The sequence below is a fragment of the Taurulus bubalis genome (assembly GCF_910589615.1).
Source record: "Taurulus bubalis genome assembly, chromosome: 17".
In the NCBI taxonomy this organism is placed as follows: domain Eukaryota; kingdom Metazoa; phylum Chordata; class Actinopteri; order Perciformes; family Cottidae; genus Taurulus; species Taurulus bubalis.
In genome coordinates this window covers 12,701,066-12,845,244 of record NC_136605.1, presented here as the reverse complement: position 1 = coordinate 12,845,244, position 144,179 = coordinate 12,701,066, and the positions used below count along the sequence as shown (strand labels likewise).

Here is a 144,179-nt window from a genome sequence, read left to right as displayed (position 1 = left end):
TTTTCGTATTTTACAATAAGATCTTCTGTACTTTTCTGTTTCATATGTGATTTTTTTTTTTTACTGATGCAGTGGGACTGTATATAATAAGCCTGCCATGGTCCATGAATACAAACCAGCATGCTTTTCTGAGAGAGAAATATACGGTCTGGTTACAGCAGAAGCCTCTGAGGATTAACCTTTCTCAAGAAGCATCCTTCAAGATAATGCAAGAGGTCAGTAGATAGATACTTAGCTTCATTAAGATAAAGGCCTGAATGAAAACTGGTTTAAAGTCATTTCAAATGGATCTTTTCTGCTGTTATACTGACTGCACAAGACGTTGTTGTTTTTTAAGTGCTTTCCAACTGAAGCTCGTTGGTTCTTAGCTCTCATGAGAGACACCCCTGAGGTAATGCATCACAGTCACTTTAATGCTTGAAAGACTCAGAGGAAAATAAAAGTGTTCACAGTGGACCTGGGACTAAAAGATATGAACCAGAAACCTGTGTGTTTGTGTTGTGCATGTTCATGTTCATGTGTGGGCCCTTGTCCGCTTCAAGCTACTATTTATTCAGACCCGAAAACAATAGATGTCATATGTTTGCATATGTTGAGATAATACCTTAGTGAATTTAAAGGCCTAATGGCCTGAGTTGAAATCACTGAAGTATTTGGAATCTAAGATCTGATAGTTATAGTTAGTGACATAACAGTTTCTTGCAAAATGTAAGCTCTAAAGGGACAGAAAACAATGTTTTAAAATCACAACTCTGAATCTTTAACCACAGTAACCTTGTGCAAATGGACTGCAAACATGCAAGATAGACATCACAGGGGATACTGAACAAATTCTCTGATCTGTGGATGAAATGGCCAGTTCAGCCATTAAGAAAACAGGCTACATTTATGTGCTATTAGGACCATTTATTTTCAAAGAGATGGAAACAACAAGCTGATTAGTTTGACATTGCACCGCCCTCATTGCAATCTACAGTGGAGAGCCTGTTTGTGTGTTAGGCCAAACTGAGGAAAATATTCTTGCTTTAGATTGGATAATAACATTGCAAATCTGATAAATTCAATCTAACGCAGAGCCTATTAGATCCGGTGAATTTAACACTGAATAATGGTCATTTAGCTTTGACCACCAGCTCGGGGTGCATTCAAAGGTTGTACATAGTAGTATAAAGGATGAGTCCAAACTTATTTTAAATAACATACCTTATTTTGTAGACTTGTTGCTCTTTTGAATAAGAAATTACAAAAACACAATTAAGTAGCCAGAATGCCTTATAATTTAAAAAAAACCTTCATTACACTTATATGTAATTCAAGATCTTTCATTATTATTTTATACTTCCTACTTACTGTTGCAACATGTTGCAAATTCCATACCAAACTAACAAAACAATGTGTGAGTATGTGTGTGTGTGTGTGCCGGTTTCTTTGTGCATGTATGTGTATCTCTGTGTGATGCTGTACTCATAAGAATTCCTGAGAGATAATCCCATAATTAGAGCAGATAGCACAGGAAGTTTATTCAGGTGGGCTTTTTAAACTGCCTTGTCTACCCACTCTGCATGAGACAGCCAAGCACAAAAGCATAGAAGTGAGAGCGTGTTTAGGTGCTTTCCACCGATACCGTAACACTACGCACAAGAATCCTATCAGAGAAACTTTCTTTTTGCTGGTTGTAATCTGGCTGTCTGCTTGCATCCGGCTGCAAAAATGTATGGTGTATTTATGCATCACCAAAACCAGCATTCTGGATTTAACTATTTGATATCAGTATCGTCACCGCTCTCAATATCGAAATGCATCAGTTTTATGCAAGCATTAGGTTTAAAAATGAAAAAGAAAATGAAAAAAAAACATCTGGCTCATGCTAAATCTAAAACTGACTTAAACTAAGTCAAGGCAGCACTTGTGGACACCCAAAACAAACTCTCTGGGTCAGAGAAGCAGATGGCCTTCCTTCGCTCTCCATGTGGGATCATATACTCTCCTTAAGCTCATTAACACCTACATTACAGTAGCCATGCTGCCGAGCTTTGCCTTAAACCACGGTTGCACATCTTTAATTCGGCCATCGCTATATTGTCTTTCCTGTAAAACGCAAACAAAGTCACATCGAGGCTACGTGGAGCCATTAGTTATAAATTGCCAAGAACAGTGTGAAAAAACCTGTTGAAACCATGTGGTTTTAAACTGCCTCCTCCTCGCCATGTTTTTGGAATCACTTCCAGCTGCTCCACAGCCACTAATGGCACCTTGGGCCCACATTGCCGTTTCAACACTGGCCAAGTCTCAGCCCCCTCCTGCCCGCTAGAAGCTAAGGAGGTCTTCAACTACTGTTGAACAAATGATTTTAGCCCATATTACGAGCAATAAAAAGATGCCCTGCTGAGTATCCTGAACGTTGCATCCATGCACATGAGCCGATCCTTCTGTATTCTAGGAGTAGTTTAACTATTTTCTTCTCCACAAGACCTACAATCAGATGAAAGCCTTTGTTGATACTTTCAGAAGGGTGTGAATGTGCAATGTTTAGTACTAGTAGATAATATAGCTCAGCCTACTTTTTTTGTGGTGTCTTTTTCTTATGTAAAATGTCTTGTTTTCGAATCTGTTGCCCAAAATAAAAAGTACAAACAAGGGTCAACATTTGTTTTTGTATAGGTGCTGGTTTGTGTGTAAAAGCACTAAAAGCATGTTCACTTCAGCTCTGTTTACCAGCAACACCTTAACTGCCTCTATTCAGCTGTACACACACTCTATACCAAAGCGCAGTAAAGATGTCCACACGTTAATAACAGTTAGTGTGTATCTGTGTTTGTCCACTGCTTTGGCAGTTAGCAACGGCATTGTAATTACAGGTCTTGAACAATAAAGGGATTTGATGTAGAAGGCCAGGCACTTTGAAGAAGCAATTGAGCAGTGACAGGGTACTTTGACAGGTGTATTATCAGTGGTGATCAAAGCCCCATACTGCCGTTTAGAGGGATGACCTGGGTTTTAACGTTATGCAAAATGAACACATCCCAAAACATGTGGAACAACTCCACAAAAAGTCTGGGGAAATATTTAAATCTGTGTCATGGCTGGAACCTTTGTTTATGTTGAAGGGATCTCACTCAGTCTGTCAGAGTCTATCAGTGACATCATCTGAGAGAGAGGACTCTTGCTGATAACCTTTGACCCCATGCACCGTTGCCAGTTACTGAAGCAGCCAAGTGTATACATACTCAAACAACCAGCACTCAATCAGTGAAAACAGCAAAACAATCAGTGACCAGAAATATAGAAACTTGGATTATGTACTGCAATTCAATTTAAATCTCTGCAAAGACTACGGTAGGCCTTTAATGAGGCTGTAGTTTGCAGTAAGCTTGTGTAAGATTTCATATAATTGACAGATGTTTCTAATATTTGGTTAACCTGTACATCTAAAATGGGAGAAAATCTTTTTCCTGATCTAAAATTGTCACAAAAAAGATTGTGTGTTTGTGATAATTTTCTCTTTAGTTTTTTTGTAAATGTAGCCAGGACCCCCGAGAAAAAAGTGACATTTATTTGCCGACAGTGATTTATCACATGTGTAATACTTTTGCAAAACTTGAATGTATAAATGCACTGTATTTACTCCATGCGTAAATTGTATATGTGTTATTTTCTGCAGTTGTTCGCGTTATCAAGGGCTACTCTATGAAACCTGCAAGCGTAAGGCCACAGAAATGAGTGTGTGCATACATACATGTATGCATTCATATGTGCATGTGTCAACTGACTGCATATGAACCATGTTGGCCGGTCAGAAAGCCAATTAGTGCTTGAACCTTTTTGCCCCATCTCGAGAACAGGGGCAGGGCACATCTGGTGTCAATACATCTTAATAACTTATTGTAATTCTCCTTTTCCTGAACTGAACATGGGACAGAGGCCTATTTAAAAACTTGTCAAGCTGTTTGAATGGAGCCAGATTGCCATCACTTGATCGGCGAAGGTACTGCAGGTGAGTCAAATTACCTTTTGCATTTAATTTTACAAGGCAATAAAGCTGTGGCTCAACTTTTAATTGTAGTTATAATCCCACCTTTTTGTGGAAGGAAAGAGAGACTTTATAATTTAGTTTTCAGTGAGAAAAATACAATAAGAAAGGATTTTATGCATTTGCACACTTAATGGCACATCTGGGCTTCATGCTCAAGGTATTTATTTTAATGTAGATTCTATTCAAAGGTCCAAAAGGTCCAACACAGGCCCATTAATCATACTGTGTGCTAAGCGTCTGTTTATAAATATTATAGAATTCATTTTATTATACTTTTCTACTCAGCCCTAAAAAAAAAAGGAAACCTTTGAACCGAGGCTTGAGAAAGCCATGAAAATGTATGTCATAAGTGTGACTTATTGTCCTTTTAAATGTTGTTTCAAGGTATAATATTCCTCATTTTCAGCACTTTGAGCTTTCTTTGTGTTTGTGCATTACAAAAAAAAGACATTATTTATTCCATTGGTTTGAAGGCGGGATAATGATTAGTGTTTGGCCTTTTGACCTTAGAGACAAGTTGTGGTATTACAGTTTGGACTCAAAGCTCAATTTCCTAACATTTTTCTGACTGTCATACATTCCTGTCTCAAGAACAATTCAACTCAGTTAATTCCCAATCATTATGTTCTCTGCATTGTTTTGTTTCTGTGCGCTGTTTAATTGAGCCTTTAACAATGCCATTTTTGATGGGCGTGCAGCATTTGCTTTGCACGGATCATTATTTCTTCCAAATCTAAGTAAGAGAAATAACAATGGCTATCTGTGCAGCCAATACTTTCATCAAAGTTAACTTTAACAGATGTTTTGGGGGATTAATAGCAGAATACTTCATTGTCAGTGAACGCCTTTGGAATTTCAAGGTCCATAAAAAATTAAGATACACAAAAAGAGCTTTTCTGTGTAAGTACCTGCGTCTCATTCAATAGTTAGAAAACAAATGGTAATGATGTAGGGAAAGGATTGGAGGATGAAGTCTTTAGGGAGCATAGAAAGTAAATATATCAACCATGCAATTTAAACAACTAGACAAATGTCTTCTTCTGTCAAACATACTTGTGTTAAGCTCCCAAAACTAGATGGCGTGTGTGTCCTAGCTTGGATATCTTAGATGTGGCAGAGCATAATGTTTGAATTTCAACACTCCTGGCAAAAACAAAATAAGCCATTTATGGGATCAAAGAAAAAAACAAAATATTGACGTCAAAGATGTACGGTAACGCCTGAGCAAAATAAAAGTGGTTTACGCATGAGCAGAAAAGGCAAAAAATAGACCTGAGTCATTCTGTTACACTGTCTATTACGGGCTACTTGTCGAGCCTATAAAGCAGAGCAAAGGGAGGAGTTCCTCAGACTAGGACAGATTACCTCATGCTGACCCATGCTGTGACAATATGCTCGACATCATCTGCCGCCGCCATCTATCTTCCTCAGGATGATGTGATGATGAGGAAGGATGACATTTTGGGATTAGACCGATATCCAGAGTCATGCTGTAGACTGCTGGGTAAGTGAGAATGGTTTGCCAATATACCACTGGCAAATAACAGCAAAGGCAGTGCAAATGCTAAGATAAGTGCTAATGTGTCCATGCTGGTGACAGATCCAATGGAATGAGACAATCTCACTCCAAAATGGAGTGTTATGAAAGAGTGGACACAATCTGCATGGCAAATATGAGTCTTACATTTTCAATGGGTCTTAAATGTATCTAGCCTTCCCTCTTAAACATAGCTTCATTATTTTGTGTTCAGACCGGTAGCCTGTAGTGTAAATAGCTTAAACGCTATCGTGATAAACAGCACTGCCTTGGATGCCTTAGATTAACAAACTAAGGGCCTCGGACCAAAATCTGCACATAATAAACCTCGGATTGCTGCTTAGTGCAGTATATAATATGGCTGGCCAATACAAAACCACAGGTTTTTGCAATATTAGAAGAAAAAAAACGCTAAAAACCCAGAGTTCCTTGTAGCTGACAGGAGGAAGTGAAGTTGACTTTCCCAATAACCAGTAACACAGCCACTGTCACATATTACTGACTTTATAGCGGACATAAAGGTCGACAGAAGCCTCCATAGCTCTCTGGTCACCTCCGGACCAATATAATACCTTCACCTTTAGGAGCAGAATTTAGCTGACATATTGGTTCACTATATTGAGACCCTGAGGAGCTGCAGCGCTGACAGACTCACTGAAAATATGGGGAGGGATACAGGGCTTCCTCCCCTCAGAGTAATCCCACCACCCTACCATTGGGAGACACATATAACACATTCTCCCTGCAGCTGTTGAACATGTGTATTTCCAGGCAGCTCAGCTAAATACATGGAGACGGTGACACATTCACACCTGTTAGCACCGGCAGCACCGGCCAACTCTGACTGACAACTTCCCTCTGGCCATCATCACCTCTCAATCGCAGGAGAACTGTCCAAGCAAACAGTCCATCAGCAGCGCGTCGGAAGGCTCTGCCGTACAGCATTAGTATCAACAACCTTTCCACATCTCTGCTGATTACTGGACAAAGGGTCTGAAAAAACAGGAGAAAATGTCTTTTTTGTTTGTTAATAGAAGCTGGTTTACTGGAATATGAGCCACCGGTCGGGAATAACAAAGTGTGTGTGCGCTACATGACATAGATCACTACTGTTTTGTGTTGTATGCCTGTGCTGTTTGTATCGAGAACTAGTAAGTTATTTTTAGTCTAATTTGTCTCCTTGAGTATGCAGATAGATTTATTTCATCAGCTCGTAGTCAGCATGTAGTTTTCATTATTTTTTAGTTTTGCACAAACACAGATTTCTTTTTTTGAAGGTATGAAAGGGCTAAAAAATATAAGGCTAGACATTTGCTGCATTGGTATTTATAAAAATACAAATTCAGAAGATCTCTGATGATTAATACAAGTGTTTCGTATATCTTCAATAGCTTTGAAAAAGCTACAAAACAGAGCCATAGTGATACATATATCACCTTCTGTTTGTTTTGATATGTATTCCAGAAACTTAACAGAGCTGTGAGGTTTATGTAATGTGCTGGGAGGAAAGGGTCCTGTCAGTGAAGAAATGTGGAAATAAATGGCCTGTTATCATGGATGAAGATCATAAGGAGTGCAAAGAGAAGATGTATGGATAGGAATAAATCTCCGGTAGCTCCTCTGAACTCAGACGAGTGTCCCAAATGGGAACATTCTGTTGAAATATTAAGATCTTATGGTTCTTTATTCAAATGACAGATTTACATGTGTGCAAGGTAGAAACAGATCAACAGAATATCCTTTTCCAGCACAGAGGGCCACGCAGAACATAAATACTATAAGTATGAGAAATGCCACTGTCTCTGTCTGTAACCTCGTGACAGAGGAACACCTCTCTGGCATGAACTCTGATCCCGCTTTGTCTGCTTATCTGCACTAAATACCTGCAGATGGATGAGTCCAAAGGGGGACGAGGGCTGTGTGGTAAAGTCATCACAATGTGATGTAAAGCAGGCGCACGCCGAGACTCCTCCACTTCAAGCTTAAAAGGAAATGAAATACTTATTTGATTTTTCTTTCACTTTTTTCCCCCAAGTGGCTGCCTTCCTTTCCCTCCTGCCCTTCACCAGATTTATTAATGTTATTCTTTAGATTGTCTGCATAAGGTATGTCAGAGATTTACATGGCTGACCAGATTTTGGTTCGATGTCAAGGTCTGACAAAGTAAGCCTGATTCAGAGAGCTGCTGAGTCCTTAGTTTGACCCAGAGCATTGAAAAGGATCTACGAGTCTCAATGCCCTTATACTGACAAACTGCTTGTCTCCTCCCTGAGGAATCTTGAACTTATTTTCAGTACATGAAACATTGGCGGCCAATATATGATATAAACTGAGAATGGATATCATAATTACAACTGATTATATGGAACTATATTGGGGTACAACTACAGTATCTGGTATAATTATTGTGTTGTGAATTTTCAGACCTTTGTCCCAGCAAATTATTCCACAAGTACCTCTTTAACATTGCATTTACTTTTCACAGAAAATAAAAAATCTTCTTATGACAATCTTTTAAGATCAAATCCGAGAATATAGAGTAAATTTTAACGTCCGTCATCCATCAAAAAAAGCCACAAGGGGGCCCTGGTCTACTTTGTCCGTAATTTGAAATAAATGTTTTCCGATCTCCTTCAACCCGACCATGAGTTAAGATGTGGAAATTGTGAGGACATGAAAGGAAACAAGTATGGTTATATTAAGCGCAATCAAGAGAGTGCTCTTTGTTTGTGAACTTCAGATTATGGTGTGAACTGACACACTGCTCCAAATGAATCATCAATATCACTATTGACCACATCTACAAAATAAACATTGGTTATAATGCTCATACTGTGTGCATGGGCTTGAGTAAATCACACAACAACCACTCCCTGTGTCATACTCATTCAAAGTTGTCAATTTTACTTAAACAAGCACTGAAACAATAAATTGCCTTCCACACGTTGTGCTGGCCTTGGTTATCTCGCAATTAGGAGACAGTTGTGTGATATCTGCGTGGGCGGCAGGCCATCCCAGGTTATCATCTGTGCCTCCTCCTCATCCTCTCCGCCTCAAGGAGGTTTGAACAGTTTGCAAGGAGCCCCGGCACCACTGATAACAAGTCCATTCAATTAGTCAGGGGGGCAGACACGAACTACAATATGACCTGCGTTTCCGTCTGCTTCGCGATAACAATTCATACTAACGCGGGTGTCCGATGTGCAATTGGCTACATTGGTTTAATTGTTGCTATAGCTTATACTCTGTCAAATACATAATACCTGGCTGCAACCAATTCACTTTAAAATCTAGAGGAGTGCAAATTGCAGAAGTTGCAGAATTACAAAACCCTTGTTGCCACTGTATGAGGCTTTATGATACATGGTCAGACTTCATCTACGGTATCTTCGGTTTTCATGAGCTCATGACTGTTATCTTATCCACGGCAGAACCTCTAAGCTGAGCCGGAGACCCTGAGGTCAAGAGACTATAGCGTGATCCTTCCTCCCCTTTTGAGTGTATTCTGACATCTCAGGGCTGTTCGCTGTATCGCACTGCGAGGAGTGTCCCTGTATGTCTCCGGTCATGCCACGTAGTGTTACGGCACAGCGAGTATCACCAATTGGTCTCGTCCATCCGCATGATTATGAAGTGCATCGAGTGCAAACACATATACCCTCACTGTGTGTATCGGTTGATAGGCCCAGCTGCTTGTGGCCAGCAATGCAGCCATTAGTCCTTTGTTGGCGAACAGCCCACATCACCGGCTGTGCTATCAACGAAGCCAACTTTCTGATGGCTGTGGAATACTGATGCTCAGCTGTGGGGCCCGGTGAGGGTGAACCTCTTGCCTCTTAAAAACTTCAAGTCTCTTTTTTTTTTTTTTGCCCGTCCTCTTTGTTTTTTTCATAATGGGGACCAAGGCAGAATAAATTGCCGGAATGAGTCAAGGCTTTCACATTGTTTGTGGGTTTCAAACTCTGCGTCTGATCTTTTGCAATTACTTTGTTGTGTCATGGCTGATCAAATTACTGAATTTGGCATTAGAAATCAAAATCACAAAATTCTCTCCAAACATCTAATTGTTAACAGCTTGATTTCCAATCGAAGGATTTCCCCGTGCGTCATAGAAACTAGGAATTGATCTCACTGAGAATGGGCCTCAGAATGCACATAAACCATATGTCTGCCTCTAATGGTTGAAGATAAGTAAGCAGACTGGCCCCATCAGGCCAGTGGATTCTACAAATCAATTCGGAAAGAAAGGTGGAGCCAATTTACTTTAGATATTGAACGTTCAAACAACATTCATTTTAGTCAGTATGCTCATTAATAACATGTAATTACATGTGACCTTCCTGTTATCACCAGCTAAACATCATGTAACTCAAGATACATTGTAATTAGTCTGTATTGTTTGTGCAAGCTTTATGTATACAGTTTGGAAATCCAACCTACGGGGCATTACAAGGCAGAGTAAACAGGCAATTCTTCAAAGCCACGAGCACTTCAGGATCATATTTATAAATGGTCCAATTCAGACATTTCATACGTTTAAATATAAACTGAAGTTTTTTAAAACCCCGAACCTTCTCGAACTTCATTTGCCTGGAAATATTGCTGCTGTCGACAAAAGAAAAATATACACGTTTCATTTTGGAAACCGGAGACAGAACATGAGCGGCCTGCCAGTGAGCGGCAGTAGAAACCAAATGACTGGCCCTGGCAGGAAATGACATGCATGTCGTTCCTGGGCATCACAGGGTAGTGCTGACTTGCCCAAAATAGGCCCTGCCAGTAACAACAATATTACACACAGATCTCTCTATGTGTGCGCAGGTTAAAAAAGCAGTGGCTGGCAGCAGTTCCTTCCCCTCATTATTTCCATCTACTTCCCCTGCAAGAAAATCCTCAATCCTCCGATGCCATCTCTAATAGCCAAGACAACCAACAAATCACAGGCTGATCCTCAATAAGAGCTCCAGCTTATACTGGATGCTGGCAGACCCGAAATGAGACGGATGATCTCAAGACATATGGGGACCACAGTTTGATGCAATAAGGCCCATAGGTAAAGGAATATGTATACTTACTGATTGGCCAAGTTAAATATTGCTCTTTATGTAGAACAGAAATTTGATTTTTTTTAAATCCCAAATGCATGCAGTGTTATAAGTCTTCATAGTCACAGGTTAGCCTGCCAAGATATAGTAAAGAGCCGCTAGCTAACTGTATTATTTTGGGTCGCTGAGTGTCCTGCAGCACATTTAGCACACGTTGAGTCACTGAACGAATACTAAACCTCATATTGGCTACAAATAATAATTGAATATTAACAATAGATCAAATGATTATCTGTAGGTTAAAGGGAACAATCCCACAAATAATTATCACCGGAGTTTGAGGTTCCCCTGAGGTACGGAGCGCTGTCTTTCAGCTAATTGTTTTGGTTTTTCCGGCACACAGCTATGTTTTTTTGTTTCCTCTCACTGATCGCCTCACCAAGTGGCCAAAAATAAAAAAATATGCAGGTTTAACATAACCTTTTAGGATTTTAACATTTTGGCCGGATGATCTTGGGAAACTATTGACTAATGCTCAATTTAAACCCTTCACTTTAACACAAACGGTTCATTTTCACCACTTTCTTCCCTCATACGCAAAACCAACAATCTGACAGTGTTGCTTCCATTCCGGATATTATTATTCATCTGGTTATTATTAATCATCTTATTGTGGAGACTGAGGAGAGTCTCTGCGTTCATGCGTGTTTCTCATAGCTTATGTATATTTGACCGATTTACGACTTCATGGTTTCTGTTCAACTAAGCTGTCATTAAAAAACGTATCTCTGTCATTGCCTACCGTAGTTTTGGGGGTTAATGCGGACGAGGCTGCGGAATATGAGAAGCTGGATTCATTTATTTAAACTGTGACCACCCCTCACGTGTGACACTGTGTGTATTCTAGCTGGTTTCACATTTCACTAAAGCGATGCATGCACTCAACACAAGGACAAATATACAGCAATGTGTTTCTCCAATGCATTGGAGCTCTTAATGGCTACGTTGCTTATTTTGCCCCACGGCTCAAGAGAACATGAATTGTCTGGGGTTCATGTAGGAACCCACCTCAGCAAGACCTAGTTGGAGGCTCAAGGCCGCGCTGCTTTGTCTGCTGCCACTGTACTCCACTCAAGAATCTATATCTGTGGAATTATAATTGAGGATAAATATTATCAAGTGCAATCGGAGAGGGTGTTGTGTATTTGTGCTGGGGCCAAGAGGAGAGGCGCTGTGAAACTGAACACCGGCTTGGGCCTTGACCACAGGAGGGCTTAGTTGGAGGCATCTTCCTCTGTGGGCCGCCACAGGCCTCAGGGAATACCAAGGTGAAAGGGCAAGGTAAAAAGTGACGTAGTTTCCACGACTACGACTGCGTATTATTGGCTACAGCTCGCACAACTCTGAAAAATGAACAAGCCAAGGTTCAAAACAAACATGGAGGCTGTGGTTTACTTTCTCCCAGGACAGCCCTGTTCCTCAGGGTCTTGGCATTGTGACGCTCGGCCTTTTCTCCTCGTCTCTCATCACCAGGTGGAGAAAAACGACCTATAATCCAAGTTCTCTAATCTTGTATAGGATAACTGTCAGCACCTCCGTACACTGTGGAAGGCTTCCCCGGCTTGTTACAACACTGGCACCAGTAGCAATCACTCTAATCCTTTGGTATCCATGGTAAACAGGACCTCTTGCACAGTCATTATCTATTCACAGCCAAAGACCGTCAGATAACAAAGCACATCAAGGAGACGAGACTGAATGAAGGGAGATGCAAGAAAGCTCGAGAGAAAGTAAGAAAGAAGAGTGTGAGAGACAGCAAATGGGGGAAAAGACAAGGGGACAAAGAGGAGAAAGAGAGAGAGAGCAGTATTTAATTGTATTATGTAACACTCTTTGCTGTGTGCCAGGCAGCAACTGTTTTCTATCTTTCAAAGGAGAGTTTTGTGTTGTAGAAGCTCCAGGCATTTCTCAGCCTTGATGTAAACCGATTCTCTGTTGTTTGATTTATGTTACAAAATCCAAATCCCTCCAAGAATGAAAACTCTACACCGTCAAACTTCTGGACATCTTGCATAACAATAATTTAGTGACACGTATGACTAAAACCTTGAAGGTATAAAGATGGCAAGCGCCTCTGTATTTTAACAGCCATCCATCTCTTGGCAGGAAAAAGAAACAGAGTCAGAGCTTTCAGGGACAAACGCACACACACAATCAGAGCGGAGAGGCGAAACCTGGGTGGGAACCTGACAGGTCTGCTAAGTCCTCCTCAGTCAAATCTAGACATCCTTGCCAAAGGCCAGAGAGGTAGGCACTCTAAGCACCACCTATAATACTTTCCTCTGTCTGGTGGCTGGTACTCAACCCCAGGCAGATGAGGTGAAGTGCTAATTCTAGGCACAGCTGAGGATCTGCTGACGAGTAGCAGAATTATTAGAGAGCCAGCCAAGCTTAAAAGTCGGCTTTGAAGGATGGGGGTTGACAGGCTAGCAGGGGACTTGTTTTGGTTCGGTGTAGATCTTGAAGTTCAAGTTGGATCACTAGCACGTGATAGCAAATATAACCACCTGAAGGAACAATACACTGGTACTAGAGCACAGCAGAAACCATTCTGTAACATTAGAGTATACCGGTGACAGCGCTCCAAATGTTTCCCAAACAAAATGCACGGATTAGCAATTCTGGCTGGTAGCCAGTGCCTTTATTTTTTTCACAGCGCCTTTTTCTCCGAAACAAAAGTCAGGGAAAGCAGCAGGGGCTTCTAACAATGTAGATGTAACTCAGTACCTGACACATAACCCAGTCTTGCCTTTGCTTCATCTTATTATTTGGGAAATGTTACCATAACAATCAGATTCAACATGTGGTTTTATTGTTATGGAACGCAAAGGCTGAGCTGTCTGCCTGTAGCAGACCGTTTGGTATTGAAATTCAAGCTGTAGTTATGAAAAAGGTACAGTTAAGATGTCTCTGCCCAAGGTGAGAAGGCTCCAGTTGGACTGGGGGACTCAGTATTATGCTAAAACAGCCATTTTCCATTAAGGAAAGCCCATACCTTTGTAGGTTAACTGCTTACTGCAAAAATGAGACATAGGACTCGAAAAAAAAAATGATATTGTCTCTTATCTGTGCTCTGCTTGCATATAAATCTTACAGTGGTGTTGCTGGTAAACCTGCATGTGCATGGCAAAATGAATAAACTCCCTCTTGAATCTTGAAATGTTGTGCCTCTCATAATCCCATGTGGTATGTTCCCACTTAACTAGTAATTGTATTTTCTCTTCACGTATTTAATAGAACAACATGGCAGCAGTGCTCTTAATTTCTTCCTTGTGCTTGGAGGACAACCCAAGTGTTAAGTGCAAGGAGAAGTGCACACAATTAGCTAATATAATTCACAGATGTGCTCAGCGAGGTTGTTTTCTCTCTCTCTCTCTCTCTCTCTCTCTCTCTCTCTCTCTCTCTCTGAGCAACCCGAGAGTCTGGACACGCTCTCTGCGCTCACCCCGCTGTGACCTACTTGCACATACATTTCAGATGACGTATTAATTAAAAAACACTAATTTGATAATAATGCAATAACAGCAGCACCCTGAAGGGCTAATTTAAAGAAAACATTTTCCCAGACCGCCAGTAAAGCACATGTGATGCCCCATAGAAAATACAGTAGCCTGTTGGTGTGCTTCCTGGGGTCTCAGGGGTATCTCAGGGTACTGATTTCATACCACAATCATTAAAATCTTAGCTCCCTATTGACTGAGCGCGCCTGACTGGCGACGGTGCCTGCGAATGATATTGGATCCCCAAGGTGTACACTTGATGAATATCTGAGGCTGTTTGGCAAAGGGTTAAGTTTGAAGCTCCTCCACAGATCAAGGCACAGTGACGATTCAAAGCTGAACTTTATATTATTTTAACTGGATCGTGAAGTTCAGAGGGCATCTCTGAAGGGTTAATAGAAACAAAAGTATAACCCAAGGCAAGTACAAAGGGGAGAATTGATTAGGATTGCTGACCTAGATTTAAAATAGACAAATTTTAAATATTATTTTGGGGAATTATTTACCTAACGATTCACAGAAGAGAGAGAGAGAGCAATAGGGCTCATGTTGAGAGAAAGCTAAGATATAGATACATTATAATAGTGGGAAATACATGAATAAATAATCACTGAACATAGAGCCAAACCGGAGTTGTCCCTTGCCAATTTACAATGATTTTACCTCTATTCTATAATGGGCATTGATTTACGATGTTACTGCTGCTGCACGTCTCCCGTCTTAATGCATCTGCATTACCTGTAGCCTACCATTAATATATTGTAGGTGTCTTTATCAACATAAGTCGTGTACGACATACTCAATATATTTGAGAAGCTGCCTGCTACCTGTTGTGCTAATTTGGCGAGGGCTCCTTCAGGAGCCTTGTAATCCAGCTTTGACCTGTGGTGTCATTATGGAGACTCTGTCAAGTAAATCCACCATGATAAATCCAACACTGAATGTTTTCTGTGACTATTTATCAATTTGTCTGCATTGAAAACAGTTAGTGTTGTTGTTAGCAGCCCACGAGCAAAACCTGTCGACCAATCAGTTCCCAAGTGGTATTTCAAAAAATATATATATAATTTTTGGGAAGAATGGAAACAGACAGACAACATATGAGGAACAAATGATTATTTTAATAACTTTCATAGGCAACATCAAAAACACATTTAGGTTGCGGGCTGAAAAGGCTTGTGAAAAGCATTACAAAACGAGTCCTAGTGTTGAACCAAGCATGTACTTAACCTGCCACTAGGAAAACAAATGTTATATTATGGTTTAAAACAAAACCAGATCATTTAAACAGAAGGGGGACACATTTCCCACATTCTAAAATACTGTTTTGAGTTGGTCTCATTGCTCATTTCACCAAAGTTTAAAAGAATGGCCAACTCTGGCTGAATTCTTGAGTGCATTTATGACCCAGCAGAGACAAAATGCCCATAATTCAGCCAGGGCAGTAAAATCCTCCAGCATACTGTAGCTGCAAACCAAAAGAGGTAATTTCTGCACATCATTATCCAGCTTTGTGAAACCCTCATGCTTGTGACCTGATCCCAAGTGTCCATCAACCATGAATATCATTAAATATGAGCCACGATGCACAGTAATTTTGGCCCCATTTCCTCCTCATCAAGAAACAAAGACAAAAAAACAAACAAACACAGAGCAGGGAAAATAATGTGGCCTCTTTGTATCCCTCCCTTTGTACTGTTGGCATGGTGGCTTTGAAGCCAACACAAGTGGAAACGAAAGCGATTGAACTTGCTCAGTGAGGCTTGTTCTACAGGACCTGTTGAGCAAATCACGCCTCATGACCCATTTGTGGGTGTGTTTATTAACCTCATGTACTGTACTTCCACATTTCGGGTTTACTAATGAGCAGCGAGGACATGGTTAGATAGCACATGTCACCCCGGCCTGGTGCAGTGACAGCTCCGATTGTCAGTCTGTCAACAACTATTTTTCATCAGGATTTATAGATCAAGATTACTTGCGTAATCGAGGCATAATGAAATAAAAGTGTCATTTGGGTCAAATCAGCGAACCCGGCAGTCTTCGAGTCTTCTTATGGTTATCATTTATACTGACTGCAGACTCCTAGAGGGTGGTCGCTGGCATGGTTTACTTTCACAGGCGCATGCTTCCATTTGTCATTGTTATGCTAAACACTGCTTTGGTATAGAGGAAATTGAATTAAGGAGCTGTCCAACAGCGGTCTTGTCCTTATCATTTCCATCAGCCTGATCAGAAACACATTGCTCTCCCACCAACACAGGGTCAGAAAGTCACGTAACCTTCGGCAGGCAGACATTTCCTGAGCACTCCATCATGGACAGCCTCTTTTGGTCTTTGGTAGTGATGTAACATGTAAATAAGGAGCAATTTTCTTGTGACCTATAGTAGTAGTGCTGTTAAGAATCCACTGTAAAACACTCTTTACAAGTGTAGACACAGAAGGCATTATAAAAAGGACCAGCAACAGAAATGTCAGAGTAACGTAAAACCATAATTATCTCTTTGGGCAGATACCAGTAAAGATAAGTGAGAAAATATGTTTTGTTTTTGTTATTTGGGAAGTACCCTTTAAGCTGGAAAGCAACGTTACACGACAAACAAAAAAATACAAAAGATCTGCTTAAATGAGGTTAGTCTCACAGGAGGGGAATCTCAGCACGACATTCACATTTCTGTATTGTTGTTGTTGCCAAACCCCTGCTGAGCAAAATATTGTACTGTCACACTCCACTATGACTACAGGATTTAAGACGACTCAGAGGGTACTGAGGAAATTACCCACAATTGTTTTGCCTACAATGGCGGATGGAAACATTTTTTGCTGCCGTAATGTGTTGACAAACAACTAGAAAAGTTATGGCAATGTTAGTCAACATTAAGCCATGAAGGGGCGGGAGCAGCACTGAGCCACCCCAGCGTGAGCTGAATAAGATGCCTCATTAGAAACATTTATGTATTGTGAGTAAACAAGCACACAAAAGACACATATGCTTTATTGTAATCCGTATTTATTGCCACACAAACAAAACTAACTAACGAGGCAATATTGTATTCTGTAAATATGATGAACATTGAATGAAAAGTTACAGAAAATCAAATGAAGTCAAAACTGGATTTAAACTTAAAGAAATAAATGTTTTTTTTAAATATATTTTATATACAATAAACATAGATTTTTTTAAAGACTGAATTTTAAAAAGTGGACGAAAGGCAAGTGCAGCTTTAACATACACAAGACATGAACACAAAGAAGGAATGGAAACAAGTGGCTTTGAGGAAAGTGACTCCAATGTGATTTTTAGACCACATATTATACCTGAGTAGTATTCAGATTGTATTTTCTGCCTCTTCGCAGGACAGACAAATTCACATTACACAAAAAGTGCGAGAAAGGAAACTTTCAACTGTACGGAAACGCTGTACATGTTGAAGCACAGGAACAATTAAAATCAAACAAAACCAGAAGACATGATGCAAAAAGTTCAACTCTTCACAAAGGTGAGTTGTAAATGTGAACTGCACTCCATCTTTTGTGGCACGCTGAAGCTCAACATTAGTGCTCTTAAAAAGGCACATCTCCTTTGCATAAATAGTGAAAAATACCACCATATCAGACATTCATACAGCTACTGTTGATGCATTATGATTGTAAACTTCACCCAAAGGATTTAATGATATAAAGATAAAGAAGGTAGACAAAAAAAAACAACCTTTCCTTACGTCTTCATTGTCTCTGTCCGCGCTCCTGCTTGATGGCCATACTGAACTTCCAGGCTTCAACATACTGGGAGAGGCAGATCTCCTCTGGGAAGAGCTCCTCCACATCAGGCGGGGCATCCAGGTCTTTGCGCTCCATGTAAGACACCAGTGTGACTTTCAGGCTTTTAAAAAAGACAAAACGTACACTTTATAGTACATGTGATCGGACATTACATTTAAAAACACACGCACACACATAAATAAACATACTCCAGTCTGAATGAAATACAAAATATGGAGCTAAAATACATGGCACACTCAATCAGGGCGAGAGGTACATTTTTTTAATTATTTAGGACAGTAGTTACTCATGCTGGAGGCAGTGTTTCAATGTAATGTGTTGTCCCTGAGCCCAATCAAATAAAAGACTTTGTTCAAAATTTACAAAATAACCTTTTTACTCAGGCTTTTCTCAGACAACCAACTTTATTATGTAGAGAGCCAAATCTGACCAAAGTTAGCTTCAGGATTGTTAGCGTGCAGCTCGCTAAATCCCCCAAAAGTGGCTCAAAGTAGGAATGGAACAACATCTACTTTGTTTCACTGAGAGCGAAAACACAGCAAGCAACAGTTTTTTTCAGTTTTTAAATGATCTAGCATTCATTTTAGACACGTGTTTAAGTACTTATAGACACGTGCAATGGTCATTTTGTTTTACCTCCAATCAGGCTTGTAGGTGTCAGGTGCATTGGGTTTTTTAAGAACCAGCAACAGGAACTCGTGCATCTCCAGCAGGAAATTGTCAGCACTGCTCTTAGAAAAGAAGCCAGTCAGCAGCCGCTGCTCGTCCTCCCCAAGGGCCTGTTTGTAGGTCTCTGAGACCTCCACAAAGGGATCCTGGAGAACACAGAGCATGCATGAAATAGTCAAAATAAAAAGAGAATAATACTGCACTTGTATACAAAAGGATTGATGAAGCAACATGTAGTATGACATAGGTCACTAAAATGCCACTACAAATAATAATACCATTTAGACTTCTGTATCTGTACTGATGCCTTACCCTCTTGAGCCGCAGCATGTTTTCTGATTTGAGTGAGACCAGCAGCTGCCACAGAGCCACGCAATGCTTAAGACAGCACATGCTCAGGGCCTGTGAGCAAAACGGGGAGAACATTAAGTTTTATTGCACTCCTAGCACCTAAAAAAAACCCACAGTGAAACCATGTTTGTAACAGTATAGTATGATGACACATGGTGTGATTGCGCTTAGGTGTCAATTTGGCAAATTGTTTGTTTAAAAAAGGAACAAAATGTACAGTGGAAGTGGGAGAACGGCAACAGGATAGAATAATCGCTGTCTCAGATAGGCTGACCTTGAGGATATGCGCAGCCATCTGGTTTCCCATCTGCAGCACCTCCTCCAGGTAGCAGGACAGCTGCATGAGAGGCTCTCCCCCGGTCATGGCGAGAAAACCCAGGGCCACTTCCAGAGCGGACAAGGCCTCACACACCTCACTGTAGGAGTGCAGCTCCCCAGCCACGGCAGACAGGCTGAGAGTCTGAAGAGGCTCCTGTTGGCACACACACATCCATCTCATATGAGGGGTTTTCTCCAGCAGCATGTTTAGTATACCATGTGATTAAGTAAAGGTAGTTCCAGGACTGTAGTGTGCATCAAAACTTACTTGCTGGACTTTTGCTTTTACGTCCTTTAGGATAATCTCATAGTTGCGGTCATGTCTGTTCACTAGCGTCGGGATGCCCTGTGGAAAATGGAAAGAGGCAGGAGGAATATGGTGTTTTAACAATGTTCCCAACAAAGAGGAGTCATTTCTAAACTTGCCATTAGGGCCCTTCGACTTTGGAACGACCTGCCTGAGGAGATAAGGGTTGCAGAATCAAAAACTTCTTTTAAATTCATTCTTAAAATCAATTTTTATAGAATTGCATTTAAGTGATGTCATCCTTTTATGCAGTTCTTTTGTTCCCCTGTTTTTGTTTGTTTATTTAATTTATTTGTTTGTTTTCTATTACATTTGCTCTTTTTGGTTATTTGTTTGGTTTTGTTGGATTCATTGCCTTTATAACTTAAGGCAGCAATAATCAGTAAGGAAATTAGTGTAGATTAGGTTACTTTAGGTATTTTTATTATTTTTCTTTGAATGTAAATGTTGTAAGTCTGTGTTTTTGTTTGATTGATCAGGCTGTACTGCATTTTATGATTTGTAATGTAATGCTTCTGCCTGGACCCCAGGAAGAATAGTCTCCATTGCGGTATAGACTAATGGGGATCCTTAATAAATAAATAAAATGGTCCTTTTTTGTTTACTGGTATTGACGTTATGTACGACTATGGTTTGCTTATCTGTAGAGCACTTTGCATTAAAAAAGGTGCTATATAAATAAAGTTATTGTTATTATTTCTGTGTTCTGCTCGTGCTTTCAATTTGCTTACGATAAGAGTGATGAGAGGTTTGCCCTGTAAGAAGCGGGAGACGATCTGTTGCTGGATCTTGGGCAAGTCGTACTCGTGAAGAGTCTCCTGGCCTCTCTCAATGCTGTACTGGGTGTTGGACACAACCAGAGGCATCAGGTCCCTCTCCATCTCGTACCGAATCACATGCAGGTCGGTCAGATCTGCAGGGCTCACTTTGTAGCTGGGCGGGAAAAACAAACCAGACAGCCAGCATCAGTATGCATGAATGATGGGAATATATCTGCAAACGTGCTTTTTTCTGCTTTCTCTTTCCATCTTTGACTTGGTATTTAAAAAGCTATCTTTCTATCATTTAACAATCTCTCAGTAAAAGCAATATAATAATGTAGTGTATATATTTGGGGGGACAGAAGTTTACACAATGTGCTCCTACAGCCAAACGTGTGCAAGTGAGCAAAAATGTGGCATGAGCGCCCCCACCTGGTCTCCTCTCCAGTGTGCTTGTCCACACAGTACACCAAGTCGTTGTGCAGCGCGATGAGGTAGCTGACAAGGGCCGTGGAGCACAGGCCCGGGCCTTGTCGCCGTGGTAACAGCACCTTGAAGTCACTGTTGCGGTCCAGGTCCTTTTGGCAGAACTGGGCTGGGATCTTGATTTCACCTGAAGGACAACGTTTCAATTCAAATCGTATGGAGATGTTGAACGGGCCAGCGTTGGTGTAACAACGTGTGTTTTTTTATTTACCGTTAGTGGCCAAAGACACTCTGAGCTGATTCCACGCCGTCAGGAAGATTTGGATGTATTTATCATACCAGGCTTTCAGCGAAGCTGCACAGATGAAGAACACAAAAATCATCCCAAGTGTAGACGCGTCAACTAGAAACACAACTTGCATAAATTGGATAGACTGACGTGTGGAAGAGATTTGGCTCTTTTAAGAATAATCAATCATTGTCTCCGTCCCGGTTAAAACAACTCATTCTTGGCAGGCATGTTTTTACTGTGCTACTAAGCCACTAAGCTACTTTACTATGACATTTCCGAGAAGGAGGTAATTAGGAACTGCGTGGAACTTTATTATTTTTTTAATCTCTTATGAAGAGTGAGTCACACAGTTACAAAGAAAGTTGGGAACCACCGGCGTAGGCAGTTAGTTCCAGTACCTGTTTTCTGTCCGTGGAGGAATTCGGCAATGGTGCCACAAGTCAGCTCGGTGATGTTCTGAAACTTCTTGACCAGATCTCTCTGGAGTGTGAGGATGTCAGGAAGGTGCTTCACCACTCGGAGCTCTGCTTCCTAAAATTTTAAAGTGTGTCGTGTTCACATAATTGCTTGTAAAATGCTCTTCATAACTTGGTAAATATGTATGTTTATATACAGTACATATACTGGATATTAAAGTATGTGAAACTTAAAGAAGCCACAATTTAAGAAAATGTGTTGTGCAAGTAAGCCGATCTTGCCATACATAAACATATATACAAACACATCTCACATATATACATACATACATACATATTATATGAGATTTTTTTTTACATCAGTGTAGTTTTTCTGGCATACAAGATGATACATGATTTCTGGTAATTGTGGAACCATAAACAATAAAGCCAGAGGTCCTTTAAAACACATGTAAGTAAATGAGAGTTATCAGAAATGGTGTTGCAAAGGGAGTTATTATTTAATTCGTTAAAATACTTTCCATAACTAAATCTGGGGCAAATTAAAGCTTGCTAATCACTCGCAACTGCATGTGCAGCTTAAATGCTGTAAGCAAACGGTAATAACTGAAGGTGACTCATAAGCATTTTGATCAAATCAGAGCTTCTAGCATCTGGATCTTGGCTGTAAGTTTAGTGCTCTGTTAGTGGATGATTTATACTGAAACTGCGAAAATTAGGGGAAAAACAGGATCCCTAGTGGAAATTGCACCCTCAGCACTCCTAAAACCATTATGTACTTACATTTTGTTAAAATAAAGACTTCATGTCTTTTTTATACCGCAATCGACTGACATTCTAACCTAATTTTAAGGGAAATGCAACATTTTAAGTCAGAGCACATACAAGCAGAACAGACTAAAAGTAGCTTAACACAAGGAACTCAGTGTACACATGGACCACTATGACGCAGTTATAGGAGTAACGTCTCCAAAACCGGGTTTAAGTAGGACACAGGATTCTTTTGCTGGCTTTCAAAGTGGTCTGTCACTGTTTTCTTACCTTATGCAGAAATCTCCAGAGCACCGGCACGGTTTCTTTGCCATCATTCTGCTCCACGATGTGGGTGAGGCTCAGCAGAGACACTTTCTCCCTGCAGCTCCACACAACAGAACCGTGGATCAGAGAATTCTGGGGAAGTGAGGCCAAGAAAAGCCTAGGATCGCCAAACATGAGCATCATGATTGGGTTGGCCGAGATGCGAGAATCAGCCCGGATGAACGCGTTCACGTCCTTCAGCTGTCTATCCAAGTGCTGTGGAGGAGACACATGAGAGGAGGACGTGTTATATGCGCAAATTAGATTATGTGCTCCATTTGTTCCCTTTTAGAACAAATTTTCAAAAAGTATTTCTACCTTCAGCTGAGGTGCGATGACGACGTTGCTCACTTCCATCTCCCATCCATTTCTAGCCTCTTTGGTGGAGAGCACATTGTCATAAGGAACAGGCCCTGAAAGGAAAGACCAGCTGTGCTCAACAGTAGAAGGTAAGCCAGTGAATCTAGAGGGAAAAATGACTCCGTATAACGCAACATCTCTCTTCTCTATTTTATATTTTCTGTCACTGTCCTGCAGCCTAATTTACAGTAATGAGACAGAAGAAGGTCCAGGAGCAACAAACTTCAGAAACATGCTTTTAGTAGGTGAAAACAGTAACACAGCTGCACTGCATTGGTGCATAACTTTATTTTTGGTATCATTATGTTATTCCAAACATATAACAGAACAGTTCTACAGAAGGTGTGTTGTTCCTTACATGTTAGAGGCTGTTTGGGTTCCAGGAAGCTGCTGATGAGCAGGTGGACGGCGCTGACGGTGTCGTCTGTCCCTTTACCCAGAGATCTGGTCAGATGTTTCATGTCCTCTTGCAAGTGCGCAAGTAGAAATGCACCCGGGTCACGGACTGGAGGTTTGATGATGGCAGAAATAATCTAGAAACACAAATAAAGTGGATGACTGACCAGAGTCCCCCATTTAAAACACAAATAGTATATTGAGAGTGTTTGTGTGAAATATGGGGTTTTTATTATTTGGTGAACATTTTTTTGCACCTAAAAGGATCTCCGTTAGAACTGCACTCTTTATTTAAGCTACCTGTGGGTGATTGCAGGCACCCAACAGCATGGCCATGTGAGTGAGCATGCGGACCATGGTGAAGGGAACAAGGGAGATGCTCTTTGTGTCCAGCATGTCTGGATTGTCCCTGCGACTGGGGTTGCCGAGGACGTGGCCTGTCTGAGTGCGGTCTCCCCTGTGAGAAGACAATTAATGCATCAATACAAATCTTTGAAAAAAATATTTTTCAAAAAATCAAAGTCAAAGTTGCAGCAAGTCAAAGCCTCCTTACTGCAGCTGACCAACTTGAAATCCCGTCACAGGCATGTGGTTTTCTCCTCCAATTACAGCACGACAGTCCAAACAAACACTTTTTTCCATGGGCTGACCGCACTAGGGAAAAAATAAAATAAGAAATAGGGTGCAAGAAAATTAATGAAAAGAATGCTAAAAAAAAAAAAAAAAAAAAAAAAAGACTCATTACAATCTTATTATGAGTCAGACTAAACATGACATACCTCTCCAATGGTGCAGGGGTGACCATTCGGACAATCTATGGGAAGAGTAAATACAAAATTACATATATATATTTTTTATAATTTAAATTTGAGAGTAAATAGTTTTCTTTGTCTGTTTACTTACAGTACCACTGCACCGGTCCCATAGCTTGTTGAGCCACTACTAACATGTCATCTGGCATGGTAGGCAAGAAGGCTGCCTGTGCCAACAGATACAAATATTACATTTGCGTAAAAAAAAGAGAAGGCCAATTTTGACAACACTGAAAGCAGCTGACGATATACATACCTGCATGTTGGCAGGGTCCATTGCCAGCTGCTGCAGGGGAGCAAAGATCCCCTGGTTCCCACAGAGCATGACAGCAGCCAGGTGAATGGTTAGGTCCACCAGCACAGATTGGGCACCAGAGGTACCGGGACAAACTTCCAACGACCTCAGTTGGTTGCTCACCAAAGCCTTCGCAAAGGCCTTCATCTGTTGGCTGGCAAGGAATTTGGAGCTCTGGATGTAGGTCGTCAAGGCTTCCAATTGCTGTAGGTACAAAGATACATAAATACATGGATATGTAGTTTACTGAAACAGACAGAAAAATGCCCAGTAGAGCAAAAAATAAATGTATGATTGGTTCCCACTCCCCAATTGAAAGCAAAATATGACAATGCTTATTACATTAATGGCACATTTTTTGTGACACAATCATCTTTAATTGGTCTTTTTTTCCCCCATTTGACCTTTGAAATATTTGCCTCCCTAATTTTGATCTCACCTGATAAATCATTTGCATAATCTAGATAATGAATACCCATATTTAAATATCAGTGATATTGCATACATTGACCAGAATGGATTGACCATTCTGTGTAGGCCTATATTATATGGTAACATTAGTAATAATATTTTCAGATTAGTTTTAGAAAGCTCATAAGGTGCAAATTAAAAAAGGATCTACCTCAGGCTTGGGATGGAAGCCAGCGTTGTCTTCTCTGTAAAGAGTGGTGACTTCTCTGTAGAGTGCCAATAGAAGATACACTGCTGTACGCTGTGGTAAGCATCTGCACCCCTACAAAGGAAGAGAGCAACAAGACAGCCATGTAAACATGCATTCTGAAGCAGAGTCCTGACCTGATGCTCAGTTACCAAAAAGAAAGTAACACAACGTTACCTCACAAATCTCATCCAGTCCATTGACTTTTCCCTCCATAACTCCCTTTGCAACAGCATTTCTGATGGTCTTGTAGTCTTCCCCACACACAAGGAATGGGTCTATTGGAGTGGCTTTCTCACTCTGGGTGTAATGAAAATCGAATCGCACTGTTTAGTTACTGATGGCATTACATTTTGATTACAACGGTGCATTTATTCAGGCACTGAAAATCACAATGTGAGTAATCAAACCTTTTGCAGCACTTCTTCAGGAAAGAGCCAGTGCATTTCGTTCACTTTGAGGAGTTTCAGGACAAACTCCACTCCATATTGGCTGCAGATCTTGCGGATCAAGTAGACACGATACCAGTCGTTTCCACTGCGCCTACACAAGTTCACCGCGCTGGTGAGGAGGAGGGCTGTGGTTTCACTCTGACCAGTCTCCCGAGACTCTGCTGTGTTTGAAAAGAAAAGGAAAAATGACAGTTCGGAATCATCAAACACACACACCAATGACAAATGCCTCTATTTTTCAGTCACTGGCGAGTGTACAGTATGTGCCTAAATTAGAATTACATACCAGTGGCTCTGAGGTTTTCTGTGATGAGGCTTGCAGCCACATCCAGGTCCATGCGCACTCTGGCAATCTGCTGCAGATACTCCACAGTGGCTGTTTCAGCAGACTGACCATGTAATTGCAGGTAGTCTGTTAGGAAGGAACTTTCATCCTGCAGACACACCCGTTGGCACGCAATGGACCTGAACTGAAACCGTTCAAACATGGAATCCTAGAGAGAAATGAAAATATATTCTATAAAAGTTCTATCACATCGCAAGATACTATAATCCATGTGGGATTAGAAGATTTGCATTTAATGTATCCTGACAAGTGCTGCTGAACAAAGGAGTTTCATTTAAAATATACAGCAGAGTCAGACTTCATATGTACCTCCAGGCAGTTGATGTACAACAAGTAGAGTTCAGTTTTGTCCGTCTCTTCCAAGATGTTGCTCTGCTCAACTGCCACCAGATGCTGCTGTAGGTAATCTTTAACTTCATCAAAGCTTCAGAAACGGTACAATTCATATACAAAAATTAGAAAACAAAGTAAAAGATGTAAAATTGCACATATACGGGCTTTACCCAATGTGCAAACTCACCTGTACTTCAGCAGGAGTTTGAGCACTACTGACCGAACCACTGGATTTTTATCCACATAGTCATCAAACGGGGAGAGCACCTTTGTCAGAATTTGTCGATTAACTGGAGAAGAAAAAAGAATATTAAGAGCTGACAAAACTTGAGACAAGGTTGTGTGGGCATGTTCAGAGCAGTGTCCCACCTCTGAAAATGGGAACAGTGTTGGCCTCAACCATGAGAAAGGACAACAAATGGAGAATGACATCTGAACAAGGGGGAGAGTTGTCCTTAAAGCACACAGTAGACACCAGGTCAATGAAGAAAGCATTGCACTGCTTCCTGAACAGAGCATGCTGGTTGATGAGAATCCTAGACAGAACGAGAAACACAAGAATTTAAAAACAGCTTTTTGTGAGAATTCAGTTCATGCCATATTCACAGAGCACGAAGTTACCTCGATCCTTTTGAAGGAACTAGGAAACAGCACAGGGTGCATCAAATGATGTTGCGTGTGTGGAATAAAGCACATCAGCACGTGCTTTTTATGAGAAACGAAAATGTACTCTGTTGTTCTAATCCACATGCAGCTACCAACCTTATGGTATCTGAAGGGGTCATGGGGAAGTCGTCGTTCACTGGCTGCATGCAAAGGGGACAGTACATCTGACCAGGGATCAACCACTGTTTGATACAGGCTACACAGTAGATGTGTTCACATGGCAGGCAGAGTGGATCTTGGGGGTCTCCCATACACACTGGGCACAGCGTAAGACCAAACCTGGGAAAAACACAAATAGGTGAAGACACAGGGTGGAGGTAAAGTACAGCACGGCAGATTCTGATGAAATGCAAACAATAGAAAACTGAATTTCTACCTGAAGATACACTCATTGACTCCATCTTTGCAGTTTTTGAGCAAACCAATTACTGCCTCAAAAGACTGCTTGGTTTTGAGGTCTGAATTTGTTTCCAGTATCTATGTATGAGAGTAGATGTAGTACATTTTATTTTTGGCAGAGGAATTGTTGTGGTTATTGTTGAGGCAGTTTTATGGTAATTGACTGAACTCATAGGAATTCTGGTTAGTACAAAGAACCCAGACCAACCTGGCAAAGCCGTTTTGTATGCTCCAAAACTACAGGTGCCAGCTTCTTCTCCACCTGCTCAATGCCCAATAACATGTGTTCCACAAATAGAGAGAGAGAGAATATCCGATTCCATCCAGTTCTAAGAAGAGAGAAACACAAACAATTAACCATCCACATCAATGCAACTAGAGTATATACTGCCAACTGCCCCGCTTGGACCATTTGAATGTATTTAGTTAAGCTGGACTTACTGGACTCGACAGACCATCACCTTGCTCCTTTCTCCATAGCGTCTCACGCCGTCCTCTGAGCAGATCAACTCAATGGGAACCTGGAGTTTCTTGACCCGTCTGAGCCAGGCTCGTCTTTGGACTTCTGTGTCCAGGAGTGTCGGCTCCAGGTACTCCACACATGCCACAGCAGCATACACATCGAGTACCTTGGAGACAGGGGGGAATATTATCACAACATGCAACACTAAAAAGGTGATGTAAATTATATTTAAGTACCAAACAATGTTGGTACTTAAGTGGAAAAAGAAAAGTATTATTTAAAAGACTTAAATGGTTTTAGAGGCTCACCAGTTCAACCCCGTCTCTAGCATGGTGATTCCTCAAGAGGTGCTGGGTCACCTGGGGCTCAATGCAGATCATTCTGGAGAGGTTCTGCAGCCTGTTCTTGAACTCGTGATAAGCAGCATGGACCCATGGAAGAGACGTTGCTGTATCCGTGGTATTGAGCCGCAATCGCAGCTCATTGACGCAACAGTTCAGGGCACCACACAGGAGCTGGGAAAGCAAATAATGTCCGTTAGTACATACAGTACAGACACAAACAGATGGCCTGACAATTGCATGGCTTTAGGTATAAAATAAAAACTACTTTCAGATCTTCCTGGCAAGTTATGTTCATTGTCATGGCGATGAAATCCTGAAGGTAGCGTTGGAAAAACTCAGTCTGCATCTCTTGGTCTGCTTTCGCAATGTATCGTCCCAGTGGTGTCTTCCAAAATATCTCATCAAACTCTCGTTGAGTGTGGCCTGAGACACATACACATTTAAATTACATAACATCACGGTGGTAATGTGCTATTTATCGAGAGTACCTGATAACAGGCCATACCTTCATGTTGAAACGCATGAACCCAGAGTTCCTCCAGGTAGTCCTTGATCCTCCAGCTGAAGGGCATGCTGCAGCTCACGTTCCTGTCTTGAGCAATGTAGTTCTGTACAAGGATTGTTCTCGTCTCAGAGCTTCGAAAAGAGAAAATAACAAAATGTTTAAATATGCATGTAAAAGTATGTTAACTCGATAGGAATTTGCTATCCTTTATGCAAAGTGCAATATCTCCACCACTTACTTGTGGTCCAGTGTTAGGTGTGGGATTTCCAACAGCTTATCATTGCTAAAGATATCCAACCACAGCCTCTTGACAAATTCACCACAGTTTTCATCGAGAAGAATGTCCAAGTTTTGGTCGCGGTCAATGACTGAAAGCAGTTGCGCAAAGATTGGCACAACCACAGTCCGAACACGCTTCCATAAGGTGTGCCTGTCATGATCACCAAAATGCTAAAAAAAAAATACATAAATGCAAACAGACATTTTTGTATTCTGTGGCAGAAGCACTTACCTGAAGGTGCCTCCTTCTTGCAAGGCATCAATGTTTGAGGCCTCCTTAACAACCCAGTTGCTTTTGATGGATGAGAAGGTGTTGCCATCACGAGTCGCCAGCAATGAATGAAGATGCCTCTTCACAGTTTGCAGAAATTCAGCTGACAAGAGTAAGATAACATGAGGAGCGCTGCAACTGCTAAAACAAAAACACTGGAAAATAAGTTGTTGTTTGTACCTTTGACTTCGTCACTGTCACTGAGGAGTGTCAGCAGGATCTCAACTCTCTGAGTACTGCGAAGGCCACTTTCCACCTGGTCCCTCAGCATACCTACTGCACTCTGCACACAGCTTCGCACCAGTGCTGTCGTGTCCACAACGTTATAGCAGCCCTGCAGCAGGAGGATACACTGGTTAAAGACTTGAGTCACTTGTGAGTGGAGCACAAGTGTAGATTTTCAAATTTCAGGCAGAACAAATATGTATTGCAAATTTGTGATTCTCCCACAGTAGCAAATGTTTGGTATATACATGCATGTTGTCTGTACTCACATTTTCCTTTAACTCTGCTTCCTCATGCTCATTCTCAGTGTACAAGTAATCAAGCTCCATGGCTGTAGACAATAATGTTGTAATGTCATAAAAAAATACAAGTAAAAAAAAAAAAATCATAATTTGCTCTCAATTATTCATCAATCAATCAGTTACCTTCAGACCCACTCGTCTTTGTTTCAAACAGTTGACTGATTGTCATGCTCTGCAAGACTTTGATGTCTGAAACAATGTCTTTTGACCGTCTGAGGTCATCAATGTGAACTGATCTCCAGGGGCCTGCAGACATTAACATGCCTCAGATTATTCTTCAAACAATGTGATAAAACAAGTTAAGCATCACTAGTTGTGGTCGCCTTACCTCCATGAAAGCCGACATAGGAGGTGCCTCCTTCCACTCTTGGCAGTCTAGTGATAAAGTAGACAAACACCCGGCTTCCTCTGCTCTCCTGAGCCATCTTGTTGATTTCATTTATGGATGAGTACCTAAAAATGGACAATAAAAAACTCAATATGGCAAAAATCAGACAGCGGTGGTGCATACCCAACAGATAGAAGCTTTAGACCTACTTTGCAGATGCAATGAGATTGGCACTGTGAGAGGCTTCATCAAAATCACACTGAATGAGGAGGATCTTGTTGCAGGGTCCGGCTTTACTTCTTCCATGTTTAGCAATGAGGAAGTTCCTACAAGAAAACAGAGAATTGATCTTGAGACTGAGATTATACTTAAATATTTAAGTATGGCTAAGTATATTCTTGTGAATAATTATTTCACAAACCTGATCTTTTTCAGGAAGGAGTGCTCCGTGTCAAACTGCTGGAGTGAAAGAAGCTCAACACTATGCAACACTTGCTCTAGTGGTTCCAGGTCAGATGCTGTCAGAAGTCTGGAGAATGTTGTCACCTATGTTTTAAAATGAAGACATTAATACTTAACACGAACAGTTTAGGGATATATCTGAAACTTGTATGACAACTTTAAGGTTACCTCAGTGAAGGAGGAGTAGCAGTGGGCTTCCTGCATTGTGTGAGCAAGAATGAAGTCAGCTAAACAGCTGTTATTCTGCTCTTCAAAGTAGACTCTGGCCAGATTTTCACTCTCCACTTTGGGAAGGCCTGTGCAGTCCAACCGCACAACTGAGTCTGGTGTGGCACATCTGAGCAGTATGAGTTTAGCCTCATCCAGTATTCTCCTCTCAGGATCTGGTAAATCCATGCTGTCCTTCTGCTTCTCTATTACTTGAAGTACCACAGAGGCACATGTGTCTGAGTGGTAGCCGATGAAGACGTCTGGCGGTTGGTACTTGTAAGTCTGAGCCACTGCTGCATGTTGACTGCTGAGACGCACAAAAAGTCTCAACCATTTTTCCAAATCATCCACCATCCTCTTCTGCCCAGTTTTAATGACAGTGTGAATGTCCAGGTAGTGTTTCTCCAGCCTGTTGATGAGAGGTATTGGGAACTGTTTGTAGACCACCTCTCTTTCCTCAATGACCACTAGCCGGAAATCTTTGTGCACCCGGCATTTCACTCGATGGGTTCCCAGTCCAAGGTCCACATATTTCTGTCCTCCCAAGCAGACATAGTATTGGTTGAGGGCATCGTAGAGACTTTCATAGAGGTTCTGCAAGTTGAGGAGAACAACTGTGTGACCCGTCTCCATGCAGATCTTTACTCGATTGATGTTGCGGCAGATTTGAGTATACTCTTGGTCTTTTGGGAAACTGGATCCAAAGATTATTTCTGGCTGACCACTCTCGGAAAAGAATGTTTGCTGCAGGATCTGTAGGGCTGCATAGTTTTTTGTTAGCACTAGCAGGTACCGGCATTCTTCTTCTTGGCCAACTGCCTGAATGTTTTCTCTCACAAACTCAATGGCACTGATGTTCTCTACGTTGGGTGCAATGTTTAGATTTGTAGTGAAGACGGTAACTGCATCCACATCATCTCTGCCACTGAAATTTCTCAACACTGCCTTCACGATTTCTTCTGCAGTGGGCTTCCTTTGAGAAGCCTTGGCCACAGCAAAAATCATCTTTATCAAGCTGTAATAGTCGCGCAGACCAAAAAAGCCTTTGCCTTGTTTGCGGCAAATGTCCAAGTAGGCTTTTGCAAAGGGTTGGAAGAAATGCCTGACCTTCTCCAAAACCATTGCGTTAGAATTGCATATGCCTTTCGCACTCTCAACAAGTTCCCTCTCATCAGGGTCACCGCGCGAGACAAAAAGGCCTCTGTTCATCTTTGCAGGGTCTAAAGCCCAGTTGGAGATGCCAATGAATCCAACCTTTTTGTGAGGTTGTGGCTCATCATCAATGCATCCCTCTTCTAGCAGTGGATGAAGAGTTTTCAGTGGCATCTTTGGAGAGTCCTCAGCCAGCCCAATCTCATCAAGAACCACGACTGAAATGTACTCGTCCAAGTTCTTCCCTTCCTGAAAGCGTCCGCATTGCTTGAATGTATTAATGATGCCTTCTGGTGTTGAGTGAGGGCTACACTGGAAGGACACCAAGTGGATTTGTTTGAGCTTTTTGAAGAGATCAGAATGAGCAGCTTGGCCCTGCATTGCATCTGCCACCAGAGTTTTGGAAAGAGATTTTGAACTTCCAGGTTTTCCAACTAAGAACAGAGGGATTCTTAGCTCAATGCAGAGAACCATCATGAAGACATTCTCTTTCAGGGCACCGTTTCTTGCAATAGTATCCCCCATTGGGACACCATTCAGAAGTAAATCCTGCATGAGTGAGATTTCCTGCATTATCTTTGCCGGGGTGTATGCTGGTGGTAGGCTTTTGCTGATTTTCTGTCTGTATTTATCCTTTTTTTCAAGGCAGGCATGATAACACACTCCTATGGCCATGACTAGAGACCAGAGCACTGGGTCTCTGCCGTCAGGGTCTCTGTAATGCCTTTCATTCCTCTCAGCTTTTTGATTACTCTCAAATTCTTCAAGCTCTGCAAACAACATGACGTGGTTGTCAATGAACCAAACAAAAGACTGCATGCAGCGTTCCACATCTCTTAAGCTGACAAAGCTGCATTCATTCCTTCTTGTCCGCATGTACTTCTGTGAAGCTGAAAGGACATCTGTGATGCACTTGATGTAACTTTGAGCGATGTCATTGTTTCCAACCACTCTTTGCACAATCTGCTGGATGTATATTTTCTCTGTGTCATCGTTTAACTGTCCAAAATCCCACACCAGAGGGATCATACTTGGTGGTAATGCTTGAACTCTATAGACTAACTGGCGGAGAGGAATAGACCCAAGCTTTTCATCGGTCTCTTCAGCTCCAACTCTGTACCCAAGGCCGGCAGATTCTAACCTCCGAATCATCTTATCTGTGTGCTTTCTGTAAGGGTTGCATGCTGCGATAACCTGTAACCCACAGTTGGGTGTCAAGCTTTCTCCCTTAACGGTCTTGTCACAGAGGACCTCCTTAATGCTGCTGATGGCCTCGGTGGTGTTCGCCTCATCAAAGAAGAGCACAGAGTCAAATCCATAGTCTTGCTTGTTAATAGAAGCAATGTCTTCTGCTTCTCTAACTTTGGAGTATATCATCTTCGAAGTTGTCCCTCCATGCACCTTGACCAGTTTCATGTTCTCAGTGGCTACTCCACTCCTCCGCAACTCACAAAGGAATTTGATGAGCCGTGTCTTGCCACATCCGGTCTCTCCCATAATAATGACAGGGATGCCACACCTGAATCGCATATGGATTGCCAGCATCTTGAGTATGTTGTCAGTTGTAAGCTCATACGTTTCATCTGGATCAAGAGGCCACTGGATACCAAGAACATTGCAGATTCTCTCTATTTTTTCCCCTCTTGGAAGAGAATCAAAGTTGATGTTGAAAGGGACTCTCTGAAGCTTTAGACCTTCATACAATACCCTTGTCATGACATTCTTTTTTATCACCCTTCCAGAGGTGGGCTCAATGGCATCAACAGAGTTCTGGTCATTGGGCTCAAGATGGAAACCAATGAAGGTCATGGACACATGGTCATCGTTAAAAAAGATGTATGGATGTGGTTCTGTTTCCCATCTCTTTCTGATCAGAAAAGGAGCCAAGTCTTCATCTTGGACACCAGTCAAGTCCATCTGCACTATGCCAGGACTCTGGTCAGAGATGCTGAGTGATGGAGTGGCAAAGTCCTTTGCCATCAGAATCATGAAGTCCACCACAAAGGTTTTGAATCCAGTCAGTGTATCTCCAGTGAATGTGGCATCACAAAAAACAGATGTCTCACAGTCTTTCAGCTGAAGGTTAAGGAACCATGCAAAATTCCTCAGTTCTGCCCAGGATGGGTCCATCATTCCACAGTACATGAGAAGCATCTGAAGACATTCCACATGTGACCCTTCAACATCCTGATATCTGAACACGTCAAGATCATTGTGGTTATGAAACCGTGTGAGATACTGATATGGCCGCTGAAAGGCTGCACTCTTGAATTCTTCATCATCCATCAGTGGGTCGTCAGTGCTTACAATGGTAGGATCTTCTTGCTTCCTCATCTCTAGCATTAGCACCTCTTTGGGTGGTCGGCAGAAAATGTTTGGAAACACATCTATGAATGTGCTGTTCACAGTTTGAGCCTATGTAGAAAACATAGGGTAAGCGACTATTTAAATTCTGATGACAAATGATATGCAAGAGAGACAAACTTCTAAAAACTCTTACCTGCCGTGAAGCATTTCTGGTTGACAAGACAGTCGGCACCAAAAACTCTATGACATACAGCTGCTTGTCACTGCACTTCCAAGTCTTTCCCTCGGAGTCCATCAAATAGCGTAGAATCAACAATTTGAAAAGAAACTCATCGAGACCTTTCTGCACCTTTTTAAGCATACAAAACACAGCCCATTAACACTATACGCAAGATGTCAAGTCATTTCCTATGAATAATGCTACATTACATCAAGCTAAACATTAACTTGAGACTCATTATTACCACTGATGTGATGTCAAAATGGAACAAAGTAATCTCTTCTTTCCTCTTCGGGGTGTCCAACAGGGATTGAAGGATGACATTCTCATCAACATTTGGTTCAATCAAGCGAATGCATTTCATCATTGATGGCTTTTTGGTTGAGCGCTTAAGTTTCTTATACAGCCTCTCGACAAACAGAGATTTACCTGCAATTGGAAAAAAAAATAATAATCATAAGGTATTAATAATTTTAGGAGTGAAATATTCACTATCATGCATTTGAAATAGCCGAGTACTGTTCATATATACTAACCAACACCAGCCCTTTTGGATGAGACGACACCAACGAACAGTCGTTCTTTGAATGCAGCTGCAGCATTGCATTGATCTTCTAGCACAACATTGTGTTTGTGGAGGTACCGCTGGATCCTTGCCAATGGCTCCTGGGGAACCATGTGCAATCTGTACTGGCTGAAGGCTGACGGAAGGTAGGCATGCTCTCTCTCTGAGCTGCAGATGATAACAAGTTTATAGTCTTTCCTACTCTTCATTTTTATTCGCTGAAAAAAGTTCTCAACTTTAGAGCTCACATCATAAGTGAGCAGATCGCCATACACTAGACAGTATATCTTCTCTCCGTCGTAGCCTGTGCTGAGACAGCGTCTGAGGAATAGTTCCACCTGTTCATATGGTGTTGATGAGTTGCACAGGAGGACTTCATCATATGTGGGCAGTGTCTCACCTCCGCTATTCATGTAAACAGAGAGGCAAGATGTCAAGACCTCATCATGCGGGCAAACAATAAGGTTTGGATTTCCAGTGGCCATGCCTTTGGGTAGCAGCCTTACTACGAGACCCAGACTGTTAATGTCAGAAATGTCTTCTTTGCTCTCATCTTCTTTGTTAGCCAGTATTTCCAACAGTCTTCCGAGACTGTGTATATCAAGAATGTGTGGAAGATAATTATTCATGTCTTTCATATAAGCATTCCACATCAGATCAAATTTTAGCGAACCATTTGCTTGTTCCACAAGACTTAGCAGAGGATCAAACTCGCTTGGGAAGTCTGGGTCTCCCAGCTCACTTGGCACCATTACAAAAGTCTGGAACTCAATGTCTTCATTTTGCTCATGTGGTTTGGTGAGGATCTCATACTGGAGTGCATGCCAGACCTGCCTCAAGTCTGAGGCTGTGCAATTTGGCTTGACAAAGGAGAGCATCATGAGAACTTGGTCCTCCATATTGGTCACATTTTCCTGAGTCAGCTTGCTGCAGAGGTAGACAATCTGTTCAGCTGTATAGTAGTTCAGATAGTAATGCTGGGACCTCTGTTTGTCCACAAAAACCCTCCAATAGTCCAAGCACTTCTCCATTTTCCTGCAAAACTCAGGAAGCTGCTCCTCTAAGTTGCCCTCCACAATAACAACACTGAGAACACTGCCCAGGTTGAAGTCCATCATAATGCTGGGTTCCTCACTGCTCAAACTACAGTTGATTTGAGCTTCCCAGTGTCTGAACAGAGGGTTCCCAGCAGTGTAGAGGGCAATAAATGCTTCAGCTAGTCTTTGAACACTGGCAAAAACCTGAAAAAGAAATACAAACCTACCGTCAAATGTGAATCCTTCTTTTATATACTTATTACGCATGCATTAGTCTAATTACTGTGTCCAGCAGAATATCTGTCAAACACTGAGCTAACGAGGGTGACTCGATAATTGCAATTCATGCATTGCTAAGTACACCCATCACTGCTGATGTCAATAGATATTATAAGCTCTATCCCTTTCTTTTCAGAACTATATTTATTTCAGCATTTTATTTGCTTTGTCAATTATTGTTATCATTGTGTTTTTTGTAAATTTTCAAAATAATTTTATGTATCTGTTAAGATAAGAAAACACGCGGGCTGGCATCAAACAAAGACATTTTGATTGGTCCATTAATCACATGATTTTGTCAACCAATTGATTATTTGATATAATTGAGTTCCTTCACAAATAATCACACAAAAGCACTGCTTTAAATTTGGTGTTTACCAGAGATGTGCTCATAACTTCCTTGGAAATCATCATTTAGAATTTAAAAAAATAAAAACATCTAAACAACAAAAATCTAGGAGCCATAGTTATTATCGGCAGTACATGTACAACTAATAGAAACACTGGCAGTCTTAAGAGTAGAATTTCCACTACATAAAAAGGGAAACATTTCAATGTACCTCTGCAAAGTGATCGACTTCATTCTTCCCCTGATCCCCTTTACCGGACATCAGCATGAGTTTGTTCTGCAGCTCCCGCAGGTCCTCAAGAGAATAGCAGCGCATCTGCTGACCCTCATCATGCTCCTCTGGAATCTGGAGCTTCAGGGCGGCTTCGAGACTCAACTGGATGGAAAAACAGAAATACACTAATACCTGATTTTGTAGGAACTTTCCCGGAGACAACCTCTGTGCTGTATGTACATAGGGATGCCATTATCTCTGCTTTTGTTAGTTACCTTTTTTACACTCTGTGCACTGATCAGGTAGATACCCTTGCTGTTGATGGCTGATGCTAAAGAGAGCGACGACAGCTCCACTGACCCGTGACTGTCCTTCACAGTCTTTAGCCATTCCAAATGGCGTGCACTGTCCCGCTGCAAAAGAAGATAGCATTGTTAATGGTGCCGTTTAATTTTAATTGGTTAACCCCAGTCGCATTTATTTGTTTGCATTTTCTATTGTCATATATTTCAGAGATGTATTCCCTTCAGTAAAATCTTAACAAGCCAGTCATTAATAAAGGATGCATGAATGACAACAAAACAATGTCTGAAGTCTTTCTCTGGTTTCAGTTTAGTTCAAATGAGGCTTTAAGCTTTAGTAGTAGTATTAACAAGGCGTCTGCTTACTAGTTTTTTTGGTAGGTTGCTGTCATTTTCCAAAGTTTTCCACAGCTTCTTGAGGACCTCTTTGAAGACAAGAAAACCAGAGTCTGGTTTGAGCTCATACAGCATTGATGAGTAGCCGAGGACAGCATCATGGAAGCAGGCGACACGATCCACGTCCATGTCATTCTCTCCCGCAGAGATTGAAGCCAGGTCAACAAACACCTTCAACTCATTGATATCTAAAAATAAATATAATTTTGTTGAAACATTTACCGAAATGAGAATTAGAATAAATTGGTATTCAGAGTACAGCCAAGGATTATGACTCTTACCTTCAAGTGCATCTTTTACCCATTTTACAAAGTGTCCTCTGATTCCCAGCTCATGTAGGCACTGTCTGCGGGACTCAGTGATGTCCACCAGGACCATCTTTGCCTGCATCAAGTCATTGTCGATCCTATTGAGCTGCTCCATCTGAAAGTCTGCATGACACTGAAGGTAGAAGAGTCAAAATACAATAATAAACTAATATGAAAAAATCAAAAGGCAATACAGTAACTGAATGCACATGTGATATGGAGAGGGAGGGTTTTTGCCTGATTAGTTTTCACATGATGTGTAGCCTATAATATATTTCGCTGAAAACATGGCCACTTACAACTCCTGTGAGTGTCTCCAAAACCCTGAAGTCCCCTTGAAGACGAAGCGTGTCTTTGACCTTCATGATAATTTGAGCCGATGCCACAGCCAGATGAAGCTCGTGATACTGCTCGATCTGTTGAACCCGGCTGTGGACCCACTGTTTGTCGGTGGATTTATCGACTCTGCACATGATGTCCAGGTCCTGTGCAAGCTCTTCGTACTTTCCTTTGTAATCTCTGAAGAGCTGGTTTACCTCCTCGAGCCTTATACTGCCATTCTTCAGGCGAGTGTAGAGGTCTTTGTAGTCATCAAAGCAAGGCTCAAAAATGTCATCATGTATCATTTTTGGTGTTGCCCTAATGTTCGCTACTTCATCTTGGGAGCCGTCTTCCATTTCTGCAGCGGCCATGAGTTTGGCGTTATTCTCCCAACACACATTGAATATATGACTGTCTTTAAAGGTAGACAGGACATCTGCCATGTTTTTGACTTCTTCATCCAAGTCAAAGTATGTGACAACACCGGCCAGGGGAGAGGGCAGTTGGTCAAATGGATGAACCTCCATAAAATTGTTCAGGGGCATGACCTTGATGTTCACCTGCTGTTTCTCTTGCATGTCGCCAAGATCAACTATCATGGAAATGAAATAAGCAGTCGTTAACATTTTCTGCAACTGTTTGATCAAACAATACTGACAGATCCTTCACCATACCTGTCATGTATACCCCAAGTATGTTGCTCATTGTTAAGAGGACGTCCACAAGCTCCTTCTCATGGTACACAGCTCTCAATTCGTCCTGTCTGCACTGTAACAGCCTCCTCATTTTGACAATATCCTTGTATTGTTCATTCTCAGAGAGGCAATCTGTTCATATCAAATCACACACGGAAATATATACATTAGGCCAATGCTTGAAATCTTATGAAATAAGCATGTTCTGCCGTTATTTATTATTCATTCGTTTAAAACATTTCTTGGGAAATATTTGATGATAAGTAGATTACCAATCTTCAGCAGCTCCAAGAAGGAACTTCTTTTCTCCAAAACAATACTGAGCAGGCTGGTCTTAATGTCTCCATTGACCAGTCGATTGACGATGGCTGAGAATGATGATATGGCTATGGCTATTCTATCCCTGGCATCTTGGGTGAGCGTCTCGATCAGCTTTTCGTCTGCGCCTGCAATGACAGAAAGGACATTTTAAGTTTTTTTGTCTAAAGTCACATCAATGAAGTTCAGTCATAACCTGAAGCCTGGATTTCTACTGTCGGAAGGTGATTGCTCTTATGAATTAGAGATCATGGCACTCTATATATTCAACCTCCTTACTAAAACAGATTTGTTTTAATTGGTTGGATGTTTTAATAGTTTAGTTATTCTAGAGGAAATACCATGCAGTTGGAAATAGTCTTTGGCGGCAGTCCAGGAGAGCAGATGCTGAAGGACCAATTCTTCATCTTCCTGAAAATTTCCTTGACTGTCCTTTGGCCAGGATTTTTCGATAATGGTCGAGATGAGCTTCCCGAACTTCCAGTTTACCTTGAACTTCTCAAACAGCTTTCCCTCAGACTTGGTCTGCATTTGAGATGAAACGGCATTAAAAATTACTGCGCATCTTTTAAATGATGAAGTTAATTAGACTCAACTTTATTGTGATTACACCGAGTACAGGTATGTACAGTATGGGGATTAACATTAATATGAATAAGTTCATAACATAATTTGGTTCAGTGGTTGGGGGAAGGTGTATGTTGCTTTAAGGTAAGGGAATGAGAAGTCTTCATACCTGGCACAACGACGTAACAGCCTCAAGAGCACATCTCTCAATACTAGCAGCAACGTGTGGATGGGATTCACTGAGGTCCTCCATCTTTGAGCAGTAGAATTCAATTTGATCCACAGCAGATTCCTAAAATCAAGTTAAAGACTCAAAAACTATTTATAGTTCAACCAAAAACAAATCCAAAAAAATAACCGGGATCTGCAGAAGATGTCCCATACCTGCTTGTACTTGCCCTCAAAATCCATTGTGAACGTCTGTCTCCATTCTTTTGTGCAAGCTTCGTCTTTGAAGTGGATGGAGATTACGTTGTTCCACATCTGTAAAATACACCAAACAAAAGAACCATCGTCCAGCCTTTTCTACCAATGATATGTACACTTTGCATTTTATTTACAAAACACAACAAAACCGCTCACCGCAATCTCCGATGTAGCCTCAATTCGTAACAGGGATAATAAAGCCCTGTTCAGCAACCGCTGCTTGTAGGACCGACTGATCCAGTCTCTCATAGTGTTCTTTGCCTGAGAGATTAAGTCTTTTGCATATTGCTGCTCTCTTTCTCCTTCTTGAGTCTCCTAGACGAGAACAAATAGGACAGTATTTGAGATCAGCAAGACTTAATTAGGTCTGAAATGTTAACATCTTGCCTTATAAGATTCACTTCACATACCTGCTGTTGGTTACAGTGAACAAAGTCTGACACTGATGCAACCAGATTCACACAAGCCACAGGAATATCAAAGCAGTTATGGCCATATGACGCTGGTTTGACTCCATTGCAGAGCTTCTCTAACAGTTTCACTGCTGTAGCCAGGCACTGTCTCCTATAAGCCGCTGTAAAATGACTATGAACAAAACAGTAGTAGAAGATTAAACCAGGAAACTTGATGATGATTACATTTCAAATCTGCTAAACCTAGACGAGCCAATCACCTGTATTTTTCCTCAATTAGTTGCCCTTGGATATGTGAGAGAATATCAGATACCGCCTGAAAAGCAGAAATCCAAGAAGATTAATACAACTTTACTAAAACCCTGAGATGTATTACTTTCAATAACGGGTTTCCTCCTTCACCTGAAAGTTAGTGTAGGAAATGTCTTGGGGAGCCTTGTTGTTGAACACTTGAAGTATGTCCAAAAGCTCCGTCTTGATGTTAAGGACACAGTCCATCAGGCCATCTAATGGCATCAAGAACAAGCAGCATCGCACTAAAAGTGCATCCACTTCCAGCAAGTGACTGTTGCTTTTCACCACATTCACCAATCCCCTGAAAACAGATGAGTAAGTCAACATATGTCAAGCAACATCTATCTAAACGCACTGGAAGGTGTTTACGTAAGCTGTACTCTGACAAAAAGGTACTTACTTCTTATCTTGACTGCTCATGTATGTAGAGGAAGTCATTCCAAGGCCTTGCACACCTGCCCAGGATAATATACTTGAGTTTCCAAAAATCGCTGCTTCAAAGGGCTTTGTGGTGCCTTTGAGGAGGTGGAGGAGCGGTAGTACCAGAATCCATCTGGGCATTCCCTCTGTTTTCACGGAGGTGATCAGATTCTCCAATATTTCTGGCAGACTAAAACAAAGAAAATGTTATTTGAATAGATAATAGCCTTTGGCTCCTCTGCAGTCAGTAGATTGTGAACGTTATTTCAAATTATTGATATACATGAGACTAAAGGATTATTGAATAGATTAGGCACCTACTTTTTGAGGGTAGCGACATCCTGAGAAAACTCTGTCCAATACTGGAGGAACTCGTCTTTTTCTAGTTTGGGTAAACAGAGCGCACTGCAGAGCCGATGGAGCTCACCATGATCCAGTTTTAATTTAAGCTTTCTCCATACACAGAGCATGATCACAGCTGCTCTCAAGGGATCCTTCATGTAGAGCATTTTCCCTTCTCCATCCTTCAGCAACTGAGGAATCACCTTTCTCAGCATGAAATCCTTTATCATCTGCTTGACCTAGGAAATTATACGAGAGACAAAGAGAGAGTAAATCGGGTTGGCTAAAGTATATATTCATTCACTCTACACCAGAGCATCTAGACTTTGTGCACAAATATGATATACTTACATCCTCTTCTCCATAGTTTAAAGAGCCCCATTTCTTTTGTTTTTCTTCATACACAAAAGGATCCCCATAAACCTGACAGAACTGATTCAGCTGGATGAGAAAACTTGTCAAGTTGCTATCCGTCCAGCTTCGGAGATGATCGAATATGGACTCCAGCATTATATTTCCCGCAATCCCTCTGCCTTCAATCAGTTTCTTTCTTTGATCAGGCCAGATCATTTCCTTCATGCGTTTAAGCATGTTCTTCGCTGGATCGGCACAGATGATGTCATCATATTGATGCCAGTCTCCTTCACAAAAAAAAATACAGTAGAAATTAAATGTGTGAAATGCATCATAACATAAAAAAATAAAAAAAAATCTGATGCCATTTGTACGCATGTTTACGGTCGGACCAAGTGAAGATTACATTTACCTTCGACATTGACGAGATGGGGTTTCACAAACAAGCATCTGTTGGTGAACTGATGTGTAGAATCCAGTTTGTATATGTACTCATACTCATATTTTTTCTTTTTAAGGTTGTAGACGACATATTTGTATGGTATCGACACAGACTCAGCTTCAGTTTTGCTTGTTTGCAGACTGCCCTCGACCAGAAAACCATGTTCTCCAAGATCCCTGCGTGAAAAAAGAGAAGGAAAAAAAACGTCAAATTGTTAATAAGTCAGTGAGATATGACGATAGGAGCAGCCCTGTTAGAAGCAGCTTGTAGTATTTTTGTGTATGTTATGGGAAAGTGTATGCTGGAGAATTAATAAGCAAACTAAAACTTGTTTTTGTCAAGAGAAAAATGGATTTTGGAAGAATTATTTTTGGGATGTATCGATGTTTGATGTGCCCATGAAGTAAGCCGCCATCTTAGCTCAATTGAGTCAGTTAAGTCGAGAACACGTACCTGGTAACCGACAGCTCAACTGAATTATTCTCCTTCCAATTTCCAAGGACTTTCCCGCCACAGATGAAAATACGATCTTCATTTGGAACAAATTTGAAGTCCTTTGACAGAACTGCATGGAAGTAAATCGTGAGTCTGTCACTTGCAGCAATGTTCTTGTTCTGGGTAGGCCTACAAAGCAGAAACATAAAATACAGATAAAGCAAATATATTGCACACACACACAATCTAAAGCACACAACCATCTGAGAGAGCCTCATCACCTTTTGGGTGGCCGGGCAGCTGGGGAGCTGGACTTCTTGCTGCGGTCTTTACTTCCCCTGTCGGCGTCAGAATTTTGTGCTGCAGGTGAGTCCTGCTCGCTGCCAGACTGCTGACCCACGAGGGGCTCTACGGTCCCCTCTGGGTCCACACTGGAGCCGGCGCTGTCAGCCTACACAAGTAGCATTATTAATGAGTGTTAAATATACATTTTAATGAATGAAAACATACCAATTTACTTTCTTCGTCAATAGAATAAAATCATGGCTTTTGTTTGTCAATAATGATTTTCATGAATTTTATTCAGCATTACCGTTGATGGTTTATGAGGACCAAACACCATCTTTGGTTCAGCTGCCACAGGCGGCTTCTGTGTCTGGTCCTGCTGAGTCTTTTCCTTCTGTTTGCTTTGTCCTTTCTGTTTGACATTTTGCTCCACATTGGCATTCTGGTCTAGTGAGGATTGTTTCGTGGCGGACGTGTCTTTCTTGTTCTTGGGGTTTTTCTTGTCAGTCTTTTGATCTTGAGGGTTGGTGGACTTCGTCCCTTTGCCTGAACCCGACTGAGAAGCGGCACTCTTGCCGTCTTCTGAGATGGGTGTCGGAGTGTCAGCTGGTGCCGTCTTGAGTTTCTGATCCGGAGTTGATTTTGGGGGATTGCTCTCCTCCTCATCAGGTTTACCCACAGCTTCCTCAGGCTGCTTAGCAGGTCTTGCTTCTACAACGGCAGCAGATGTTTCACTCTGAACCACTTGCATGTGTTCAGCTGGTGCAGCAGGTATGTTAGCCATTAGGGAACTGGGCTGGCTCTCTAGTGAGGCGGGCCCATCTTGCAGCGAGTCCAGTGTTTCATCCTTTGCAATATCTGAGCTTTCGCTGTCAGAAGAGTCTCTCCCGATTTGCGTGCTCTTCCCCTGGTTGTCTTTCTTCTTTTTTTTTCTTTTCCTGTTTTTCCTCTATGAAGACAATGAGGTAGAAAAGTAGTTTTAGAAAAGCAGTTTTACTGCTAATGTGAAACCATCAACATATTCTTAGTATTACTGACAGATAAACATTTTAGATTTCTAAAGAACTAAACTTCTCACCGCTATTCCAAATGAGTCACAGTCACACTTACTTTCCTCTTTGGGTTGATGTTGGTCTCATCATTTGGTCGTTGGGGGGATTCATTGGACTCTTTGCTGTTCGCAGGTGGGTCATTTTCTTGAGACACAGATTTCTCAGCTGTACCTTCCGAGTCTACTACCAAGCGTTTGGGCTGATCGCTTGTATCTAGATGCAAAAAGTGCAGTATTAAAAATCAGACTGCATCTAAAAATATGTGAAAAACAGTGCAAATGACAACTACAAAGCAACAGCAGTGTATTGCCAAAACCCAAATTGCATTCCAGCCAAATGCAAATGTCCACAAATCCACTTTAAACGATCAGTTACAAACAAAAAACATGAGCTTGATCATTATGTCACGTGGCTCAAGTTTGCATTTTCCCCATAGGCCTTTCACAAAGTACGTCACAACAACGACTCTGTTCTCAATTGTAATCTCACTAAGTGTGTAAAGATGCTGTTTGTTTAATTCCCAACTCACCTTGCTGTCTGCAAGTGTGTGGACAGATAATGCAGAAACGCTGCCATCTTGAGGTAAGAGAACAACACTAACACTTAATGTTCACTTATCTTATTATTGTTATTATTATTATTATTATTATTATTATTATTATTATTATTATGATGATGTGAAGCACTTCCTAATTTTGCTTTAATAAGTACTATAATGTAATGTAGGTTAATGTCATAACAATATACAGAATAAAGGTGTTCAAGCCCCACCTAAAAAGACATACAGTCATCAGCAATCCATGGTTCATGTTCAGTATACCTCAATGCTATATTAACAAACATAACATAGTCACTCTTTTATACATTTTGTGGACCTCATTAATCAAATCCTGCAGGTGAATATATAATGTTAAACCACATGTCTAAATGAATCAACGTACCCTGTGTGTTTGCAGGTTGGACTGATATCTTCTGGCCACACTCACTGCAGAACTTGGCTTTCTTCTCCAAAATAATATGGTTACAACTTGGGCACTTCATCTTTGGACGTCAAAGCTCTCTGCAAATGAAAGGAACAAGTTGAACTGCAATGTGCCTTGAAGTCTTTCCATGGAGAAGATTCCTTTCACTTTCAGTTTTGCCTCTTGAGGCCTCGTGAGTCGGCGTTCACAGCTCGGCAAAACGTACACGGACCAACAACCTCCCTGGACATAGCTGTTCCTTTCATTGACATGGACTTAGAACAGTCTGGTCAAACAAACTGGCCTATACACATTTCGTTATGTGTTTGATATGGAAACAACTATGCAGCAGTCAGAGGCGGTGAACTCCTGCACGACACGCCCACCCTCAGAGCCGCTGACAAACATCCAATAAGAAACTCACTTCCGCCAAAGAGGTAGAAAAACGAAGAGGTCTCACTGCGCGACAAAACATATATTACATAACCCTCCATAACTACGGCCCGCATACGGCCCGTTGTGCGTTTTAATCCGGCCCGCTGAATATTAGTAAAACATTGTTCAAATTATAGTAAAGACCGCATCCTAATAGCCCTCATTTAAAAAATTAAGTTTTTTAAGTTGTGAAATTAACTAACAGCTTCCTCGGCATAATCTACGCGCATCAGCCCCACGAGACTGCACCTCCCTGCGCGCTCATGTGTTTCTGCTCCAGCTTCCTTCCCCCCTCGACATGTGAAGAAATACAGTAAATCGCTGGACGACCTGCACGGAGAATTCTGCTGTCGGTTCTCTGATTTAAACAAAGTCCCTTCAGCTGGTGTCACGTCCCCTCCCAGGTAGCAGCGGACTCGGCCGTATTGCGGCTGAGTGTCGGCTGATCGGCTGTGTTCCGGCTCGATGTGGCCAAATGTGAGCCAGCTTTTGTCCGTTTCATTTGTGCCATATCTGGCCCAGATTCAGCTGTTACAGACACGGGCTTATTCTGGCTGAGATATGGCAGGAGGGTTTATTGGCAGGCGGCAGCCAGCACTAAAGCAGGTACTGGCCCGTCGGCAACCGGACCAACGCGTTTCTTCTGGCGTGCCGGGCTCGGGCCGGTGCTGATCACGGTTATTGATGCCAGAATCGGGCCAGTCTATTCAGCGTCATTCATCCCGAGTCTCAGCTGAGTCGACAACCGGACTCGTTTTGTCTACCTGGGCTGTCATGAGACTATGAAATGGTGCTGCAGGAGTTTCAATTGGAGCTGATTGATCTTCAATGTGACTCCGTCTTAAAAGGAGAAGTTCAACTCCCTTAAACTTGATGAATTGTATGCTTCACTAAACATCAGGAGAATGTACAGAGGATGCTGCTGTTGTTGTTGTTTGGCTCTACCTGTGAGCAGCCGTTCAGTGTGATGAAGACTAACGCATCACACCACACATCCCAGTTACCTGATGAACATCAACACATCACAGTTACCTGATGAACATCAACACATCACAGTTACCTGATGAACACCTACACATCACACCACACATCCCAGTTACCTGATGAATATCAACACATCACACCTCAGATCTGTCCTGAGGATTGCCAAAACCAAACTGACACAAAACTTCGATGTACTGGCAAAAAAGGGATACCAACAACACTGTTCCGACTGAAATTAAATGTTTTCTTTACTTTTTAATTAATGGCTTTTACTTTTAATTTATATTAGTTCATACAAACACTCTCCATCCATCTGATACTGGCCCAAATGTTGGCCCAAATTTTGACTCACAACTTTCTTCTTCATTTTTGTCAGCAAATCATCACTGTGGTAATATTGATATGCAGGAAATAATAAAAAATCAAATTGCAGGAGAATTTCATTATATACACAACTTTATTTGTGTTCCAAACTAAGTAATTATTATTATTATTATTATTATTATTATTATTATTATTAAATAAGCATAATATATTATTTGTGGAAATGCTATTGTGCATGGAAAACTGCAGAGAAAACCAACAGAAGGAGTAAGAATACTTATGTACAAACCAAACTAGATGGTGTTTCAAGTAGGTGTACCGAGTGACTCCTCTTCCTCATGACACGATCTTTGGCTTTTGGCTCTAAAGTTCAGCCAATAACATGTTTGCATTAAATGTCACTTCCTGCTTCGACCCGTGCTAAACGATAACCTCACCTGACAGCAGCAATACCGAGAAAGTGAACTAAACAGAAACACAGTAGCGGTCGTTGTGATTGCAGTAAAACAAACACGTGAATTAACAACAGTTACAGCTGTCTCTCGCGAGAGGTTTACCAACTTGCTCTATAAACAGCCAGTTTAATGAGCTGCGTAACAGTTCAGTTAGCCAACATTAGCTGGCTCCGTTTGCTCCTTGACTCGTTTACCAGAAAGATAAATACATATTAGTGTGCAGGTGGAATGACGCGTGTCAACCAAGTGGCCCGCGTTATAGTCAGACCTCCACCTTCCTCTGACAGCGAGGACCGACCGCTGCTCCAGCTAGTTGGATGCTAATTGTGTCATAACGTAAAGTCCGACGTTATCGCCTCCAGCTTTCTAGAAAGCTGTCGCAAACATGCTAGCAGACCTTACCTCAGACTGACAGCGTCGCGACCCTTTTTCTTTGGTTTTGCAGAAGGAAAAAAAGCCCAGACGTTCATGTCATCTTCGGACCGACCGACCGCATCCTGAGTCATCTCATTTCCGCGTGTCTTGGAAAGTTTCGTTTAGTCAGAAATGGGCGTCATCTAAAATAAGTTGACTTTCTGAATGACTGATAGCAGTATTGTTTGTGTACTGGCAGAATGGACAGAGCTGGTTTTCATGCACAGGTGTGGAAAGTACTGACTAATGATTGACTGCTGTCAGGCGGCACAACCCGCTGAGCTCCCAGTAGACCACAAAAATCCTTCAACTCAACTGTATATATATATATCAATACTGAATTATATAATTCAGTATTGTAGTTTCATTACTGTTTTTTTAAACCGTTTATTATTATATTACTTTTGATTTTACTATGTCTCTTATGTGCACTTTACCCTGTTTGCTGCTGTAATCCTGCAAATTCCCCCACTGCGGGACTAATAACGGAATATCTACTCTAAGTGTACTCTTTAACAGAAGAACAGAGTAGCTGTCTATTGTGGCGCAATCCACGAGAGAATATGTGCTTTATTGGATATGATTGTCTGGAAGATGAGGAAATGTGGGATATTCCTCTTGTATTATTATTATTGTTTTTAAAATAAACATGTTTATGTTTTCTACAGGCAAGTTACCTTTACTACTTGTCCATATACATTGTAGACACACCTAAGCTAGTTACCATTAAAAAGCTGCACATGATTCAAACATGAGTTTAAACTATGACCGAATTAATTATTTATTTAGGTAATTGGTTTTGATTTATAAAGAGCGGAAACATTATCTCTGATCATTATGGTATTTGTTGAAAAATCACTGGAGAAATCAACTTCACAATGTCCAAATTTAAATTTATATTACTTGTTTTTTTGTTATTATGTGTCTCTGCACTACTGCTGTAATCCTGCAATTTCCCCACTGCCGGACTAATCCGGCAGTTATCTCATTTTATTTGATCGTATCTTATCGTATGTGTTGCATGCATGAGAATGATGGAGGCTCAACACTGAACTTGTTTTAGGATGCTTTTCTCTTAAACTGTCAGCAGAGGGCACTATTGTGTTAACAAAAAAAAAAAATAATAATAATTTCACACCAATGTGCTCTAAAGAAAAAATCAGCCACCTGATTTATCTTGCTAAAACACCTATCTTGAGTGTTTCAGCTTCTATTTTTGCGAGGGTTTCGTTGTCATGGTAACTTGGAATGTACTCCCAGGCTGTCAGATCCAAAAGTATTAAAATGTCTTCACTATGCAACTTGTATGAAAAGTAAAAATAGTGAGCGAAACAATTATGAGTAAATAAATGATCAATGATGAGCGCTTGCGTTTTACATGTGCAGGTGTTTTATTTCATCTACATCCATCACTGAAGCCAGAGAGGACAACCAGGCCGGTGTGGAGCAACACAAAGAAACTTGATTCATATTCACTTGTAAGTGATAATATAAATCCTTATATTCTGCAGATATTCTCCATTACTCTTCATGCCTATTAAAGTTCAGGTCAGCGAGGTCAGTATAACACAGCTATGCAGCTGGAGTTGGTTGTGTCTATGAAAGGTCCAGTTCTCAAGGGAAGTCAGTCACACGCCTGCGCACTTCAACACTTACAACTGTTTATCAGTATGTTGACATTAGTGAAGCAGACGGGTCGTTGCACGGTCCAGTCTTGTGAGAAAAGATGAGAACATGGGATTCTCCTCCTCTTGACAGGATAGAGCCAATCAGATGTTAGGACGAGGCGAGACGAACCTGTGACGATAACCTGTGTATGAAAGGCCCCACTTCCGTTTGGGGGGTAGTGGTTCTTGACCCAACCTGCGTGTTGGCTGTACCACTCACTGCTTTTGCAATTGCAGCGCTGACTACTTTGCTTGTGATCATTTAGTAAATAAATATAGAGAACGAGAGAAGTTGTTGAACTGAGTTCTTCTGGAGGCTACACCAGGCATCCAATAATTAGCACGCATTAACATAAGGCAGTTCCACTTATGATGGAGGCCTTTCTTCAGTCTGAGCAACAAGATTCCGTGTGGATAGAAAAAAAAGTGTTTTTGTAAAAGCTTGAGATATTTTGTTTCATGTTCCTGTGAAAGGGTGCGGAGCTTTGTGTATTGAAACTAGAGAGTTTCAGAATACGAAGGGTTCAGCAGTCCCTAAAAAAGAAAGTCGTTTTGAAACGACCGTTCTTCTTGAGATGAGGAAGTGCTCGCTGAGCTTTACCTGCACACTGTGTTGTAAATCACACCTTTGTCATCATCATGGGTGACCAACTGCTGCTCCCCGCGGAGAGACAGTTCATGAACATGTGCCTCTGATGTGACGTGAATTATGATTTGAAAAATCTGTAACAATTACAACAATATCTCATGTTTGTTGCCAGCTCCTGAAATGCTCAGGAACTAAAGACTACCGAGAGTAAATTAACTTTCACAGTGCCAAAAGCACAAAACAAGACTTTATGTGCTTTATAAAACACTCAACACCACAAAGCAACTTAACAGAAAGTGTGTGCACATTCTTCTCTTTGATGAAACCGTATAATAATAATAACCTGATGTATGTTTGATCATTTGAAATTAATTTGGTTGCCAGCAGAGTTCGCCCTCTGTGACAATGTGCACGTAGGTTTTCTGACTCATTTTTTTGTGTTGAATCACACAAGTAAAACAATAGAATGGCGCACACACACAGCTAGCAGGATAATGACATAACACAGAGTGTACAGAGTGCAGACTGACTTCATATCATACTGCATGTTCCAAAAGACAATTTATTGATATTCTGCTCTGTTCATATGAACCTTCAAGGAGACGTCTCTTATGCATAACATTTCAAAGGTGATGCTGTTGAACTCTGTTTTGGTTAAAAACTATTTCTGGTATATTTTCTTTTGAGTTACAAGTATCAGCGTTAAGATTAAGATGTTACAACACATTGTTTTTGATTTCACATTTGCTATTTGTTTGGATTTTAATATTTAATGCCATGCACGTGCAATACATCTTACCCTCAAAACCCTATACGCCACATGTATTACTGCAACAGCATGTGTTTGTTTTCCACTGTGGGCGGCTCAATGTACGAAGGGTTCAACAGTTGGTTTCTGAAAAAGAGAAGAATTTTGTTTTGCACTTTAGATGTTTTATGCAAATAATCATTCAAAAAAATTATTTCTTGGGTTTTACCTTCACACTAACATAAATCACATCATCATCATCCTCATCAGTATGGGAGTCCATGTGCTGCTCCCTGCAAGTGATACAGTAAATCAGCACATGTGCCTCCAATGCAATAAATGTGAAAACAATGAAATAAAGTCACATCTCACATGTTTGACTTTGTTTTGAAGTGCACGGTTGTGTAGACGACTTCTGCTGTTACTCCCTCCCACTGATTTCCCTCTTGTGATTGGTTATTATCACATGCGAGCCAGTTGACATAGTCAGTATTCTGCATGCAATCACAAAGAAATAACACAATATTAACTAGTGGAGCAGGACGTCCTCCTCTTTCATCCAATCCTGTCTTCAGCTCATTATGAGCTTCTGTGTTTTCTTTTCTTGTCTCTCCTTTTGCAGAGACTTAGGATGTGGGTGTAATTCGCCTTTCACACGCTTAACCCAGTTGCAGACAACCTCTGTGCAACCGACGCCTTTAGTTACAATATAGATGGAGAGTACTGTCTCCAATGAATGCCATGAAAAAGTCACCTGTGAGTCCTCCTCACCGTCTGTCTTCGGCGTCCACATCCTTGTTTTGAGGAGTCTGAAACACATAAACAGAATCATGACACTGCTATAAGACATAATCACGATATACATCCGCAGAACCCCCGAGAAAAAAAGATAAAACATTGCATGGATCTTATTTGCAGTCATAATTTCACACATATTAGGCCATGTTTAGTAAAAAAGCAAAACAACAAAATTTGATTTAAACTCTGAGGGCAATGGATGACGCTCTTTACTTACATCTTTTAGTATGAATGTCTGTATTTTCACATGTACTTCAATTCGATAACAATTCATGAATGCTTGTTATAGGTACTAGGTTTCTTTTACGTAAAGAAAGGGAGTGTATTTAGACATGGGACGACATTTTGAATGGCCGTCAGAGTAACATAGCGGTGGGTAGTATTGACACTACTTTTTACTCCATGACATTTATTTGACAGAATTAGCGGATTAAACACTTCACATTCATTTACATTCCCCTGGCTCTTGGATCTCTAGGCAGGTGTTTTACATGGAGCAATGCTGGGTTTTTAGGTGCTATCATGAGATAATGTAAAGTTTGATCAATCTCTGGATTAATAAAAGTATATTTTATTTTGTACTTTTACTTAAGTAACATTTTAATGCATTGCTTGTAAAATAGTATTACGTATTACATTCACTTGAGTAAAGCATTTAAATACTTGTTGTGCCACTGGAGGGGTGCATATCTGAAAGGCGCTATGAACACAGCTTACCTTCTGAGGAAGATGCCGATAATCGCAATGAGAAGCACAGCAGCAATAGCAATAATAAGCACATCTCTGGTCAATGTGGCCCAATATGCTGTGGAACAAAGGCAGAGTGTTACCGCTGTTGCAATGCCTCGTTATCCCAAAACGTGACGTGGCATTATTAACAAAAGGTATCAACCCAATCCTGATTTATAAATCTTTGTTTATAAGAGTTCCACCTCTCTTTGGTCTTGTTCGTCTCAAACATTAAGTAACATCCTTATAACATACTGTACATTCTTTTGTATGATAATGACTTTTTGACAAACAATAAATACATATCAGTTGATGCATACCTATATAACACATCGTGGTATCACTATTTTTCAAGACACAAAGTCACTAAACAACTAATATCAACAACATTATACTTACATTTCATCTTTAATGTCACAACAGAGGAGTTTTGGCTTCCATGTTTGTTGGTGGCGCTGCATAAATACTGGCCACCATCAGCAGGGAGGAACTCAGGCCGGTGACCAACATCCATAATATCAATGTCATCTATTTTGAACCAAGTATAACTCTCCACTGGAGGGTTTGCGTGGCTGCTGCAGATCAGGGTGATGTTGCTCCCGGCGTCTTCCTCCATCGATGGTCTGACGGACACTAATGTGTTCTTGGGGCCGTCTGAAAGAAAACTGTTTATGATCAGAGAAATCTTGTGGCTTATTCTCAAATTAGCATACATTTTAATTTTCATTATTTAAATTATACCATTTCCATTTAATTCTCACTCTGTAAAGCGTGGATCTTGTGTCCAATACTCACATTCAACATCAATATTTATGACTCTTGAAGTAGTCCCTGTGTGTGTTTTTAGAGAGCAGGTGTAGTTTCCAGAGTTTGTGGAGGACATGTTGCTTAAATAAAATGCAGGTCCTTCATGTATGGGTTCTCCGTTTTTACACCAGGTGAAAGCAGATGAAAGAGGACCGGCATCACAGACGTTTAAGCAGGTCAGATTCACAGAGTCGCCTTCCTTCGTCATTCTGTTTCCATCGGGTTGTGTCATGGAAACGTTCAAATCTAGACGCGAAAAGTACGGCTTCAGCTTCAAACTTTACAAATTGAAGTGCAGAGAAGATTCACAGCTAGTTTATAGAAAATAACACTTACCAACAACTTGTACTGTTGAGCCAACTCTACCAGTCCATTTGCCGTCTTTGTAGTTTGTAATGAATCTGAAGGTATAGCTTCCTGCGTCTTTATGCTCCACTTGGTGTATTTTTAAAGAACAATTGTGTTTTTTGTCACCAATATACTGTTGTCTGGTGGGGACTTTGTTTGATTTCCTATCGATGAAACGACCCCTAACATGAGACTTTACATGAATCCACATGACTCTATTCACACTCTGGGTGTCAGGATAATAAAATGAACAAGGAATAATGACATATGAGCCATTCACTGCACAGATGTGTGGCTGGTGATATATCACGCTCCATGTATTGCAGAGAACACCTGAAATAGATGGATTCATTCATATCCTGTGAGGTTTTTGATAATTTTAATAAAACATTAAATGAGATGTGTTGTACTCACCAGCCAGAAAGAGTGGCATCAGAGACCATGTCAAGTTTATATTTGCAATGTGCATGTTACAAAACAAGTCAAACGGTAATCAATTCTAAAATGTTTGAGGCTCTGCACCTATTGTTGGTGATCTTTTACTGAAAATACGCAGTGAATGATTTTTTTTTCCCCTTCATCTATGCTTCCTGTAACGGAAAATAAGGTCTTCCGTCCTCACAAACGTATGATGTGAAATCAGGTCACACGCACATCGCTTCAGCCTATTCTGGTTAATGTGCCTTGAAGCCTCTGAATGGAGAAGACACCTATATGCGGTGTGCATATGCCCGTCTTATGATGCTTTGTTGTGGTCAAAGTACAGTAAGAGGCGTCTCTCTGAAACAATGCGCCGACCTGGTTACTGCACGGGAAGACGTGTTTCATTTTTGTTTATGTTCTTTTTAAATCCTTTTTTCATTTTATACTTCTGATAGTTGGTGAAATAAATGGATCATGTAAAAGCTGACTTGATTCCTTTTCAACACTTTAACACGATCGTGCTATTCGGTTTAATTTGTTCTGTCTGAGTCACAACAGTCTGTACACATTTTAAAAAGGAGCTACTTTCACATGACCTATTTAACGGGGAAGTGTCTCCGAAATCGAATGTATTTATTTATTGTTATACCCGTTACATGCCTTAATTCCAGGACATGAAGACTTAGCACTTTTATAGAACTAACAGTGTGACAGATTGATGATGCCTTTTAAATTCAACATTTTGGATGAGCAGATGTCCCCTCTCCGATGGAAAAGAAGAAGCTCACCAGGAGCAGCTCCCCCCCCCCCCCCCCCCTTCCCTCCGGACCAGCATGACACTGATGAGGATCGGGGTCCCTATAAAGACTGGTCAGTGTGGAGTTCCACCAGTTGGAGGTGCGCAGGACCACAGCAGTGCTCGACGTGGAGAGATGCCCGCTAAAGTCGTGTTCCCCATCGTGATCGTCTCCTTGCTGGTGGCTTGCAGTCCAACGGAGGCATGGTACAAGCAGGTGGCCGGCCCAAGCTACTACTCGGTGGGCAGGGCGTCTGGCTTGCTGTCCGGCATCCGGAGGACCCCGTACGTCAGGAGAGCCGAGCCGGACCCGTCAGACAGCGACGAGCTGGCGACCAACAGCGCGTTTCCTGAGTCCACTCCGCAGCACTTCATCTTGAAAACGATGGTCAGTGGTGATTGATTTTATTAACATATTCATTTAGGGTCATATTACGCATCAAGACTCGCGCAACGTGTTTAAAATCTGCTCGTTTAACCTGAATAACCCATTCCCTTTAAGAGTAAAACTATCCGCTATTGGCCATCTTGAAAATAGTGGAGGCTGGAAACAAGTTACATTACTTTGAGCATTTCAGATTTTAGACTAAACTTGGATTGTATATGAAGTCATTGAAGGACCACACTATTCTAATCACTATTAATTCAATAAAAATAAAGATCTTATTCATCATTTACTTGAGTAACCACACGATTTATTATCAAGAACACGTTTTATCAAAGTAAAAAAATCTCAATATGCAGCAGACTGTTGTCTTTAGTGTCTTTTTTTATATTCATCTTGTTTATTGTATATCTTATGTACGAGAGCAATGTGTAAGCGGAGTCAAACTGCATGTGTACACACACACGGCCAATAAAGCTGAGTGAGAATACTTTTAGTAATGTGCTCATTGTGCTGCTTGCTATGCAGGAGATTAACAGTTTTTTTTTTTTTATCTCCTGAGGTCCATGTAAACTCTTGTTTATGTAATTCACTGGAATATTTGTTGGGACATCAAACATCACCTTGTCAGATTCAAGTGACCAGTGTTTAAAAGCTACATTTTCTAATATAACATCACTTTTGTTTCTCTCCAGCCTGTTTGCATCAAAGACATTACACCAAATCTGCAGAGCTGTGAACTCTTCCAGGAAATCAAGGGGTCATTTAAGTGCAAAGCGGACGTCTTCCTCACTCTGGACTCGGACGACTGTGCAGGAGCCTGAACAGTAAAGCCGACAGCTGGGCTGGAAGATGAAGCCTTCTTCTTTAAGGCTTTACATTTCTTTTTAAACTGTACATCTGAGTTTAACACTAATGCTGCACTTAATGGAAGATATACTTTTCTTTTCCCCATTTAACAGATTTATTGTAAACCTGTTAAACTGTCAAAGTAATTTATTAATGTAAATATTTTATGAGTTTTCATTAATAAATTCATCATAATGCAACCCCTTGTTGAAATTACTGAATGCAAAACAAAGGAAAACTGTTTCCCACCATTTACCAATACAAACTAAATCACTGCAGTTTTGCAGACATGAATATCTCGTAAATGGTCAAGTTGTAATCATTTTAGGTATGGATGAATAAAAACATTAAGTGTAATATTTAACAGGAAAACTGATTCAAATTGGCATTCAGTTAGTTAAAATGCATCAATTAAAAACCGCTCACTGAGTTAAAGGATAAGTGTGCATGCTGAATATGAAATTGTATCTCGACTGGAGAAAATGCTGTATAACCATAAATAAACAGCATAAAAAAAAGACCCAAGCATATCAATAAATATTTTTATTTAAAAGAGTTTTAAAAATAAAAGGGCAAGTGCAACATTATTAGCTGCTAAAACAACTTACAAAAAAAAGGGCAACAATTTGCCAACGGTAAAAACTGAGACAATGACAAAACACGCAATATAAAACAGTCTCTAGGGGACTTTACAGGAGCTCGACAGCTGCTAGATTCCCCTTCATCACCTGATCTAGGACCATGTGGAACACCACCTGTATGTTGGTGGTGTCTGTGGCGGTGGTGAAGTGGTGGTACACGGGTTTGTCTGGACTGCCGTTACACGAGGAGAACAGGACAGCGATGTGGTGGGCTGCAGCGTTCACTTCAGCATCTGCTCCTGGTTGGGGACGCAAGACGACAAATGTCTAATCTGGAAACATCCGACTAAATTCAGTAAAGGGAGGAGCTGGTTTGAAGTTTGTCCGATTCATTAAATATTGATGAAACAAAAATCTGGTAGCCAGCGACCATCTGTATATAGATTTTCCCCTCTCAATCGCCACATACACAAATAAAACGTGACAAGAGTTCACTTCTCAGTTGCTGTAAATGAGTGAAATATGTATGACATGAGCAAGCTTGAATGACTGATATATATATATAAACACACGCATACATACGCATGTACAGTGGACTGTATGTGAAATCTATGGCAGGAAGGAATTCAGATTACCCAACGGACCAGGAGGATGCAGTGGCCCATCTAGAAAACAGACTCACAACCAAATCCTTGAGGAATTTAAGATTGTAGAAAATACTTCCAAGATGTCAACTGTTACATTCTTACGTCAACATTATACTCTGTCAGTTTCCCAAGTTTGCGGTCAGGACTCAACATTGGGTCCGTTGCAATGTAAAGGGGAGATTCTAAGAAGCAGCAGATTGATAATGTAGATTTAATATTTTCAATAAAGATAAACTAAAAAAGGTTGCCCTTTGTTTCCCCTGAAAGAATTATGCAAACATGAAATCAACCCTCTCACCTTTGTAACTAGAAAGGTAAAATCTTAAGTGTCTTCCAGAGCGCAGGATCTTGTCCCGGAAAAGGTCTGTTTTGTTCATGAACAGAATCTATAGTGACAGAAATGTGAAAATCAACAATATTCAAATAGCACTCAAATTGATGCTTTTCAGTGCAGTTTCTCATAACCCATGTGTATCACATTCACAACATTTCAATATCTGTACAAACAAAACTTTGTCAAGTGCTTCATCTACCTGAGGCTCAATACTGTTAAGTGTTGTTTCTTTATCACTATTTGGCATGCAACATCAGGAGTCTTGTGGAATTCTGATGAATAAAATATCACCATATGTATATAAACAGTCCATCCCAATACAGTAAGTATTCAGTGCCAACTGCACTTCTCCAGAGCCCAAACAAACCAGACACTGCATGTTTATCATGGTCTAGTTCATGAAAAAAACAACAAAGCTGGATTTAGCATTAGTGCTGCGTTTTAAAAACACTAAATGTAAAAATCCCCATTTTACTTTATGTACCATCTCCTGAGGTTTTAGAGAAAAAATATTTGCACCCTGAACATGTACTATAAAAATATGTTGATGCAGTTTGTCACCTTGAGCCGTTTCAGGTACCAGAAACAAAAACACGAAAAAGTTAGAGTAACGTGCAAATAGTTTGTTTGACATTGAATGAAAGCATTTAAGTTTATCTTCATTAAAGTTCAGACTCATGACAGTTTGCTTCAGTCAATATGCACTTCTACCATTTTATACCACTCTACTAATTTTTCATCTTGCTTATAGAAAAAACAAAAAACAATTGGGAGCCCAACATTTAAAAACACAATCAACATTTTTAAAATGATGCCTGATATAAATGACCATAAGCTTCAATGCAATTAAGTGTAGATATAAATGCTACTGACCAACAAGTGCGTCATTCATGCAGATTCCAATTGCCCCACAATGTAAAAGAAAAACAAAATAATTACACCAAGTGTTGAACAGTGCTCGCACGCAAATTATGAAACAGAATTACCTCCCCTCCATCTCAATTAAACTTTGTATGCAAATTATGTATGTCTCAGTCAGATGCACTCAAAGCCAGTTAGTGTCCAATCTGCTTGGCATGGATGATTACCAAAAGCCCCACTCAGCTTTAGTCACCTCCACACAGTCAGATGGGCTTTAAACCAGACAGCAAGTCTGGGTTATATGCAGAAGCAACGAACACAAAGCTCTACAGTGATGCCTTATTATATTCCAAGTATTTTGTTTGATCTTTTAAGACATCCATCTAAAATAAGTAAATAAATTAAACTTACCAGTGAAGTGCTCGTAAAGACTGTGTTGGTGCAGATGGAGGTAAAAAGTTCAAGACTTTCCTGCAGTCGATTCTAATGAAACGGAAAATATGGAAGAGTAAAGTGGCCTAGAAAATAGATGTAGTTTGCAGCAAATTTCAGTTAAACGCTAGTCTGCCAAGTAAAAGGAATAGTCACATTTGATTCATGCGATTACAATCAGTCTTTTTCATAACATACCCCTGAAGGGTCCTCAGTCTGTGTCATATCATAGCTGCTGAGGGCCACGACGAACAGCACAGCCTGAATACCGTCAAAGCAGCCGAGCCATTTCCTCCTCTCACTCCGCTGGCCCCCGACGTCATACAACCTGTCAATAAGCAAAAACAAATCCAGTCACGCTTTATTCATCCAACTGGTCACATCAAAAATATGTGCAAGAGAAAGATGTTTTACAGCTTAACCAAACCAAAAAAAAAAAAAAAAAAAACGCCTCAAATTGATTTATAAAGACATGACTTAAATTATTAGCATTGTACAATGTAGGGTTGCACAACAAAATGTAGTTGTAATCTCAATTTGCTACATGAGAAAAAATAAAAAAAGTCTTCCACTTGACACCTTACATGTGCTAAACAATTATTTAGGAGTAAATTAAAAAAAACGCTCATAAATTGCTTTGTTGATCTCTGGAAAAGACTACAATCTCCACCAACGGTTAAAGCCCTTTCGGCAAAATATATTATAAATAAACATTCATAGACAATATTATTGATATTAAATACTGATGTTACGTCAAACCCATTTCACATTATTGGGGCAATCCATTTCAAAATATGATCTGGCACCATGTGAAGTCGAGGGTCTTGGTGACACAGGTAATGACTTCCCATTTGGGCCAAATGGTCTCCAGGTGTGTGATTGCAGAACTCATGTCAGAGGCAATGAAGCATTTATGCTCCTGGGTCAAGAATCAGTTGTAACGAGCTGAGTGACAATAAACCGTAACGGTCATTTGACAGCAGCAGTTTTTGTGCTGCAGAAAAGAAAATCCATCACTCATGGACACAAAGAGATAGGATCCGCCCTGTAAACTGATACAGCTCGCCCGCTCTGAGGAACTAACGTTATTGAAGTTAAGTATTTAGTAGAATCAGCAAAGGACATACGAGACCGGCTCACTCTTAAACGTTTTAGCTGTCCTCTTCAGAATTACATTATACACGTTTAAGAAAAAAAAAAAAAGATCTTGTGCCTAGAATTTACTAAAAAGGGAGATTAAAGCAAGCACAGATAATCTGAAGAATAAACCGATACATGTTGCATATAGGTTAAGCAGACGCAAAGGATAACTATTGCAGGGAACATAATCTATTGTATGGCATCACTGTGATTGTATTCAACACTAAAGTTAAAAAAAAATTTTTAAATCTCTACAGTAACCAAAAAAATATAATTGTACAACTACTTTAGCAGATTATAATGCATCAAATATTTATGTGCAGTTTCATTTGTAAAAATCCATAAAGGTCATCAAAACATTTAGTTTTTAGCATCAAGAACATAGGCGAGGGCGGACCCTAACAAACCAAGCATGTTCTGATTCGGAAAAGACAATCACAACTGTCTCTCCATGTGTGGTGTTCAATGCTGGTACCATTAGCTCGAGTGAGCAATTTCAGTGGACAAGTTGCCAGTTTAATGAGAAGGTGAGATAGAACAAATATTTAGTTTTACTTTTGCACTTTTCCTGCAAGGCCCTCAATCAGATCCTTGTTCCATAAATAGTCACCAAAACGAGGAGAATCCCTGATCTACAGCATTTCATTAAATGTTCCTTAAAGTAAAGATATTTATTTAAAACCATCAAAAAAAGGGGATACCGTTACATTATTTAACATTTCCCAGTGAAGCATTTGTATGCAGTTCAAACCTTTAGGAAGCTACAGTACATGCAATATTAATGAAGTCCTGCTTCATATGGATTATATTTCACAGGGACAGGGCACTGGGAGAATCATGAATGGCTGCTTACTCTGAAAACAAAAAGGTCAAAGGGGAAAGGAGGGCAGGGTTTCATTGTGTCACTGGTGCGCTTCCACTATATTTCTGTTGTTATTTTCGGAATAAACAGGCAGTGTGACGACGTCAACATTTCATGTCTGAGTTATACCTTCCCTCAGCTCAGAAGAGTTCTGCTTTTGTCAGGGACCCTTCACGAGTTGGTAGTGAGTCTCCAGAGGCTCAACAAGCTGCTTTCTATGACAGCAGCATGTTAAAGTGTATAATAACTCCATGAACAGTAACACTGATGTAAAATATATTTACATTTAACCCCCCCCCCCAAAAAAAAGTTGCACGTTTTACCCTTGACCAACAAAAACTGCTCGAACTCTAAAACCCATCATATTCACATGCTGCGCCTCGTTAACAAGCACCATCATGCTCATGAAACACACGGGCATCTTTGTGCACATGCGGGTAGAACATGACAAACAATACAGCAAACCTCCATCAAAACATTGCTCTACAGTGAAACAAAACTTGCAATGTATTTATTCCAGTCTGCTAAATAATCAACTAATTAATGTGTAATGAAATGCACTTATGCCAACAATTGTATACAATCTAAAGTGTTCAATTGCACCTTGAAAGTAAAATAGTGCATCAATATTCAGGAATGCAATTGCCCCTCAAGCAATAAGTATAGTGTGAATCGTTAAAGTCTTTACCTTTACACTCAATATACAGCATTATGTTAGCTTAGAGTTATGTGTGCATGAAACAATATCATGTTGCAACCGCTGCTGTATTTTTGCAGCCAGTTTAATAAGTCTTACCGAAAGATAATTTCATTAAGTTGAAACTGCGTCTCAATGATTCCACAGGTCCTCACTCTCACTCTCAGAACATCAGTCTCTGTGGGAACGTATTTGGGAGAGATGATTCGACTAATGTTCTCAAAGAAACTGGAAAGGGAAAAGAAGAGAACAACAAACATTACTAACGTATGAGAGCAGGATTTAAAAAAAAAAAAAGTCAATTGTGAGCAGATACACATCCAGTTGTTGCTTTTGTCGGACACATTTTCCACAAATATCAGGCCAAGACAGACCATGTTTGGGCTTTAAAATCAGATGATTAATGGCAGTAAATCTTCATGTCTCACTATCATGTAAAAAATATATTTCTAGCATCAATAACAGTCAGGTTCAAGCCAACACTAATGTCCTTTTACACATTCATGGGCCTTCAGGCCCTGGGGAAGTCAAGTGTGTCACGACAGAGTCCGAGCCAATATTTCCGGAGGGCGAAATCAGTGTTGGGTCCAGCTGAGTGAGACCACTGCGAGACAGCTAGGTGAGTTTCATATCATCCTCCAGCTCCCAAACCCATCGAGTTCCGATAATGAGGCTGTCACATCATCTCGCGCAGTCTGGCTCGCTGGAATACCTTTTTATTAAATAATTAATAATGGCATTTTGCAAAATGTATTCCACACTTCAATTAATGATCCACACTTCAGCTGATGATGCAACACACACACTCAAACGGATCTATGCAGAGTGGTCTGTTACAATGTCATGGTACTGTGCAGGCAGCTTTTTTTCATGAACAATTCAAAAAGGGCACAATTGCTAAAGGGCAGGAAATAAAAAATAATTCTGCCCACATAAATATAAAAATGTCCCACAAAGATGTGGGGGGGGGGATTAAATTAAAAGATAGTCACGGATGCAACAACACCTTGACAGCAATGATTATTTTTGACTTCTGTAACGGTAAAAAGTCACCCTACCCGGTGTTGAGTCTTTCAAAGCTGAAATCAAGAAAAATCGAGAAACCAGAACTTGTCTATGAAATCATGTATTCCCTGCGCAGAGAAGAGGCAGCGTTAAACAGAGTCACTCTGGAGACTGCTCAAGGATGCACTAAAGATCAACATGTTACATGGGCATTTATAGACAGAGAACAAAGATAGGTTAGAACAAAAGAAGTCTGGGGTTTCAGGTTGAGGCTAGAACAAAAAGGACCAGACCCCCTGGTCTTCCTTCCTTTGATTCATGACCTGTCGGCAGACGTGAGTGATACTTGATAACAGCTACGGGAGTGGCATGCAATTAACATTAGACAGAAGGATATTTGCATTAACAGGTTCCTATACAAGGATAGAACATTCCCATTACACTTCTGAGTCATTAAATAAGAAAACAGACTAATCAAGTCCGTTTTATCTGCTCCACCCTAGTTTCTACCTTCTTGGATATTTGCAAATGGTGCTTTTTAAATTTGGTCCCAATTAAGCCTCCCATTCCATAAATGTCACAAGAATCATTTCCTGAAGACGTGTTTTTCTCAGCAGTTGCTTTACTGTCGCTCTGTATCGATAAGATATGACGACGTGCTTCTTACTGGGCAATTTCCGATGACTTTTCCGCCGTCATTGGGCGGTTTTGTGAAAAGTAAAGCACTTAATGTCATTCTACTCACTAGAGTGCAGAGTCATTCAGCTCAAACTCGTAACCTCTGGCTGCAGCTACTCGCACCCCTTGGTCGGCCCAAAGCGCACACATGGCATGAGCCACGAAAGGAAGCAGTTCTTGGTCGTCCCCCAAACACTGACTGCAGGACAGGATGGAGCGGGCGCACATCTACAATACATGGGACAAGTTATCAGAAAAGGACACTAGAATATACAATTACATTCCAAAGTAAATGTGATGCTTTTTTCCCCCAAAAACTACAAGGAATGCATTGCCTACACATATCAGCATGTTGTGCCTCCCAAATTATCACAATCTCAATCAATCATCTCTGATGTGTGCTGTGCAAAGATCAAGACTGACATCTAGTGTGACAAAGAGGGGCTGCAATAAAAAGAGGGCTACAAGAAACTATTTAAAAACAGTTCCAGCTCTCCTCACCTTGTTCTTCTTGTTAGCCAGGTTAATCCTCAGCATCCCCATTCCACGAAGAACAAACTTCATAGAGGTCAGCAGGTTGTCCATTACTGCAGGCTGTGGAGGAAGGGAATGACAGTCAGCCGTTGCATCACATACGTGAGGATTTGACTCAGATAATATTCCAGGGTGTTAAAATAAAAGCTTGCTTTGCAGCTCGCCAATACCTTGAAACTGAGGAGCTCCTGTTTGGAAAAGCCCTGACTGTGGATGATCTTAATCTGTTTGATCAGGGTGCTCTTGCCACTCTCTGCAGCTCCTGACACACAAACCAGAGAAATGCTTGCGCTTCAAAATGTAGATACTTCAGTGAAACCTGATAAATTACAGAAATACCTTCAATTTACCAAGCATGAGGATTTTCACCACGTTCACCTCGGTCCTGGCATGATCACTAAGGTCTTGCTCTATTTTAGAGCTCTGGAGTTTTGCCTTTTTACTCTCTTCTGTGATATCCTGGTGCAGGCACATCCCCATGCAGATCTGAGGAAGTATTCACAGTTTGAGAGAGTTTTATCAGATGTTTAAATATACAGAACTTACTCGAATTGTACGTAGAAGATGACAGTCCTCTTAATGTTAGAGAGCCAACATTAAAATTGTAATATTAACATCAAGTCATTTTGTAATATTGTGACTAGACGCTAAGTTAATTGTTTATGTTTCACACTTAATGCTTACTAGTTACCTTAATCCTACAAAATGTTGCGTATCAAAATTACAAAAACTTACTTAATCAATGTAGTCTCGCATATTTTAAGGTGAAACCCGAGTGACGTAAACTTCTCACTTTGGGTGGTACAAGAAACACGATAATTATCAGTTGAACAATTCAATGATTGATCTACCTGCAGCGGGTCTGGAAGTGTACTAAAACAGCAAAACATCTCTCTGCTTTTGCTCTGCACGCCGGTGTCGTTGGATCACAGTCTGAACTGTTCCCAGAAGAAAGAGATAGCAAAATGCGGAAAAGCTAATTAACTCAATTGGGGGCACGTGTGCATTGCCTGTCTAAAACGAGGAACGGGAAGAACACCTTTCCTTCAAAATAAGAGCACACCTTTACAATTATGGTGACATTTTAAGATGTAAGCAAACTAGAAGCATTTTGAAAGGAGTACCAGTCATGCTTATATCTGGTTTCAGTGGTAAAATGAAAGAAGACTACATTAAATCAAGAAAATGGGAGGTATTTGCATTTTATAATACGTAATACTTCCACAGAGAGAACTATTTTACTTTTATTTAGCTGCAAACTCACCAGTTGCTTTTCAAAACAAGTTTATACTTACATTAGTTTATACAATTTGCATTAGAGATTCAAAAACTGACTAGTGTAAAACGTTTACTTTACCAACTGACCACATTGACAAGATGCGTATCTACATGTTATATATTATACATGTAAGTAACACTGTTAGGGGCCATCCTACATACTTACAACGTTTGCGTATGTAATATTTTGAATGCAGGACTTTTCCTTTTTATATAGTATCATTTAATTGCGTTATTGCTACTTTCACTTAAGTAAAAAATACATCTCAATACTTATTCCCCCCCTATTTTATGCAGTGCCTGGGTTACATAATACATCCACAACTGTAAATGTCTTTAAGCACATCATGTGACCACAAATTAGTGATCTTGTCAATGGCTTACCCATTTATTGTTTCATCAGCTGCACTGAGGACCATTTTTTGAAAGAGCTTACAGATCTTTTCTGGGTACTATCTGCTGTGAAATAATGTACTCTTAATGCCTTGACATTTAACAAACTCTTTTTGTCTTTCATTCATATATTTCAAAATTCAGTTTTTGCATTTCAACATATCTGTGTCCGAAACATGGGCTAAGCCTTTGATCATGTAAGTAATGCACAGCTTGCTCATTTGGATTAATTACTTAAGAAATAAAGCAGATATCCTCCTACGCCCAAATATTTTCAATTTTAGGGAAAAGAAGATGACAAATAGTCTTTCAGATTAAAATGTTATTATTATCAGCAGCAATATACTGTAGTCATATCAGTTTTCTACAGTATTTATTAACTGGAAGTTGTCAATAACATTTACATTATAGCTTACAATGAATACATTCCAACTTGACATACAGATATATTATGATGCATCTTTATACAATATGAAACCATCTATACTGTAGTTAATGGAGAGAAGGTGAGTAAAATATTTATCTACAAAAAATATATTATTTAATCCCATTGGTTTTCGAGACAGAGGTTAAATTGTTCAGGGCTCAATGACAGTAAGAGGTCTATTTTATGATCAAGTCAACCACACATCTGTCATAGTTATCCTAAGAAACCTAAAGCTTAAAAGCAGTCTGTTAAAACTCTGTAGCGTTCTCTATATTAGGATAAAACCAAAGAGTGTTGGTTAAAAATAAATATACAATTGCACTCAAAAGGCCAGGTGTACAGATCTGGGCATTTTTGAGTTAAAAACCTGCCAGTAAAACAGGACAGTTGTGATGATTTCTGTAGCATAGGTAAAGGAGATCCCCAAAAAGTCAGATGCAGAGAAATGCGGGGTATTTTTTCCACTAATTCAATGTGGTTTTAGCGTCCTCCAGAAATCCTGGTATTACTTTATAATACATAGATACAATACATACAGTTTATACATAGATCAGTTGTGGAGCTACACCCAATGCTGGACAGAAAGCAGCAATAACACCATGGAAGCGACTTATCACGTCACTTCCTGTAATGCCTGACCAACATCTCACGTACCCACACTTGCCCTTCCTAGGTCCAAATCCCATAATATTGTACTTAAAATTAAATTTTTTCGAAGGCAAAAAATAAAACAACAGTACTTGAGGAATTAAATACATCCAAAGAAATAAAATCAACATTTGAAGATATAATGATATCTTCCTTGCTCCAACTTTGTCTGTTTTGTGTGATTGTTGACTGACATGAACATGTATTTGCATATGCCGAATATATTAATACACAGAAGATCCCCACACACACACACAATCGCACACAAGAACACACGCGGTATACCTGATGATCCCACAGCAAACTATGCCGCCCTGGCTTCAAACGGGCTGCTGTAAGGACTGCTGTTATTAGCCAGGATTGTGTGTGACGGAGGGTGTCATACATATAAAAGGGTTGATTTTACTGTACATGAGTTTAGATTAAGTGGTTGTGTCAGTGTTATGTTGACACTCTGTGCTTGTTTGGGGCCTTCCTACAGCAGAGCCTGGGATATTTCTTTAGTCTTCTCCTCCTCTTGTCGCTTCATGGCCTGGATCACAGCAATCTCTTTGGCCTCTTTCTTCTGGTTCCTTGCTTCAAATAGCAACCTGAATCAAAAGAAATCCAAGAAAATTGGGAAAAGAGTCAATCTATGTATCTAATCTATTTAGTGGCAAACAAAATGTGTCACATTTATTTAAACTTAGAAAGATACAGTTTTGCCCAGTGGAGGTAATATGAATATATATATATATATATATATATATATATATATATATATATATATATATATATATATATATATATATATATATATATTTACATATATATATATATATATATTTGACCTGTTTTTGATTATCCTCTGCACAATAGCATCCGTAGTAAGGCTGTTCCCACTGTCAACGGTACGTAGGATTCCTTTCCTCCTCGGCTCCTGGATATGAAGAATACATTGCCAGAGAAATGTGATGCATCATTGTGGATTACAGTATTTCGTAAGGGTGCTTTAAAAACTGTAATTGACAGTGTGTAAGGCTCTTACAGCATAAGGGTCAGAGCCATCCTTGTCAGGATATATTTCTGTTTTTCCATGGCATACAAGATCCACCTGTAGATACAAAGATGCATTACAGAGTAATTACAGAGAGCATAATTATCTCGTGGTGAGAGATAATTGTGTTGCCTGTACTAACCTTAAAATGTTCCAGCAAATCCTTTGTGACTGCAAAGGGTGCACCAATCACCACTTCTGACACATGCTGTGAAAAAAAAACTGAAATCAATTACACATGAAATGAACTGCAAATGAATAAGATGTGCAATACACAGCGTTGATGGTGGAAGAAGAAGAAGAAGAAGAAGAAGAAGAAGAAGAAGAAGAAGAAGAAGAAGAAGAAGAAGAAGAAGAAGAAGAAGAAGAAGAAGAACCTACTCGACAAGCCAGGACGCTGAGTGTTCTCTCGTGGACATTCATGATGGGGTAGTTTTTTCCTTTATAACGGTTCACCTCCTGAAAGATATGAACAAATTAGGAAATGTAAAGTACGATGCCAACACTCGACTCAGGGAGGCAGCGAATGTGTCACACAGGTGTCTCACCTGATCAAAGTGCAACCCCACTATAATGTATGGCTTTTCCGCGAGCTTATGCACTGCTTCCAGGAAGTCCACATGGCCAATGTCTGACAGGCGTCAAGGTTGACTATTTGATAGTTCACATAATTATAATTATAATTAAAACACCATTTTATAAATGGCAGCAACGTCTCAGTTTGATGTCTCCAGAAATCCAGAAGTCTTTTTGGTGCGGTTCTAAAAGGATACGGAAGAGGTCAAAAGCTCCTGCCACATAGATGATAGTGTCTCCGGGTTGAGGCTCCTGGCCTGAAGCAAACTGGATGATCTTCTGTGAAGTCTGCAGGAACTGAGACACCCCCGTCCAGGGACTGTGGCCCTTCTGACCATGTGACCCCCGTAATCCAGAAACAGGCACAATGAGTACAAACAGTGTAGCAATAAGACAGGTGCACTTCAGTATGGATTCAGTAGCAGACACTGGTTTGTGTAAGAGACCAGGACGCTGCATCATCGCCACCTAGTGGTGTGAGTAGCAATGCCAATAGCTAACTTGAGGCTGTCAAACAAATCCCCTGCCCATTCATTCAACCCTCGCCAACTTCCCAGCGCTACTCTAGTCTGCTTGTTTAATGTGAAAATGTAAATCCCCAGCATGTTGACTCTGAGTTACTTTCCATCCAGGAACAAAAACGGCCTTCACTGTTTCACTGGCAAGGCCTGCAACTTGATTATAAAGTGGGTCCACAGTAAAGGCCTTTTGTTTAATAATGCTTGACATCTGGCCCACATAGAAACTTCAACTACTTGAATGACAAAACATTTAAGGAGGAGGAAGCCAAAGAGCCAAGAATTTGGTTTTGAGCATCAATTAAGAGTTTGGTTGAAACATGAGGATTTGATTTGACCTGAATGTGCTGTAATTGTGTGTGTTTGGGACCTACCTTTCCAAAGTTGTCCGTGTGCTGCTGATAGTCTGAACTATCCTAAAGAGAGGAGAGGATCTAATTAGGCGTGTGCTGCGTACTGAAGGGTGCATAGGGGCAATAAGGCTGTACTCACAATGTTGCTGTGATGTGCTTTGGTCATCAGTAGCATCCTGCCAACCAGATCTGTGGTTGAAACTCCCTGGGTTCGCTTACACTCCCTGGAACAACATCATATAACAACTTCACACACACACACAACATATAATCTCGGCTGTTACTGTAATCCTCTGCACATTTCAAAAGGAGACTCACCTGTACCGCCCTGACTTCTTCACCTCTTCATATGTGTCTTTGCCATCCACTGTTAGTGTTATGTCATCTGAAACCACAACGTACATGATCAATCCACGTAACCCTGTTGTATCAACTAATAGCAGTATTTAGTTTAATACTAATGTATATGTTGTGCATCTGTGTGTCTAAATAAGGACATGATGTAGTGATAAACTGTACCTCCGTGCACACAGAAGTCACAGTTGTACTTGTCGAGGGTCTGGAGGGTGGTGACGTAAGGCGCTCCTTCCACGACCTCATCAACCCATTTTATGGCCCGCACCATCTTGTATCTTTCTGCCTGAGTGAAGACTGGTGGACCTTTGTGCTTCGCAATCTCACCTTGAAAACAAAACAAGTACAGTCAAGCGATATCGTCGACACGCATAAATAAACTGAGATTCATAGATTGACAGAGACAGAAATCTCCCTTTGCATGACACTCTGAGTTAATAGTGACTGAACGCAGCATCCCCTTCGTCATTGAGATATTTATTATAACTTCAGCAGAGGGAAAGATTGCTGGTATCTCTGCTTGCCCTGACTATGAAGTCATGCTGGGTTATCATAGTGTCAGGAAGTGGGCACAGCCTTAACAGAGACTACAGGTGCCACAGCATGACTTATGCATGATAAAGGAAGAAAAAGTATCAGAATTGGTGATGATGCAAGACGGCTTCCACTGAAGATGTACTGTAGGTGTGATAAGGACAATAAGTCAGCGGTTCTGAGCCTTACTATCTGTGTGTACTCCAACGATGAGGTAATCTCCCATGGCCTTGGCCTGTCGCAGCTGGTTGGAGTGGCCATAATGGACCATGTCATAGCTGGGAGGATAAGAACATGAGAAGTCATATAAGTTGCATTATTATAGTGAGGTACAGGAGCAGCTGAGAAGGATTGTTTGTTTTTTTAAATTATTGGTTGGAAAAGCAAATAAAGGATAAAGGATTTCTTGAATTACAGTAATACGGTTTGGCAGCCGCTCTTTCATTAAATTTTAAACGCGTCACACAACTCTTCTCCAGTACACCATGTCTTATTCCTGATGATAGCAAGTGAGTCAAAAACGTCTGGTGAATAAAGCACGGTGTGCTCGGTTAGAGTTGTGTGGCAAGTTCACACTGTTCTCAAGGAAAGACATGGCAGCTCCTCTTCTTTATCACATATATGTTTGGGTGTTCTTGGATGCAAAAACTTGCAGTATGTTTGACAAAAAATAAAGTTGATTAAACTGAAATATATGAAAAGCAACCTGGACTTTAGGAGATCAATAGAAGTTTAGTTCATGGCAAAACATGCATAAATATCATTACGATCCTATAATAGTTTACAGTGATTGTGCCATTATCGTTCCACCAATGTAATCCGCACACTTCATATGATCTACTGGATATCTGATCAAAGTCTCAACATAAAAAACCTCCATGAGACAGCGTGTTTTTTCTTCCCCAATTCACTCCACCCAGGCTACGATCCCATCTGTAGATAATTAGATTAGACACAGATTGGAGACTGAGATTGTTACATGGTAATCTATCATAGTAATAGAGAACAGATGGGCATTGTCCTTCCATCACTATTACAACTGCCAACAGCCAACAACAGTCTGATATTTATTTATTTCTGCTCTGCTTGGAACATGATATTGATGTCGACTATGCACAAAAAAAGAGAGGAATTTGCCCTGACTGATGAAAGTGACTGCAGGTGTCACTGAAGATGCATTGAGGTTATTATGATCTAATCACAGGGTAATTTAGTACAGCAGCAAATATAACCACCAGCAGTAACCTGACAGCAATTAACTTGGAGAATCACAATAATGAGTCCATAAAGTTACACGTCAGCTCTCTGAAGGGGTCAGGTGCAAAACAGTACTATAAATAGCATCCTCAAAAATCAATAAGTAAACAGATGAGCACTTCCAGACCTACAGTATCTACGCAGCCACATCAGTAACAGAATCCCATGATGTTTTCAGCCCCGGGCTAGACCAATGAAAGACAGCATCTGTGTCACTATAGACAGCCTGACTGAAAACATCCGAGACTGCACTTGATGGTATGGCAACACAAAAGCTATTACTAGACTGTAGGGCTTGTCTATGTGATTCAGATGTTCCCACTACTTAAAAAAAAACGTGCAAAGGTGAATAATAAAAAAAAGGAGGCTTGTTGTCAGGGTAGCAAGATGTCGTGTGCTGTCAATCTCTTGAAATGGGATCCACGTGTGGCGGCTCTGGGGCGATCGTGCAGGGCCAGAAGAATATAAGAGGAGGGAGCGTTTGGAGGTGATTGAATAGGGGAGAACACTCTGGAGAGCCAGACAGAGTTACATAAGACCAGGAGGCTGCTTTTTAGGGGTGTTACACTCGCTCGATGCCCAACATGTATTACCGTATTCCTTTTGTATTTTTAAGCAGGGGTTGGATCATGACCGTGAGATGATGAAATATTAATTAGCCTGTTAGCGGACACCCAAACACTTCTCAGGAAAAAAACAGACAGACATCAGCGGGCGAGTACAAAGGGACACATGTAGGAAATACCAGTTTGGGGGAAACAACAATGATTAGCTTGACATTTTGGTGAGGTTTCATTGAACCAACATGTTAAATACCTGGCGACGTAGAGCTGATGACTGTTTTATATTGAATCATTATAGGGAAATGAATAGTCTCAGATAAGGCTGGAATGAATAATAAACACTTCCTGAGGCTTTAAATAACATGTTTATAGCCTCAGCAGAAACACAGCGGAAGTGGACTTTACACCCTTCCATTATGATGCTTCACTCACAACTGATCTTTGACCCCCATCACTTATTTTTAGGATAGATGATAAATAAGCGCCTTTGTGCGGAGAAGAAGGGGCAGGGTCAAAGATGTCTCAACAAACGAAGTGACTGTGCTCTTTCCTTGGAATTTTCCTCTCATACCGCTGACAATGCTGGATGTCAGTCCAGTGGGGCTTCTGGGAAACAATGTGCTCAGTGACGGGCACGACCGCACGGGCTACAGTGGCCGGAGCAGGTGTGGGCCGGAGGGGTTATATGGGGTTAATGAAATGAGCTCTGTTGACATTGGCTCTCTTTGCGTGCTCACCCCACCGTATAATAATCTGGCATCCCAAATATTCTTCAACATTCCATCAAACCATGGATAGGCAGCCACACCTAAATGATAGGAATTCTACTAGAGAAAGCCACCATAAGCCCAGCCTTCATACACAGAAATTCAAAACATTTAGCTTTTTCTCTGCACCATGGAGCCAGACTCAGTCCACCAAGAGCTTGGTGCTTCTCATCTTAAAAGGTGCAGGGCAAGGGCTGCAAATGATTATTTGCATTATCAGTTTATAGTTTAGTGTAGATATGAATGAAATTATAATTTCAAACAGCTAATCGTGTGACCTATTCAAATGTAATGGTTTTATTGAACCAACGGTCCGAAACCCAGAGATAGTCATTTTGCAATCACATTATGGAAAAGGAAAGCATCGAATCACCTCACAGTTGAGAAGCTGGAACCAGTGAATAACTTCTAACGGTCAATCAACAGTCAAAATAGTTGACAACTACTTTTCGAGATTAATTGATTAATCATTTCACCTCAGATTTTGTTGCCAACTCCGTACAATTTGGTTGAAATATATTTAACATGTTTTTTACTTCTGAATAAAAACTGTTCACACTGAAGTGTTTCTGCACAGATTGGGTTGTTGTTGTTGAGTTTTTCAAATGCCAAGATACAGAACAAACAACATTTTATTTGTATTGCATGTTTTGAGGTGGCGGCAAAAACTCAAACACAGAGTGACTTTTAAAGATTTAGACAGTTAACATTTTGTCTGAGATGAACTGATAACTGACATTTAGATATTGGTCATTTTGTTGGTCTTCCATGTTGTTCTCTAAAGCAAATAAGTGTTCTGTAGCTGATCCTCAACAGGGGAGCCTTTTGAAAGTGCAATGATGAGGTGAGTGAAACGTTAGTATACTGACTAGAGTCTGAGATGGCATTACAAAATTTAACACCTATTCCAGTCCATGAAACCTGTTCAGAGTGTTCAGTGTCATTAGGCTTGTCTGTCACATGAAAAGCAGCCAGTTGGCTGTCATATTATTAATAAGGAGAATATATTAATATATTAAGTAAAACTAAATATATTGGTTATATATTATTAAAAACATACGATGTTTGACGTTCAGCTCGTCTTAGTTTTTGGCCTTTGTTTCACACGTTTGTTGTTTTGCCAAGTGATGTGAACACAAGAGCCTATTTTCTCTGGTTAGCATTGCCCTTCCCACAGCTGTATGCACATTAATTGTCAGTGTTGCATTTAAGGTCACGCCTACGTGAGCGCCTTGCTCAACTCTAATGTAATTGTTCTTTATTTCATTACATCGTCCTGCCAGAAGACACCATGTTTGTTGGGGGGTCATTACAGCATCATAAACCACGTAAAACCACGAAAAGGCAAACTAAGTGTGCCACAGAGGACCTGGTCACAAGTTGCCTGAGGTGCATAATGTGTCATGGCAATGCACTGGATTTACACCTCTCCTCACCTTAATTTGCCTTTTAACTCAACTATAAAATGTCTGTTAAATGCAAAAGATTTCAATTTCTTTTTTTCAAAAAATGTATTCATGCTGTGGTGTAGTAAATACTCATTTGGACATTTGGACTTGCCACAGCAAGAGAAGCAGTTAGTAGCTAGTAGTAACATTAATGAGTTAGTAGCAACATTAATCAAGGATCGTTAAAGTCGGTTGTCCCAGGACAGCGAGCCAGCATTCACAATGCTTGGACAATAATAATGTATATAATGTATGTATAACTTTTAAAATGCAAGTGGTCCCACACATTGACCAGTACAGTTGGCAATAAAACATCATTGTTATTGCCAACTGCCATCTTGGTGGCAGTATGACCTTGTTTGTGGCTCGAGAGTGTTATGGATTATGATAATATGTCCAAAAGCATATATAAATGTCCCACCAGTTAGGCAATAATTATTTGCATTCATGAATTAAGAACAAGACATCAACGAAATAGTGCAGCATTTACTGGCTAATGATTTTTGGCAGATTTTAAACTTTACGCATCAATTCAACACTTAGCCGATGCCTTGATCATTTTAATTAATAAGTTTGATAACTTAACAATGTACTTATCCCTACACTTAGTAAAGTACTACATTAAGTGAAGTTGGTACTTAAAATGCATTATTACATGAACTCAGCAGACACTTCTATCCAGATGACATCAATAACGTGAACATGTCATTCATTGTCAGTGTCAGCATTATACAGGGTATACTACTTCCAGTAGTGGGCTCCCTCTACATGACAGTGAAGTATGATACATTGCAGCAGTAAATCAACATTAGTCAGTCCTGATGTTATTATGTAAAGATGTGTTTACTGAGGAGGGGAATGGAGAAGATGCCCCAGTAATGTCATGTCAAGCTGTGCAATGTAATAAGTCCAAGGGCAGTGGTTATGTCTCTGGCCGTTGACCCTGGCCCGGTTGAATAGAGATATCACATCATTTTGAATAAAAAGTTTCGTGTCCACTGATATCTCGTGAGAATGAAGCAGTGAGAGCTGTAACCTGCAGCAGGCCTGTCCTGGTGGTAGCTGGCATGCAGGCTGGCACGTTCATTCAAACAGACCACGACCGATAGCAACACACGTTACAGGATCTTCATCACACTCCATTAATAATCCGGCAAGTTACTCACCAGCCATCGCACCACACCCGGATTCTTCTCCTCCTCTTCTCGGGACTGAACGCTGCAGCGCCGGGGGTCGTGCCTGCGTCTTTACCGGCTGCCGTGGTCACTTGGTGGTGGTGATGTCCGTTCTTGATCATGTCGAAGCTGCTGAGTGGTCACCCTTCAAGTTCAACTCTAGCTACAGAGCGACTCTGCGACGGTGTCCGCTGTGTGCCCCGTTTCGGTGCAGGACAGCCGGTTTAACTGAGTCCGCAGCAGCAGCAGCAGCTCCAGCAGCGGCAGCACGCAGTGCGATGCGCCAACGCCTCCTCCACCGGCGACGCAACGACGCACGGCGCGCTACGTCAAGTCAGCCGAAATAAGCAGGTGACACACGAAGGAAATGAAGAGCTGGACGTAAAACGCGTTGCGTTGCACAGCCGTAGTCAGTGCTTTTACTTTGAAAGGACCAAACAGGAAGCTGCAGGTTCGTTGCGGTTGACTTGGCAGATGGTGAATCGTACGATGAAGCGCCGGTGCACGCTGGCGACGTGTTGTTATATAATCGCGGCGTTTTCCACTGTCATGTGACAATATCTGTATTCCCACAGAAATAGCAGGTTATCTGCCAAAGCTGTGTGTGATGACGCGCCCATTAGTGGTCTGTACGTTCACTTCAATGTGCTGCAAGTCAGGAAGAAAGATAAGATAGTTCCTTTATCTTGTATTTGAACAAATAACCAAAGTAATTCACCTTGAAGAGTTTCTCCCTGGTTAAGCCTGGTTAAGTCATATTAATAATAATAATAATAATAATAATAATATAACGAAAACAAAAGCAAATATAAATTGTATTGTAAGAATGTATGATGTGAATGTATTAATTTAGCATACATAAACATACATCAAACAAAATCTATAAACATATGATTGCACATTTTTGGTTGCTATCGAGATCACAACCAAGAATACAATATCTCACCACTTTATAATTATGCAACTGACATCCCTGAAGTGCATCTCAGTAAAGATTGCACTGCTCACAGTTGTTGTTGTTAAAAGATAATCTTGTGGTGTGCTGTACATGTGTCACCCCTCAAATACAACATCACCAATCAGGTCTTCAAGAACTGAGTTTAATCAATGCCTCACTCTCACAGTGTCAACGTGTTCTGAACTCACAAACATGAACACCATTGCTGATATTAGTTTGCATTAGATTGTACATGTGTTCTTGCTGGTATTATAACTTGGACTATTGACTCTCCCTGAACTATAATGAGAATATAATGTGGCACTTTGGGGAACATTTCATAGTTGCACTTCAAGTGGGGTGAAATTAATTACTTTTCTGTTTGCTACAGTAAAGATGTGCACTGTCGGGGAAATCCTTCTGTGAAGAGCGTGTGGCGTCATCTTGTGGAAAAAACAGACAAGAAACAAACACACAAAGTCTTTCCACATAGTGCCAGCAGAGGGAACCCCAGACCAACATATTACATGGACGCTAGCACAAGGTTAAAACCTCACAAGCAGCAATATTTAACGTCATTGGCTTTTATCTGGCTCGTGTGTTTTTCCTTATTGCTGGAATGTCTCTCTGAAAAAGATAAGTCTCTCATAAGCACAATCGCAGCAGCTTCATGTGACTCAATTCATTGCTGATAAATAGACCCCTTAGTGGAGCGTCTCCCATAAAACAGGCATGCCCTCTGCCGTGGTGACATTTGCAGAGCGAAGCCCCACTCTATGCACGCTTTGGCAGGGCAGACGTGCTAAATGAACAGCCTTGCTGATGGGGATGGCAACATTAATTGTACAGCGGGGCTGTGGTCTGAGAACTGGGGCAGGCACCTGCTGCAGAAGTGGGTGAAGATGAAGAATGCTGTCCTAGATTGCCCACCAGATCACCTTAACCCAACCCGCCAAATTAATCAACTCTTCAGAGGCCATCCGGTTGTCTGGGGCAGGCATCCAGAGGAGGGAGAGGAGGCGTTTTAAGGCACAGGTCACACAGACCTGTAGGAGTCTACAATAGCAAGCTGCAACGCCGCAGAGGCACTGGGGGTTAGACTCGCCCTGCAGGATGGAGTGGTAGCGTGGAGCTCGTCTACAGCCATCTGTCTCTTTCTTTCCGCATGTTCTCTCACGAGATGTGTTTTGAATGTGCTGGGTTGAAACGCTGCCGAGGAGGGTGATGTTTGATGAGGTGCGCCGAGACAGAGGGGGTTTAGGAGGCCCATAGGGAGCACAGATGACTAACTCACCACTCCTCCTAATCTAGGACAAGCACACCTAGACATCCTTCATGACTCTAATGTTTTACTCTTGTCGGGCCAAAAATACGTCCACCGAGGTTAGCCAAAGTGGGTCGCCCAACAGCTTTTTTTGGATCACAGAAAAAGAAATCGTGCCATCTAAATGATCGCTGTCTTCTAAAACCCACCCTGGACGGCAAAGAGCCTTCCCCGCCGGTTTATTTTTACAAGTATCAAACTGGGTCAATGACGCCACAGAATATGACAAATAAAATCCATTTCAACCGTGTTTAAAAAGCCTCCAAAGAGAGCTGGAAATCCTTTTTCAAAACATTTTATTGGTCTTATAGAAAATAAAGTAAGCTGTATCAACAAACATACAATATATACATCAATAACTTAGACACCTCAGAGAATCACATTTAAATCCACAGTTGTTACTGTATATATGAATACATGTACTTATCTACAGATTGCAAAAAGTACAATAATTTAATTTATAAATAGTTACAATTAACTATTGTTTGTTTTCATACAAAGTACTGCAATATTTTATTACAACCCATACAGAAAAATAACAAAAACAGATCATGTACTGTGTATTACTCGCTTTAGTCAGTTATACCTTTAAAAGACAGACCCACTCCATGGAGAAACCTGCACAGTCAACTGTTTTCAAAGCAGAATATCATGGAAAAAAAGCCAATGTCTTGAGAGCTATTAAATTCAACTGCCACACAAGTGCTGTTATTTATCCTCTCTAACATGTTGCTTGTAAAAACAAAACAAACAAGAAGATTTAAAAAAAAAAAGAAGCCATAACCAATTAAAAAAATAATCTGCAGAACAAATTCCAGTGTTAAGATCAATTTGAAATACACACTCAACACGTAATGAGAACAGAATCGCTGTGGATGATGCGACAGCAAACAACGAGCATTAATGACTGGAGTAGCAGCAGAGGAACCTCGAACGTACAAAAACACACACACACACACACACACGCACACACACACACGCATACCAAAGAAAACAAAATATTGCAAGTGGCCCTTGTGACAGAATCTACTGTAGCATCTATTTCACTCAGTGCAGAGACATTTATATACTAGCAATATCTTTCAGTCAGATAGCAAAGTCAAATGTTTGGATCCGGTAATTCAGCTCATTTAAGACCGGCGCAATGAGTGAGTAAGGCTCGAGTGCAACTGTCCCACGATTCCACACTTTTACAGCTTTAACACGTCAGCTACTATAAACAAGGACCAATTGCTCTTCCATTTAGGGATTCAAATTCTGAGGGCAAAAACACAAAACAAAAAAAATCATTTTACAAAAAAAACAACCTACAAAACAGCAAGAATTATTAAATAACAGACCATAGTCACTTTGACAATATTGATTACTCGTACATCTACTCTTTCACACCTTTCCACTGAGTTGCATATTAAGGGTCACTTTTTCACAATGGTCATTAATACCTACTGTAGCTACATACTATACAACTGTATGTGTGAAAAAGAGAGAGTGATCACCTCGAGCGGAGATTGAGAGATTGGTCGCCGGTGCCGCTTGAACACCTTAAAAGACACTTGACACGAAAAAGATTCACTCCACAAGACTGCCACAGCAATAAGGACGCCAACATCAATACTGGGCTATGTCAAGAGTCAAATATATATTTTCCCACAGTTAACCAGTCAATGTAGATAGCTAAGCATGTCGAGGAGAGGATACTTGGGTCTCTGGCATGGAGTTCTGCTGAGGCGTAGCTTTGAGATCAACACCTCGCCGACACTAGAAGACATTCTGACCACCAGGAGAGCGAGATCTGGATGAAGTGCATTCCGTTAATATCGTTACACAACCACTTTCACCTTGATGTGTAAAACTGCTCCACTGTTAAAATCCTTTTTTAGACCACCAGGAAAGTGATGCGACGCTTGGCACAGAGGGAGCGCGCTGCTGGCAGCAGTTGTTGTTGATTGTAATTCTACATGGTCTCGCTGCGTCTCTTTCGGAGTGTGGATTGAAGCCCTTTATGACATGCTTATTATTTTTAAAAAAAGCAGGAAAAAAAATGAACAGAGCTGCCATCCCCTGCTTCTCATCTCGAATGGTTTGTTCATTTTTTCAGAGAGTGACCTGTTTTGTCCTGAGCAAAACAAGCAGGAGCTTAGTGCATACAAACCCTCCAAACCGCTTTTTAATCTGACAATCTGAAGACCGGTGGGTAAACGTACACAAGTGATGCTGCACCGTTCGGCGGTTACCCTTTAATAAGTTCATTGACGCAAACTTATCGCTGTAGTCTTGAGAAAAGTGTCTCAACAACATTTGGAGGGGGGGAAAAAAACCCAAACAGTTAACGTCACATTTCGTTTAGTCAAAAGCGAAATTTGAAAGGTTATTAGTTTCCATCCCTACGATCTAATTCAAACCAATTCAGTGACTGGAATGGATACGATAATGAAATCTTCCCAACAATGAAGACGATTATTTTCCCGGTTACAGAGGATGTGTTTTTCAGGGCAACCGGCACCAGGTGCAACCATGAAACAGCTTCAGGTAAAAGTCACTCGTGCCATGTCACCCAATCCGGTCTTACATGGCTCAATGTGGTGAACTCTTCATGACGATATGATTTGGAACTAACACCGAGGAAGCGGAGGATATCACAGATGCCAATACGCACAAAGACAATTGACCTTGTTTACACCACCTAGTTTAGCTCTACAGATTTGTTTTAAATAGCACAGCATTGACATCTATACAGTGACGACACTGCCAACTTGTCACTTACACATCACATCACGCGCTACCCCACAGTACGCGCCTAGTCACTAGAAAAAAGCTATCAGACTTCAATAGTAAGCCACTTTCGGTACAATTGCAAAAAGATGTCACAGGATTTTTTTTTTTCGTTTTCTTTATCTGTATTTCTATAAACAATGGAAGGTAATCTACCTAGTAATAAAAACCAAGAACTCAACATTAGACAACGTTTTCTACACCTTAACAATTCAAACAGTAAAGCTTGTGAAAAGATTTTCTTTTGGAAATATCTGACGGCCCTGTCGACAAGTAATTACAAAAAAAAATGCAATATATATCTTTTGAACAAAACGACTTGAACATATTTTCTCTATGAGCAAAAATTATGTTTCAAAATGTTTGTGGATATCACCGCTCCCCCCCACAAAACAAGAGGATATTACTGTTATAACATTCAGGTATTCAGATATTGTAGAAGAATCTTGTCATATTGGAATGGCACTCAGCTCTGGAACATTATCGTTAAGAACTGCTGATCATTTTTAACATTTCCACTTAACCATAAATATGCAAGACCTCTTTGTATTTTCAGTGCATACATATATTATTGCATCTACCAGTCATATTGATAATGACAAGTTCATTAAAGCCTGTCACAGATAAACAGAAATGAATGCTAGATTTGGGAGCATTATTTCATGCTTATAGTCTTGACAGACAACCAACAAAATCACAAATTGGACTCAATTACTAGTTTTGGGTTAGTCAGGCTGTTATGAAGACATCTGTAGCATTCACACCAAGAGCGTGTGACCATTTGTTACTTATCCAAATTCAAGTCAGTGCATAATAACACGCAAAGGGGTTCATTGTCTAAACTGTATTATTATTATTATTATTATTATACCTGTTGTGAGACTCCACAAGTGCCAATTCTCAGGACGGAAATATCTTAAGAGCTCAGTCTTAAGGAAACGGACACGTCACACTATCCAAACATCAACGAGCTATTAACAGTCTGAATTTTACTTTTTGCACCCAATATTGCCCTATTGAGTATTTGTAACCACAATCTGCTTTTTAAATGAAACGTGTCAGTATTGCCAGTATGTCACCATTCTTCAACAACCAAACTGCGGTGTCTAAAACCGCACAATTCGATTGTGTCGCCCTGAAGCACCAGATGTCTGTAGACTGGTACAGACTGTTGACTCATACTTTAGGAGTGAATTTGGGAAGCATGTCGTTAGTGTTAGTACCACGGGTTAAAACTGAGAGCGCACACAGGTAATCCTCTGGCATGTTACAATGCACTGACTAGTTTAGTCTTGAACATCTTCCTCCCGCGTTTTCTGCTACTACGACCTAGTCCCCGTTTTGGATTTGATGATGGTGATGACGCTGGTGGCAGCTACTTTACCAGGGATGAGGGGCCCTATGACAGAGGACATAGGCCCCCTGGCTGAGGTGACGGGGTTGCGGGCCACAGTCCTCGCAAAGCTCTGGAGGGCCTCGTACTTTGAACGCAGAGCGTCCAACTCCACCTTCATGCTGGCATTCTCCATGGCCAGCTTGTCCACTTCCTGCTGCAGCTGAGACTTCTGCTTCTCCAGCGCCTCTTTCTGGGTGACACGCTTCACCCGGCAGCTGGCAGCGTAGCCCCGGTTCTTCAGGGTACGCCGCCGCTGCTTCAGCTGAAGGATTTCATCCTTCGTCAGGCCCCGTAGATGCTGGTTCAGCTCCCGCACCGACATGGTCACCAGCTCGTCGTCTGTCAGGCTGGTGCCATTTTCTCCTGGCTCCCGCTTCACCTGTGAACAGGGGATTAGTAGGTGTTGGTCTTCATATTAGCATTTAACACTGGTTCCTTCGCAATTTGACAATGCAGTGTCACACATGTCAATTACCTTCAAGGCCTTGTTTCCCTTGTGTGTGGTAGTCATGCCACGAGAGCCGCGTCCACCTGTGCTGCTGGTTGGTCTGTGGGGAAGAAAAGTCACCATCAGCATATAGAACAATACCACCACAAATAAAAAGATTGTAGGAGGAACATATATGTGAAATACACCATTGTGTATTTTCTGGCAAAGAGGCTACGGCCTGACAACGTCCTTCAAATACACAAAGCAGAAAGTGGGTCAAGGATGACCTCCTTGCAAGTGATGCCAATTCCATTCAGCGAGTGGTGTCTGGACTATTACTGCACCTGTCACTATGAGCAAATACCTTGGTGCTATGCATTTCCCCCTCCACCATAGATGTCTCACTTGAATCCTGCACTGCCTTCAAACAGCAGAGTCTTGAGACACAAGGAGGATGACATTTAGTGGGCTGGCAGCAATTCACAAAGATTTCAAAATTGAAGGTGAAGTCACTTCTGTAGAGCAGAAACAGCAGAGGATGCAGGTGGACTGAAACAAAGCGTTCAGCCTTTCTCCTGTACATGCAACCACAGCCAAACTATGTCACAGAGGGACACAGGGCAGGCGTTCACCTACTGTCCGAGCTATCCAGTCTAGACAGCCACACCTGTCTAGATTTGTCTGGTGTGCGACTACAGTATAATCCCATAAAATCAATGGGGAAAAAAGGGATATGCTGTAATACTGCAGAGCCTCAGCTCCCGTCCAGAACAACAGGGCTGCACTGCAGTTTATTTTGTCACATCAGTACTGAGGGAACACCTCTAAAAACTGTGCAGACGAGAAATCTAACCTACTGGTGTTAAGACAGAGAGAAGGCTGGGTGCCTTCCACTGTGTGAGCAGCTCTGACACAGGATAGGCACACACACATAAACACACACACACACACACGGTTGTGGCCCTGGGTGCTTTACACTACACACAGAAAATGCTGCGTCAGCGACACAGGCACCCACCACAGTGAGCCCAGCCAGCACATTGCCTCTGTAAGCTGATTTACGCAGCCCAGCAGTGTGTTTGTACTGAGCAGATAAACAAATGCATGTGGGTTCTTACAACTTTTTCGCGTCGAAACCGGAAAACAAAAGAATCCCCCAAAAAAGAAATTGCATGTGTTCAAAGCCTACACGCCTACCAAGATAAACATCATGTATATGTATAATGAGTGAAGAGAAGCTCAGTGAAGGAGGGGCGGGGGCGGGGGGGGGGGGGGGGGGGGGGGGAGGAAGAAAGATGAGTCGTAGCTGTGAAGTGCACTAAGATGGGCAGGATATTTCCATGGCAACAAAAGGGTGCTACAGGTGGACCGGTCACCTGAGCCAAACAGGCAGAGACAGACGCTTGTTAAAAATGACCTGAATACGACACTATCACACAGGCTGGGGGCATAACATGAGGTCAGATTGTGACACGCATTCTTGATGCTTTCACTTCAAAAAGTCCTCCGGCTCCTCATAAAACGGCAATGTTTCCATGCGCTGTAGAGGCCCATATTAAAAAAGCCTTTCACGTTCCGCGGAGGACTTTTTAAATACGATACTTTCATCCCTGTTGGGTTGGCTATGAATAGCTGACTGATAGTAACACCTACCTTTCACTGGCCTTTGTGGTGACTCATTTCCAGTAAGCATTTGGACCACAGATGCAAAACATAATGGGATAATGGTCTGCCTGATGATGCACAGATAATGGACAAATAGACAGGAAAGTACTCCACTAATAGCTACTGGGATGAGAGTCTATAAAAAAAAAAAAAAGGCTGCTTCTTCCAAATTTCATATAAGCCGATCATTTTCCCCTCAGCCGCCTAGACCAAACATTGTTCAAAAAACAGTTAAATCTTAAATGGAGAGAGATGGCACATTGTCCAGGTTGAAGAGGCGCTTTTCTATCAAACAGCTGTGTAGGGTAACATAGTAGGCACGGCTTGGCATGGCTAAGAGCTCACCATATGACACTGTGGAATGATTGAGCCCCGGCTCCAACCCTCCAGCGCAGGCTGCTGCCAACAGACGGCTACCAATGACAGGGCATGGCAGCTCAACACAGACAAGGTCCAATGCACAGCTGCTCCCTTCCACTACCAGGCATGTCATACCTCACAGAGACAAAGAGGCATGCTCACACAAGCACAAAGAAAAAACACTTAGAAATCGTCCCCAAAAAAAAGAGATATGTGACGGGGATTTTTTTTTACTTGCTGCACTGATTTGATTGCAATAGAATGCCCTTGCATTTTCACAAGTTCACCCTCTTAAGAGACGCGACCGAGGACACTAGACACAGATGTCCTCCTTGCACACCTCCTCTTAATGATTTCACGTCTTTTGTGTGCGTCTGGCAAAAGGAGCAGGAGACGAAAGCTGCGGCTCGGAGCACAGGGGCAGCGGAGGCAGGGAGCAAGTGCAGGGACACGAGCGTCTTTTGTAGGTGCTTGCTGAATTTTTATGAATCGCCTGGAAGAACGCTGACAAATCAGAGCTGATTGCTTGTGGAGGAGAGACATCACACCCACAGGAAATAGAAATCGCTGAGTGTGGTCACCCAGAGAAAGAGAAGGAGGGGATGGTGAGAGAGACGGACAGAGAAAGAGAGGGCGAGAAGAAAGAAAGAGGATGAGAGAGAGAGAGAGAGAGGGAGGGAGAGCAAACAGCCTTGTGAAAAATGCAAGCTCGACACATTTAGAGGAGCTTGAGAAGAACAGGTTGAGAAAAAAAATGTACTGATCTCAGCAAGGACCAAAACCAAGGTGCCAATTAGGAAGTTGTGAAGTTGAACTAACACGATGAGAACAACCCAACCAACCTTCAAAAGCTGTCTGTGTTCATCTAAATCTATAGAGGGCAGCTCGCGAAGGTGGGGTCGGCTTGGGTCCAGACTCGGGGGGTGGGGAGATACTCTGTTGGGATAAATGCTGATGTGACATGATAGGTCCGGCCTTGAGCCCGTGTCATGCTTTAATGATCTCATCCCCTCCACAGGATCTCTCCAGGGGGGCTGCCAAGGATGGACACCATTAGCTAGGGGACCCTTTGTTGAGGGGGAGCCGAGACTACAGCATCCACGCACTGCGTCCCCTGATGAATATTTATCACTGTCGTTCACCGCCTAAGGTGGGGGTGGCAGACGGGGGCGGGGGTGGGAGGCTGAATAAAGATGCTCAGGAGGTGATTCTTCAAGGATACATCCAAGGCTCTTCCATCAACGGCTGTCTCAAAATGGCGGCAGGCTGGTGGGGGCGGCGAGGGGGAGGGTTTCTGGTGCTGGAGGTGGCATGCATGGGGGTTCAGGGCTGCAGGGAGAGCCAGCTCTACTTGACAGCGGTGTAACAAGATTATCAGGGCCATAAGAGCAAACAAAAACCCCAGCAACCTGCCTCAGAATCCAGATTACAACAGCGGCTGCTCTCTGAATACTAAACATGGCTGGGGAGGACTAACGGGGCACCGGCTTTCCTGAGACATGACAGCGGATTGCTTATCACGAAACTAATCAAATGCACATGTATCCTCACAGCAGACGGATTACCAAACCCACATATACATTTAACTTGTCAGGATGGCCAATTCTTGAGAATAAGCGCCCGAGCACATGGCAGCAGCAGTTTGCTAATGAAGTGAATAAAACTAGACAGTGGAGGTGCATGCTGATGAAAGAATGTTTTCAGGAAAGCACAGGCAGCATCCAACAATGGCAACTCAGTTCTGTGAAACTCACACCTGAATATTATCTCACACCAATCCCCCCCGCCCCCAAAAAAAGAGCATAAAAATGGCTATTTTTGCTCATATGCCTAGTTTAAATGTCTCGGCTCCGCTATGACCAGTCCGGACTATTAAAGGATTGTGGAGCCACGAGATGGGACACAGGAGCACCGGTCTCAATTCATTATCTTTGCTAAACCTGCACATCTTAAGACGATTAACACAATGCACAAGAGAGCTGAATGTGAAATTAGTATGATCACCTATTCAGTTCACCTGATCAATAATGTATGAGACTTGTAGCCTTTCGCTCCATCATCACAGACTTTCCACAGGAAATAGAATGACGGTAACCACAAAGATACTAAAACGCACATGAGGAGATAAGTGTGTAAAAAAAATGTAATAAATGTTGGCACGTTCTCATCAAGCTCTCATCAGGCTGCTGATTTGTTCTCTTGGCCACTTGCTCTTTCAGGGTTCAGCCTCTAGACACAGACAGACAACATTTTCCCCCCGCATGCAATAAATAGCCATTCTCAACACTTCATGCCCGATCAGGGACACTACTTTTACTCCCTCCCATCTAATTCGGAGTAGAGAAGATCGTCTTAATATTCCGATCTAATCATTCTTCCCTTCAGCTGAGTGAAGTCAATTATCGAGCAAGCGGCATATGTTGGGCGTCATTTAACCGCAAATTAAAAATCAGACTCCTCTGATAGCTCTGGAAGAGTTTACTGGAAGACTGGTGTAAACTTGTGTGTGGCGAAAACACAGTGCGATGTGTCTGTGTGAGAGAAAGGTACGACGGGAAGAGGGGAGGGAAGCTATTAACTACTAAGTATTCAGAGCGTGAAATAAGAGTGACAAAAAGAGGGAGAGGGGAAATCATTCAGCGGCTTTCAGAGGAAAATGTGATACGCTTGTAGTCGAGGGGAAATACTAAGCTAATACTTTTGACCAGGGAAGGTTCGGGGCAACGCTAAAATAGCAGTTAACCAAAATCTTATATGACCGCCTTTTAGAAGGACTGACCCTGAAGAATAAATACAGTATAATTTAAGAGTTAAAGCACGGCTGAAGGGAACGAGGCCGGCTGATGTGCATTCTTATAAAGCCAAACTGCAGGGTGATAAAATTACCCGGATCTTCCGGCGATCTATTGCATCTATGGGTCCATAGAGCAAGCACACTAGCGTTCCCATTAATGGGACCTCCTAGCCCTCGTTCTCGTTCACATGAATGGAGGAAAGGAAACTACTCTGGAAGTTTTAGGACTTATTGATTGATAGATAAGGGCTATTTAAGAGTTCGTAGTGTAAAGTTGATTCACCGAAAAATGGATTATCCGCTGAGTTACAGAAGTCTCTTTCCCAATGTAAGTCTATGGGAAAAAGTCTATTTTGAGCCCAACAGCATCACAAGACAGACCCTGAAGTTGTAATGACATTTCGCTACTACAAACATTGACTTCAGAGCCCGACGTTCTTCCTTGGGCCTAAAACAGCTGTTTGCATCGGTCTCTACACTGTCCTGATATTGTTCTCATGTACAAATGATGTCATGCTAAATAAATACAGACGCTGAATACGCCACATTCTATAATCAACACTATAATCAAGGATTTAGTGAGAAGAAGTGCCCTTTTCCCACACGCTGTAAACAAAGATTTAAAAAAAACAGACAGATTTTCTACCTATGTGTGCTTATCATTAGACTTGTTATTTGTAGCTACAATTGGGGCATTAGCTTTGGTATTCTACACGTTTCTAATTTAACAAAGCGTATTAACTAGAGCAGGGTAAATGTTCGGTCTTAGAAAAGTGATAATAAGAAAATAACTGACAACCCTCATGCTGGACCTTTATTTATAATACATTTATTTTGACAATGTAAAGAGATTATAAATGTTCACAATAGTGATATTCACATTTAAAGCCATAAAATAATAAATAGTTCAGCTATTCCTAAAAGAAGATCAAATCAGCGTTTTACGCTTATGGGTAAATGGTTTTAAGATAGTAATTATATTGTCAACATGTGCTAATTCTGTCATTTATTGCTGGTCAGAATATTGGTAAACCATCAGAATAGTTAATAATATTATTGATAAAGTATCTCTTAATATTAATGATCTCTATTTTATATCTGAAAGTATAAAGCATTTCTGGTTTTAAGATGGAGAAAAAAAGTAGAAGACGAAAGCAGTTATGTAATTTGATGTTTGTTTCCTGGTGCAAAACATTCCACATTCAATCCTATTTTTTTCCTAAAACGGTTTACATGCATGACTGAACCCTGATTATTTGTCACAAGGTGATAGACACCATACGATGATGTACTATGATAAATGCTGGCTCTGCCAAAGTACTGTATATGGAAGCTGGCTGTGTATGTTATATCATGCATGAGGTACATTTATGTCAGCAATTTGCATCCAGTTCATGTGGTTTAAAGTGAAAAACATGAATCACCGCCCTCAAGGAATTTAGTATGTTCTGAAGTCACTGATAATGTGAAGCGTATTTAAAGGGACTCGGATTAGACTGGTTTGCATTAACCAATGTTTCGATACATACAGAATCTATTTCCAAGCTCAGGAGCTGATGTTTACTCTCGGAGCTCCTGTGTTAGTACAAGCAGAACGACGGGAGAAGAGACTTCATTGGCTTTCCAGAGTATCTGCCTGGAGGCCTTGATTAAACAGGAAGAGAATAGCTCTTGATACTTCGGCCTTGCACTGGCAGAGGAAGTAAGGGTTGCAGGCAACCCACACACTGGCAAAATATCCAGGAGCTTTACTACACTGGTTGCATACATATTACAGTAAATGCATATTGCATTGACCCAACAGCAACAAGGCCGCCTTCAGAGCACAACAGGCTATAATAGAGCAGTTCAACACATTTGAGGCTTATGTTATTCAAATTAAAATAATACTGAAATAATTCAAGCCTTTGACTGGTTCCACTGCGCTTTGATTCGGGGTGGATTCTCTTCAGTTAAAAACACAACACTGTGATAAGGCCATCAAACAAACAGAGCTCAGCAGCAGTGAATGAAAAAAAAAAAAAAAAGAAGGATGAAAACAAATTCATCATCTGTTTTCTTCCTGCGGAGTGCTTGGATTCATAGTTATTACCTGGACTAAGTAACAGAGATGCTAATTTCTATTAATAACATTGCCACGGCTCAGTTCAAATTATGGCAAGTGATTGATGATGTCTGCCGACAGGATATTTGATGGAGCCTCACACGATGTGGTTGTCCAAAAAAAAAAAAAAAAAAATGTATTAAAAAAATTAAAATTGCGTCACTCTAGAATGCAGTTGGAATAAATAATCTTGAGTTTAGTACCAAGAATGTTAACTCAGGTGCTCTATAATGTAACCCTCCTCTCAGTTCCTCACATATTTTAGCCTGAGCTGAAGTTTAGAAATGACTAAATCAAGTGCATATCGAAAAACGTAGAAGAAGAAAAAAGACGACGGTTAAATGGACTTAAGGTAAGAGGAAGGTCACAAGTTTGATCCCAGAAGCAGTGTGTCCGTCCACAGATGAGCTGAAACTGTATTTCTTGAGCATGAAACTGAACACTGAGCTGCTCCCTCTGTATCACAGGAGCTTCAGCTAAACAATACATTAGTGAATACATATAAAAACAAATATATACATAGTTAATTTTGTGTACCTAATAAATACCTCACTTTTATAAATTTAGACTATTTTTTTATCTCCAAGTAATACAATATAGGCTGGACAAAGCAAGTAATACAGAATATGAAAGCTAGATTCTGTTGCATGTATAGCATAATTTAATCAAGTAGAGTATAATCTGCATTTATTCATGAAATTTATTTACAAAAAAACTGTTAATTTGATCAAGAGCCTATTCAGACAGTACTAATGGTTGTCTAATGATCTGAGTTCCTTTCCAATGTGGGTTATACACGGCTTATCTTAGAACAAGGTCTCGCTATCTTTAACCTCCTCAGGAAATGTTATACATATCCAGCCAAGAACAAGTCTACAAAAACTCCCAAAAAAATGCATGGAAACCAACCATTTATTCTTCCCTGCCTTATCCCCTAGTTTTACTTCGCCTCAGCCTTTTACAAAAACATGTTTTACAAAAACACGGGTACGGTTGCTGTTCACGTCTGATACGTCTCAAACATTAATCAGCCAAGATAAAAGTAGGTTACATGAGAAACAGCAGCCAGTGCACGGCTCTACGCTTATGCTCTCCATGTTCTGTTCGATATTGGATAATCTAAATTATGAACACACAGAGTGCCGTAATGAACATGCCAAGTCTAACTCCAGTTCCAAACAGAAAATCATCAAACACACTTGCTACTCCGTCTGGATGAAAGTAATACTTTGAGTGGAGCGGGCATATCGCAATGCTAAGCAATCATAATCCGCACTACACTTGCAAGAGGTTTCATCACCAACATTCCCTCCGTATTGCAAAAAAAAAAGGAGGGGAAAAAAACTATATTGATCTTTTTCTTCCTTCCTTCCAGGCATTCCCATTTCCCCGTGCAGCTTAAGCAGCACTTTTGTGGACAAATCCTACATTTGTGTTCCTTTCTGGAGGCTATCAATTGTCCTGAATAGGCGTAACTATTCCCAAGGCACAGCGGTGTTGGCCGTACAGAGGTGTTGGTGGCCAGACTGTATTCTGTGTAAAATCTTGCCTCATGTTTCATCAACCTCAAATATCCTCTTCCACCCTCCACCGCCTGCCCAGTCTGAGAAACGCCACTGGGTAGGAGTTGTGCACTCGATTCACCTCTATTGTACCCAGCCTTATTTTATCTTCGCCACCTCAATGCAAGAGATGATAAATCTTAGCGCTGAGCTCCACCACTACATGCCTCCATCCACACACCACTGCCGGCCCCATCGGGCTCTTGTGGGCCCTCATCTGTTCTTGTTACCTGCAGAGAAAGGCAGGGATGGGCATTACGCTTTATTGCAAAGCCGAGCTTCTGATGTGGGGCTGGCCTGTCTGCTAAACACACTTCAATGCCCTGCTCGCATGAACAGAGATGATGAAACAAGTGGGATATCTGAGCAAGAATGGGCAACTTCTATCTGTTTAGCCCTGCCTATATATGCTCAACAGTTTCCAAGGTGACTTTTCCAATTGCATAGAGATTCTCCATGGATAATTCATTACCTGCCCTCCATAAGCTGCACTCTAATAGGCAGCAAATTTCATCATGTCACACACAGGGAAACAAGGGCATCTGCCTCCCCAAAAATCAAAAAAATAAAGTGTTACACTGCATTAAATCATATCACAAGCAAGTTGGCACGCTATTATTCAGCATACTATTAAATAATACAAAATAAACAAGGCATTTACAGCACGCCACACCCCCCAAAATACATATTTCCTTTTCCAGCATTGTATTTCAAATACCTACACCAGGTGTTGTTTTCAACTTCCCATACATCCCATCGTTACAAATGACCCAATTCTAACAGCCACTCGTTGCAGGAATCTATTATACCAACACAGAGACAATATAATGCTTATCATGCATTTCTTAAATGGATTTGACATCGCAGTTGACATATAAGCACTTAGTCTAAACGTACTCACACCCTGGTTTGTTGGTGTACATCATGACAGCGCTGCAATAAAATGCCCATTCTCAGCTGCATGAAGATGAGGCTATTGATAAATGCATGATGGTCATCACTTGATGCTCATGGCTCTTGATGACTGACTTGCACGACAGATCAGCACCATTTCGATCCATCTCCTTAATTACGGCGGCTCGCTGATAAACATCGACCCTTATCCACCGAGCAGACCTTTGTCCGGTGGTACCATGTTTCGGGGTGGATTCTGAAGACATCATTGTGATGATTCAGCACGATAAAATACAACAAATACCGCTGCTCGTTTGATGGCTATGATAATAAAACAACATTAACTGGCTGGCTGTGATATTAAAAGCCAAGGACGGCGTGTTCGGCACTGCCATTGTTACAATGTAACCAGTGGTTCAATGAATTGTCACTTCAGGTGAAACCAATTCAATCCGAAACGATGGCTTTTTGGAAGCATTTAAAAAAAAAAAAAAAAAGATACAAATCCATGCATGCATTTAAAACAAATAAAAGCTGCATTAAAAAAAAGCACAACACGCGCCTGATTTTACAATCACGTTCATTATTCGACTGACACGTCACGGGGAGAAATATAGAAAACACCGACCTGATCTCGCTAAACCGCTGCCTCGGCTCGCGCTCGCTCCTCTTTCACAACGAGGTGATGAAGCAGCAGGTTTGAACGGCAAGAAGCGCATGAGTTGACAGACCCGCCGAGACGCGCTGCGAGAGAGAGAGAGAGAGAGAGAGAGAAAGAGAGAGAGAGGGAGAGAAAGGGAGAGAGATAGCGCGAGAGAGAGACAGAGAGACAGAGAGAGAAAGCGGGACACCCTTTTGGCAAAGTGTTTATCTCGAAAAAAGCAAACCTAGTTGCACAGTTTTGACATTCCGCGACTCCGTCCCCCAACCTCTCAGCGCCCGCTTGTGAAAGTGGCAAACAACTGCCCGCCAACAACAAGCAGGCGAGGAAATCCCCGTTGCTCAGCCTTCCTACTACAACCGTAGCAATTCAGAATCACGAGCGATTTCCTCAACCTCTGGATGGGGGGGGGGGGGGGGGGGGATATAAAATATAAATAACAGTTTAAGCGCAAACCGGCGGGCAGTCACGCTTCATCAAACACCCAAATCTGAATGACATGTTTTATTCGCCGCTCATGTGTACAAAAGCTTTAGCTGCTATCTCAGCATAGTAGGAGCCCGACCGTTGTCACTTACCAGCGGCTGCGCGAGCGCTTCCGGTTGGGAGCTTTCACAATAAAACCAACACGCGCGGGGACACGTCCGTGTTAACGGCTTGAGTGACGCGGATGCTCTTAGTTTGAAAACCAAGCACTGGTGTAAATCCGGCCGACTTGACGAGGAGACATGTAAGACGCTAGGAATGCTAACACCGTGAAGCTAGTAGCCGCGGCCAGCTTGTCAGCGACGAGTCGGAGGCATGCACACTCAGCATAACAACACTAACTCTGTTTGGTTTACAGACCCACCTGACTAAAACAAATATATGACGTTCTCCGAAGTTGTTGCCGTCAAGTTCCTCTTCTCACAACGTCACGGCGGTGACCAAACATCGGAGGCACAGTTATAAATTTCGGTTTCACTGACAGAAGCGACAGCGCTTCCAAATGCCAGCTCGTGCTCTCCTTGTTGATTCCTTTCTCTTGTATCGGAGCCAGACGTCATCGTGTTTAGTCACGTGCCTTCATTCATGAAGGATCTTCTTTCCTCGCAAGAAAAAAACACACATTTTAACCCAAAAAATATACCACCTATTGTTACTTTGTAGCTGGTAATAACCGTTAGGTGACTGTTAATCTGTACCGCTGGCAATTAACGCGTTCACAACCATAAATCACATCCAGAAAATGTTTTTTTTTTAAATATTTATTTAGTTTTGAAATATATCCCCACCTTTATTGCATCATACAATATACCATTTAGCACATTCTGTAAGTAAGGTTTAACATTATTTGGAAATTGCATAAATGCAAGTTGAACAGTAACAGCGCTTCCAGAAAGTCATGGCACAGAGCTCATTGTGTTGCGTCATACATACCACTCAATTGCATTGCTATTTAGTTTAGATGGTACTTTGCCAACTACCATCAGAAAGGACTGACTGAAGATATAGAAAGAGATTGGAATTATTATTCTAGTCTCGCCTGACAAAGGAAAGTCATTGCATTACAAAAAGGAAATATGGCTCATGATTCATCGTCCCCAACCTAGCAGTGGCTTTTTTCTTCTTCTAAGTAATCCACTAGATTAGATTAGTTAGATTCTCTTCCAACAGTCGTCAGCCAGTAGTGGTTTATTCACAGCATGTATTGCATCCTCGCTGTGGTGAAAAGACATTAAAATATTTGTGCAAAAAAAGATCACTTCTTCTTGGTCCTGGGGTTACTGCTGAACATACTGATCCCCTGAGATCGGACTCCGACAGGCCCTGCAGTCACTCCTGGCTGCTGCATCACTTTGTCCAGAGTTGTCTTCTTTATGGCAGCTGGCGAGATTTTCTCTTGGTCGGCCAAAAACTGAAGTTCCCTTTTTAAGGGAAGGGCAGAAACACAAGAGAATTTTACAACATAGTATGAAACATACATATTTAATAATATGCTAAATATGCATATTTAATAATAATCTGATCACTTTGTGACTAGTAACACGAGAAGGACAAAGCTCTCATTGTAACATTATTTGCATATAGCTCCATCTACTGTCAGAATTATAAACTTCAAAAAGAAATACAACACTTGGCTATTTGAATATGACAATTAACTTGAAAGCATTTCTTGTGTATCCCTATGACAGGAAATATGATTTGTTAGTTTGTTTGTCTCACACTCCTGTTATCAACTTACCTAGTCCTAACACATGAGGCCTCTACAGCATTGATGAGGAGGCTGCGGAAGCCACCACTCTCCATGACATGCAGGGCGTGGATGGTGGCGCCCCCTGGTGAACACACATTGTCCTTGAGCTGCCCAGGATGTTGCTCTGAGTCTAACAACATCTTAGCAGCTCCCTTCAAAGAAACACAAAGGGAGATCCACATGAGACTGACACAGTATTGCTGTCATATCCAACTTTCATCTTTTTTTTAGGATACTGTATATTTCCACTGTGTCTAGAACCAACCAAGACAGACTGCAGCTAACACAAATTGTGTCTGGATGTATAGACTTCACATGGAGAATAAACAATATACTGTGAACATGGGAATTAAATTATTATTATGTCAGAGTAAGTAAAGATCGAATCATTTTCATATGAATCCATCACAGCAAAGCTTTAAAAACATACTCAAAGCTCCCTAAACCAAGAGGAACATAAGAAAACAGGAACCAAAAACATCCAAGAAAGCATACATGTATTTTAAAAATAAATAAAAGGTAATACCAGCAGGGCTTGTGCTCCGAGGTGTATAGCCAGCCTCCTCGGCAGGCCCATTTTCACTCCACCGTCAGCGAGAGCATCTACAGCAGTAAACGCCTGAAAGGCCACAATCATAGTTGTAAAGATCAGAATTAGGAAGAAAAAAACTAAAAAGACACAAGACACATTTTTTCTAAGTTGCTACAGCAAAGGAAAAATGGTAAAACACAATCAACATTATTTAAATGACTCACATAAGCAGGACCACTGCCGCTGAGGCCAGTGACAGCATCAATCAGGTCTTCTTCCACCTCAGTGCAGTATCCCACACTGCCCATCAGCTGCTCCAGGAGTCTCCCATCCTCCACTTGTGCATACGTGCCTGTGGCGTACACAGTGGCGCCCTCACGCACCACCACCGGAGTGTTTGTCATGCACCGCATCACCTTTGGATCAGGGCGATACTGCTGCAGCTTCTGCAGGGGAATGGAGCAATGCACTGACTGAATTGTCCTCAAATTAAGGGGGAGAGGGGAAGTTGGGCTGAGAGGGTTGGTTTATGGCTTTTATTTTGAATGAAACCAACGTGAATCAAAGTTTATACACTAGGAGATAGAATAGTTGACGTGTAATATACATCTACTTAAGACAACATATCTTAGACTTGGAAATGCATGAAATGTTTCAAGTTCAGGTAGGCAACCAATGACATGTTACAACATGCAAGTGTTCTGCAATGTGTGAGCCCAGAAATACAGTGAGAGCCTCGTGTTAAAATAAATCTTGGTTAAATACTATACATGCACTAATGCTTGTCTGTCCAAGAGAGTGCAATGATTAAATATTGATTGAAAAAAAAAAAAAAAAAAAAAAATATATATATATATATATATATATATATATATATATATATATATATATATATATATATATATATACACACACATATGATTTTGTCAATATTGTCCAGATATGTTATTAACAATAACAATATGCCTTGCCTTCTCTATAGAACTGATGGTGACACCTGCAGCACAGGACACAATAAGGTGACGATCTTCGACGTCTGGTCCAATCTCATCCAACACAAAGGGGATTATGTGGGGCTTCACGGCCAGGAAGAGAACATCGCTTTTGCTCACTGTCTCTTTGTTGCTGGTGGTGAAATTGACGCCCAATTTCTGCACAAATGACAATCTTTTCGTAATTTGTCGGAAAGAAGTATTCACAGGAATTCACAACATGCACGCAAAGGAATATTTGGAAACCTTAAATTATATTCACAATTAAACAGGGTCACTGAGTACAGCACTGATCCCTAACTCTCCACCTACCCGCAGTCCCTGTACTGTGAGGAGATCTGTGTCTGGGGAACTGGCTGTGATTCTGTGGGTGGCAATTACGCCTTGAAGGGGGGCAACACGTCCAGAAATAATGTCAGTGTCTGATTGCAATCAACATAACACAAATCGGAATAATACAATTTCAAAACTCACCTGATGCTGCGAAGCCTCTCACCAGAGCGTGGGCCAGCTGGCCTGCTCCTATGAAGCCCACACTCATTCTACCTGTGTGTGTGTGTGTGTGTGTGTGTGTGTGTGTGTGTGTGTGTGTGTGTGTGTGTGTGTGTGTGTGTGTGTGTGTACAGGGTGGAAAACATTAGCAAGGATGAATCCACGGCATCGCAACAAAGACAGGTGGTTTACTCTAAAACACGTGCACCTTGCATCCCCTGGTATGCATATATGTTGTGCTGTAACGCCAGTTGTTGGTAAACACACTTCTACTTCCTGGTTAAACGAAGCTAAGGACATTTCTAAACACACGGTGGCAGCGGCCATATTGTTGTACAGTGAATACATTCGCAGATGAAAGACTTACGAATAAACTGAAGGAGGCCACAGCCGACCAATACAGCTTCTTCACACAAAACACCTGCGGTTACGACAACTGTCAACGTGGGCCAACGGTCGCGCGCCCTACTGTACCTGTTGCGAGCAAATTAACTGACAAGCGAGCGAGCCAATGAGAGTGTGTGTTTTGGGAAACGCGTCACACGTTCGACCAATCATAGTGGTGTTGATTAAATCCTCGAGGCGGGTTCTGTTAAAAATGTTGCGTCAGATTGTGAAGCAGAAAGTTGGCATGAGAGCCAAGAAGTTACTTTACTATCACCTGCTGGATGAGACCTTGAAGGACATGGTAGATAGAGAGTGACCCAGTGCCCTGTAGCCCAGTTATCAGTGAGTAATACATGTTGTTGTTTTATCTTCAGTACCTGTATTGAGCAACAATATGTCATGTCGTTTATTTTGTGCATGTATGTCAAACAAAAACACTTGAAGAAGTAGAGTAGGGATTTACTTTCAAGGTGCATGGAGAAAGGGAAGAATTAAGCCTGAAGAGGTCAAACTCCTGCAACACTTGTAGATTAGACCAACGCCTTTCGGCTTGTGTTCTTCACCAGGGTCATCATGAAACATTAGAAAGGACATTTACATAGAGTAGGTATGAAGAAGAAACACAGTTGACAATGATAAATAAGTCTACTTTAAGTTGTTAAATTGTTCTCCAGTTTGGTGTGGAAGTGTGCAACCAACACAAATGCCTCTCAGGAAACTGTTTTCTAACACTGTCATTTAACAGATTCATAAATGACTCTAGTGCACATATTGAAGTATCACGTTCATTTGATTTAATCAGCCTATAAATCACATGTACTTTAATCAACATGACTACCAATTTCATTTTTTATTTGAACCTTTGCCAATATACAAATTAGATTTATGATGCCTTTGTGATAGAGGAACCTTCTGTCTTCTGGAAGTTGAGAGTTACGGTTTGCGTTTCAATTTAGACTGGACGTTACTTCATGCAAAGTGTACAGAAATCAAAAAGACCAGTAAAACATATTATGTGATTTCATTTTTATTAACCATGTAACACATCAGAAATATAGCAAAAGATGAGATTACACTACATGACTGTGCTTATCCCAAATACAATACAATTACACTGTTCATGTATAAGATACATTAAACATTCAGTGAATGACAGAAAAAAGCCTAATGAACTTCAACCTTTGGCATTACATCTGTGCAGGAAAGAATCTAAAAAATGTGTAGCAAGCCGAAACCAAAAGCAAAGTTCAGTGCATACTGTAGACTTAACATGCCATTCATCTCTATGAGAAATATATTCATCATTTTGGCTTTTTACATACATTTGAATGCATATTTTAATACATAAATAAATTGTTCAGCCTCTGTACTCTGACTGACATAACACTGTTCTGATATTCCAAACATTACCCCACACTCATAGGCCCGTCCTGTATACCACCACCCGAGGTCTGTGGAGCGTATGTGGCGCTGAGGTGGACATACCTCCCGGGGTCCTCTGTGGACAAAGATGCTGAGATCAGCCCACTGGCGCACCTGGCAGTCTCTCCCTGGTAGGTCATAGCAGAACTGGGCAAAGACCTTTTAGGCTTATACAAAAGGGGGAAATACTGTCAGTTTTTCTGCCTACAGGCAAAATTCTATAAAAAATACTGATAATAAAATAAATGCCACACATAGATATGACACCATGAATCTATGAATCCAAGGGAATTATTCCTTCACAGAGACCTGACTGTGGAGAGCATGATGTGGACTCATAGTTTGTTTGTTTTTCTTTTAATCTAAACAGTCTTCAGGGGAGGAGGGGTTCAGACAGCAGAGCTGGAGACAAAGCGAATCCTCTGGGAGTAAATGAGGTCCACAAAATATAGGATCATGTTGACGTTGGTGAACACGGCCACCACTAGCTTACTGTCCCAGGCACATTCTCCACGGGGGCAGTCCTCAGGACGAGTAGTGGTGCCGTACTTTTTGTCAAAGCTGAAGATGGGCCAGACCAGTGCAGTGCTGAGGTAGAGGATCACAGCGAAGAAGGTGTAGACGATCACGAACCGATCAAAGGGGAACCGCAGGGCAGAGGTCCGACCAGAAACAGTCAGTACGACCACTACGAACGTGATAGTGAAGCACAGGCTGTACACCACCACGCAGTACTGGGTGGCAATGTAGAGGGTGTACTCGCTGTCATTGGCCAGGGCTCCGAAAATAATGCAGGCCACAAAACCCTGGACCACTTTGAGCAGCCCGGACACAGTGGCCATGTAACCCACCACAGCCCCTGGCTTGGCTCGAGTCAGGATCACCTCAGCACCATAGGGGAAGCAGCAGACACTGGAGCAGACGGTGACAGCAATGCGGTAGATTTGGGCTTCACAGTCCTCATCGAGGCACTCTGTTTGGAGGAAGTAAACCGGGTAGACCACAGAGGCAGTGATGTACATGAGCGTTGCCAGCATGGCAAACGCCACGGTGAAGTTATCCCAGGAAATGGGCATGCACGCGTGCAGCCGCGTGATGTCCAAGGTGAACACAACCAGTGTGACCGCAAAGCAGAAGCACCAGACGAACATGCAGAAGGTTCCATAGGTGGCGCTGTAGTCTGCGCCGTGGGACACAAGGGACATTATGGTGCAACCAAGTAGCAGCTGGCATATTCGGGCTGCACCTAAAGGTGACAGCACAGCTTCTTTGTTGAGGTAGTGTCCGCCATGAGAATCCATGGTGTGCGATGTCTCGCAGAGGCAGTTGCTTTTCTTGGGCAGACTCTTGACGTCCTGTTCTCTGTCTTGGTGTCCTTGTGGCTGACTCTTTTTTTCTATTTTTCTTCCCAGACCTCACCCTTTCCTTGGGTGCCTTTTTATAGATGGTCCTTAATTACAAATGTCTGTAATTCTTTCCTGAGCTTGCTTTGTAATTACAGTAGGCGGCGTAAGATGAAGTCACATTTATGCACTGCTATGTAGAAGTTACTAGAGTAGCTTGTTTTAGTAAAGGGTATTTAATTAGAGCTTGAAATAAGATATATGTGTACTTTTTGTTTGTTTGTTTGTTTCAAAGTAATATCTCTACTCGGCTGCACAAGTCTATAAACTATGAACACAGAGTATAATTCCAGTAAATCACATAGCACTGGTATCAGCCATTTGTATAGTGTTTTAAAAATGTTTTCGAGATGAAGTTCTTGATCCTGGTCTTACTCAAAGCTGTAGTGTACGTCCTCATAAATCTTGGTTTCCCTTGCTTGCTCTCTTCAATCACCGAGTTGTCCAGTGTATCAAAAGTCCAAAGTGGAGTAAGGTCCTCTAAAAGTCATATCCAGTGATCAATCTTCCAACAATAGCCCCCAGTGCCGAACAGGTGGACTAGTTTGTTGTCCTGTCAGTCAAGTTCCATTACTCAGTGATTTGGTTTCTGTAATTTCTTCACCGTCGGCCCTGAACTGCTCATCAAAATCACACAAACTGTTGGCTCTGTCTCTTGCTCTTTGTCCTGCTGTCTCTGTCTCCTTCTGCCTCTTGGATTGGGTTTCCCACTCTTTCTTGCTTTCACAAGCACACACCCTCTCCCTCCTGTGTGTCAGTGTGCACTCGGTGGACTGCAAGAGGTGGTTGGTTAAATGACATTTGTGCCGAGCCCAGGATACAGGCCTCGCCAGCTCTATAAATAGTGGGTCTATATTCCACAGAGGGGTGGGAGGCTACATGTGGCAGGCAGTATGGGAGTCGTATTTCTAGGGAGAACCCAGAGAGGCTGAGTCAGAGCACCCTCAGTAAGAAACTGGCATTTATACCGGTGTAATGACAGGGAGCGAGGCTTAGACTCCCATTAGAGGCAGAAATTGCATACAGGTCCAGAGGGATGATTATGATTATGTGATTGCAGATTTGAGCGATGCATGGAAGAGAAGTAGGAATAAATTAGTAGTTACTTAAAATACTTTAACCTGAGGTATTAGTTTGCTCTGATGTTTGATTTACAGTGTGTCAGGTGAACATATTCATTATATTATTTAGCATGTGAAGTCTAGCATCGCAAACCCTTAAGCAGAAACACACTTCTAATAGCTGAGAGTAATAACTCAAAACAGCTGCAATATTCCTGTTGGCTAGTTCCTGAGACTGCAAAGAAGCTTACTGTTACGGACATTGGGATCTATTATCCAATAGGTTTGAAATCATCGTCATCATATTTCACCTGTTCTAGGTTGTTATATGTGTGTTTCCCTTATGGCTTTGACCAATTTTAGCAGTCATTTTAGCAGTGTCGGAAATGTAATCTGTCTGTTATAGGCTGCAAATCCTCTGGAACCAGTCAGCGGACCCCTTGTTTCTCTTGGAAGTTATATTTTAGCGCTGCGTTCGGCACATCGACGTGGCCCAAACTAGGAATGTGACACACTTGATGTGTACAGATGGCTGTGGCTCAGCAGGTAGAGCGGGCCGAGCATTAAACACAGGGTTGCTGGCTCCTCCTGACCACATGCAGAACTGTCCTCAAGCAGGAAACTGAACCCAACTGCTCCTGGTGGTTAGGCCAGTGCCTTGCATTGCCATGTGTGTAATGTTAAAAGACATATTGTAGACTGGTTGTAGACTAGTTCATCAGATAATCTCCTATTAGAAATAGGTCATTTTTTATAAAATAAAAACGCCAACATGTCTCACTTTCACATTGCATACTTGGTACCTGTTTTTGGAGATTGACCATAGTTCTTGAGATTTAACAAAAGCTGCAAAACTATAAGGTATTGGAAAAACCTTTAACTGACAGATTGTATACACTAAGCCTCATATCTGTTATCAGATACGTCAAAACGGTGACAGACTGTGTTGGAGCTGGAGGGAGCTGTTGACCTTACCTCCTGCTAAAGGTTTTTGTGTGGTGAGTGTACAATGGGAATGATAATTGAGCAAATACTACTACTACTACTACTACTACTACTACTACTACTACTACTACTACTACTCCTTTCGGTAATAATACAAATACCATAAATAATATTACAAACAATTAATAACAACAAGACTTCACAGCAATATTTACCTTGTAGTATATGTAAGGTGTCTTTTCTTTTCGGTCTAATACAAAGACATGCAATCAACACAAGGAGAAAAACAGCAATGTATTTACAATTTACAAAGAATCACTTCTCTGTGAAAATAGCACTTATAAATATGATTTACATAACAAAATAAATATGTAAATTACCAATGTAGCTTGAGTTTTTTTTTTTCTGTTAAAAAATATGTTACAGAATAAAATTACAAGTAGTAATACGGTTCCTTCTCTGGTGTGATGCGAAATAGAGGTCCTTTAAAAACATCATTTATAAAGACATCATTACATACAACACTGTCATTATATTAAAACGTGATCTCTATTATGAAATACAGGAAGGGAGTTACAATAGTGAACACTTGAAAGAACCTATACAAATACTCAAAAAATATACAATACACGTAATTTGTCTCCCTTTAAATGTTCATTGCATTGATCTGAGGATTGCTGAGCTACTGACCTAGCATGCATGTGTCCCTATGTCTGGCTTTGAACCATCCTCTTGAGAAAGAGATACAGACTAGATGTAATGGCACTGTGGTGTATGTATAGCTATGATAGATCTGGAAAGTGTTTATCGGTCCACTTTAGCACCACAATCTTCAGCTTCAGCAGATGACTAAACCTTTGTGGCATCTTCACAGCTGTCCAAACTGAAAATATGGTGCTCAGATTTCAACACTATCACGTACAAGTTACTTACTACTAATCTTTTCTATTAACCCATGTAATAATAATAATGTATTTTTGTCTGTCTTTTGGTCTTTTTTGCTAATTTCTTTAGCGAGGAATGACATTTGTCTGTTTTAATTTCTGAACCCTATTGTTTTCTACAATTTTCTTAAATTTATAAATTGTATCTTTTTTCTTCTAAATCGTATTATTACTAGATGTTTGGCAATAGTGTCTTTGTTACACTCGTGGCAATAAAACATAATGAATTGGGAAAAAAAACATTCATGTTAATCTAATTTATACTAAATGCTGATTAGAGGAGTATTCGTGTCTCGCTACTGTTTTTGCAAGTATTTAAGTAAATACAAAATGTCCTTTCCGATCCAGTGCCTTTCTCACCTCATCCGTTATCTGTTACTCGATGAAGGTTTTTGTGTGATGAGAAACTATAAAACAGTTGTTTCATTTTAAATTAGATCCTTATATACTCTAGTGACTACTGAACAAAGACAGCATCCTTACGTCATTGTGGTGTTTTCTTTTTTTAAACAACAACTACATATAATCTATGGAAGGATGAAAATATTTAAATGATAAAAAAACAACAATGTAAATCCTTAAAACTGGATTACATTTGTGATATTTTTTTCCTTTACAGAGCAAAAGATAATTTAAATGGAGAGTAGCAGAGAGTTGTGCCTTGTCATGGTGGTGTGTTGCTCCTGTACTTGTCACCAGTTGTGAGGAAACGGGATTGTAGAACAACTAAAAGCCCCTGAGGCTCGAACTATAGCAAACAAGAGGTCAGAGGGGAGTTGACTATAGGTAGAATGGGTTGTGAAGGAGAAATTGGAGGTATCAGCCATGGGAGACTGGCCAGAGAGACCAGCCAGCCCTGTGTGGGCTTAGCTTGGAGATGCTGTTTGTACATGTGTCCCTTTAGCTGCCGCTGCTGAGCATGCCCAGTAGCTTGCTGGGGTCCATGCCCTGCTGCTGTGCCATCTTCTGCACGTCAAAGCCCATGTGCTTGAGGAACTGAACGCCGTCTATCTCTTGTCCGGTGAACTGGTTTCGGATGGTGGGGCAAGTGGGGTTGCAGTGTGGCCATGGGCAGCTGTCAATCAGATGTACGGGGCAGCCTTTGGGTGGAGCCTTATTGTTCCTGTTGTCGTTGAGGCTGCGGTCCCAGCAGTACAGGGCTCGGGGCAAGGAGGTGCCTTTAACCTGGATGTCAATCCAGTAACTACAACACAACACAAGAGGGCGCTGTCAGCTCACAAGTAGAGAGTCTCTGGCACAAAGTGTAGTGTCCCCAGATAATGATAAACTGAGAAGACGGAAGATTGAAAATGACATCATACTCACTTTCTGGTGATAACTTCATGTGATAGACATGCTGGAGCAAACATAGCCCTGCAAATATAAAACAACAACACATAAACCAATTGGAATCCATGCAATAGTCCTACTTAAATTCCCTTCTTAAAAGAAACACAGCCTTACGGGACATCTTTGAGTGTGTTCCTCAGCTCAATCCCCAAGTTTTGGATGTAGCGCCACTGGCTTTCCTGCACAGGCTGGCCTGTCAGCTGGATGTTGTCCACTGTTAACTGGGCCTCATCAAACAGCCACTGGACAACAAACACAGGGCCTGCACAGGGGGAATGGACAAAGAATAATATAAGATTATTGTGCATACTATACGTATAGTATAGTATATATCTACTCTGTGACAAATAGCACTCAGGTATGTTGGGCTTGCATGTACAGGTGCATATTAAATGGTACAGAATGAGACTCCAAACTCACTTTTTATTGATGGGAAGACTCTATATCCAAAGAAACAGTTCCACTCCTCTCCTTCATGGGTTTGCCTGCACCTCTCTGGTACCACTCCTCCCCAGTACCTGATGGGACGGGTGAAAAGATAGGATACACGGTGTCACGGTTATGAAGCTGATGACCTCGTCACTGTACAAAAATGAGTCCATCTCACAAATCCTCCTCTTTTTTTATGATAATATTCTCTGGCTCTCATACTTGATGCCTCTCTTGATGGTCTCGGTGGGGGCACAGCTGACAGCGTCCAGGCAGTCCGTGCTGTGGTACTGCTTGTTGTCCAGGAACCAGCCAGAATCAGACAGGCCTCGCACTTGTATCCCAGTGTGTCCCAGTCCCTCCAGCAGCTCTGCCACATGGTCCACATTCAGAAGGACCCCAGTACCGCCCGCACTGTACGCATAAATATGACATATTCTTAACAAACACCTGTACAGGACACATGACATGTCACAAGCAAAATGTTCACACATGAACATACCTGCTTCCTGCTAGTAGGAGAACTTTTGCGCTTTCCAGACCTTTGTTCAGCAGGTCCTTCACAACCTCCTGAATGATCAGTGAGCCCATGAAGGCATATCCACCTACACACAACACAGACAGAGTAGAACTGTAGAATAATTTGTTTTTTTTAAAGAGGGTTACACATTGGGTTTGTTTTGATGATTCACTAATGTCTTACTCTGCTCTGTTTTGGCTGTAGCGCCGCTCCACACATCGCTGGAGCAGTACGGGATGAACCTGCACCATCAACATACAGTTAAAGTTCCCAGCTGTGATTAAAAAAGGAGCTTCAACAAACACACAAACATTAGTCAACTTACACCATGTTGGCATTCCACCAGTGAGGGTTCTCCTCAGGCAGCGGAGACAGGATCCCTGTGCCTGCAGAGACAGATCAACATGTATCATTAGCCATCCTGGCACTCCCAGACACATCCTCTTCCTCCTCATCATCATTACCACGTGGATTACAGTTATTACACTGCAATGAGAGAGGGAAGCGTCTCAGTTCCTACAGCAGCGGGCGCCAGGTAGCCCTACACCGCAGCTACATTATGACGGGCTTTCAATTACTGAGACTTTAGGATTTAGCTACTTTTCACCATGTTTAGGGGTCAGGATTTGCTTCAGGTTACAGGTGGAGTAACAGTGGTGCTTATGAAGTGCACACAATAGCTGAAGCTGACCTGTTTTAGTTTGGGCCCACTTGGATGAGCTCATCAGTGTCCTCATCGTCTCATATCGGTTGTCACAGTTCTCCTTGTTGAAGCAGTACCAGCCGCCTGGACATAGATACACACAAAAAAGCATGGAGATTGTATCACACACATTGTCAAGAATGATTCATCATTCTCAACTTGAGCATGTGAAAGAGAAACATAATGACGTGATATATATTTATACTGACCCTCTAAGAATATCAACCAGCGCCTGCTGCCTCGAGATTCTTTCAGGTAGTACCTACAAGAGACCAAAGAACATCAAATCAACACATCATAACAGACGTGTGGATAACGCTTGAACATAATATAAGAATGTGATACTACATACCCTCAAGGTTTATTTGACACTGAATAACAATATATCTAAACAACAGATAGATAAAACCACATTCCACAATTGTGATACAGTGCTCTTTCTTCAGAAACATGAGATAAACACTGAAAAATAATATGCACACTGTTTCTACCATCAGTGACGGCATCCAAGTTTGAAATGTAAACACATAGGACACCATCACTTTAAGCCAAACAAAGATGTCTTGTTATGCTGGTGATTCCTGACAGCAATAAATTAAATTTTGCCAGTATAAATCAAAAGAGTACACAAGAGAGAACAATGAGGTTATGTTCATGGTTTGCACTTAGGAAACTGATATAGGGATCAAACAGGAGATAAACTTTCCCCTATCCTGTTTGTAGTTTGCAGATGGTGTTCCTCATGTTTCAATGTAGCAATCCATCATAGACTCATCACTCTGATCATCATGCATCAACACACACATCATGGGTAAAATCAAGGCCTTCATCAACACACACGTCATGGATAGAATCAAGGCCTTCATCAACACACACGTCATGGATAGAATCAAGGCTCCAGCTCACAGTAATGATAAAGAGATATGGTGAAATTAAATAACTTGTTTGTAGATGTCAACATCATTTAGGATCCATACATGTCCAAGATAATGCCCATACTGCACCCTGGGTAAGATAAAGTGAATGTTTTTGTACCAGGTTAAAATTTTAAGAGGTTAGTGCACACTAGAATATAAGATGTGTGCTGTATGTTGTCAGTCCAGAAGAGGGCATGCACATTCTGCTGGACGTTCTCATGTTAGACGCTTCACCATCCTTATTTCAAAGGATTTTTTAAAATGTGCTACTGAGATGCTAAAACATTTTGTTTTTGTATATATATATATTATTCAATCAGTATCCACCCAACTGTACCGATGACTAAACTCAAGGGAATGCCAAAAAAACTTCACAAACAGACTTGGCTGAAGCTCTGAGCTGTTTGCTCAGACTCTGAATCACACTTTGGCTGCTGTGAATGTCTTATACTATGATTGCGAGGCGCAGTCAATGATGTAGGCTGAAGACAGTGCATTCTACTCACTGCTTCCAAACAACAAAGTGAAGGCGGGCTTGGCAAGTGGAACAAGCCAAGAGGGGAAAGGCACTGCATCAACACACTCACTCTAACATGTGTTTCCAGAAGATGAATCACACACTTCCACCTTCCCCGTCCTGTGAATGATTTTACTTGTTGCATCCTTGTTCATCTGTTACTGTAACAATACCTCTGTGGAAAACACTGTTGGTAGCTGATGGATTAGCATCTCAACGGACAACAGCCACAGTAGTGAATGAAACGGCCATCTGCCAGTAACTGTCCCTTGCATCTCTAAAGAGCTAAGAGCTTTACCGCCCCAGCAGACAGCTCTCCCCACCAGGCACTTCGGGTTTTACAGGATTTAGACAGGATAGTAAATCCATAAAGAGATGTGTATTTTTAAAAAAAAGAAGTAATTACTGTCAAGTCTGCCCATCACTGAACTGGTCCCGGATAAGTTCTTATATGCACATATGTCATCAAAGCCTTTTGATATGGAACAGACAACATTGACAGGAAAGCATTTATATAATACTCTCAACTAATAATGAATGCACAACATTATTGTGATTGTGCTTTTCAATAGTTTTGCTCCTAGTAAATCATTGGTATACAATTTAAACACTGTTCTTTCATTGTGGTACAGCGTATGCAGAATGATATGAGACACAAGTGAAATCCACTGTGTTTGGACCGTGCTATATCATGTAAAAAATAACACTTTTTACAATTAACTTGTACTTTATTCATCCCCACCTGCCTTAATAACAGTATTATTTGGATAGGAACCAGTGTAACTGACAGTATTCAACTTGACTCCCTGTAAATTGAACTCAAAAGGTCCATATGACTGAGGATTGTTTGTGTATTATACAGTATAAGAGGCAGGGGATCTGTCTGGCATTAATGTGCTTTTAGTGCCATGGCTTATCGCTTTAAATCATTCAGGCTTTTTTGCTGCCAAATTAATTTACAACATGTCAACAGATATCATGGCAAACAAATTGAGTGATCTGTTGTTTACCTCATGTACCATAGACTTTAAATATTTTTTTTTACCAGGAGCCAATAGCAAATACACGTTTTACAGAAGCCAAGTAAGTAATACTGTTAAACCATAAGCTGCAGCAGTGTGCAATCATCAGAGAGACACAGGCACACAGAGAGAGAGAGAGAGAGAGAGAGAGAGAGAGAGAGAGCGATGGGCTGGGGTCCGAAAACATAAATCTAAACTTTCAGCAGCGCAAATCCTGCATTCTAATTTGAAGCAAAGGAAATGAAGCATAGGCCATGTGGCTATCTGCAAATTTCACGCATCGCTGACGCAAAACAGCTGTTTATCTCATCCCGTTATTCTGTCCTAGGGCATAACTCTCCCCATTAATTTTGGCTATTTATTATTTATAGAGGAAAACAATTGTTCAACCAGACCACTGTCCTCAGGCTAGATACACGCGGGTTACTTTGGGTAGCTGGATGACCCGCAGAACGCGCTGCGCCCTGCTGAAGCAACATAACAATTGCTCCTTCATAGCTACAGGTTGCACTGCTGCACAGCTGACCCTTACAATCAAATCATATGATAGATCACGCTGTACACGTGTGTTCTAAGTCGGTACATACCCCGCAGGACTTCCATCGTTGCAGGTGACCGACGTGTTCTCCAAAAGGTTCAGCTTCATGTCGTGGTCGAGCTTCTGCGCAGAGCACGGGTAGAGGGACTGCGCAAGATTCTTCACTTGTGTCATGAAGTTATCCATGTTCTCCTCCACGGCGGTGAAATCCAGAGGGAAGCTCTCCGTGGTGTCACCCCGATCCGCCCGGTATGTGGGAGGAGGTGGTGAGCGTCGTGGTTGTGGGTTGCGGCCACCCCGAAACCTCCGTGCGCAAAGAGCTCCGGACTGCATCAGCACCAGCACCAGCACTGATGAAAGCATTCTAATCGATGTCATCTTCTCCCGCTGGAAGATGGTCTTTCTTTCAATAAAACGTATCGTCAGGGAAACACACACTTTTACTGATGTAGCTGAGAAAGAAACGACAATTACGCGCTGTTTAAAAGACGCCAAATGAATTAAATGTAATGTCAACTATATTAAAAGTCCTTTCAAATGAATCACAGTCATCCGCTGAGTTCTCTGGTTATATTATAATCTTTCAAAGAGTGCGAGAACTAAGCCAAACTCAAGCCCTTCTGGACCAAGCGCACAAGCTTGAACGACAACACTGGTGCCATACTCTTGTATTTTATTCAAACTTTCCCCCCATGAGTGTCCGTCTAGCCAATCGCAGGAGCGGGGCAGGACTCGGGGCATAATCAAGCGTGGAAGACTACCCCCCTTTTTTACATTTATATAGGGAAAAAATGTCCATGCATTGGTTCTTTTGATCCGCAATGTTTTATTTGATGTGGTGGCTTTTATTGGCCTTGAAATGCCCATTTCCCATTCCACCACACATTTATGAAGTGAGAATACGCATCTTGTTACACACTTGCTTGAAAATCAAGTGCGGGGGGAAAAACACAACACGATCAAAAACTCGGGCAGAGTTCCAACAATATTTGGTGAGGAAAATGCAGTTTGATGTCAGACTTTACCTTGTTAAATAAGCGAACATTTTTTTTGTTATTATTAGTTCACTTATTTTAAAGGTTTTACTTGTATAAGGCAAATAACAACATAACAATGTTTAGAGAGTATCATCCTCCAGCCCACAAAAAAACCTCCACACATATCTCTTTTTAGGAATCACTTTCAGTTCTGACTAGTTGAGCTGCTAAAGTTTTCTTGAGGTTTAGAAAAAGACTTGGACACTTGTTTTTTTTTTTTTTTTATCCAGACGAGGCCTCCAAAGATCAAAGCACCCATCACTCTTTCTCCCCCTTCGCCTCGCCTCCTCACTCCCTCTTCAGTCTCTTCCAAACTTTCCTGGTCTACTGTATATTTTAAGTCCTGATGGGAAGCCAGCGTTTTAACACAGGAATGCCTCGTTACGGTTGATAGGCTTCCCTCAAACAATCTCTCATTTTGAGGACACATTTAAATTAAAGTGTAGCCCGCAGTGATTACACAAGAATAACAGCGATTATTCATCGAGGTGACACTCCATGGCGACTTTTGTCTTTGATTGAGCTCATTATTCATATGAAGCAGACTGACATTGTAATTCAGTTTGGTTTTAAGGGACTGGGCATTGCTTGTCTACTTTCCACAGGTAGTTTATTGATAATTTCTTTTTTTGATGCAGTTTCATTTTTGGCTGTGAGATTAGAGGTAATTTATGGGCCTCATATTGGGGCAGCGAGAGCTGAGTTTCTTTAGATGTTGTTTTTGTGAGAACTAATGAATGACACCTTCATAGTAATATAAATGATAATTCTGAGCTCAGCTTGATGACTTACTTTTCAGGGATTGTGACATTTACAGGTTTTTAAAGATTTGCAAATCATAGAAATTTAGTCAGAAAAAACACTTTTAGGCATGTTAGAAAATGTGTACATGCATCATGAGCACACCGTTTTAAAACTGCTTTACATCCTCGAGCCCTGTGGTTAATCAGTGTGCCTAAAGGGTGTCAAAGTCCTCTGAGCCAGGTAAGATGGATATGAAGTCACCAGCCGGACTGATGGTATTCATTGGGAACTTCAAACAGATGCTTGTATAGATTAAAACATGTGGTAGGGTCCAGGAGGAGAGGCTCTGTCACAGATTGAGTCTAGTCACTTTGACCCATACCTCCCTGTTTTATCACACGTCATCGCAAAAAATGTAACCCTTAAATCACTCGCAGATGGACGCTGGCCTCTGACACACACGCTACCATGAAGAGATGCCCCGGCGGTGTGTCGAAGCGTCCTCTGACCCAAGCGTGAGCCGCAGATACTCGCGCTTTGAGGGATTTCAATATGTAGATTCCGTTCAATTTACCTAACAGTGTGAGTCTGGAGGCAGACACACTGGTTGGCTCTGCTACTGTTGGTGCACAGTGGTTCTCTGCCCTGCACCTTGTTTGAACTCCAAGTGCTAAGCCTTTCTGGCTTTTACTGGTAATTCTTTCTCTCCCCTTTTCTTTGCCTCCCATCGTCTGCGTGTGGCTTAGACACAAATTTAACCATGCAAGTCCGAATGGATTAATCCTAGAATTAGGTCATTTGAAAATGACCCAGCTGTTCTGATGGCAGTCCCTCAGAAGTGCCCCCGTAGCCCCCTCCCCAACTCTAGGCCTCCTGTGAAAGTTAAAGCCTGTCTTTCATCTCCGATCAGTTGCATGTGCCCTCACAGATCCACAGGTTTTACTGCTTAAGTCTGGGCTGGCAGCATTGATCATGTGACTGTTGCCTGCCTGGCGTTTGAACACATCATAGCTCCGTGAGCGCTCTCTCCGTCTGCGCAGCCTGCCAGTTCTGCTCACACATCCCCACCGTCCGTCTCCTCATGCCTGTCAGTTTTGATTTGCACATGCTGTTGTCGAGGGTCCATCCGAGATCATCAAATCTCGCTAGTTGGAACTGTTAGGTCAGGTTACATCAAAGAGATCAGGAGGGATCAGCCTCTTGAAAGGGACAGACTCTGGCTCACATCATCAGAAACAGGTGGAGGTCCTCATTGGAAGAACAAAGGAGAGATCACCATCTATAAAATGTTTAGAATTCATAGAGGAGTTTCTTCCTTAAAATTGCCACCCTCTCTTATACGGAGTGCTATCACTCGTCAGCACCAGCATAACACATAGATATCAGGTTAGGGATTGTGCGACTCAACCGCAGCACTAAATCCCATGAAGGTCACAACAAGCAAAGCCTGAGACTTAGTGGTATTATGCCACAATGTGTTTAAGTGTGGAAATTTCCTAAAAGCCGAGACAATAATGCACCTGGAAATGTATGGAATATACTCAGGTTTTAGAAATTTGTTGAAAAGTTGTAAACTGTAGTCATTTCTAACACTTCTCTGCTGTTTTTTTTTAAAAAGACTTTGACATTGTTTGTGTTGCTTTTCAAAGCTGAAAAGAGTAACTACTTCACTTAGAAACAAAATAAAAAGTATATATTTAGATATTATTCATGCTTTATTTTAATGATTGCTTCATGAACAAGTTGATATGACTGTAATGTTGGAGAGTTTTGACGTTTTAGGCTATCTTCCCCTCTGAAAACACTTCAGCTTCTGTGCTGTCACCTTGACGCAAACCTCCGTAAGCAGGTACCCTTAATATCATGTTGCAACTATTGTTTAAAAACCCCACGCAAACACGGACAGAGGTTTTGGGTGTTAACACACTGTAGAGTTCCTTTCATGTGCCCCCCGCCACATGTTTCTGATATTATCCAGAGAATCGGTAAACAACCTTGATCCTGACTTAAGTCAAGAGGTGCCATCTAAGATGTGGATGTAAATGGGGAGCAAGGCAGAGTAAGAGAGGCAGGAGACATCTGTCGAGCAGGCTCTCATTTTGTAAGAGGAGGCCGTCTATTGGTTACAGATGATGCCCTGTTTGATAAAAAAATGAAGTCTTTCAAGATAGGACAGCTTGCATTAAGGCTCTCTCCGGCACCAAGGGGTAATCAAATAGTTCAGGTCAGCTGTTTGTTGTTGATCTTTTATCGGAATGATGGTTACTAAATCGCTGCTGTTGCCTGTAAACAGTCTTGTCACGTCATTCACGCTAAACAAGACGGATGTTTTTGTGTGTTAGCGTGGACGTACATGCACGTTTGTAGGAATGTGTTGTCGAACAGGAAAATGAGTGAAGTGGTGGCCGTTTGGATGTACCGGTGCGTGAGCGTGCGGCCTTCCTCCAGGGGAGTTTTCCATTCATGCCTCGAGCCTGAATCACCCTTTGCAATGCCCTCTGCCAGGTAGCGACAGAGGAGGGAGCAGGGACCACTTAGCATTCGAAACCTGCTATTATTATCATCAGAGAGGCGGCAGCGCTCCTTCCCCTGCGCTTATTCTCATCTTCACCGAGACACAAGGAGAATCGGGCCCTTTTGTCCCGGAAATGTTTATTTATGCCAGAGATTTGCCAAAGGACATGGAAAAGACCTTATTACAGGTCATGACAGTAGAGCCACAAACACATGATTCATTTTCTGTCCTTTAACCTGGTAGTCTCTACGAGGAAATTCTTTTGAAGTCCACACCCTGCTGTAAAACATGGTCATTATTCAATTATGTGTGAGCTGTATTTGAAACTGTTTTGAGACTGTAGACCTTAGAGAACTGCTGTCGAGAGAAGATGAGGGTTACTATACATTTTCTTTTAAATATTTTTATTTGATGAAGAATACATATATTCATAATCATACATAACACAAGTAAATCTGATGTTTCTCTGAAAAACTGTCACCAAGAGTTATAACCAGAGATTAGGACCTATAGTCCGAGCCTAAAGGCCAACATTCACTGGAAATATCCACTAAAAAGCACGTCGTCTTGGACTAGACCTAATCCCTGCCCGGGAACTCTGCTCATAATATTGTATGTACACAGTATGCGCTTCGATCCACCGAGCCACTGGGACACTATTAGCGCATGGTATGTGCCTCATTATTTTTGACACTCTCTTAACACCAAGCAGCCGTTTTCTTTTATCCTCTCAGCAAGAAGATGAGGCTACTGTAATCAAAGAAGACAATGATCAGTGCCAGCCTCTTGGCCTGGCCTGGTACATGCTTTGATGTCATATTTTGGTGTATAGCGGGCTGTGGCCCATGCCAAAGAGCACCCATAGTCGCCAACTGTCTGACATGCTGCCTTTCATCAGAATGACATCACTCTGCTACTTGATTAATTTCCACAGGCTCTTCCAAGCCTGGGAATTTTCTCCTAGGAATCTGAATCATCGTCTCACGCCTTTACACCCTTCGTCTCAAAATAAAAGAAACATCTGAGGCACACATAACTTGGTGTGGCATACACACAGTATTTAAATTAAAAACTAACAGGACTCTAACTGTAGGCGCTGTGAGGTATACTGTATATTTGCCTTAAGATTTAGTTCGGCCTTGTTTTTTGGCCTGGATTCACAGCGATGCTAGTGAATCCAGATGGAGCTCAACACATATTTAAGAAGAGACCAAATTAAATATGGAAAATAAAAACTGTCCACACTGCAATCTTTCAACTCAACATTTCCCTTCTCTTGATTTGTCTCTCCATGGGGGAGGGAGAAGTGATAAATTACAAGGTAGAATCTGAAGTTTGTTTTTGGAGGAAACTGCCACGCGAGGTGGATATTTATATCCAATTTCTCTGGCTGGCAGCGTTGCCTCTCGGTCACAGGACCGCTTTTCTGTCTTCACCTGCAGGTCAAGAGCAGACGAGCGCTCCTCCCCACATCATACAGACTCTCCTGCCGATGCCCCCGAGGATCAAGAGGTGTCTGCGGGGCCCCTGACCGTCCGCTGACTGGAAACTAGAGTTGAGGGTTTTCAAAAGAAAAGTGTTTCAAAGGATTAGAGAATGTGTTTGTTTATTCTCAGCAGAAAGGATGTAGAGAATGACGGTACATAACTCATGCGGCTGCGCTGCTCTTTGATGTATTCTGATGCATACAGCACATATCCTCTTACAAACACCATTAGGTATAATTACATTGTGTGATCTAATTAGAAACACTGACTGAGACACATGGAAGCCAATTCAACAGAGGTAGAATACTACTTAAGTGCCACTACAGCCTCTGAAATCGGGGTTTCTTCCTAACTCATCTTTGCTCATGAGGTCACCCGTGGTTGGCCAGTGGAAACATTTATTCAAAACATGGTAACAAATCTGTTTGGGAGTATTCAGCACCCATTTCCCTTTCTCCTGCGGCAGGAAGAAGGTGGTCATTTGTGGGAAGAAGAAAGTGTTGCTCAGGCTTTACTCACAAAGGGTACAAGACGAGCCGTCACCAGGACACCTCATCTTGTTTTTGTGATGACTAATGAGCAGATTGCTATACCAGTACCACCTTTCGCTATGTCTATCTGGTTTTGGTTTGTTTATAATTCACATCACTGGAATCTCAAGAATTAGGGCTCCTTTTGGACACCCCGCTGAAAAAAGAGCGGGGAAGGCAATAAATGTGAACTATAGTTTATGAGTCAATCTATGAGTAATTCCACATATTTCTCTTCACTGTAGGTCTGGAAACGGAGAAAAAGATGGATGTAAATTAAGAAAAGGTAGAACTAAGTACTCGGTGCTACTACCATCGAGTAATATTCCGTGAGGTCTACAAAAACAATTAAGCTGAGAGAATAAAATGAAATTCCATTTAAGTGAATGCCCTCACATCTGGAGGACAGGTGTAGGCCTAATCCACATGTGTCAGAACTTTCTCCTTAATTTACTTATTTAAGAGTCCACAAAAGCAAGAGTGAAGCGGTTTGTGTGCCTCTGGATTTGATACGGGACAACGTTCAAACCAAAAGGCATGGCCATCCCTCTAAAATGAAAGCACGGTGGGCAGGTAGAGGAGAGGACAACTGTAACGTGTCTGAAGCGTAACCTGTTCTCCGGCCCACGCTTTGAAACCAGATGAACATCGGCCGCGGCCCTGAAGTCATTACACCTTCAAAGGTAATTAACACATGGCTTTTGTTTGGGCCCCGATGAGCCTTAGATTATGTAGGTACAGATGGTCAGGGGGGCGGACGACAGATACCAAGAGCAAGGTGTGCTTGGATGTGCTTTCATGTCAGCAGGAAGTGCTTGACCCCTAGCCCCCTCCTGACCTCAAATCTAGGCTGTCAACGCCACTTCCTTGAGTGCCCTGTAAAGATTAACATGTGGACAGAGACAGGGGGCCTTCGGACCCCTGAGCGACGAGCAAGAGGACCCAGCTGGCATCGCTGCCCTGCAACACCTTCTGCCAGTTATGCTAATAGAAGGTTATATAAGATCAAAGGCTTGTATTTGAATCTATTTTTGCTGTGAGGGAAACGGCAACATTCGTGGGAGCTGGAGATCAGAAAGGCGTATCTTTGTCACCATCAGCAGGTTTGTTTCTGCTCTGCTTTAATGTTTAGAGCCTCTGTTGCACTTTGCGCTAAAAACTGCCACCTGGTGTATTTCTTGAGGTGGTAAATAGCAGCACTTCCTCCTTTTGCCATCTTGCTTTGACCTTGGAGCCACTTTAGCACTCTGACCTCTCTTCCAGTGGGCTTACAGATACTACTGGAAGTAGAATCAAGGATTTTGAGTTATCAATCTGATACCACTGTAGTTTCTATCTGTGATCAATTCTGTTTATTAGCTCAACTTTAAAGGATATGTTTGATTTTTGATGCCACCAGCACCCCTATAGCTCATTATTGAAAGGTTATGTGTTGTTTGCCGAATATTTTAGTCAAGCAACTGGCTCTGGCCAAGATATAGTTGGCCCCCATACAACTATGAATTCTCATTTTTACACTTCAGTTTAATGGGTTTGTTGAATTAATCAATTAATTGACTGTACAGATTAAAGAAACAGTGTTAGTTATTTAGTTAGTTAGTGAGCTTTAGAGGTTAGAGACAGGCTAGTTATTTTAAATTCCTTATCTTCATATTTAACATCCAGTCAAGGTTCATTCGTCTCATTTCACTCTGCAAAAAAAGTAAATAATCATATTCCCCAAAATTCAAAACTGTTACTTTTCCTTTTTTCCTTTATTTCACTGTATTCAAGGTGATGCAATACAAAGTCTACGCTATAAAGGAGGATAGTGAGCACTTTCCAAGAGTTGAGTTTTGTTAAACTAGACAAATGGATACTTTTATACTGAAATTACATTATAGTAGCGAGTGTGTCAACAAAATGCATTAGAAGGTGTTTCTGATTCAGATTCAGACCGCAGTACTCTACTCCATGTGCTGTCACTGTCAGGAGCATCAAACACACATGCAGAGGCATACATGCATAGAGAGAGCCCTACAGTTTAATATGAATTATGTTGAGCAGCCACTTGGATCTGTGGGTCAGCAGTCTGTCTCAGGAGAGTGTTTGATGATTGCGTTTTATTGTTCCAGAAGGTCAAGATCTTCAAAGCTCTCCTTCTGTTCTCCACAGGGCACCCGGGCAGCAGCTGTCGGAATACACTCGGCTTTGTGTTTTTATACGAGAGAAGAGGTAGGTCAAGCCCACTCTCACAGAAATGTTTTTACTGGGGGGTAGGCACTCAGTGGACACCATAATATTGTTGTTCTGCCCTTTTGTGCTGGAGAGCGGGGAGCGTGTGAATCCTGTTGGATGGGACATCACCTCTCCCAGGTCTAACGCTGATCAAATAGCCTTTTTGGCATGACTCAGCAGTATCATGTGTGTGAATGGCTGTGTATGTGTGTGAATTGTTACAGACAAAACAGACCACCACTTGGGCTTTGGATCAAATGTCTTCCCTTTGTGTGTCCCCATAATGCACTGCGCAAGAGCTTATACACCAACGTCTTGTACAACCAATGTCCTTTTGACAGGCCTGACACAATACGTATGAATGTTATTGGCACCCATATAGCACTCCAAGTTTAATAATTAGGCTACGTTTTAAAATGTGCTATTAGCAATAATACAAATACCTTCACATATTGATAATTGTGGATGTGTTGAGCACATACAAGGCTCTTAGGACTTAAGGAGTCTAAACAGACTACATAGATATATACTTTATTCATCGTCAAGGGGAAATGTGTTTGTGGCAGTAGCAAGCAAAGTTATAATATCAGGTATGAAAAATACTCAATACATACAACAAAACAGCAGACAAATTAATTTAAGAAAATTAAACAATAAAGAAAGTGCAAAAATGCAAAGTACATGCAGTGTATATGAATTGTATATAAGTACAGTGAAATAGAAGTATGTAGAGTGACTAACTAACTAAACAACACAAGCAGGGCTAGGGCTGTTGATGTTGATGTTGAATCAATTGACGGAGGATTTGGGCATAGGTGATTTATTATAAATTATAATACGGGTAGATCAAATCAAGCATTCTGATTGGTTGAGTGAGTCACGGGGTGTACTTTATTCAGCCATAAAGTACTGTAAGCCTGTTTACATTTAGAGCGTTCCATATCAGTGCGCACTTAAAATAGCAGGTAAATTTAAATTGCATGACCGTTAGTTGTCATTTCAAGCTTGACAGTTACCAAACATGTTTCGTGCAAACTTTGATATTTTGGGGGCAATGACTTTTGATGAGAATGTCAGCGGTGAATAATGTATGTGTGGTCCCTGTTCCTGCTGTACAGTCAAACGTTGATACGTCTCACAATCAGGGGAGCAGAGCAGATAACGCTCTGAGAGCAGACTAGTTAGCGGGGAGCGAGTGCATAAAACCAAAAACTAAGATGACGAATGAAAAGGGTTTGATCACAAAATCGTGATAATTTCCAGTGAGAGATAATTACGTCGGTAATTTCCCGACGCGAGGCAAGTTCTCTAAACATTATGGAGGAGAAAAATGACGGAGAAAAGACGGACAGAAGCAGCGAGAGCACTTCTTTAAAGCGAAGGCTGAGTGCGCGTCGGGCCTAACAACACCCTTGAACAGTACAATATTGACGATACAGTAATGCTTCTCATACCTTATTGCTTAAGTATTATAGCAATGGGCAGGAATATTCTCCTGTATCGGTCCTTGTGACAGCGGAGAATGATCCTGACAAAAAAAAAGATGCTTGAGCATCTGTAAATAGAGATAAGTTGCCCCACCATTTTGGTCACTTGGAGTACTTTAAAAAGACGTGATACCACATATTTTACTCTTGACATCTGTAAGGTAAGGGAAAAATGTCGGGCTCCAATCTAGTGTTGAGGAAGAACTAAGACTGACTATCGGCTAAGTGTCGGTGGTCTAAACTCAAAGCCAACAAGAGTGCAATAACAAGAGCCGGATGGTGTATCCTGGTGTTAGTTCACAGTTCACACACTGTTTCTCTGACCTCCTGCACCCTCCAGTTGACCATCCTGAATCGCTGACTTTTCTTACGCCCGCTGTGATGCTGCTCCACCCGCGCGCCCTTCCCTCTTGACAGGATGTATGTGAAGGACTCTCGCCCCCCTCCACCTGTTTTCACACCCAGCAAGCTGAAGAGGCTCCTTTTCATGCCGTTGCTATGCATTTGAAGTGTCCGGTTGCTGAGCGCGTACACTCCTGGCGGTCTGTGGTTTTGGTGCCTTTGATAGCCGGAATGCTGTTTTGGACTTTCTTACACAGCTACGGGGCAAAATGCACCAAAACCCAATTTAATTTTTCCGCTTTACAAACATGTAGAATAAGAGCGGTGTTGTATGGCTGTACATCACATCCAATTTGTTTCCACTTAACCTGCTGTAATTCGCGCAAATTTGCCTCCTTGCAACTCAAATTTAGGTGATGAAAGTAGCAGACTACCTACTCTACTCCACAGTACTTCAGTAGTTTGTGATAACTGGTGTGAATAATTCTATAATAATAACTCTGCTATAACAGAGCTGTGTTATTTATGTTCCCTCCGAGAGCCGCTGACATTGAAGACAGTCGGTTGACTCAGTTTGCCAGATTTCTGTAGTCTGCAATTCCCAACACCAAGAAATAACAAAACACAGATTACATGCAAATGTGACGGGGCGTTTGCATCAATTTATTAGTTTGTCTTCGTTGCAGAATGAACACAAACAGTGAAAAACACGCTGCAGCAAAGCAGCTTGCTTGACTTTTGTAACTTCATCGGGTCTCTGGTGAAGCAGTGAACTGAGCGGGACACGGAAGCAGGAAGGGGTTAGTACTCAAACAAAATGCTGTCACTTTGATCATTCCCTACTGGTCTTTGAACTCGGTACTCTTGAAAGGGTCGATAATGATGTTTAATTGATTATGTAGAATGAACAAGCATGGTTTGCTCTCATACCCCCCCCCCCCCCCCCCCCCCCCCCCCCCTCTCTTTTGTGTGCTCTCTCCAAAAGATCGCTCGCATGCCATATTGCCCCCTTTCTTTCTTCTTCTAAAACAAATAAAGACGTCAAACATCAAAGCAGTTTTTGGTTAATAAAAGAAGACCTCAAATATTTTCCATTATGTTTGACATGGTTTTGGGTTTCACCAACCAGAGGAATAACAACAGGATGGAATAAAATGGCTTCATTTTTGTTCTTTGCTCTGTTTCTATGTTACAGAGGTTAAGCAGACCAAACTTGAGCCTGTTCTTTGATGTTGTTGGCTCTAATTATTCAAAGGTAGTCTATCTCTCTTCTACTTCTCTTCTGAGACACAAGTCCCCCCGTCCATCTCTACAACACACTCTTCCGCTCTCTCCTCTTACTGTCCCTTTCCACCCTCCTGATTATGATATCCCGAGTTCCCGGCTAAAACAACAGTCTGTCAGAGTATCAATTTCCTTTGAAGTCAATGTCAGTCAGTTGTGTTTCAGTCTTGGGCCAGAGCGCTGACCCTTGACCTGCAGTGATTACTTCCGTGGCGCAGCCAAGCAGAGATAACTGTAAATGCAGGCCTTTGATATCCGCCTGAGAGAGGGAGGTTGAGCCTGAAGGGAAATACAATGATGGTCAGGCATGTTAGCATGTGCGTGTGCACACGCTCACACACACAGATAGACAGACAAGGCACCACATGGCAGAGGTCAAGGAAACATGGGTCCACTTCCCGATCAAAGTCGTGGCACAATAATCATGAAGATTTGTGGAGGGCTGCTAATGAAATCTTAAATCTTCTGGTGGCTTTTGCTGTGATCCAAGAAGATGTATCAGAAACCAAACTGATATTAATGTGACCTCAAATAGTTCAACAGTTTAGGGAATATACCCAGTGGCTTTCTGGCAGAAAGTTAGATGAATAAATTGTTACCACTCTCATATCTTTCCAAAGAAATAATAATACAATTAAACAAGTCTGGAAACTGGGAGAAAGAGCTTGCCTGGCTCTGTCGTATCAAAATCCACCAAAAATCCATCAAAAACACCCAGAGATTTTACTAATAACATATTATATCTCAAGAAACAACAGGTTGTGGTGGTATGTGATTTTATATGCCAAACTATGTCTTCTCAATTGGTTGCAACAACACAGATTAATGGTATATTGTAAAAGCAATGTGTTATTTTGTGAGCTACTGATGGGGGCATTTTGTTATCAGATCTAGGCTTGCTGTTTCCCCCTTGTTTCCAGTCTTTGTGCAAAACTAAGCTAAACATCTGCTGACTAGCTTGTGATGTACTATTCAATGTCACTGTCTCTTGATAAAGAGATGATTTTGGCATTTTCTTTTGTATACATTTTTTAAATCTCACACCAATAGCAGCATCGGTTTGCATGTGGATGAATTGTGATCTGCTTTCACTCACTCAAGGTTTTTTTTTTTTTGCTGTAAAGCAGTTCATGTCTATTAATGTCTGAATGATGAGAGACTTGAGACTTGCAATGTTGAGATTACAATTTTTCTAGCAGGAGTCTATCCAGTCTATGGTTGTCTCTTACTAAAAAGTGTGGGATGAATGGGAAGAGAAGAAATGGAGGATTTAACACTTTAGTTAAATTCTCGATTTCTTCTCTTCTGCACATGCATTAGTGATGGGATACAAGGAGTCTGTTTTGTTATTCAGTGGATTCTTTGTTCCATTTTTCCTGCGGGTATTCTTTTATCTTTAAAATAAGTATTTAGTCAAAGTGACAGTCCATTTTTATCCATGTCCAGATGGTAAACTTAAAAATCACATCCAACAAAAATGCACGGATAATATCCATTCTCACATGCATGAAAATGTAAACAATTATAAATATTGAAGCCGCATTTGGCTCACAAGTCAAACCCGCTGTCATAGCTGATTAACTCTTTGAGAACGGTGATACAAAGCTATTATAATCATGTTTTGTTTAAATCAGCCTGAGCGAGTGGATTGAAGTCTTCAGAGAACACCATCAAGGGCCCAACACTCTGACATCGGCATATATAGTCATTACTGGAATGACTGTTGACATGTTCTGCTAAACAAGACCAGAGTCGACCGCGCTCTCATGTGAGGGACAAATGAAGATGAGCAGATGAGAGTTCCTGATGGGGACTCACTCTCTTTCTCTCTTGACCCTCCGCTGTAATTACGGCCTCTCATTTTTCACTCTGTACTCCCAGTCGTCTGTGGTATATTCTTGTTTGTTTTTTTGTGTTGTTTTTTTCTGAAGGAAAGAAAAAGCCAAACGACTAGTATGCTGCTGGTCTGAATGGCTTAGAATAGTAAACACAAAGCCTTGTAATTTGCAGAATGCTTTTGTCATCTTTACCTCTAATTTGTCTTTCAGCACAGGGCGACCGCCACATGTGAAGAGCGGGAATCAAAAGAAGCTGTGGAATGCGTCGGGGTAAAAATGAACACAAGAAGGAATGACGGTTGCTCAGTCTGCTGGTCTTATATGTGTCACTGCTCTTCATTTCACACCCAAAAGATTTTCACTTCACATTATTTCGTAAGGAATAATTGATTTGCAGAAAGCAGTTCAAGATCAAGATGAAACACCAACATGTTTGAGTTTCCTCCGGTTGAAACATACATTGTTGATCATGTCAGGAGAAAAGTTAAAATATCTGGTGCATAGTTTTGTCTGTATGCATAGTCCATTTCTGAAAAACAAATCTATCTAAATCTTTGAAGCCAAAGTCCTAATGTGGTGTCAAGTAAACGTACATCTGGTTAAACCTGCTGGACATCAGCCCTCCACATCATAACACAGACACAATACTGTCTCAATGAGCACGTCTGCGAGTTCCATATCAACAGCACATGGCAAGTCCCTGAAGCTGAATTTGAAATGAAATAAAAAAAATATGAGATGTGTCACTCAGCATATGCTGTTTCAAACAGCTGCCTCAGGAGGGAGCTGCAACCGCTCGGGATTCTGCTTGAATTTCAGTCACCGCTATCCAACTGCAGGCTCTGTCACCTGTCACCTTCTCGACCCGCCGCTTTCTTTTCCGTACCACCCTATTCCCCCGTGAGCAATCCTGACATATGATGTAAGCAACAGCTTTGCTTGTAAATTAAGAGACGGAATAAAGTGTCAGACACTTTCTGTCACCTGCCAACTGTGTCCTTTCATGACAGGAGAGTCAGACTTTGACACCCTGCTGGACGACTTCCCTCCAGGTGACTCATTTAGTCTTCGTATTATGTGCAAATCTACACCGAAGTCGATGTCTTTCTTTTAATTTTCATCCTTTTAGAGTAAGCAAAGAGTTCAATTATTGCAGTTGTTTAGTTGACGGGATAGGACGCCTCTTTCATGTGCCTTCTGTGATTACGTCAATTATTCACGCGAGGGAGGAGAGTTTTAGTCGCTGCCTCTTAGATGTAATTTGCTCTCATACCTACATAGGACCCTTGTGGACTTAACCTTGGCATGTATATCATGTACATATATTCTGCCAGGAAAAAAGACATCAAAACGTGAGCCCTTCGTTCATAGAAATCATATAAAGTTGTTGCACGGATTTGTGAACAGCGTAATTTTTGAATTACGGCCTTTTCTTTCTTCCTTACATTAAACAGCCGTGTGTTGTCCCCTCTCTTTGATATGTAAATAATAAGGCCGCTCCCATGGTAACACCTCCCATGTAAACACCCTCAGCGCCATGCGCCAAACCCTCTGATATGAACTTTGTTTAGGGCGCGAGTGAGAGAGGGAACCACTTGAGGAGACATAACTTTGAAAATCCCTTTCATGTCGTGGAAAGCGATGAACTTCTGTTGTAGTTTATTGCCGGTGTGATTTTTAAAAGCATCCCCCCGGCTCTTTGAAGTGAGAAGAGGTCTGTTTTCCCTCTGCAGTGGTGTCACTAAGTCACTGCTCATCTGTTTTCTGTCTCTGATTGGAGCATCAACATCAAGTAGTGAAAATGTACATTTTCTTACACTTTGATTTTTGAAAATACAAACGATGTGTACCAATTTAATTTGTGAGCTACAGTGGTGCTGGGAGGCAGATTTTGTCATATTTGGATGAAACCGGGCGAAGCGTTTTCAATCTTTATGCTAAGCTAAGCTAACCAGCTGTTGTTTACATATGAATCACAAAGACATGAGAGTGGTAATCAATATCAATCATATCTTCTCATTTTAAGCAAGAAAGTATATAAGTGTATTTCGCAAATTTTTTATCAATCCTTTTAATATGACTGTTTATATAGCTCTGTCTCTATTATCTGAGAGTAAACGCTTTAAAAGACTGAGGCCTTCACTGACAAAAATGCCCCATCTTCAAAGTTAGCTGACCAGACCATAATCGTAGTATCTTTCTTCACTTTTTACAGATTTTGTCATGCATGCCTTCATGCTGCTGAAGCCAGTGCTTCATTATACTTTTACAGCCTATTCCGGTCAAACTCGCGCTGCGGTCACACACATCGAATTGTTCTCAACAGCTGTCTGTGCCTTTTTATAATAGCTACTTGAAACGGAGCAAGGTTTTTTTTTTTCTTCTTCTGAGCATTATTTTTACTGATTCATGTGTCTTTTTATGATGTTATTTTAGCTCAGAGCGGGTATAGAAATAGTCTCAAAGTGCTATTCCCAAGCATTTATATACCTAACATATAAACATTTTTATGGCTTAAATGTAATTTTGTGGGCAGAAGTAAGAAGGGAAGACAAAAAAGACACGCATTTTTTGATTTCCTTCCAATAAATGTTTGGAATCGTAATAACCTCTGGGACAGACAGCATGTTACTGTCTGGTGTGGCTGAGAGGATCGGGGTTTCTCTCTCGCTCTGTGGTATGCGTTTCCAAGGGCTTGTTACTCTTTGAGGTCTTGGTTTGTTTAATGAAGTGGTAATCTGTCTACATAGAGGATCACCCTTGATTCTGAAGTTCACTATGTCAAGTGGCTCTGTTTATAAACTTCTTAGTATATCTCTAATAAAAAAGGCCGTTGCCCCCAATGCTGGAGAATGCTATGCCATCGACTGTCCCTTATCCTCTGGGATGCCACCACCTCTGGGCTTGTGTATGTTCAACCCTGACATAGAAACCTATGCTTGTGGCTCTGCTGTGCTGTGCTGAGGGCAAATTGAATCCCGGTGGTCAGCTGGCAGGGAAGTCCACGCAAGCCAAAGGAGGTTGTGTTCTGCCTGACTCGGTCGGGTGTGTTTGCGCAGCCATTTTTTAAGGGAGCTGAGGACTTTCCAGCTGTGGGCCTGCAGTTTGCCTTCGGGACCGTCAGAAAAACAACATCAACATTTACATTTGCGTTACAGAGAGGGGACTGAGTTACTGTGTTTGAAATGTTAACTAAAGAAAACAAGCTGGCTAATGTTTTTTATTTATATATTTTCTTTGGAGGCTTTGAAGTCAGAGCTCACGTTGCATGTCGGCCCCCCCAGGCCACTCTGGAAAGTAGCCTAACTCTGAATGTGAGGACACCCAAAAAAGAAGCTTGATTTCACTGCTGTGAGGACTTCACACATTTCAGTCTAACATTTCAATACTTTTGAGCCATAAAAAAAGCGAACCATTGCACAGTGCGACAGGTGCGTGCGGAGAATGCCGATGGTTGACAAAGAAGAACAAAAAGACTTCCACACACTGGCTTCTTCACTTGCATTCAGATATATTGGCTTGCAACGTGTCGGTACATAGACCTTCATCAGGTTACCTCACATGTTACATTTCAGCCAGAAATTTGCCCCATGGGCCACATTAACATGATGATGATTCACTGAAAAAAAAATCCCCACAATAAGTAAAAAAGAGCAGTGTTTACTATGAAATATACAATCTCGACATTTAGACCTACTTATTTGTTGTTCTTAGGCGTAAGGCTTGTAGTTCTGTGTTCAATCAGAAGAACTTAAAGTGGGAGACCATTGAATAAGCCAATCCACTAAGCTAGTTACACTATGTTTTGTATAATGTTTGCTTTGTTGCTCAGGCATTGGTTGTCAATTATTTTAAGGCTTCAACCAAAATAACCCAGTACCGAGTAGATCTACTATCGTATACAAACAATACCTGCAATTAATCCTTTTTGTGCCCAAATTAAGAATACAATTTGTCTTTTGCTTTCAGCCAATCAGCGCAAGTGCTCTTTGATTAAATGCCTCCGGACAGGAGGGTGGCCATTACACAGGGTCAACATTATCAGCGATGAACGCTGTCCGAGCAATACATTCGCACAGGGACCACACACAGCTTCCATTCCCATGATGGATGGCAAACAAAGTACTCCATTATGTTTTGGTATCACTTTAAGGTTACTGGTAGTACTGGCATTGTCATTTTATTTAAACTATAACCTGTAATTTAAAAGAAGTAATTATGTTTTTACTTCATGTTTTGAGGCTTCTTCTTTAGTTCCCATCACCATTATATTGTACTCCATATTTATTGTGTAATTACCTCATAAATACTCAATAACTACACTGTAATTTGCAGGCTTTCGTCAGAAGCATTGGCCTGTCTTTTTATGCCTGAAGTCTAATCTAAATAGCTAAACATTATTTTTCGACCAGACAATCAATTATTTTCTACATTATTACTTTTGTTATTTACATTTAAACCACTTCAACATTTACAGTGAGTTTGGAATGACTTTTAACCAAAGATAAAGTCCCTATGAAAACAATTAAATGGATCTGGTGTAAGAGGGGCACTATATCTGGGGAAAAAAGGTTTGTACGTACATCTGAAAACCTGCACAAACAAAACCCAAATTATCTGCATGAGGCCCATGACAAAATGTGTTTTTTGACCAAGTTTGGAACCACATTGAATGTTCTGGAGAAGATTCAGTGCAGTCTACTAGAATCCTCTGTGTCAGTGTATGTGTTCATTTTGTTTGCTTGTGTGTGTGTGTGTGTGTGTGTGTGTGTGTGTGTGTGTGTGTGTGTGTGTGTGTGTGTGTGTGTGTGTGGGCTGGGGGCTTATTACTGCTTCTTGTTGGTTGCGGTGCAGTCCTGTCTGTGCTGTGGGACATCTGTGGGTTGCGTGATGGGCTTTGTGGAACGGTGCTCTGTTAGTAGAGTTAAACAGGCCCAGTCACGAGCTCTACCAGACGCCATGGGCACAAGTGGCCGTGTCTCATTGAGGCTTTCGTACTCATGCACATATGCCAACATACTACAACATAACAACACAAAATGACACTGGTACACAAACATGGGGCACATTCAGTTACAACAACAGGCAGATATCCTGACAAGTGTTTAGGAATACTTAATGTCACGGAAAATTTTTCAATAGCGAACCTGTAACATCCATGTTACAGAGTTGGCCAAATCTCAAAAAGCTGTGAATGAGTTGTCCTGCTGCTGCCAGAATGTTTTGGTCTTTATTGGCTCACCAGCACATGTTTGATACATCCCAACCACACCGGCACCCACCATCCATTTACCAGTGATGTGTGCGGCCTGCACAGTCTTTGAAAGCCTTTACACATCAGCCAAAATCCTAGTTGTATTCCTAATGTGTTGCTCTGCTTTTGTATGGTTATTGATTTATTTCATTTAAGGAGCGAGTGGGTGTCTGTGTGTGTCGGCGTTTTATGTCCCTCTTGCTCATTTGTCAAAAAGCGAGCCTTAAACCTCCCTGGAGGTTGAGAACAGAACATCCATTACAACTTTCAACCGTTTTGTTCAAAGCGACACCAGATCCTACATAAGATGTGTAATTTTGTCGGAGATGAAGTGATATTGGCTGGTAAATGTTGTGCATCGGAGTGGTCACTGCACAGCTCTAACGTTGTTCCCCCTTCTCATGTCAGACCCTAATAGATTTTAAATGATTTTAAGGGCAGAGGAGGATAATGAAGACCAGAGTGTAAATGGGCCAGAGTGATGTTAAAAAGAGAGGAAAAACTTGGGGAGATCAAACAGACAGTCTATTGACTTTGATGTTTGTCTCTTTCGTTCTGAGTCGCGGTGGTTTCAGACATTTTATTAGTCTTCCACCAAGACGCTTCATCTCTTCCTGCCACCTATTTTTCACACGCAAATTTGAGGTTTTACTGGGACAAAATGGTGATGACTTTCTATAAGTTTTGCCCAGTGCAAAACTCTCAGAAGAATGCATACAGCCTCCTTTTACCACAACTCATGTACGTTTTGGTACATATTTCAATAACCTTCACATCCTCATATTGTGTTGTAGCCTTTTGAAAATGCTAACAACACAATTAGCATTTCTGTGCATAACGAGCAAAGGGAGTGACCCTAATGCGGTGTACTTTCAAAGCATCCTCATAGGGATGCTGCAGCCTTGTTGTTTTCCTCTGAGCTCTGATTTTTAGGAACAAACCAGCAGAGCCACACACACTGAGGTGCCAGCATGGGAGGCCCGGCCGGCTTGGCAGGCAGGCTCAATTCCGTTAGAGCGGTCGGCCTTTTATGAGATTACATGAAAGCGCGGGAAATAACGACAAGCGTTTGATCATCGGAGAGCAAGCTGATTTACTGCCAAACCCAACACCGTATAGCTTAGACCTGGCAGAGCATCACCTACGCCCGCCTGAGAGGAGGAAGAGTGAAACAACACACCTCTCTCCCTTTCCTGTGGTTCACCGTGATGGCTTCAGGTAGAGGTCTGGTGCCAGGCCTCCTGGTCCTGTTCAACCGCAACGCTATGCCTCTACTGGGTTGAACTAATGAGCTAATGCCGAGGAAATCTCAAGCGTGTATCAAACAGCCCCACTCCAAAGAAGGGAATTAACAGAATCTTTGTCAAACAAAATGGAAACGTCTGTTTTTCATTTCTGGGCATTATGTCATGGGATCACGCTCCACTTTTGAAGTTGTTTCACCTGAGTGTGGTGGGTTTATTTACCACATGTTTGTGTTGATGAAATAGTTGATTGTGTTATTTGTGTTGGCAGTTGGATACTTGCAGCGGTTTGTAAAGAATCACCTGGCTAATGCTGCTTGAGAGCATTGACTTTTCACAAACAAACCAAAAGGAGTGAACATGAAGGTAACAGGTAACTCGCTGATTGAACAGTTTGGGCGATTCACATCATGCGTTAGGACCCACGTTGGGGAAATGGAATTGCTGTGAGGTTTATGCTGCAACTAATTTCCTCTCTGAGCACTGACTGACACATTACTATCAATGGCTGAGTCAATGTCAAGGCCACGGGGAAAAGCAACTAAACTGTGTTGCCATTCTGGGGTTCTTCCATTTAAGATGAACATATTTGGGTAACACTTTATAATAACTACAAACTATTTAGCATTAGTAAAGCATGAGTAAAAACTTAATTCATCATTTATAAAGCATTGTTTCAACATGAACACTCTTTAGTAACTCATTAGTGTGCAATTCATAAACACAGTTATACATGTTTTATTCTTGATTAATAAGCTTGACTATAATGCGTTTCATGATTGGGTTTTCATACTTTATAAATGATGGATTCCGCATTTGTAAATGACGTAATATTGGTTACAAACCAATTATTAAGGACTTGATGATGCACTAATGGTTAACATGTGCTTTATAAACGTGTTTTAATACCGCAATTCATGATTAATTCCGGTAGTTACAGTTAGTTAAGTATTTTGCATGCTGTACTAATGCTAAATAGTGTGTAGTTATTATAAAGTGTTACGCATATTTGTTTCATAGTGAGTTACTTTAACGGTTGATATGCTATAAAAGCAACAGCTGTGAGTTGGTTGGATTATTTTAGATAACATTCTTAAATCTGACTGTGGTTTGGTGCTTAATTCTGTAAAAAAATTGCCTAAAATCAACACATTAACTGGGGTTTTAAATATTTCTGCTCTCGTGCTTGTCCAAAAGATAGGCCTTTGATGAGCAAATGCCTGACAGAGATGGAAACAGATGAGAAAAGAAAGAGTCCCACTAGAAACCACAGTAGTCAATGGCATGCTTTACAAGAGACAAAACATTGAACAAAAGAAAAAATAGGATAAAGGAAGTATTTGCTTCAAAGGTCTTACTGTAAGTGTAATTTCCAAAAGGGTTGGGTTGCCCCCATTGTGTAATTAAGTTCTTCACATTGGGTTTGTCTGGAATTAAAAGAACTATTGCCACTCTTCGACATGGATGTTTTTATATGTCTATGTTTGTCTGTGGTGAAGGATGAAAGGGAGATGTCTCCTGAAAAGTCTTTACACCAGTGGAAAGTAGACGAGGAAGACACTCTGCAGTGTTTGAACTTGTGTCTCGGGCCTTCCTCGTCTTCATTCTGTCAACAGAGGTGGTTTCGTTTTTATTGTGTGCCTGACACTATGATGCTTTTGTTTTCTGTCCATAAACTCTGCCCAGATGACTGTAGATGATCCCAACAGCAGGACACTGTCAGAAGAGTCTCCTCTGGATGAGAGAGGGGTTCATTTATCTCGTTGGACACGTATGGACCTTACAAAGTCCTATTTGATCCATTCCAGTTTCATTGATTTATTCTATAATCATCAGTGACTTTTTACACGGCTCTTCTACTGTCATTGACATTGGTGCAATGTTCTTTACTCTGGAGGAAACTGGACCAAAAATCTTGTTTTGGTGTCCTAAACAGTGAAAATCTGATGACAGTAGTTGAGACCAATGGACTGTAAAGCATTATCTGTGGTTCCGTGGTTTCTTCCTCAAAGTAAAGCTCCGGGGCAGTTCTCAGAGTTCAATCACAACCTTTGCTCTGCTTCCAAGACTATACTCTCAAAACGACAATGATACACTTACATCAGATGTGTTTTGCTCAAATAAAATAAAAAACGAGAAAAAAAAATAATAATGATACAATAAGACGTGGCTGATTTTCCTGGAAGCTCTGATTCATGGGAGCAGATGAATTGAAGCTGCTTTGCTTTCTTAAGTTTTTTTTTTTGGTGTGCCAGACATTATGTCTTCCTGATGAAGGATAGCATTCTTCAAAGGAAATCAGCAATTTGAAATTACAGCAGAGGACACCCAGTTCTCTTTGAACCCATGAAATCTCTATGGATGACTTGTGGTCCTTTAATTAGCCAGGATTTTATGGGTGGGGTCTGTCTATGTACCCACCACCTACCACAGGCACCTCCACCCAACACCCCAGACAAAGAAGCAAATGTATTTTCGATGCACAAACTTAATCTTCTCATCTGACCCCAAAACATAAGCTTAAAGTCATCCGTGATTTTTTCCCTTCTTGGAAAATATCTCCTCATTCAGACAGATGAAAAACATCACCAACAATCCTCACCGGCATCCCAAAGGCTACTGACGGAGCCTCCCCCGTCTTTCGCTCGACTTTTCTGTCAATCAAAGCCCTGAGATGAACCACAAGCCTCAACCAGAGTCTGTGGTGGTGGTGTCTGTAAACTTCATGTGGTGCAGCCATTCGCATATCCCTCCACCCATCTCTGTCTCCCATGGTTCGGGCGGCGCAGTGCAGCCATCACATGCTTGTCTAAGCTCTGCCAGCTTTGTTTATGGTTCTCCCTACCAGCTACGGCAGTCAAGAGGTCCGTCAGAGAGACAAGAGCTAAATATAGACCGGGCCTGTCATTATCAGGATCATTTGAGAGTCAAGCTGTTCTCATTATGCGATAAGCTAGCAACCCAAACAATGGCATACAGTACATTGTGTGAGCATGACCTAACTCTAGTTAAATATCTCTGGTGTGCATTGAAATAAAAAATGTTGACTTTGTTCTTGAGATGTTTCCGTCAGTCAACTAATGCAAGTCGATGCCATTCACAAGAAAGGGCAACAACTTTCAAAAGTGTCGTCCTTCTTCTTGCTGCTTCCCGTATTGGCTGAGCCATGGAGGTCTTGGTGAAAAACAGACCATGTGGCCAGTCTCATGTTTCTCTCTACTCTCTGTGGGTGGTCCTATGGGGGGCTGTTTGATTATTCTGCTATAATCTTTTGATTACAATTCAATATAGCCCCCTTAAGAGAGCGAGAGCCAATGGCATTTCCTTTTTTTTTCTCTCCTGTGTGAACGTGAATGAACTGATTACATGAGCAGGCATCTTCTATCTGTCCTACCTTGAAGTCAAAGAAGAGTTTGGCATTCGATTAGTTAATTTACGTTTAAGTTTTGGTTCCATGTCTTCAGTGGATCTATCCCCAAATCGGTTGTATTTTATAATGCTTTTCAAATGTCTGGGAGCAGAACTATGAAAATAAATGAGACAGCGTTTCCACGTATGCATACTTGGCAAGATTTAGTCTTTCAATCGTTCATTTCGTTTGACGTGTGCGTCTGAGAAGATTTTGGACATTCAAAGAAGAGGTGATTTACAAAAGAAACACGACACCGAAGCTTTAGAAATAGATTTGTGAAATACCATGATTTACGCAGGTGTTCGGTGCGGATGACGCTATTACTATCTACCGAGGCAATTCATGAGGAAAATAAATTGGAGGGCTGCGTATGTATCATTCTTGGGAAGTGATTCAGCCATGTCCCTGCATCCTAGATCAGTAGCCGAGAGGACTTTTACAACTTGGAGTGCTGCCCTTGGTATTACCTACAAGACATATCTGAAGGTTTCCTGTCTGTTGCTCTCTACCGTCTATGTTTTTCCTGGTGTGTGGGGGTGAAAAGGTGCACCTGTCTGTGCAAAGTCTGCCAGGAATTTTGTTTTTCAACTGAGGACAAGGCTTCTATTCCTGGGGGATATCAGCATGCAAGGACGCAATTGAGAAAGTATCTGCATGCCCCTCCTCCCTCCCCTCTGCCCGGTCTTCAAACCATTTCCATTCTTTCCACCACTCTCCTCACTGTCCCTTTTGCTTTCTGTGCCCATAAAGGGACAATGGATTAGCCTCCCCCATTTCCATGTGACCTCATCTGTGTTTGATTTTTCTGCCTACTTGTAATTGGCCATGGGGTTAACATTGAATCCTTTGATCAGTCCTGCCAGGAATTGAACTTGTTTATCTTGTTTATCTGATGATGGCCCCTTAATGGGGGGCATACATTTGGCAGGGCATGCCTTGATGTGGGCCTTGATAGCTGCAGGACACAGAGAGAAGAGAGGACCAAGACCCTGTAATGGTCGGAGGTGAAGGAAAGACGATTACAGATGTGGCTCCAGGGATTCTGAACCTTGTCTCTCCCTCTCTGCCTCTTTCCTCCAACACTTATCTGACCTCATACAGATGGCTCCTCGTCATCATCATCATCATCATCATCATCATCATCCTCCTCCTCATCAAAAAGCGCGGATATCCATCTAGCGGGTCCTCTCTGTAGCTCTCTGAGATTGACATGTATTAATCCACACGCTGACGCCTTCTCTATGCAGTCTGTAAGTGCAGGAAATGGCTTGTAATCAGCAAGATTCTAAAATGAGATGCTGCCCCGTTCCCCTCTTCATTGACTTGCTGACGGAGATGCAAGGAAACGGTGCGGGTAGACATGCAGGCCCCATCCCATCACTCGCCTGGCTCGACCTCATACCCCTAAAATGAAAGCTTTCCTCTCCTGCATCACAGCTGGACTCCAGGGAGCCTGCAAAAGGCCTGTTTATTTGTGCAACAATGTAATCAGGGGGTCTGTCGTTACAAGACCTAGCCTTTGCACCTTCTCTCTCCCCACCAGGCCCATCCTTTCTTCTGTTCCCATCAGCTCCCCACCCCTCATTTTACCGTCTCTCTTTCACCACCCTCAATCTTTTTCTTTGAGCCTCATCATTATCCAAATCCTTTCGCTGACCCTTGTTGACCTCAGGATTTGTTTGATGTGGTACTGGCAAAGAGGGGGAGATGAAATAAAGTTGAAAGTGTATTGTTTAAAGGGGAGATTTCCATGATTAGGGTTTTAGAAATAAACTGTCCATTTCTTTACCTAAGAGATCGAGCTCCGTGTGTTTCTGTGTGTGCGTGTGAGTGTGTGTGACAGCAGGAGAGAGACGTCTTGAGACGTCCGTGTGTAGAGTGGTAACATGCTAATAATTTAGTCTGTTATGTTGTGGTTTAAATCATGACATTCCTGCAGTTAAAAGCCAAGCATAAGTAAACAAGCTCACACATGTGGCCACAATATTGCTGTTTTTCTGTCCAGAGAAGTTCTCTCTGTGGGAAAAGGGGGTGTTACCCATCCTTTTCATTCAGCGTTTCCCGCTGACACTTCTCCATTCTCCAATAGTTTATAGTTGTACATCTGACATAACTTATGGATATAATACGTTATGGTAAGTTAATGGCAATCATCCCACTTGATATAACGTTTACCGGTTGTGGAGAGTAAATTGAAGATTAAGAGTGAACTCTGAGATAGATTTAATCCTTCAAATTCCCTTCCCTCAAAACATCTTTATAACCTGTTATATAACCTGTTTATACCCTGAATTAAAGTTCCGCTCATCCTGATCTCCTCCTCACTCATAATGACTTCAAAGTTCCTTTGCGAATCTCTGAAGTCCCCGTTTGTCTCAAGAGGCAGACAGGGTGAGTTTGGGCTGGTCCGCCTTCTGAACAACAGCATCTCCAGTCTGCATCGCTCTACACAGAAGAAGCATCTTGTTTTTCAACTGGTGGTTTTCCTAAGCCACAATGTTTGATGTGGGCTTTCCTTAATCACACAACATGCTCTCTAAACATGAACTACATTCATCTTCGCTCTGCGACTTCTGGACTCTTTCACCCCCCGCCCTCCGTTCATCGCTGCTTTTGTTGAGTTATTGTGCGAGTAGAGAGACAAGAGGAAGACAGTGGCCTTGATCTCAATGAAGTGATTTTGATCTGGCCAATCCAGCAATTAGGCTACTGAGGGAAAAATGAACCTCTAATCCTGGATGGGATACATGTGTTCTTTGTAGTCCTAATGTCTCTCTCTCTTCCTCCTCAGTCCACATCCCTATCTGATGGGACAAAGAGTAAGTAATAAACCAATGCCTCAGATGCAAGCCTACCATTAAGATGGAGATGCTGTGCTCTTTGAGGCTGAGGACTTTTAATTACAAGCTGTGGGCCCGATGTAGTTGTGTTTCTTCCATTCTGCTGAATAGAGGGTTTGCTCTGTGCTGGCTGGAGACCTGGTGCCAAGCTCTGGAGTCAGCGTGTCACTGGCGGATACTTTGTGGGTCCGAGACAAGGCATGCCGCCACGCCAAGCGTGACTCGACAGGAGTCCCACATGGGGGCAGAGATAAAAAAAGGCTTTTATCTCCCCTTCCTCTTGTGGTTCTGACTGGCAGGGCAATAGGTGGAGGCTAGAACTCAAATAACCGGACCGGTTGTTAACATATCAGCCGCTTCAAGGGCATCCAGTGAGATCAAAGTAAGGCATTCAGTCCAAAAGCATGACATTGTCTCGCACAACAATCCATCAAGCGTGCAATTCAGCTGTCAGTGAATGAGGAAGTGGTCATGAACGGCAATGCAAGGCCTTTCACTGTCCCCTAATGGGCTTTGATGATCCAGCACAAAGAAAGTGTCATAATGGTCTTCATTTGTTTATTGTTGTCACTAAACCGAGAGTGACCCAACCCACACCTTTGTGTATTCAGTAAATGATGATGGATGTCTTACAAATGACTGCTACTCCCCCCAAACCTTCCTTTCTCTCCCTTCTCCCTGTTTCTTTGTTTCCTCCTGTACATAGCAGCTCCTTTTCCTTCACTCTCTGGGGTGCTGTTGTGAATATCTTCCATCCCCTCTGGGACTTCTTTATTTTTCAGTTTTAATTTGTTTTTCGGGCACTCTGCATTTACACCAAGCAGCCCTTTGATGTTGTTGCCTGGGTGCTGGTGGACAAAAGAGCCTCCATCAGCTGGATTTAAGGATGAGGTGGTGGGGGGTCAGGGAGGGGAGGGGGGGTGAATAAAGAATCAAAGTAACTGGAATGGGTTTCGGAGGCGGAGGACTCCATGTGAGACTGTGAAACATGTACCCCTCTTAAAAATGGGCCAGGAGTTCACAGTTGTCATTACGTTTCTTTTTTGGCTCCGTTCCCCTATGTGCTCGTCTCCATATGTGTATTTGTGGCCATGCTTGTTCATGCCGTTGTTGGCACTGTATGTTCTCAGTGTTTAAGCCGAACTATGGGGCAAATAGGAACACATTTTGTGACGTGAACAACCACCAGCTGCCGGTGCACCTAGTAAAAGTTTCTTCTGATCACCGGCACTGCCTGGCATTCTTAGGGATCTGCAGCACCTTGCTCTGTGGCCCTGCGGTTATAACCTCTTCCACTCTGTGCTTTCTGCCCGCCTAGCCATGCACAGCGAGGGCTACTGATGCAACATGCAGCCCCTCACACCCCAACAGTGGGGGAGAGACAGTCTGTGCTCCCTCAGCCCATCAAATCCCCGCAGGACCACTCTGGTCCACTGGAGGTGAATTCAGCCAACAGCCTTTGGTGGAGCCGACACAGCAGCCCTCTTTCACCGAGGGCCTCATTAAACCTGACAACATCCCCTCAGCCCGAGCTTTATTGTTCAGCCAGCTTAATGCTAAATGGCAATTAAAGGCATCACCAAGGCGCAGGTATTAATGCTTTTGAGGAGCACAAAGACTTTGTAAGATAAAACACAATAACAAAACAGTAATTGAAAGTTTTCTTTACCGTTGGAAGGGAGATACACTTTGTGTAAGCTGTCACTCTGTGAACCTTGTATTCAGCGTTTGAACATGCAAAATAGCATTGTGTCTGTCATCAATCTTTTTTACGTGAAAACAGTGAAGCAAGAGCATGCCGAAAGAGGTTTGTAGATTTATCACCTGAGTCTGCAGCTCCCCTTGATTTTATGGAGCTTTATATATTTACATATTTTGCTGTTTAGCTGTTGTTTTTCTCTCACGGCTCTCATCTCATCGTATCAGCCGCAGTAAGCAGCTGTTTTAAGTGAAGAATCTCTAATTATACAGACACTGAGTAGCTTGAGCATTAAGCAGCTAAAGAGCTAAGAGATATATGCGGTATACTCTCTGGAGTCTCTCTAGAGCAAAAGCAGAGCTAAAAGAGTGAATATATAGACTTATATTTCACCTGCTAGCCAGAAACATGACTCCAAATAAATGATAATGCTGTTCCATAACTGCTGGATGTGTAAATAATATAAACTTAGTCAAAGTAAAGGATTTGTCCATGTTGTGTTTACAACTTGCTTTCTGGCTATTTCTGTTTTAAAGTCTTGAGATTATCAAGGGATGTTCTCAGGAGACTTGTTTGTGATCCCATAAACGCTTTAATTGAGAAATCCTCGAGAACAAAGCGCTTCCCCTGCTGGACCTCCACATGTATGTCTTGGACAGTTTTAGTTGTTTGCAAGGTGGAAAATTCAGGTAATGCACTCGAACTGATCGGAGCAGTTTTGTTTGCCAGGTTGTTTTCCACTATAATTACCAGATCAAAGCATAACGTCTGAATGTCATCAGACTCTGTTTAGATCTCTAACCCGCCAGGCCCGCTCCTCTACGGGTTACTTGTGGACATACATCTTCACTTTCTATTTATTTGCTTGTGTGCAGTCATGAAACAAGCAGAGAGTAAGGAGCATGGGCTCCACATGCTAGAGGGGCTCTGCTATGTAAACCACCAGACCCGTGTTGGCAAAGGGATCCAATTGGGAATAGTCATAGCACAGATGAATGAAGACAGTGTAAACAGTCTGTGAACCATCAATATGCACTTCACCATGGTGGAAGGATGCAACTGTAACATCTGTCCCACCAGCTCCACTGTAGAGTGATTAAGCCATATAGGCGGCACAGGAAACAGACCCATTACTTATTTTATATAGGTTTAACACAGCTGGTTCCAAAGGACAATAAGAGATTTCAAGGAAAGACAAGGCCCTGGCTGCCTGTAATGTGTTTGGTAGTCGCATAGTGTACTGTCAAAGCGCACTTCTCTGTGAATCCTGTCCAGCAGATTTTATCGGCAGTTTTTGATTCAGAGAAAGTGCAGAAACTGAAGTGAGTTCTCGTCAGTCTCTTCAGTCTCTCAAGACTTCAAACAGACAGTGGAATAACAATAGGAAGTCTGCCAATCGAACATGGTTATGTTTGTCTATCTCTATCATTACCACATTTTGAGGTTTTTGCATTTCAAAAATCATGTCTGCAGCCATATATGATAGACTTAAGTAGTTTACTCAGCTGTGGATGAACAAGCTCTGCTTCCCCTCCCAGCGTCTTAGATGTAATGAAGAATCAAATTGCTCTGATCGCTGCTGTTTTTACATTGTTGCTGAGCATCTAACCTTCCCTTTCATATTGTGACAATATTTCTTCAACAAAGAAAGATGAAGGAAGGAGATATGGCCGCGGTCAGCAAATACAAGGTTTCATAACCTCAAAAGCACAGTGCATGTTACGTTATGTCCGTTCTGTGCTTTCTCCACCTGGGTCAGCAGCTCCACACCCTGGGATACCCATTCATAAAATAGACTGTGTGTAAACTTTTCCCATGACCTCAGTGGGATGGAAATGTATCAGCTACTGAAACACCTCTATTTGACACAAAATTGGTATTTGATTCATTGGTTCCACACAAGAGCGATATTAACAGACAATACTTTGAATCTTGCTAATAATTGGAAGAAAAAACAATATTTTCTGAGAATGTATTTATGTAGTATATATTCATTTTGATACATTCTAGTTTTGAGGGTTAAAATTATTTGCTGATGGGGGATTAAGAAAACATCCCTTTGTGATGTGCTTCTCTGAAGTTATTGTGACTAAATAATAAAATGTCTTAATAAAAAAAAATCTAAACATGAATCAATAATAACTAGCAGCCCAAGTGTTTTGGACAAATGTGCGTTCCACAGATGATTGAGTAAAGGCATATTTTTCTACCAGTTTTTGCTCAGTGGATCGTTTCTTTTGTAGTTGATACATTTCATATCATCACTCTGAACCATGTCTCTGTTGGATGTTTTTTTTCTTTTGGAAAGGTCTTCATCCAAACCAGAAAATAGAAACCAGCAGCTCACTTTAGAGACCTTAATCGAAAGCACATTTCAGTAGAATTGTCCCTCCTGCCGCTGCCATGCATTTCAGTTCAGTTTTTATTCAGGTGCCAAACGGGAGGGACAGTGGATTATACGGTGTAGTTATGTGGTTTGGTCTATACAGGGATGAAATATACCTCGTACACTGAAATGCCACACTAAATTACTTGTTTTGTTCTTTGTAAATGAATATCTGCAGTTCTCCGGTCCGGCAGTCCTCACTCCCACACAGCTCCACAGCTCAGTGATCCTGGTTTCGGTGCCAGGGGTGGCAGCTCCCTGGTGCTATTAGTTAGCAGGATCAGTGCTGGATGGGAGGAAATGGAAGAGGAGTCAGGGGACACCTGGCCTTTTCTCTTTGGGCGCTCAGACATGTCACGGCTTTGCCTTCTTGACAGAATCAGGATGCAGGATATTGCCCTCCCACTGATGAAGCTCCTCAGCCAGTGTAGTGTATCAATGCAACAGCCAACTGCACCACTGCAGTAGGTGGTCACTCTGATGCTCTTATATACGACATCAAATGAGTTTTCAGCCCAAATTAGGCACCCGCCCTGCTGAAATGTAGCGCCCTAAAAAGACTGATTAAGACCATGCTGAGAAACATTGAGCTTGGTTGAAAACGTTGCTCTTTAGTTGAATAATATCACCATAATAAGGCTGACTGAAAACCTTCCGATAGAGTCTGAGTCAAAGAAAAAAAAAAGAGCAACGGTGAAGAGAAAGGAGCTTTAGTCAGACACCAAAAAAGCGTCTGCACATTAAGTCAAAGGAATATCTCTCTTTGGTTTGCCTGTTACATCTCTCTCTCAGTCTCTGTCTCAGTGTGTTTCATCGCAGGGTGAGCGATCGAGTGGTTTAAGAAAATACCACTGCTTTGTTTTATGTACAGGAAAGTAAGAGAGCCAGCGGGCCCTTTGAAGCCCCTTCAAATTTATTGTTGTTTTTCTGGGAAAGACTTTTTTAAATTATAGCTCATTGTGAGTGGATCTGCTCCTTTACTGTTTTTGGAGAGGGGGTTACATTTTATGTCTGGAAACAAGTATTGCCCTCTCCGTCAGATGAAGGTAGAACATTTAAGGGAGAGTTTGTGTCATGTACTGTGTCTTCAAAGGTCAGAGGTCATCTTGTGTTGGCACCCTCTTTGTCTGTATTTTATTATTATAAATTCTCACAAAGAGCAAAAATCAAACCATGTGATTTGCCGGTGTATTTCGGAGCCAACTGTCCCCTACAGCAGTAACCATACATCACACAAGCTCCACTTGTGTGATGTGAAACTGCATTAACTCTGTCCCCTTCTTGCTCCTCCAGGCCAGCGTGTTTCCAGCAGCTCTGGTTTATTTCCAGTTTGATGTCAAGACAAGCTGGTAAATCACCTCCACTGGTCGCCCTGTTTTTATGCCAGAGAAACAAAGAACCCGAATGGGCTCTTCCAGAAAAAGAGACACCTTGCAGCGGAGCACCCTGCTGTGTCTCCCATTGACCCTGAAGTTGCACCTCCCCCCCCCCAGCAATACATGTGCAGAAACAGGTGCACCTTCAAAGTCTGAGCGTAAGCAGGAGCATTGGAGCCACTTGTTTTGAAATGAAACATTCATGTCAAAGATCAAATAAATAAGCAAGGGCAGACCTTGAAATCGGAAATTTGTTTGAAGAAACCACTGCTAAATAAATTGTGATATTAAACTGCTACAGATCTTTCATATTATAAGATGAATTACTTAGATTAAAGGGGCCTGCTTTGATCAATCATGTTTACTATGCTCCTGTATTACATGATCAAATCCCCTAGATCAGTTTTAGTTATAGTCTACAGTGATGCTCAACATCTCAGATAAGTATGTTAGCATGCTAATTAGCATTAACTACAGCTGAGGCTGATGGGATTGTCATTATTTTTGCAGGTTTAGTCACAAACCAAAGTATTGGACACCTTTTTTCACTGGTGATAGTGTGGGATGAAAAGTGAAGAGAACGTCTGAAAGTTCAAGAATTCATCCCAACATGAAAGTTTATCCCAGATTTCTCCACAACCCATCCAATAGTTTTTGTGACCACTAACTCAAAACCACAAATGTCAACCTTGCTCGGCCACTGAGGGCAAAATCATCGGGGGATCACCAAAAAAGGGTTGATGTCATCTACTCAGAACCATGAACATTTGCACCAAATTTCATGTCAATCCATCCGTTAGTTGGTGAGATATTTCATACTGGATCAAAGTGGTTGGCCGACCAAGTACAAGTGGAGTGATGAGTCCCATACCTGTACCGAAGGGGGAGGCAATCCCTTTGCTTTGAACCTGCATCACAAGGGATTACCGTTCAGGTTTGCACAACACAGCAGACAGGAAGCTGTTAAAGACGAGGACCAACACTGCATCCTGATCTCTGACCCTAACATCCTGACCTCTCCTGCAATCTGACATGATCCCTTGTCTACATGAAAGCTGTCCCGTTGACTCACCAGGGCTAATTTAGAGTTCCGGTGCCCCCGACCACTGTGAGGACAGACAGTCAACATGTTGGCCCCTGGACTTGTGGAGGGAATTTGGAAGCCAGACTTGTTTTGACCCAGTACCTTCATGTCTTGTTTACACAAGCCTCCTTCAGGCTTGAGATTTGTTTTATCTACATGCCCCGAAAGAGACGATCTGATGCAAAGCTGTACTGATGCTAAAAACTCTAACTGATGGTCGCACATTGCCCAAACCTTACATCAAAGCCAAGCAACAGTTTGCCCTGTTCACCACTTTTGTCCAAACAATATGTATGGTGCTATTGCAGTTAATATGAGCCAGTTGCAGAGGGCTTCACGTGTCTTCTGATTAAGTCCTTTAACAAGCCTGACAAAGGCCAACCTCACACTGTGCCACCTGCCACCAGCTAAAGAGATTTCGGTCATTACTTGCTCCTTTTTAAATATCATCAAACATCGTCTCTTTCATCATGCCTAGTGCGTGACCTTCAAGTTCACGGCCTCTCTAAGCGTGACTGAGCTGGACTAATTTTATACCACTGCTTTTGATGGGACCTAAAAATAGAGTGCTTTGCTGACCTACGGTCCAGTCGGGTCTCGGCAGCTTATTTGAGGTCCACCTCCCCCCGCCCCCACACACACAGCGCTTTTGACGTCACCTCTACCAAATTACTTCTTTATTTTTAGACGCTCCCAAAAATAATTGAATGGCCTTGCTTCGTGGGGTTTGTGCAGTGTTATGTAAGGGGATTACTCCGTTGTTATTGCCTGTGCCCTGACCATGCGGGACACCACGCAGAGGATGGAGGTGGAGACAGAGAGGAGAGGGGACTTGGGATGGAAGAGCAAGGTAATGTAGTTAAGGTAGTTGTACAGGGCTCCAGAAATAACCCAGCTGCGAGCCTAATTGTACATCTCTCTTGCTCCCTTTTCCTTCTTCAGCAGCATGCGAAGGTCTTTGACCTTATCATCCACCTCAATGGTTCCGGAAGAATCCTTTCCGCCCCCTGCGGCTACCAAAGCCCCGGCCGATACACAGAGCACAGCAGCAGACCATCTCCAACCTAAGACTAACAGCCAAGCGCCACAACCAGTTAAGAGTGATCCCAGCAGAGCACCCAAGTGGCTCAAACTTCCAGGTATGTTCTAATCATCCCCGGGCGTGGGCCCCGTGGCTCCTTAACAAAGCTTAGCTCAGCACCCCAGGACCCTTAGAGAGGCCCGGGGCCTCCAGGAAACCCGCATGTCCCAGCAGTATATACAGGCAACAGAAATGCTTCCTCTGTATTTGCAATCTCTCAACACACGCAAACTTTCTGTGAAACGCATGTGCGTACCAAACGGCCGCTGTTTTGTTTGTGTTTTTTTTGGGACAGAGATATAAATGTTTGTAGCTTTTCATGTGTGCGTTAGTTGCGTGTGGAGCATCTTAAGAGGAATGCACTCGCTCTGTGTCCCCTGCAGCATTCCTCCATGGTTAGACAGCTCCATGCCCATAAGGGGGCCACAAGGGCCTCTTGTCTCCTCGGCACTAATGCATCACAGCCCCAGATCAAGCACAACATGCATGCAAGCACATCCATGCACACAAACATCTGAGAGCAGATGCATGCCATCGCATATTTATTACATAAGAACTCATAAACATATATAATTGAAATGTTGGGAGTCAAAAGAGCACTAATGGCAGATGACACCTGCACCTGTTGGGTAAGATTTCCTGTCGTCTCCGGTCTTTGCAGGAATTTAAATTGACTTGGATTGTTCATTTTTCCCAAACTTCATACCATCAACCAAATGTTTAAACCAGATTCAAAAAAGGAAACGTTCTGTCAGATAAAAAAGAGCAAGGATTTAGTAGTAGCATTACGAATGAAAATTATGTATATGGTACAGTACATGTTTTATGTACACGTTCACTGAGTGGATGTCTAATGTGCCTTATAAGCCCACACACTTTGATGTAGTTCATCCACTTCAGAATTTGTCTGCTTGCATGTTGTTACTGCCATTTAAAAAAAAATCAACAGCCAGGGAGACAGTTTGGGCCCTGAGAAGAAAGGAGCTTTGAGATGACAGAAAGTTGGAAAGATGCAAGAAGCTGTGTCATTCTAACAGGGAAAAAAAACAACCACAGAGTAGTGAGTCTGGAATAAAGGAGTGAAATCTGACATAATCGTAACAGACCTCCACAGGGACTCTTATGACCGATGCAGGCGACTCCACCACTGACGATCATCACTCTAAACCAGCATTACCTCACAGCCTTATCAGACTTTGGCACAGCTTCCTTTTGTATTTGTATTCAAACATGGATAGTAAACCTACAGAGGATAGATAATCCCAGAATGTATAATTGCCTTTAGTTTTATTTGATCTTAAAGGACATTTTATCAGAAAGAATCCTCCTGGCAGTTACACGTGTATCTAAAGAAATCTGTGTGGATGTTGATGGCTACAATCAGGCAGATATCTTCAAGTGATGAGGGCCTTGTGCAGCGCTGTCCCAAGACCAGCCAAAAGGCTGGAGACGGATCAGTCTGTTCCTCCTGGGAAAAGCTTCTCACTCCAGAGCTTCTCCAAAGCGTCTGGAGTGGCTGTCGACACTCCCTGCCTTTAATGTATGATCAAGAAAAGCTCTAACTCATTACTCTCTTCAATGCCTCCCCATTCTTGTCCTAACTGCTTTCGCATGTTTAATAATACTGCCTTCAGATGTAATTTGTTCAACTAAGATGCATCAGGAGAAAAGTTGTACAATAGTGCACTAGGACTGAGACCTTCCAACGACTCAGATTGTGGAAAAGAAGACAGATGGGAGATCCAACAAAATAATTGTTTTTATTTCTCCTGCAAGGATTGACAGCTCGAGATCCAATTAATCTCTAATAAATCCCCAGAAAGCCTATAAACATATAACACACCTTTTCTTTTGTTTTTACATTGTTAATAAGTAAGGATGAACACATCACTTTTTCAGCAAGATTATTTGCCGTCACATCTGGTAATAAAATAATTGAATGTGAGTAGTAGGTGTCAAAGCAGTAGTTCTGCAGTGTACTGTATACTCAAAACAAGAGGGCAGAACTTGTTGCTGTGAACAACTGT

At 41.6% G+C, this 144,179-nt stretch overlaps 8 protein-coding genes across 9 annotated transcripts; 1 reads left to right on the top strand and 7 right to left on the bottom strand.

Annotated features, from left to right (window-relative positions):
- Positions 1-17,179: 17,179 nt before the first annotated feature.
- On the bottom strand, positions 17,180-45,380 carry LOC306749327 (E3 ubiquitin-protein ligase rnf213-alpha-like). The gene is made up of 67 exons (XM_079232605.1): positions 45,364-45,380; positions 45,117-45,235; positions 44,234-44,388; positions 43,431-44,072; positions 43,120-43,289; positions 42,857-43,027; positions 42,374-42,579; positions 41,959-42,248; positions 41,587-41,846; positions 41,246-41,455; positions 40,954-41,146; positions 40,812-40,867; positions 40,549-40,723; positions 40,295-40,453; positions 40,097-40,195; positions 39,882-40,004; positions 39,487-39,670; positions 39,100-39,273; positions 38,807-38,959; positions 38,111-38,724; positions 37,785-37,944; positions 37,474-37,691; positions 37,081-37,218; positions 36,803-36,967; positions 34,898-36,167; positions 34,606-34,790; positions 34,335-34,490; positions 30,641-34,249; positions 30,432-30,556; positions 30,220-30,336; positions 30,011-30,135; positions 29,806-29,928; positions 29,650-29,711; positions 29,336-29,489; positions 29,117-29,258; positions 28,844-29,035; positions 28,606-28,736; positions 28,366-28,523; positions 28,065-28,271; positions 27,735-27,922; positions 27,502-27,622; positions 27,271-27,371; positions 26,991-27,173; positions 26,598-26,764; positions 26,416-26,518; positions 26,205-26,319; positions 25,836-26,043; positions 25,508-25,710; positions 25,275-25,397; positions 25,062-25,172; positions 24,401-24,643; positions 24,236-24,311; positions 24,112-24,146; positions 23,886-23,986; positions 23,633-23,789; positions 23,295-23,469; positions 22,895-22,989; positions 22,541-22,792; positions 21,482-21,614; positions 21,063-21,146; positions 20,798-20,978; positions 20,336-20,537; positions 19,566-19,643; positions 19,254-19,451; positions 18,941-19,030; positions 18,596-18,774; positions 17,180-18,059 (listed from the first exon to the last, which is right to left on the bottom strand). Exons 2-67 carry the CDS (start codon positions 45,214-45,216, stop codon positions 17,903-17,905), a joined length of 15,630 nt encoding a protein of 5,209 aa, XP_079088731.1. The 5' UTR covers positions 45,217-45,235; positions 45,364-45,380; the 3' UTR covers positions 17,180-17,902.
- A 9,311-nt stretch (positions 45,381-54,691) lies between these two features.
- LOC306750222 (neuropeptide B-like) lies at positions 54,692-55,895 on the top strand (the record flags this gene model as incomplete). The annotated part of the gene is given in 3 exon segments (XM_079233617.1): positions 54,692-55,042; positions 55,735-55,857; positions 55,860-55,895. Coding segments are annotated over 3 exon segments (510 nt in total).
- Positions 55,896-56,577: 682 nt separating this feature from the next.
- LOC306749373 (guanine nucleotide-binding protein G(o) subunit alpha-like) lies at positions 56,578-64,549 on the bottom strand (the record flags this gene model as incomplete). Its single annotated transcript, XM_079232654.1, has 10 exons — positions 56,578-56,768; positions 57,415-57,502; positions 58,723-58,794; positions 58,942-59,071; positions 61,542-61,670; positions 63,193-63,353; positions 63,627-63,719; positions 63,830-63,921; positions 64,010-64,145; positions 64,511-64,549. The coding sequence occupies 10 exons, from the start codon at positions 64,547-64,549 to the stop codon at positions 56,578-56,580; spliced, it is 1,131 nt and encodes a 376-aa protein (XP_079088780.1).
- A 2,331-nt stretch (positions 64,550-66,880) lies between these two features.
- LOC306749407 (ethanolamine-phosphate cytidylyltransferase-like) lies at positions 66,881-75,108 on the bottom strand (the record flags this gene model as incomplete). Of its 2 annotated transcripts, none has more annotated exons than XM_079232699.1 (13): positions 66,881-66,995; positions 67,236-67,324; positions 67,433-67,498; positions 67,584-67,649; positions 67,823-67,900; positions 67,990-68,072; positions 68,215-68,362; positions 68,910-68,951; positions 69,028-69,112; positions 69,207-69,273; positions 69,408-69,569; positions 69,966-70,054; positions 74,978-75,108. In XM_079232699.1, 13 exons carry the CDS (start codon positions 75,106-75,108, stop codon positions 66,881-66,883), a joined length of 1,221 nt encoding a protein of 406 aa, XP_079088825.1. The 2 variants fall into 2 exon arrangements, with proteins under 2 accessions (XP_079088825.1, XP_079088826.1); XM_079232700.1 differs by having other exon boundaries at positions 68,215-68,347.
- Positions 75,109-81,341: 6,233 nt separating this feature from the next.
- LOC306750356 (transcription factor MafG) lies at positions 81,342-81,947 on the bottom strand (the record flags this gene model as incomplete). The annotated part of the gene is made up of 2 exons (XM_079233770.1): positions 81,891-81,947; positions 81,342-81,794 (listed from the first exon to the last, which is right to left on the bottom strand). The coding sequence occupies exons 1-2, from the start codon at positions 81,924-81,926 to the stop codon at positions 81,342-81,344; spliced, it is 489 nt and encodes a 162-aa protein (XP_079089896.1). The 5' UTR covers positions 81,927-81,947.
- Positions 81,948-93,136: 11,189 nt separating this feature from the next.
- On the bottom strand, positions 93,137-96,607 carry LOC306749633 (pyrroline-5-carboxylate reductase 1, mitochondrial-like). The gene is made up of 8 exons (XM_079232944.1): positions 96,505-96,607; positions 96,120-96,191; positions 95,958-96,028; positions 95,625-95,804; positions 94,878-95,099; positions 94,648-94,740; positions 94,110-94,273; positions 93,137-93,792 (listed from the first exon to the last, which is right to left on the bottom strand). The coding sequence occupies exons 2-8, from the start codon at positions 96,184-96,186 to the stop codon at positions 93,627-93,629; spliced, it is 963 nt and encodes a 320-aa protein (XP_079089070.1). The 5' UTR covers positions 96,187-96,191; positions 96,505-96,607; the 3' UTR covers positions 93,137-93,626.
- A 961-nt stretch (positions 96,608-97,568) lies between these two features.
- Positions 97,569-99,247, bottom strand: myadml2 (myeloid associated differentiation marker like 2; the record flags this gene model as incomplete). The annotated part of the gene is made up of 1 exon (XM_079232792.1): positions 97,569-99,247. One exon carries the CDS (start codon positions 99,245-99,247, stop codon positions 98,336-98,338), a length of 912 nt encoding a protein of 303 aa, XP_079088918.1. The 3' UTR covers positions 97,569-98,335.
- Positions 99,248-103,199: 3,952 nt separating this feature from the next.
- On the bottom strand, positions 103,200-108,705 carry notum1a (notum, palmitoleoyl-protein carboxylesterase a; the record flags this gene model as incomplete). The annotated part of the gene is made up of 11 exons (XM_079233703.1): positions 108,345-108,705; positions 105,511-105,563; positions 105,290-105,385; positions 104,924-104,984; positions 104,782-104,840; positions 104,581-104,683; positions 104,301-104,492; positions 104,070-104,167; positions 103,764-103,911; positions 103,626-103,673; positions 103,200-103,503 (listed from the first exon to the last, which is right to left on the bottom strand). Exons 1-11 carry the CDS (start codon positions 108,671-108,673, stop codon positions 103,200-103,202), a joined length of 1,491 nt encoding a protein of 496 aa, XP_079089829.1. The 5' UTR covers positions 108,674-108,705.
- Between the last annotated feature and the right edge of the window lie 35,474 nt (positions 108,706-144,179).

Excerpts from the sequence above, each read along its gene's own strand:
- LOC306749633 (XM_079232944.1), bottom strand. The coding sequence starts at position 96,186 with ATGAGTGTGGGCTTCATAGGAGCAGGCCAGCTGGCCCACGCTCTGGTG. Across the intron at positions 94,741-94,877 it reads GCGGCAGTGGTCCTGCTTAT|GCGTTTACTGCTGTAGATGC; the intron begins GTGAGTCATTTA and ends GTGGCCTTTCAG. Across the intron at positions 93,793-94,109 it reads GCCTCATGTGTTAGGACTAG|GGAACTTCAGTTTTTGGCCG; the intron begins GTAAGTTGATAA and ends TCCCTTAAAAAG.
- LOC306749327 (XM_079232605.1), bottom strand. The coding sequence starts at position 45,216 with ATGAAGTGCCCAAGTTGTAACCATATTATTTTGGAGAAGAAAGCCAAG. Across the intron at positions 23,790-23,885 it reads TTTCAAGTTGGTCAGCTGCA|GGGAGACCGCACTCAGACAG; the intron begins GTAAGGAGGCTT and ends GTCTTCTCACAG. Across the intron at positions 18,775-18,940 it reads ACATGCTGCGGCTCAAGAGG|GATCCCTTTGTGGAGGTCTC; the intron begins GTAAGGCATCAG and ends TGTGTTCTCCAG.